The 144,179-nt window shown below is 36.7% G+C and overlaps 5 protein-coding genes and 1 pseudogene across 7 annotated transcripts in view; 2 read left to right on the top strand and 4 right to left on the bottom strand.

Annotated features, from left to right (window-relative positions):
* Positions 1-18,573: 18,573 nt before the first annotated feature.
* On the top strand, positions 18,574-21,137 carry LOC121432277 (bone morphogenetic protein 3-like). The gene is made up of 2 exons (XM_041630139.1): positions 18,574-19,541; positions 20,215-21,137. The coding sequence occupies exons 1-2, from the start codon at positions 18,609-18,611 to the stop codon at positions 20,404-20,406; spliced, it is 1,125 nt and encodes a 374-aa protein (XP_041486073.1). The 5' UTR covers positions 18,574-18,608; the 3' UTR covers positions 20,407-21,137.
* A 47,712-nt stretch (positions 21,138-68,849) lies between these two features.
* On the bottom strand, positions 68,850-70,616 carry LOC121432193 (annotated as a pseudogene).
* On the bottom strand, positions 70,530-78,700 carry LOC121432048 (flavin-containing monooxygenase 5-like). Its single transcript, XM_041629872.1, has 7 exons — positions 78,319-78,700; positions 77,374-77,590; positions 76,155-76,297; positions 75,820-75,956; positions 73,701-74,098; positions 73,173-73,276; positions 70,530-72,495 (listed from the first exon to the last, which is right to left on the bottom strand). The coding sequence occupies exons 1-7, from the start codon at positions 78,595-78,597 to the stop codon at positions 72,106-72,108; spliced, it is 1,668 nt and encodes a 555-aa protein (XP_041485806.1). The 5' UTR covers positions 78,598-78,700; the 3' UTR covers positions 70,530-72,105.
* A 5,281-nt stretch (positions 78,701-83,981) lies between these two features.
* LOC121432099 (annexin A5-like) lies at positions 83,982-123,326 on the bottom strand. 3 transcript variants are annotated; one of them, XM_041629954.1, is made up of 16 exons: positions 123,217-123,326; positions 115,389-115,507; positions 114,642-114,798; positions 111,682-111,705; positions 108,024-108,278; positions 107,142-107,306; positions 104,977-105,014; positions 101,309-101,462; positions 99,677-99,771; positions 92,862-92,975; positions 91,926-92,016; positions 90,598-90,677; positions 89,954-90,124; positions 88,664-88,739; positions 87,144-87,256; positions 83,982-85,292 (listed from the first exon to the last, which is right to left on the bottom strand). In XM_041629954.1, exons 2-16 carry the CDS (start codon positions 115,476-115,478, stop codon positions 85,164-85,166), a joined length of 1,752 nt encoding a protein of 583 aa, XP_041485888.1. In that variant the 5' UTR covers positions 115,479-115,507; positions 123,217-123,326; the 3' UTR covers positions 83,982-85,163. The 3 variants fall into 3 exon arrangements, with proteins under 3 accessions (XP_041485888.1, XP_041485889.1, XP_041485890.1); XM_041629955.1 differs by lacking the exon at positions 99,677-99,771 and adding an exon at positions 97,905-97,999; XM_041629956.1 differs by lacking the exon at positions 111,682-111,705.
* A 7,465-nt stretch (positions 123,327-130,791) lies between these two features.
* On the top strand, positions 130,792-136,441 carry LOC121405593. Its single transcript, XM_041596523.1, has 5 exons — positions 130,792-130,981; positions 133,523-133,570; positions 134,037-134,135; positions 135,009-135,035; positions 135,963-136,441. The coding sequence occupies exons 1-5, from the start codon at positions 130,922-130,924 to the stop codon at positions 136,197-136,199; spliced, it is 471 nt and encodes a 156-aa protein (XP_041452457.1). The 5' UTR covers positions 130,792-130,921; the 3' UTR covers positions 136,200-136,441.
* A 4,958-nt stretch (positions 136,442-141,399) lies between these two features.
* The window catches only part of LOC121431988 (nodal homolog), a 3,836-nt gene continuing 1,056 nt past the window's right edge, over positions 141,400-144,179 (bottom strand). Inside the window, exon 2 of the mRNA XM_041629790.1 lies at positions 141,400-143,031. Coding sequence (XP_041485724.1) covers positions 142,013-143,031 — 1,019 coding nt within the window. The 3' untranslated portion in view covers positions 141,400-142,012. The remainder of the gene's footprint in view (positions 143,032-144,179) is intronic.

Below are 144,179 nucleotides of genomic sequence, written 5' to 3'. Positions count from 1 at the left end.
TTTGTATTATATTGTCAAAAAACAGCCCCGCCGGTTGAAATTTCTCGCCCAACTGTTGCTTTTAAAACCATCAAATCGTTGCTTCGGGCCAGCCATTTGTCACAGCCGTGTCAAAGTAAGAATTAGAGGCGAATCCAAATAGAAGAAATATGCAAGATTTATGTTTTTGATAAGCAAAAGAATGACATAAATTTATACCTTTCTCACTCATTTTAACTATCCCAATGCGCGAGGTAGAAAATTTCGCAGGTGTGCTGAAAGCTTTCAAAAGACTTCTGCTTCTCTTGCTCGTGTTAGCCTTGTGGGCATGTTGAGGTGTTAAAAAAGAGAACTCCACTAAAATCTTACCCTTTCTGTCCTTCGTATTCCAACCCTCTATGAAGCCGTTGGCATCTTTGGTTTTGGAAGTTTTTTTAAGCATAGCCAGCTTTTTGATTTTTTGTTTTGAGATCCTTCGGAGAATGTTTTGATACCAGCTATTAAACCAGATTAAATCCCTTTGAACATCACATTGCATTGATGTGGTGGGATGACAAAGAATTCTCATCATTTCTCGTGACGTCCATCTGGATTAAGGAGGAGGTTGATGACTCCGTGTTTTGGTAACAGAAGGTCATTGCACTCTTGTCTGACGTTGGTCATTTCCAATAGTTCACTTGACCCTCTTTGCCTTGCTTGAAAATTCGACAGAAAGTTGTAAACTTTTGAAACTCCCTCTCATGATAAATAAACACCTTACACTGTAAAAACACCGGTGTTGATTTAACACCATATCGGTCCACACCAGAGAGGTATTGAAACAACACAGGTTTGGCGTTAGGCCAACACGAATTCGGCATTTAAGCAACACCAATTAGTGTTAAACCAATATCGGTTTGGTGTTGTTTCAACGCTTCTCTGCGGTGTGGACCGATATAGATACCGGGCTGGTGTTAAATTAACACCGGTATTTTTGCAGTGTATATTAATTTAATTACTGATAACTGAATTTAGATTTTTAGCAATCAACGCTAACTGATAAAAAAATACTACCTAGATTCACATTTCCCTACGGCGGCCGTACGGCGAATCGAAAACAGCCGTTTTATTCATTTTTATTCAAACTACCTAATGTAGCTGGTACAAAAAAATGTTAAAATGGCTGTTTTCGGCTCGCCGTACGGCCGCCATAGAGCAAATGTGATTGAGGTTTCAATGAACACTCAAATATATTTTAATCAAGGAAATCAACCTAAGTTAAACACCATGACCACTTATTCGTCAACGCAATGTCTATTGGCACAATTGGCTAGTTTTGATGTAAAAGCCAATTAGGTAACGAAATGAATAATAATTCGTTTTGTGCAATTTCACTTGTTTAAAGTAACAGTCGGTCTGGTCATATTTTCACCAAACTAATATTCTTATTCTCAGGGTCGGGGGCAGTGCCCGTGTATTTTTGTCAATTCTAAATTATGATATATACTAATTTTTACATTACTTTTTATTTATAGTTATAGGAATTTGATTTTGTGTGTGTGTGTTATGACTCTTTCTCATAGCCATTGAGAAATTATGAAGTAAATTTCAACTAATATCTTTTGTCCATTATGTTCACATTTTTAAACTTGCTGTTTATCATTTTGAAATTGTAAAAAGTTCGTAAAATATGAGGAAAAGGGAAGAAAATCTGATACTTCCCCACTCTGGTCCGGATTGCATGTTAGATCGATCCGAATGCAATCCAAACTGTCAGGATGCCACCTCCATTGTGATTTTGATTTATCTCATAAAATCCAAAACATGCTGTTTTTCCGCCGGCAAATTTTCGCATTCCATAAAACCCAATCTATCAATGCACAAGGGAACAAGGGACATAAAAGAAATCCATGACAACACAGAAATTAACTAACTCTTTGGATCATTTCTGGATATCAAATGAGTAATTGAAAGAGATTCTAAAGATCCGAATTTTCAAAAACAGCTTTTTAGTCTTTGTCCCTGGGATGTCAACAGTCCGACGTATTGTATTTTTTGCACCCAAGAGAATAATAAACATCCCCATGTCTTGTGTTCATAGTTTTCATTCGTATATCCTGCAGTATATTTCATATACAATTGATTACAACATAATCATACTTTCGAAGCTCAGCGGCTTACAAGTTTGACCATGTTGGCGAGACAATGGACCCTATATCACGAGATACAGAGAGAACTTCATCGACGCTTTTAATTCTAAAAGACGTATAGACCAGACAGATGTCGATTTACCCTATTTGGGGAGGGGTGTACATTCAGATTTTTTTTTCTGATTATTTTGGATTTCACCAATATTAAATTCATGCCGTTGTTGAAAAATCTGTGATGAAATTGAATGAGGTATCATTCAAGAAAAAAGAGGGTTCAAGTATAATATCAATTCAATCAATCAATTCTTGTTATTGTCATGTCATTTTGATTAAAAAACACAAAACTTTTCGTCAGACTCTGACTGAAGAAGTGCATGGGAAAAGGGTATATCACGCTTTAGGCATAATCACCATTCATTTTGAGGAAATTAAAAGTCAAAACAAGCTTAAGAAGTAAGATCTTTAATAAAAGACTTGGGAATGTAAAAATGGTAAAAGAATTTTACAAAGGTCTTCACTTTAGCTTTAAATCTTCCGGCATGGTTATTCTGTCATGATACCAACGAGGAATTGTCAAATCTAAACCTTTCTTTCACGATTTGGTATGTCAGCTCTTACACTGATGTGGTTATGCGGATAGTCTATTTCCATCAATTAATAATAGCCACCAAATGTTACGGACTCGGAGACGGTGTCCATTAAACTGTCTTGATTTTGTTCCGCGAAGAACATGTCTGAAATGATGGCCATCCGACAAAAGTCTTGGACCAAACAGGAAAATGCATTAGTCGAATTATGGCTAAAATTACACTTGCTCCTCGTTTGGTTTCGCTATTCTACATATTCAGACACCATTCTGTTATTGATAATGGTATTGGTCAAGTCTATGGTGGGGGTTATAACGCGGTTAGTTGAACAGCGATCTCGTAATCCGGCAAAGACTCTGGTTCAAAACCAATGTGGCGTTAAAATGCCCCCTTTTGGTAGAGAAAGTTGGTCCTCATTTACTAGCCCAAGAAATGGGCAAGGATACAAAATCATAATTTGTCCGTTGGATCTGTAAATCATAAATGACTTTACAAGATACGAAATAGAATAGAAGCATTTGTGCTTTTCCTATAAAGATCACGTAAATAAAATGGCTATATACAGAATCTTTTCAAATTTGATATATGCAGCATATGACACAATCACGTGTTGAGCATTATTGATATAGTATTTATCGAAATAGCTTTTTTAAGAGTGAATCCTAAGAATTTCGAAGAACATATGTAGAACAATTCAATAGCAGAAGAAACGAAATTTGAGAAAAAGAAATTCGAAAGATAAATATACAACAGACATCGATTCATTAAATTGTAGTATTAAAAAAATAAAAACAAATATTTTACCTGCTGAGATCACTCTGAGAAATAGAAGTCTTTGTTTTTCTGACGACCAGATACTCAATTTTGCTCTTATCGTTTCAATGTCTGCAAATGAAGAATAACCAATCAATGTTAATGACATAAAGACATCCGCCGTCGCCTTGGCAACCGAAGAAAGGCGCGAAGATTCAGATCGTCTGCTTGAAATGTCATTCAGATGTAGGCATCCGACGAAGTACGATTTAATTCACAAATATGATGATAGGTCGTCCCGGAGGATCGCTGTTATGACGTGTAAATTGTTATTTTTAGACGCAATTTGAGACAAAGACATTGAGAGGCGATAGGGTGAGAAGGGGAAAGGCGGGAAGGGGGTCAAAGATGTCAGTATTTATGACCATTCAAAATCTTATGGTTAACAAGTGAACACTTTTGTATTTACAGCAAATTGAAGCCCTATCAGTGGCAGATCTACGGGAGGTGGGGTAGGGGGTTTACCCCCCCCTTGGGCCACCAAGTGTAAAAAAGTAGACCTCCATTTTGGAGCGAATCCCTTTTTGTACTCTTGAAATATCTCGTACCAAAATGACCTACTTTTGGTATTGAAACTTTTTTTCATTTTGCCTGCTCGTCAAATTTTTCAGTCAAACCCCTCTTGGAAAAAATAGATCCGCGCCTGCATGTCAAACAAGACCCAAATTGCCCTTGCCTGTGACTCGAGGCAAACCAAGACTGATTTGGGTAACATAATCTTAAAGGGATGGTCCAGGCTGGAAATATTTATATCTCAATAAATTGAGTATATCGATTGTGATTTATGTTGGGTTTTTTTTTGTTAACAAACGATTCCGGACTGAATGGAGGGCTTTCGAACAATGTTGCTATTTGGAAATTGAGGAATATGGTGCCAACCTACGTTTTAACTCAAAATGTGAATTAAACAACAGTGACAACATAAAATAAATAAAAATGATATGGGCGTATCGTCTTAACATAAAGGATATTTCTTAGTCTGCATGTGCATAAGCATCATTATAGGCGGTAATACGTGGAATTAAAATTGTCCATCCTTAATTTTAAGAATAAATTCTGATAGGATAATTTCTTAATGCCATACAAGAATAGTCGTGTCACTCATCAAACGCGCACATCCTTATCATAGTAGAAGCAGTCGTTCTGTTCGAAAATATGTCCAGACTTATCCCAGCGGAAACACATTTTTCTCTGGGGTTATGTTCCCTAAACTCTTCCCTCCCTGTTCTCCGTCTTTCACCGATCTTGAGTCCATTGAGGGATTCATCTTCCGATCAAAGCCAATTAGCATCCCATCCATGTCAACATGTTTCAGAATTACCCAAGGATGGCAAGGACTCTGCCGATGTTTTCGACATTTTGAGGGGATAATAGCTTATTGAACGCTATAAAGCTCACCATTACTAACAGCCTGTCATAGTTACATTATATGATCCACAAGCACGACAATAGTTCTACTCTAATGGAAGAAGAAGAAGAAGAAGGAGAAGAAGAAGATGAAGAAGAAGAAGAAAAAGAAGGAGAAGAAGAAGGAGGAGGAGGAAAAGAAGAAGAAGAATGAAAAAAAGAAGAAAGGAGTTTAAAGGTCAAGTCCACCTCAGAAAAGTGTTGATTTGAATCAATAGAGAAAAATCAGGCAAGCACTTTGCTGAAAATTTCATCAAAATCGGATGTAAAATAAGAAAGTTATGACAATTCAAAGTTTCGCTTATTTTCAACAAAATAGTTATATAAACGAGCCAGTTACATCCAAATGAGAGAGTCGATGATGTCACTCACTCACTATTTCTTTTGTTTTTTTATTGTTTGAATTATACAATATTTCAATTTTTACGAATTTGACGATTAGAACCTCCTTGTCTGAAGCACAAAAAATGTTAAAATAATGGAATTCCACGTGTTCTGGGAGGAATGAAACTTCATTTCACATGACAATGACGAGAAAATAAAAATATTTCATATTTCATATAATAAAATACAAAAGAAATTGTGAGTGAGTGATGTCATCAACTCTCTCATCCAAATGAGAGAGTCGATGACGTCACCAAATCACTATTTCTTTTGTTTTTTTATTGTTTGAATTATACAATATTTCAATTTTTACGAATTTGACGATTAGAACCTCCTTGCCTGAAGCACAAAATGTTAAAATAATGGAATTCCACGTGTTCTGGGAGGAATGAAACTTCATTTCACATGACAATGACGAGAAAATAAAAATATTTCATATTTCATATAATAAAATACAAAAGAAATAGTGAGTGAGTGATGTCATCAACTCTCTCATTTGGATGTAACTGGCTCGTTCATATAACTATTTTGTTGAAAATAAGCGAAACTTTAAAATGCCATAACTTTCTTATTTTACATCCGATTTTGATGAAATTTTCAGTGTTATGCTTGTTGAATTTTTCTCTTTTTATTCAAATCAAGTTTTTGTTAGGGTGGACTTGTCCTTTATAGGTTTTCTTTAATGTTGCTGAGTCGAAATGAAACAACTTCAACTTTAACTAAAGTACATTGCTGACGATGTCTGTCGGGAAACGAATGCAGGACTTTCGGAAGCTTTTTATAAGACAATCTACCACAGCACCTCCACGATATGCAGCAAATTAAAAGTATTTGTAAGATCAGTTGATCACGAAGTGATTTCTGTACGATTTCAGGAGCGGATCCTCATTCGAACTTTAACGGGTGCGAATGTGCCCTAAAAATTTGATAAGCATAAAAAATGGGTCAGTTAAGTTGGTGGAAATTTCGCCCCCGAAAAAAAAGAAGTCGTCGCTCATTACACTGGGTGCGCAATCAATACATTCTAAAATGTTACACGTGCTGCACGTCATTAAAAAAAATACGGGGTACGCCGCGCCCGAACTTTCCGCCCCCCCCCCCCGGACACGTGCCTGGATTTAACATTACACTCATGGTTTTCTGTGAATTGCAATGTCTAGCGCTATGTAGAATCCAGAGGTTATATAGAATCAAACTTGACATTTTTTATTGGAAATTTGACCCGAATATCAACGATGAAATATAAATGCACCTCCATGGTAATGTTTGTGTTCAACTTAAAAAAAATAGTGTTCCTATGTACATACTTGATGACATGACTCCTCAAATTTACTAATACGCGTGGATAATGAATTTACATACTCATTTTAATTCATTCTGTATTCCGTATATTATATAGGCATACATAATAAGGTATTCAAGCGTTCTTTGTTCTTTTGTGTAATATATAGTTCATAAACGTTTGTTTTTGTCCTTTCTACAAATCATATCGGATTTAAGGAGGCTTATCTCGTATTCATTTCTGTATGACTTTGTGGAATAGTTTCGACGTCTGATCTGTATCAGTCTACCACGGTGAAAGTCGATATGAGATATCATATCTGGATTATTGTCTTAAATTCTAGTTAGAGATTTATGGTGGTATTGTTCGAAATGTAGGACAGGAGACAAGATGACAGATTAAGGTTAAGGATCCACTTGCTGCACTATTAGAGGGGTACATGTGCACCCCTTTGATGCGTGACCCCCCCCCCCCCCTCTTTCGATCTCTCTCTATCTGATATGGGAGTGCCTTGTTGCGCGTCTCTGTCTCACTGTCTTTCACTCTCTCCCTCTCTCTCTCTCTCTCTCTCTCTCTCTATATATATATATATATATCTCACACCACATACTCTCTCTTTCCTTCTCTTTATTCTTTTTCCTTTTCTCTTTCACATTATCGGTCTGCCCCCACCCCAGTCCCCCACGGCCGCCCCCTCCCCATTCCTTGCCGTCTTTCATCTCTTTATCGCCATCTTTATCTCCTTCTCTCTCGGAAATAGTTTCATCGCATCAATCACAAGGAGGATTTTCTGGCCAATAAAGGAGCTTTGGAATATCTTCTGGGTCAACTGAAGTTACCGACCCATTTTGAAATCTTCCCAAAACACTCCTCAAATCTTCGATCCTTTTCCTCTCGTCTCACAATGACGCGGCGAATAATTGAATGCTCAATCATTCTTCATTTTAAGGCCCATTTTCAATCATTACAGTTAGAAAAAAAATGACAAATCACTGTTTATTCGAGCTCTGTACGTTATCTGGCCCAGTGTGATGTTTGCGATATCAATGAAAACAATTGAAGTCTGCTTTTTACTTGATCTGGGTGAATATGTGATATCATTGTATTGCCGGAGCAGTACTTACCGGTGATTGACCCAAATAAAATATCCCGTCCCGATCCTTCCCCCCTCCTCACCCCGCCCCCCTTATACCCCTTCGCTTCCCCCTCTCTATTGACCAATTCCTCTTTCTCTCTTTTATACACAAACCTTCATATAATGATGATATTATGATATTTGAATTGGCCTTCCATACTTCAGCCATGTTCATGATGCATGAAATATTGAATGCGGTGCTTCGACGCACAGAAAGGGCAAAATTAGAGACTAATAATAGCATACTATAGAGTACATAAATATTTTTTTTAAATGCATACTCCAAATTACACAGATTCGAAATCAGCTGTGGCTTGTGACGAGTCGAACCATGGATGTACCCTTTCTCTTGGAGATCTATTTTAAATTTAAATACTTCTTATTGTTTCAGATTCAAATCTGCCTTATAATATATCCAGCGTTCGGCTTGTGACGTACCGCAGCCAATCGAGGTTTATTTCAAACCCATTGGCCCGTATTCTGAAGTCGGCTTTAACTTAAACTCAGGTTTAAAGTTGTGGTTGAAGTATGGACAGCCAATTATTACATAATCACTAACAGTAGAGATATCATACTTCAGCTCATTCGGCTCTCAAATCATTTATAATTGTGTAGGAAGTATAAATAAATGATTGTCTTCACCATCGATGAATCAGGAAAGAGCACAGTAAACACAAGAAACATACAACTTAATAAAATTTTTGATACTTTTGGCTTTCCATACTTAAACCACAACTTTAAACCTGAGTTTATGTTAAACCCGACTTCAGAATACGAGCCATTAAATATATATTGTATAGGCCTAACAACAAACTGTGTCATCCTATCTATCATGTTTATTTTGGAATATCAAACACATTTCCGCTATGGATATTGTGTCAAGTAAATTCTCATTGTTTGAATACAAATTAACAAAAAGTCTTTTAAATTATAAAATACCACACAAAAGACTACAAGCCATCTTTATACAAGGCCCGTATGAAAAAGCGTAGTCAGTGAAAACTGAAAAAAAATGACATCAAACTTCACAAAAATGATGCATCTAGACTATTATTTTTGTCAGCTTTTGTTGTCCCAAAAATGATCGTTTCCGCGTTGTGCAACACGAATTTCCATTTCCATCGTTTTTTTTTTCAATCAAATATTACAAATCAAAACAAATCTTTCTTTCGGCTTGTTCTGTCTCGACCGCATTTACACTTTGTGTATTTCCTGTCAACAAAGGGGGAAACGAACGTAAAATTGTCGGAAATAATGTATTGAATTGATTTCTTGACCCGTTAGTAAGTCTTCTCAAAAAGATGAAGAGAATTGCTCGGTGTAGCCCCTCAAATTTCTCGCTCGTTAGATGTGGCAATAAACAGGTGTTTTTGTATTGTATTTGATATTGATCAGAATGATTATATACGGACGTTGCTGGATTTGATTTCTGTTAATTTCTTTGATTGTTTCTTTCCTCTAAACAACTCCTTGCACGGCATTTGTATTATACATGTTATGTGTAGATATATAAGATTTCATGTCTAATGAAATTAATGTTTATGCAGAGCGATCCAAATTTTGCAAAGTTCATATTTCTTATGACATTTGAAAACATAGGTCGCATATGGATGTCACCCCTTCCATCTTTACACAAAGCAAAAATTCAAATCATGTCGGATGAACATTTTTTATTCAAATTTTCTCTCGCAATACTGTTTTGTGAAAACAAGAAAAGTTTTCACTTTATAATGTACAGTTATTTTATAAACTTGTTAGCATATAACTCGTGTTTGATATTATCTCGCTGTTTGGGGTGAACATGGTGAACTTGTTTTTTTTTAATTTGGCTATTACCCCGAGTGCCCAGGAGATTTCCAGGGGTAGAAATTAGTGGATTGCGATTTCCTTCTTCCAAATGTCTTTCATTGCTCATCATGGTCGATCTACTATGTCCATAAATGTCTCGTCAACTTGTCAAAATATTTGGCCAGGTTCAAAGCTGTTAAACTCAACGGGTGCCGCAGAATGGCAAGGTGTTCTTAAAATATCTCCTTTCTTCGAACACCGGCATATCATGTGGATATAGATGAGGTGCCCCCACCCTCAGTCATATCAGTGAGGAAGAAAACTTGAATTCCTATTTCTTTTACAGTGAATTAAACATGTTGCTAAATTACCTAAAATAACACAGATTCCCAACTCCCCCAAAAGATTTGTTTATAATTTTTAACGCTTTCAGAATTTTTAACCAAGTTGTTATACACCTAACAAAGCATGTTCCAGCCAACTATATAGGCTAAATTTCACTATAGGATAATCTACATCCGTAAGTCGTTACCAGAAAATGTTCGTTTTGTTTTACTTATTGTGAAGATGACAAAAAATTGCTTCAGTTTAGCTCTGGATGACACTAAAATTGAGAGTCGATTCCCTGCCTCGACAACACCGACACGATGACCCCGACCCCTCGCGTGCCGATTTCCAGTCATATGCGGTGGTCTCAAACTCGACATCATGGCGAAAAAATAATTCTGTCACAGTGTGCAAGGTGTTAGACGAGAATGACCTCTGACCCTTGCCCTCATAGTTGGGCTACCATTTCGCCTGCCCCCTGTTCTAAAGCGCAATATAGTGTCACAAAGAGCATGAAGAGCATGAAGAGTCAATCGAAAACAGCGGTGAACAAATTCGAAGTCCCAAAGGCCAACGGTAAATAACTTATCACTTTTCAATCCAGGATGACATTTTTATTTCTTGACAGGTAGAAGTATCGTTAAATAAAATCTTTACATTGAATTTTTGCAGTTGAGGATTTATCAGTTAAACTTAAATTTTATTTTAAAAATATAAATCTATTGGATAGACTTTTGGCTGTCTCCACTATAGCGTCCTCAACGTTCATGTCTTTATAAAAATGTTGATGATCCCCTCCCCCTCTTTATTATTTATCCAGTCATCGAATACATCTTGATTAAAAATATATATATGCGTCAATCTTATCAACGATTATGTAAATATGTGAATCCAAGCTATGTCTATGAAGGTAACCTTACACTGTAAAAACTGTGGTGTTAAAACTGACACCAATTGGTGTTGATAGAGGACCACACCATGAGGTGTTAAAATAACACCCTAGAGATTGAACGTAACACCAAAGAGAAGAGTGTAAATGTAACAACCATAGGTGTTGTAGTAACACCTCTAGCTGTAAAACTATAACACCACCATTTTAACACCGGTGTAAAATAAGTGGTGTGGTCCTCTATGTACATCGGTTAACACCACAGTTTTTGTTGCGTATGTTCAATCATTGACCCACTCGGCCCATTGTTCAATGAAGGATGGGGGTAAATGTAAATGATGTAAATTTGAAAAAAAAATCTGTCAATTATTTTTTTTTAGATATTGCTGTTTTGAAAATTGTGACCATTGATCTATGTCAGTCTTAAATTGTCATGACAATGTCCCCTTAAAACAAAAATGTTATCCTGCATAAAACCTTTTTTGTGTGTGTTTGACTAAATAGAGTTGTTCCACCGTATACGATAATTTTATGAATGTGTGACAAATTTTCAATCGCCTGTATGTATAGTGCTTTACCGCTTTTTTTTACACCTATAATGTACCGAAATAGAACGATTTTTTCGAATACATATTTTAAGTGATCTAACTGTGTCTCTGAATTTTCTTTCATACAATTCCCTTGATTTCAAGTGCCAAAGTATTCACAAAGAAACGCAGATACCCCCCTCTCTTCCCACAATTCTCCTCTCTCTATATACTTACTCAAGGTCGCCCCTTCATCATTTTAGCAAACGTCCAATAAAAGCGTAGCCTGCTCAGAATCAAACTTGACCACCAAACTTGACTTTTTGACATCTTGAGTAATGATGGAGTTTATATCATATATACTGGGAAATCATCCAGTCTTGGTTTCTTCCAAAGTCTATTGACATCCGAGAAAATGGTCTTAAACAGTGACTCGTGATTCATTCGAAAAAGTGGCGGCACCGGGAGATTCGCCTGGGGTTGGGGACGAGCAAATTCTAGAAAATTAAAAAGGAATTTCAAGATACGTTACATATTGATTGTAGTTAATAATTGGTTGATATCATTTCCTTCACCCAAAACTTCATCAAACTTTCACCCATCTTACGTGGTCGCAGGCTTCGACAAATGCGTGTTGTGATAGAAATTACCAGGGGCCCGTTGCATAAAACTTTTTACCTGAGAAAACTCTGGTAAAATCTGAAAACTAAGGTTAGTCTGGTTTCTGCCATTGACTTTAACACAGGGCAAAAACTCCGGTAAACAACCCGAGTTTTCTCAGGTAAAAAGTTTTATGCAACGGGCCCCAGGAGACCGTTTTTTCCTATAAGAATGCAATATTCATCCTTTATAGTTTCATCTACAGCAGTCATTTTAGTCATTGATATCTTGACATTTGTTTCTAAAATCATATTTCTAAACCGATTATTATTCAGAACACAATATGGAGCGTACAATGCTACGGATATCAAAACGTGACAGGGAGACAATACAATGGATAAGGGGCCAGACTAGAGTAATAGACATAATCAAAGCAATTAAATCAATGAAATGGAGATGGACTGGCCACCTCGCAAGATCACATGATAATATAGGTGGACCAAACGCATCACAGAATGGAGACCATGGCTATAGGATCATGAAATCGGGGTATAGACGGGTAGACAAAAATTGTATGGAGTGACGAGCTCACAAAATTCATTGGCATAAATTGGATTGCATCAGCACAAGACAAGCACCTTTGGCACCAACTTGAGGAGGCTTTCGCCTTGCAGTGGGCTGAACATGGCTGATAATGATTCAGAAAGCCTTTTTACCAAGGCAGAAGAATGATGGACTTACCGATAGGAATGGCCAGACAGGCCTGCAAAATTCAGAAAAAGACGCCACTTATCTGGTGTTTAGGTTCATGGCAATTTGGACCCTATAAAGTGTCTGGGTCCCCGAAGTCATTTGCCCCACACGATGACGGGCATCGTGATCTCCCCCGAGATCAACGACCACCGTAAAATGAAGAGCGTGTGGCGCTGACGCAGACTAAACTTAAAGGGGCGGTCGGCAAGTTACATGCAAAAATATTGAGAATGCATGTATGCAACTAGTTTTTATGAATGATAAAAGAGATGATTATTTTCTTCAACGAAGATTACACCAAATTTTTAGAATTCCCTCACAATTTTGACCTCATGTACTGTAAGATTTCGTTTTATTTATCCCATAAACATTTCAATGACCCCACCTCCGCCCAGATAATAGGCCATACTCACTCTTATTTACGTGATTTATCATGCATGGTTAATTTCCTTTCCTTTTCTCTTTTAGGCGCTCATCAGAATTTAGACCACTTGGAAAAAACAATTTGTTTGACTGAATAAATAAACCTAGATTACAATTTGAGGTTGAATAAAGTAGTAAAAAGAGAATATCCATATCGATAAACTAAAGTGAAATAATATCAGTTGAACTGATATTTTTTTTTCTGTCATGGTGATGGAGGTACATTTCACCTTTAAATCCAGATTCCTGGGAGCTTTAACAAATAGCGGGCAACCTTCCCCCTCCCGTCGCCTGGAAAACGAACTTACCCTTTGTCCAATTTACCCATCTTTCATGAAGCAACACAGATTGAGTGGAAAATGACATGTTCATTCTCAAATCAGAGCTGACACCCGGCTCGCTGCTGGCTCGCCTCCACGGCTGGACCGGGCAAGGCATGACGATGTATCCCTGGAGAGGCGGGGTGGTTGTATGTAGGGGAAAGGGGAGATCGCCCCCGATTGAACGAAGAAATGTTGTGAGCCCCTGAAACATAAAATAGATAAAATATGTGAGAAATGTATTACGTATCAAGGATTTATACATTCAGGCCCTTAATTGTGACATTGTTATGCCTTTGTTTGTTCTGTTTTGTTTATTTCACCAATATAGTCACTTTGACAAAAATAGTGTCACATTTGCAGGGAAAAAAATAAAGAATAGGAACAAAATGTCTATCTGAAGTGCAGAGCCCCTTGAATATAATCATGATAATAATAGACAAGTAAGATTCCTTGATATAAAACATGATTTGAAATAAAGCATTCGTAGTCATGGGCGTCAGCGCAAAGGATTGTCTTTTGATCCTACAGGGGTGAGACATCTATTGTTGCGCCCCCCCCCCCCAACATAAAAGATAATCCTGCACGCCGACGGTCATAGTACAAAAAGTGATAAGTTAATCTAATGATAAAAATATGCCTCTATAAAAACTTTAAATGCAATTTAGAAATTAAGGTATTGAAATATTATTCCACCCGACTCTTGCTTCTAGCTGTTGGCCGCCCTCCAACACCCACCCCCCCCCCCCCACAAAGGGGGAAATGAAGAGGATCTCGTTTCTCCATCAGTGACGTAATTGCATAGAGGCACGGCGGGATCTTAGGTGAGAGGGGATTGGTGATTGACAGTGTAAGATGAAAGAAAATGAATGAAAATTATTTTTATTCTTGACAATATTGAATTGATTGCAGGGTGGGTTATACGCTGAGCCGTTTTATAATAATCTGATTAACTTTAGTTATGACATCTAATAATTTATTGAGTAGGCAAATCACCTTCCGACGAAAAACAACTACTCTGACCACCCCGAATAATTTGGATTGATTAATGATATTTGTAGATTTTGTAAGCTATTGTCCAGACACCATACAACCAGACCTTTTGTATCCATGTTTCCTTAAAGAATATTTCGAAAATAAATATTTATGTAGGTCAGATTGTGTCGATGAGTAACACCGAGTGCTTGTCACCCCCTCCCCCTATTTTCATCCATCATAATTTATGAAGTATCCTGGGATTACCTAACTACCCCCGTTTTTAATGACCCGTAATATTAATCGCCTCTTGGAAAATATAATCATTCAGAAACTCGCGGTTGTTGTGGTTTTGCTAACAAGGGTTGCGCCCGAAATGAGCTGTAAAATATGGTCATCTTTTGTAGGTATACAATAATGAACTAAACAAACAAGACGAGTATTCAAACTATGAGGAGGTTTTCATGTTCTTGATAAAACCTTGGTATCTTTTGTGAGAAGGAATGTTTGGGTTTTCGTTTTCAATCTACGAAAGGGCGAGGTTGAATTTAGGAAATGAGCGGTTCGAATAGCCCACCCCCTTACGTTTGATAATTACATGATAGATTTACCGATACAAGGAAAGTGATAAATTGGAAGATAAGTTTGTCACAAGGGGCCATCGATGTGTAGTAAAAATTAAAAAAATTGAAATTAGTTTGGTGGAGCCAGTCAGTGTTTTCATTCTGATATATTGGCTTTTGATAGCTTGAAAAAAATAGTAATGCGTCAACGAGTGATTGACACATGCATGCACCAATCTCAAAGTTGAAATCTCGAATGAGGGAAGGAAGGGAGAAAAAAAGTGATGATGGTATTTTTTCTAGAACTTTTTTAATTAGTATTTTGTGTAACAAATCACATATAAACAATACAAGTAATTTGAAAAGAAAAAGAAAAAAGACAAAAGCAGCATACACATTATTAGTTTACATTAGAAAAAGTATGGCTTGTCAACTTGTTGAGATGGTTATAATGTTCGTGGTGATAATTTGTATTTTGTTCATGGTGCTGACGGATAGATGATAAAAATAAAATACAAACCACAAAAATGAAGAAGAAGAGGAGGAAAAAGAAGAAGACGAAGAAGAGGTTGGAGGAAGACGGATGGATAAATAAACAGGTAGAGAGATAGATAAATAGGGCAGAAAAAAAGAAAGAAAGAAAGAAAGAAAGGAGGAATACCAAAGAATGAAAGAAAGAAAGAAAGAAAAATGGAAGGAATCAAGGAAAATCGACATGAGATGCTGAAATAAATACTGACCTTGCTTTTATCTAGTGGTTGCACTATTTTCCTTTTTTTGTCAAAGAAATATTCATGAACGACACTTTTTTCTTAACAACATACACTTTATTCCATTCGACCTACCACCCACAACGGTAATAAGCTCTATCATGAACACGATTAGCTTTCTGATCTCAGTCATTTACCCCTTGAGCTCAAAACTCAACTAAACTTTTTTTCTGAAAATGTGAAAAATGGCGCAAAACAATTTTTTCCCGCCCTGATCTGGGATAAAAGTAGGTAGAAAAAAGATCTGTTTGGAGGAATTTCCCTCTTTCCAAAGGTATCTAAGTAAATATTGCATAGTTTATTTATCCTGGATTTTATTTGCATGCTCGTCGACAAGTCAGTTGAGTTCTCCCCCGTGTCATATTCTTGATTTGCGTCAGCAATAAAGAAGTGTATGCTGTTAGAAGTAGGGGTGTCAGCTCTTTTAGCAATCATCCAACAACATCAGTGGTGTACAATGGTTTTCTGCCAAGCAAAAATGAATATATGAAAAAAATAAATAGACAGAGGTCAGAGGTCATACCATAGAAGCAACTGGCAAAACAAATGGGTCAACCGAAACGGGGGATCAAGGCCCCTTCGCCCCCCCCCCCCCCGGGTCCGCGTCCGCCCCCAATATAAGGCTGATTGCGCGTGGTAACTAAAAATTTGCCTCAAAATTATATCAAATGATTTGAAATCATATTTTTTCAATCATACATTTCGATGTTTTGCTACAAGTTCAAATTCAAGATCAGGTTTTAGGAGAATATACAAAGCGAGAAATGAATATCACCTTTCCCCCTATTTTTTTACAAAGATCGTTCATAAACTTTCATTGAAATCTCTCTTTTCCAATATCAAAGCGAAGTAGATTTATCATTGACACAAAGTAAAAACAAAAAGAAATTTAATAGGAAAGATTACGCAGAGTCCTCAAGAAAGGAAAAAGAAAAAACGCTCCATTTGATATTTTTTTCATTTCATACATTTTGTTGCAATTTTGGTATTATTTATTCAGCTGAGATAAAGTGGGGGAAGACCGAATCAAAGAGTGGTGATAGTTTTTATTTACAACTTGTATATTTTTGAGCTCTTTTTACTACGTCCCTCATGATTGATCGGTGCGAATACAAAAAAAAAGAAACGCGTATGATGAAAGACCAAATGGCGTGTTGATTCCCTGTTCTTTTTTACAAGTGCGTGAATGAGGGGAAACAGGGTGGTGTGTGGGTTGGGGTGTGGGGGTGGGGGATTGGGAAGAACCCCTTTTCTGTTTTCTTCCTTTCAATGTATTTTTTTTCTTTCTCCAAAAGCATTTGATAGGTTCATAATCTCTGAAGGTGTGTCTGTCTTGCTCTACATATTCATAGAGGCTTATCTTATTATATATCATCTATGTATGGAAACTATCTACCTATCTATTTATCTATCTACCTATCTATTTATCAATCTATCTATCTATTTATCAACATATATATTTATCTATCTATCTATCCATCTATCTACCTGTCTGTCTGTCTATCTATCTATCTATCTATCCATCCATCCATCTATCTATCTATCCATCTATCTATCTGTCTGTCTATCTACCTTACTATAAATCTATCTATATATCTACCTGTCTGTCTATCTGTCTCTGCCTATCTAGCTGTATTCTATCTATCTATATATATATTAACCTGGCTTTCTTCTATCTATCTGTCTATCTATCTGTCTATCTATCTATCTATCTATCTGTCTGTCTGTCTGTCTATCTATCTATCTATCTATCTATCTACCTACCTATAACCTAGATCTTCCAATCGATTCACCCATCCGTCTATGTCCTACCCCCCCGCCCCCATTCCCAACACGAACTATGTCTTTTATGCAAAACACAAGTGATGATTTAGGGCCGTGAAAGCTGTTCCAATTCGAAGGTGTTTATTGAATTTGTCACGTGGCTACTTAGTCCAAGAAAGAAAATGACAGCGTAGGTGATATATATAGGAGGAATAGTATTTTTATTGAGTCATTCATCGGCGACGTGTATGGGACCGAGAACTCGTTGTTGATGGCCATGTTCAAAGCCATGCTAAACACGATGGAATCAATTCTGAACACTGGCAAGCAGGATGGTGATTACTGAAAAATATGCTTGTATCACATTGCTTTGTTTCATAAATTCTCCATTAAGTTACCCACGAATTGAAGATTGCTAAATACGAGCCATATTTTTTTTAAAAAACCTCTCTTAATTGTTGATACCCTCATCTCCCCCCCCAAAAAGGTGACTACCAATTTTTCCAGTTTCAACAAGCAATTTTCAGTACGTTAGTTCACCATGTTATGATCATGTGTGTCTGGAAAATGTTACGCTGTATATGTAGATGAGATGGAAACAAAAGTGCGATTTTACATAAAATTTATTTTTTGTCTGCTCTTCGAAAAAAGAAAATGACATTGTGGTTCAACGTAACTATTGTTTAATGTTCCTTCTTATTTTCGTACTCAATTTCTTGCTTTCAAATGTCATATATGTAAATCTATTCAAGTACATAGTAATTCCTTTGTGATGTGATACTTGTTCCATGTTTAGGTCAGAAATCAGAAATGAAAACCCAGCTGAACCCAAATTGGCGCAATGATGTCAATTGGTCAGTAAATCTTGGTAAACTATTCTATTGCAGCTATTTAAGAGCGTTGTAACCCACGACGTAAGATGTCGCTGTTCAATTTTCGGATTACTAGATATTGAGTCCATATGGCAATGCGAAGTGTGCGCGGGAGTGAGCGGTGAAAGCCGAGGGGTTGCCAAACGATGCTTGATATTGATCCAAACAGATAATCTATATAATGATATTTCTGTGTTGTTGTTGACTTAGTATTGGTTTCTGAATAAATATGCTAAACGTTCTCTTTCATTTTACTTTCACTGACCTTTCAAATCTGCAGGACAAAAATGCACAGGACTTGGTGAAGCGTACGTCTTCACGATGCGACCAATGCACTCTCTTGACGATCCGGAGGAACTTAAATATGCAGAACTTCACTTCTATGCCAAGAACTTCCTGGAGATTGACAGCCAAGAACATGAAGAGATCCCCATCTCATTCTACTACATCAAAGCTTCGGAGTGCCACCCAATCGGCGTCCAGAATTTGAAAATCCCGAAGAATGGTTGGCTGGTGACCAATGTGACGTCGTTGCTCAATCACGTCTTGATCGACGCGACAGAGAGGGTGACGATAGCTATGTACATCGGGGAAGGCGTGGTCAGTCACCAGGCCACGCCCTATCAAGACGGCTCTCATGAGAAGCTGGTAAAACCGTTTGTGTTCTTGTATACGGAGGACGTCTCTGCGGAAAAAGGAAACGCGCAATCGAATTGGCAAAGATTAGCCGAGAAGTTAGCGAGAAAAGAAATGGATTCGCTGCTCCCTGAACAAGAAGTGAGGCAACGCAGAAGCGTGGAGGCCAACAACACCAACGAAACATTCGACGACAACGATACGCTCTTCAGCAACGAAGTAGTAGACGTCGAGCCGGTCGACAACAACGAGTACCCCCTGCATCCTGTCGTGAAAACCTTCCCAGCTACGACGCACACGGCCTTCTCATTTTTCGCAGAGCAGAACATGAGGCGCATCAAGTCGAACAGGAGGCGAGCGCGGAATCAGCGAAAAAAGGAGAAGAGCAAAAACATGATGTTGGACGCGGAGGAGAAGTCACGTGCACGGAAGAAGAAGCTGAACAAGCCACGCCCAAAGCATCTCGACATCGGGCCGGTGACGGAAGCTACCGATGTATGTGACAGGCACTCGATGAACGTTGACTTCCAGGCCATTGGATGGGATGATTACGTCATCGCTCCAGCAAGGTTTCAGGCGTTCTACTGTGCTGGGCAGTGCTCCTTCCCAATCCAAAAGGTGAGAAAGAAAAATGAAAGTGGATGTCTTATTCTTAGATACAGAGCATATTTACTAGTAAAAAATCAATCGAATGTCCATTTGCCAGTTTACCTCATATAAATGGCGCCGATAAAACTCCAATCAGAGTCAATGGTGATTATAAGATTTATTTTCGACCTTGTATTTCAGACCCTTTTCAAGAACTAAAGATGATTCGGTTATTGAAGGTAATCTTTAAATAAATGAGTTTTATTCGTTACCATGGTTACCTGTTTATCTGATTTGAGGAATGATCGTCTGTCAAGCTGTATGTCGAGTTGCTTTCAATATTGATGAAATGCTTCTGGATATATAAACTGTCTTGGTGTTATTATGTTATCCATGCATTCCCCTCAATCTACCAAAATGCACTTGACGTTTATGATTTGAGTCCTCTGTTCTTCAAATGAGTAAATAACGTGATACATGATAGATTATATATTATATTATTCCTGCAAGCGATAGAGTTTTTTCGGTTGTTTGGGAGTTATTGGACATTTTGGATATCATTTCGACATGTTCTATTATTTTTACATTGTACACAATTTTGTAAAATATTTTCTCACAATGCACCATTACCAACCCAAACATTGCAGAAATATACTACTTATGTTTTTTATCTTCTTCTTTAAATTTTTTTTTATGTTTGCAGGAACTTCATCCGTCAAACCACGCCCTAATTCAAAGCATAATGCACTTGCTGGGGGTCCAAACGGGGGTGCCAACTCCATGTTGCGTCCCGGACAAGATGGAACCGTTAATCCTTCTCTACATCGAACGGGACTCGACAGTCACGCTAAAGAAATACAGCGATATGATTGTCGAATCCTGCGGTTGTCACTGAGCCTGAACAGATCTTTAAAATGGCAACGTAAAGACACTTGAACTATGAAAAAGGCAATGTTTTGTCAGTTAATTCTATCGGGAAGGAATATTTTCACACACAGTCATGTCAGAGAAAACTGCCATTGGATTATTACAGTTCGTAATCAAAGTCGACTGTGCTAAGGAAAACTTTGCTAAATAATTGGAGGGGAAAGCAGAGCAACTGTCTGTAGTCACCTCACCAACCATCAAGACAACTTAAAATTATTATCCAACTTATCTTCATCCGGCTTGTCGAGGGTTGACATGATTGACGATATCGAACATAAGAGCGACCTCTATCGTCAACGAATGTTGGTGGAATGATTTGGTTAGCGAGCTGGACTGTTGTACATGTATATCGGCGTATATCAAATCAAATCAACTCAAACATAGACGAACGAGAAAAGAATACATTTCATGCTTCGTCATAAATGTTCATTAATTTCAAAGTGATTTCTGTACTCCAGGCGTATCTTGCAATAATTCAAACAATGTTTTATCCTTTTCTCAGTGAATGTGTTATTCATGAAAGTGATGGAGCGGTGATTGCTTTTCGAGGCACCATTAATTATTTTCATTATAGGTTTCATCAGTGTCAAGCTGTCAGTCAAAGATTCAATAAATGTCTTTGTTTTTTTTTTAATTTGGAACTGCTGAACAAGCATTGTTACTATGGAAACTATAGTCAATACCTGTCAACACCGTATGGTGACGTCAACCAAAAGTGAAAAGTTTGGGCACGCAAAGCTAGCAGCTAATGCGTTGATTTATTCTTAATTTTCTGACAGGTATTGTTTAACTTTGTGACCAGCCGATTTAAAAAATTCTCAAACCAAGATGAAACATGTGTACAAGTGCATGTATTAGAACTAATAAACCCTGAAAACAACCATTATTGAGAATAAAAAGCTAAAACTACAAGGAAAACCCCGATTTTGTAAATAGGCGTCTTATAGACGCCTAAATAGTACACATAAGTGTATGGGATGAAATTAAGATGGTGTTTCCGGTCACTTTATATTTCAATTTTTGAAGCACTAAATAATCATTTTTGAACGCAATTTTTTCTGGGCTTCATTTTTGTAACATATCACAGACACAGGTGACAAGTGTGACCTTCTAGCTCAGAATTTTTAGAAGTCAAACCAATGTTAACCAATCACTTTATTAATTTTCTAGCAGGCGAGTGGAAGATATCTCTTTCCAAACAAGGCACAAAGCTGCCTGAGAAATTTGACAAACATCCCATCCCCGCGCCCCCCCCCCAAAAAAAAAATGATATTGATTTTAATAAAAAAAATATATATATATTTCAATGACAAACTGGCGCGTCTCTAAAAGAGGGCGCACGCTACACAATTTTGAACTTATGGGGCCGCACTTGTCCCCTGAGTTCACCACCCCTCCCCCCTCCCCCGCTCTGGATCCACGTCTGCTAGGATATTCTGCAATTGACTTCAACAGTTCAATCATTTACTTAATCAAAAGTACTTGGTTGGCTGGTGTTGCCATCCGGTGTTGCCGACATACACTGCAAAAACACCGATGTTGATATAACACCAGCCCGGAATCTATATACATGTACTGTATGTCCACCGTGACCAGAGAAGTCTTAAACAACACCAGTTTTGTTTTGGTCTAACACCAGATAGGTGTTTATACAACACCAATTAGTACATTTCAATGCCTCTCCGGTGTGGATATAATAGATTCCGGGCTCGTGTTAAATCAACACCGGAGGTTTTTTTTTTTTTTAAACAAGTGCACACCTAGTTACCAATAATGCATATAGCATTTCCATTTATTTGAAAGCAGGATAAAAGAGCATTGTAGATTAAATGCCTTGCTCACGGGCATAGGTGCCGCGGCCAGGGATCGAACTCCGGACTTTCCATGTATAGCCAGGCGCCTTAGACCACTCGGCCACGTAGTGTACAATCGATGGCAAGTCAAGATGAGGTATTAAAATCAATCACACATCTTTTAATTAATTGCAAATTTACAATTGATTACTGGGTCCTGTCTTACAAAGAATTACGTTCGATCCAATCAACATCAAATGTATGGAAATCCATTCCATACCATAATTTTTTTCTGCAGGAAATTTGCACAATCTCCTAAGTAAACAAAGAGAATCACACTGAATCTTCAAGAGAACGATGAATGTATGAATATACATCAATTATCTATACTATGTCTTGAACAAATTTGCATTTTAGATGTTGACGTTGCTGGCTTTCCATAGTTGTGATTGATCGGATCAATCGCAACTCTTTGTAAGACGGGACCAAGGTGTGCTTCTTGCATTAACAAGTATAAATTGATTTACTTTAGATAAAACTGATCTATCATTTGTGACTTTTCAACTATAATTCGCAATATCGATTGCAAATATTTTCCTGCAACAGCCCATAAAAGTAACCAAGAAGGAAGATTATAAAATCGCTGTTGGAACTTTTATGAAATTTAATATATATGATCAGATGATAAAAGAAAACAAAACTTACAATACACCTGTATAATTACTCATATGATATTATCTAAGATAGTATTCGCATCTTGTATTCATTACTATGCACTTTGTCCTAGGTGGTGATTGGTATTCACTCGGCGAGGCTGAAAAGAGGAAAGTATTATATTGAGAAAAATGGGAGAAGTTTTTATTTGTATTTAATCTGCATCTGCAAGCTATTTAACGGATTTATGTATATTTGTATTTCAATAAGAACATAGAGCATGTTTATAAATATGTATTGTTTTAACTCTTACAATTGATGTAATATATGTTTGACACCATGTAGATACGTGAAAAGGAACTTCATCATTTTAAATGGAGGCCTTTCTAATTTGGTATATATTAGACGTATTTCACCACTCGCAATTGTTAGCTCTTAATGTAAAATTTTCTCAGCTAAAGTTTGTTATTGAACCTTTTTTCCTTTCAATCAAATTGCCAATATTATGAAATCATTTTGTGCAGCATTTTTAGTTTTAAAATATTCAAATTGCTTTGTTCTAAAAATAGATTTTTAAAGCGAACCTAATTGTATTGATGATTGTATAAAGTACTGTATAAACTAATTTGGTGTATATTAATATCTTATTTACTCAACCTCACGTTTGTTGTGTATTTTTTTTTAAATTGAAATACCAGATAGATTAAGAATGCGCAATTAAAAACTATATGGCCAATGTATTTCACAATCAATTAAGAGCATATAGATGGGTATATACGGCGAAAGAAAGTGAAGGGCAAAGCGGAGGAGAGGGAGGGTGGGAGAGAGAGGGAGAGATGAGAAGGAAGGGGGGGGGCGACAGAAATAAAGATAGACGGGGAGGGGGGTAGTGATTTTTGTTGTTATTATTTTCTTCTTCCTTTTCTTCTTCTTCAGTCTTTTTCTTCCTTTTATTCTTCCTCTTCTTCTACTTTTTCTTCTTCTTCTTTTATTACTTCACCAAGGATTTTAAAATTGCTGTTGCAAAAATCATCTAATAGCAAAAACAATCCTATCGCCGCAAAATAACCACATTAAGCCTGATGGAAAGTGGATGAAAAACGAGAAAAGGGGCTTTAGTTTAAAAAGGAACTGACATTATTGTCATGTCATTATCCATTATGCATGAATGATGGAAGTGGTATGTATATTGACGGATTTTTAATCATGCATGATTGCAAGTACGTAAGCAGTTATTTCCTCTTAATATATCCATCTCCACATCCGATAAGCAGTTATTTCCTCTTAATATATCCATCTCCACATCCGATAAGCTATTTTCTCTTAATATAGATTTCTTTCAATCAAATATATTTGGTCTGCTTAGATTTTGCATTCTATTCTTGTTCATATTTGGTAACTTGGTCGAAGCTCACTTCACGTAATACAATCTCAGAATGTGATTATTAAATACAAATTAAGCTATAGTGGTCCCTTTGCAGTAAAAAAGAATCAAGTTTAATCCTCATAGCTTTTAATCTAACTTTCGATTTGTCTGTAACCGTAATCTTTGAGATCTTTTGTAAGCTTTTCAAGTTATCACCTTTAAATTCAAATTACATATCCAGTCTACGAATCAGTTGGTCCCAACGAATATCTATTGTGTTGATAATGTCATATCTGTACCGAAATCACTAAAACAATAAAAAAAATCAATTCATGTATACCGTTTTTTAATATCATGTATATATAGTAAGAACTTGCGTTTAGACTAGGTGTGTATATGATCAAGGGAAATAAATTAACTTGTTCTTGAGAGAAAAAAAATACAAGAAAATTCAACGAACGAAGCAATAATGGAGGAAGGGATTATGGAAAACACCCATTAATTTGTCACATGAATTGATCTTCCTAAGGATTGAGGGTGGAAAAACTGTTTGCCCGGGTTTTTATAAACAGCTAGCATACTATGGTGTATGTTCACAACAAAAACTATGGTGTTATTTTACACCGGTGTTAAATTGGTGGTGTTATTTTTACACTTATAGGTGTTATTACAACACCTTTTGTTGTTACATTTACACTCTTTTGTGTTATGTTTAATCTCTAGGGTGTAATTTTAAACACCTCAGGGTGTGGTCCTTTATTAACACCAATTGGTGTCAGTTTTAAAACCGCAGTTTTTACAGTGTTGCTTCATATTCAAAGAGGATGACCCAGATCACGTCTTATGAAAATATAAATCAAGGCAAATCTACAAGATGCAAGTCAATAAAGTCATGATAGCACTCTTACTAACCTCGAACTAACCCCATGTTGATATTTGAGCGTTGCAATCTTCAGAGAAGTTCATTATCCGACACTGATGGTCATCATCTTCCAAGAAAGGCATTCCCAAGCAACGCAACATCCGCATCGTCACCGTCTTATCTCCTATTCGAATGGTTAATGGAACAGATGTAAGTCACTGGCTTACACGACCAAAAAAAAAAGGAAAGAAAAGGAAAAGGAAGAGAGAAGGGTGTAATCATTTCCTGAATATAAGGTAAAAATCTATCAAATTTGATTTTTGGTAATAGAAAATGTCGGAAATTTTTGCTCGCTTTACTTGCATTTTTAAAAAATTTTGTCCGCTATGCCTATCTTTTTTTTGTAATTCATGTTTTATTGATCCTTTTCATCAAAATATAAATAACAAAACATTTATGGTATAATGGATCACATATTAAAGTTCAGATGACGTTGGCATATAAAATAACATGTCTAACATACAAAATAGTATAAAATAAGAAAACATATATGTTTGTTTACAACAACAAAAAAAAATCAGGCACTTGGCCTACAAAAAAATAAACATAACAAAAATAGCTATGCCTATCTGCAGCAGTCAAAATTTTGGTTTATTACACCACTGATATATAAATAAATATTTATATATTACGGGTGTATATCCTATCACAGGCCTCTTTCTATTGGGATTTACGCCTTCTTATCTGTTCACATAATGTGTAAGTATTGCATTCGTAATATCTTTGAACTACATAATTGATTTCTATAACTTTGCATGAAAAAGGTCAATTGGAAGAAAATGAATATTGATTGAATTTAATTAAAAATTCTATACAGTCACCGGATGTTGATTATGACAATAACTACGATCCCCACACTGTAAAAACTGTGGTGTTAAGACTGACACCAGTTGGTGTTAATAGATTACCACACCCCAAGGTGTTAAAATTACACCGTAGAGATTGAACATAGCACTAAAGAGTGTAAATGTAACAACCAAGGTGTTGTAATAACACCTATAGGTGTAAACTAACACCACCAATTTCACACCGGTGTAAAATAACTGGTGTGGTCCTCCGTGTACACCGGTTAACACCACAGTTTTTGCTGTGCAGATCAAACCACAGTCACATTTCTCTGGAAGTATTTCCCTGTGAAAGTCAAGGTTCTTGCAATAGTCAGACTCTGTCAATAGATATTTAATGGTAAACATGAGGGCTTTTAAACCATCCTCCCCTGTTCATTATTCTACTAATTCTGGAAGCCACAGTGCTGATTTGAACAATACAATCAACAGAGATTTTATTCAGCGTGAATGAAAGTTAAATTATTCCTTGAACTTTGACCGTTGCTATTTCTATCCAAAGACTTATGGTAAACAAGGAATGATTTTTGTTGATAGAGGGGGCTGAACTAAAAAAACTTCACTTATGTGATCGTAATATTAGCTAAACAAGAAGAGACTGAAGCACTACAAGGAAGCACTAAAATTTTGCTATAATTTTCGCAAAACATCGGGTAAACTAAACCAGACGATCCGGGAATTAAGGGTGCCCTTTCTCGAATGGTCTGGTAAACTGGACCCAACCTTTATATTGTCAATTTTTTTTCATTGAAAGTGAGGTCTTGTATGTAAGCCAGCCTTAGTATATTATTGACCATATTTCGGGAAATTAGTGGCCCTTTTTGTTTTCGAATGGTCAGGTTTCGCGATTGCCAGACCGGGCGCAACAGCCCGATGTGATAGCACATGCCACTAAATCACGGGGTCACAATTTTACTACTTCGTAAGTGGAAAAAAAATTGAGTGAAATATTAATCCCACCCTTCTCCTTCCCCATGAAAAAGCATCAGTCACATTTGACCACTTCAATCCTCAGACACTCCCCGAGAGATTCTTCTCAAAATCAACCATAATGATATGATAAAATAATAATATAGGTATATCTACCCAAGGTTCTCCCAGCGGGCCTTGTAATTATTAACCATGAAAATATCAGACAACGGTCAATCTATTGTCGGAAGTACAAATCAAAGCTTTCCATAATTATGGGAGGGGTTCTCTTGACCATTGGTGGATCGGGGGGGGGGGCAGCCGGCCCGTGCTCCCCCCCCCCCTTGAGAGCCATAATAAAAATTTGCTGTGTAAATATTCAATTTTTAACCAAGTGTGCGCCCTCCCCCTTTGAAAGTGAAGCCCTTTTTTGTCTGCCTTTTCTATTTTTTTTCCAAATTTACTGTGGACGAATTGACCTTAAATTTTCGATGAAAACCCTTGTTGGAAAATCCTGGATCCGCCCCTGCTCTTGACCACAGCTATCGCAATCACTTGATGCTGGCCTGCTGACCATTATCCTCATACGTTCATCAACACATTTGAAGTATCACCCGACTGACAAATTATTCCTGGAATTGTTATTTTCTTCACAGTTTGTCTCGTAAGAATATGAGTTGGACTGGATCCGGGGACTGGATATGAAAATAGACCTCCTGACGGCTTCCCCAGGTGTTCTTCAAGTACTAGTAAGTATCATCAATGACGGTTAAATTATTCCTGGAATTGTTCTTTTCTTCACGGCTTGTCTCGTAAGAATATGAGATGGAATGGATATGAAAATACTCCTCCTGACTGCTACCCCCAGGTGTTCTTCAACTACTACTAAGTATCATCAATGACGGTCACATTAATAATTATTCCTGGAATTGCTCTCTTCTTCACAGTCTGTTTTATTATCATGGGATTGCCTAGATGGAAGTATTCCTCCTGACTCCACATCTCATGTCAGTCTGACCATTACAATCCTTACATGTTTTTTAAAAACGTGTTTAAGGTAAAGTGTAGATTTGAATTAATAGAGAAAAATCAAACTAGCAAAGAGCTGAAAAGTTCATCAAAATCGGGTGTAAAATAAGAAAGTTATGACATTTTAGAATTTCGCTTATTTTTTAACAAAAGAGAGATATGCACAACTCAGTGACATGCAAATGAGACAGTCGATGATGTCCCTCACCACTATTTCTTCTGGTTTGTTATTGTTTGAATTATATATTCTTTTCATTTTTTAAGATTTTACAATAAGGACCAACTTGACTGAACCATATAGTGTTAAACAATGCTAATTCCACATGTTCAGGGAGGAAGTAATTGTTATTTCACTTGACAATGAGGAGAAAATTAGAATATTTCATATAATAAAGTAAAAGAAATAGTGAGTGGATGACGTCATCACTCTCCTTATTTGCATACCGACCAGGATGTGCCTATAACCAACTGTTTTGTAATTAAGCGAAATTTTAAAATGTCATAACTTTCTTATTTTAAATCCGATTCTGATTAATTTGACAGCGTTAGGCTTGTTGGATTCTTCTCTTTCTATTCAAATCAACTTTTTGTTGGGGGGAATTGTCCTTTAGGTATATCGTATGGGCGTAATTACGGGCAAATTATTCCTGGAATTGTTTTTGTCTCTGTCCTCACCTTCCCCTTTGATATCTCCCTAAGATAGGTGGCGGGTCGCACATCTCATTAATAAGAGGGCTCTCTTAAAATGAATGAAATTCTTCAGAATTTTCTGACAAAAAGGACCCCCCCCCCCATGTGGAGCCCTCGCTATTGAATTCCCTCCCACAAGAGATCCCTAATAGCAAGTGTGTCGAAACATTTCAAGATAAAGCTAAAAACTTTTGTCAATGATTGTTATGGTTATGTGTTATTGTGTGTACTTCCCCTTTACTCTTGTGCGCCTTGAGCATCTCTAACGAGATGGACATAGCGCCTAATAAATTGCATTTATTATTATTATTATTACTATTAGATATTTTTTTGCCGAAAAGGTAAACAAATGAATGAATAAAGAAATGAAACCGTCTCTTCGGGAAGGGGAAACATTTAAAAAAAAATACCGAGGCAGATTATTTTTTTTTACTACAGTCATCGATGGCGCCCACCCCTAGATTTGGGTCTGCATTTCGGGACGTACGTTGCAAGAAAGCTTAAGTAAATGCAACTCAAATACAAATTATGTTTAATCGAAGGACTTGTACTTTGTTTTTAGGGGCTTGCCCTTGGTTTGGTTTTGAACGCTTAAAAGGTTCTTGCACCCCCCCCCCCCGCCATTCTTTTCTATCCGTTTTGTTGATCAGTCCTGGCAATTATCATCCCTAGCATGTCAAGAAGTATCAGGTGGCGGTGAAATTATTCCTAGAAGCATTAGAGCTGCTATTTAGCTCTTTGTTTCATGTCCTGTCTGTTGGTCGTGATACAGATAATACATCTTTCATGAAGTACATGTCCGTATTACGGAGCCTTTAAAGTGCCATCGACTTGACGACTTGGCGAGATACTTGATCTTGCCATGTCGACGTAATAACCTTATTATGTCGACATGGCGAGATACATTATCTCGCCAAGTCGACTTATAAAAATGTATATGTAGACATGGCGAGATACGTTATCTTGCCTATTTGACTTTTAAAACGTTATATGTCAACATGGCGAGATATTTATCTTGCCAAGTCGACTTATAAGACATGGCGAGATAATAAATTGTCCGAGGCCCGGCGAGAGTCCAAATATCTCGCCAAGTTGACATATAACTTTTTATAAGTCGACTTGGCGAGATAATGTATCTCACTTTGTCGACATATAACTTTCTACAAGTCGATTTGGCGAGATAACGTATCTCGCCATGTCGACATAATAAGGTTATAACGTCGACATGGCAAGATAAAGTATCTCGCCAAGTCGTCAAGTCGATGGCACTTTAAAGGCTCCGTACCTTATAGGACATGAACACCCAAACGAAAAAGGTTTATATTTGAAGAGAAAAATCAAACAAGCATAACACTGACAATTTCATAAAAAATAGCATGTAAAATAAGATAGTTTGACATTTGATATTTTCGCTTAATTAAGAAAAAACAGTTATATGCACTTCCTGGTTAGTATGCAAGGGGACCGATGACATCACCCACTCACTATTTCTGTTGTACTATGAAATATAAAAAGATTTCAATTATCTCCTCGTTGTCATGTGAAAAAAGATTTTATTCCTCAATGAACATGTGCAATTGCCATTGCTTTTAAAGGACAAGTCCACCCCAACAAAAACTTGATTTGAGTAAAAAGAGACAAATTCAACAAGCACAACACTGAAAATTTCATCAAAATCGGATGTAAAATTGAGAAAGTTATAGCACTTTAAAGTTTTTGCTTATTTTCAACAAAATAGTTATATGAACGAGCCAGTTACATCCAAATGAGAGAGTTGATGACATCACTCACTCACTATTTCTTTTGTATTTTATTACATGTATATGAAATATGAAATATTTTGATTTTCTCGTCATTGTCATGTAAAATGAAGTTTCATTCCTCCCTGAACACGTGGAATTCCATTATTTTAACATTTTGTGCTTCAGGCAAGGAGGTCCTAATTGTCAAATTCGTAAAAATTGAAATATTGTATAATTCAAACAATAAAAAACAAAAGAAATAGTGAGTGAGTGACATCATCGAGTCTCTCATTTGGATGTAACTGGCTCGTTCATATTTTGTTGAAAATAAGCGAAACTTTGAAATGTCATAACTTTCTTATTTTACATCCGATTTTGATGAAATTTTCAGCATTGTGCTTGTCTGATTTTTCTCTATTGATTCAAATCAACATTTTTCTGAGGTGGACTTGACCTTTAAATGTTGTGTATTAGTGAAGATGGAACCTTAACATGAAATCTGAAAAATTGAAATACTGTATAAATCAATCCGTAATAAACTATAGAAACAAAAGAATTAGTGAATGACATCATCGACTCTTTAACTTGTATATCACTGAGTTGTGCATATAATGTTTTGTGTAAAATAAACGAAACTGCAAAAATTCAAATAAATTTCTTACTTTGCATTCGATTTTGATAAAATTTTCAGCATTTTGCTTGTGATTTTCTGTATTGATTTAAATCACTTTCTTTCTGGGGAGGAATCGACCTTTGATTGTAGAGAGGAACCGTCTTTGTAACTAAATAATGACAATGAAAAATTGGCGGGGTTTTTTACTGACGAAGGGCAAATAAATATACTAGTAAATGACCAAAAACGGGTCGGCTATTCCATTATATTGAGAACAATCTTCTGTATTCTGTAATTTCGTCAAAATAAAGCTTTAGTAGCAAGAAAAAAAAATGGCACGACGGAATAATATATTTTTAACAAAGGCACGATATGAACAACGCCCACACCCAACACATAACTTGCTCACGGTCAAGCCTTTTGTTTTAAGGACAGTGATCTTCAGCCTATTCAATTATGTCTTTTTCCACTCGTTTTCTTGAATTTCCAGCGTCAAAACGGCGCCATGCACGTGACTTCATGAGGTCACATTCGAATTCCCGCGAACGTGACTGCGATAAATTTCTTGCGTTACAAAACCAGAGAATCTGAAAGAACAAGTATAAAAAAAACGTACATCGGGTTTTCGAAGGAAAAGGGTAAAGTATTGCATTTTGTTTGTTCCTTTCGTATATCGAGGCCGGGGCATTTGAAATATAATTCAAAGATATACAATTGGACCAGTTTTATAGACAGAATCACGCCGCCTGAGTATTAGGATGGAAGATAGTTAAAGTGTGCACTAACCGATATGGAGAAGATGTTCTTTTCCACAATAAAAGCACGTTTTAATTAAGCCTGCAGTACCAGGTCGATTTATATCACGACTTATGATGGAAAGCTTTCACCATAAATCTAGAGTAGAAAACCGAAACACCTTCAAATTAAACTGACGTCAAAATTTTGAATATAAATGCTAAATACTTATCAAAACAAAATTATTATGTGAAACTCATTATATCGTACATTGGAATTCTACGTAAAAAAAAAAACAGGATGCAAAACAAATAGAAATGGAAGAGACAATATTATAAACAAATATTAGGCTGATATCATTTTATGATAATCATATTGATGTTGATAATTATGATAATATTAATAAAAAAATAATAGCGGTGAGAAGAATACGCGAAGCGCAAGAAGACGAAAATTAGACAAAACGAGGGGTGAAAAGGAAGTGGGATGTTAGAACAAAAAAATTATTAAAAACGTCACAAATTATATCTCTCTCTCTCCTACTCTTTTCTTTGAATATTTTCTCATTATGCTAAATGTAACTCTCCCCCGTCCCCCCCCCCCTCTGTCTATCTCTCTTTCTTACTTTCACCCGAATACGCAGATAACCTTCTCATGATTATCTCTCTCTCTCTCTCCCTCTCTCTCAGTTTAAGAGAAAATAATTATAACATCCAACACAAGTAAAATCCGATTGTTTCATCATTTTTTTTAATAATTTGATTAATTTCCAATTTATGAAATATGAATGTATTACAACAATACTTCCTTAATAATTTACCATGTCATTTACTTATTTTTGGTCACATGGAATGCCATGTAAGACACTAGTAACCACCGCTGTTGCCAGAGTTTTGTCGTTTAACATGAATTACATACTTTGTATTTCATTTCACCATTAGTCTCCTCATGTGTGTTTTTATCCAGTCCTTTCCCTGAAAAACCCTAATTTATTATTGAAATGGTTCAGTTATTGAATGTCATATTTTGATGGATTACGATTTGATTAAAACACAGTTAGCTGACATGTAACTATATAATCGTCGCAAAAAAATCGGTACAATTTTTTTGTAGAATAACTGTGCCTGTACAAGGTACTGAAAATTACAAAAATACTTGTTTTTGTTAAGGTGAGTGTGAAACAGAGTTCTGGGAATGGTTTCTAAAATTGACATGCTGGGGGTTTTGTCCGGGGGGGGGGGAGGGTGTCGACCGAAAAAGAAATTGACAAGCATAAAAGATAACCATTATTGCTCCCAAACTTCAAATTTCCAGGGGGTGGTGCCTTTGGTAAATAATATATACACAGCACCCCAACACCCAGCTTCCCATGACAGCTGTGGACAATGCTATGAAAGGCAAAGGTGCGGCACTAAAAAACGGCTAAGCATGTTAAAGGCATGGTCACACCGCCCGAGCGTTGTTGGAGCGGTCGTGGAGCGGTAGCGAGAGGGGGTCGAATTTCACTCACAAAATTGGGGAAAAATAAAAAACAAAAATCGAAAACAAAATAAAAACAATCGAAATCGAAAACGGTAAACGGGAGCGAGCGGTGATGATTTTTTTCTCTCCGCTCCACGACCGCTCCAACAACGCTCGGGCGGTGTGACCATGCCTTTAGGAGTGGCGTATAATTACTTTAAAGGCATGGTCACGCCGCCCGAGCGTTGTTGGAGCGGTCGTGGAGCGGAGAGAAAAAAATCATCACCGCTCGCTAACGTTTACCATTTTCGATTTCGATTGTTGTTTTTTTGTTTTCGATTTTTTCCCCAATTTTGAGAGCGAAATTCGACCCTCTTTCCCTACCGCTCCAACAACGCTCGGGCGGTGTGACCAGGCCTTAACTCAAATTTAAAAAAATTGGGCAATGCGTGAAACGTGCGACATGATGGATAACAACTGAAAACATTGGAAAAAAAAAATTTACCCTCGGGCAATCCTAGTCAATGATGTGTATAATCGACCTTCGTCTTAAGCACGCCGCACACTACACGCCGCACAGTACACACCTCATAATACACGCCGCAGACTTACGCGCGATTTTATTTTTTGATTTTTTATATTTTTTTACAAATCGTATCTTGCATTGAATATGAAAGTTTCAAAAAATAAATGATATCAAATGAAATTCGGAATTCGGCACAATGCTAAGAATTATAAAATCAGACTTCTTTTTACTGCAATCCTTGTGGTCGGAGTATAGTCCAAAATGGCTTCAAATCGCAGCCGATAATGACGTCATTACGAATCGAAATCGAATTAGCTTTTACTCTTCCAGGGAGGCTCACAATTAAGTGGAATTTCGATTTCAGTAATCTTATCAATGTTAGGAACTTTCTTCGTAAGATTTTATCGGTTGGAATGTTCATATATCAATTGTTCTTATAATAATTGCTTTGAAATATCGGATCATATTGGATAGTGTAGTGTGCGCCGGGGTCACATTGAAAACTATCCTCTGCCACCAATGCCGTATCACCCAACCCTTAAAGGTCTGGTCACACCGCCCGAGCGTTGTTGGAGCGGTCGTGGAGCGGAGAGAAAAAAATCATCACCGCTCGCTACCGTTCACCATTTTCGATTTCGATTGTTTTCGATTTTTGTTTTCGATTTTTTCCCCAATTTTGTGAGCGAAATTCGACCCTCTTTCCCTACCGCTCCACGACCGCTCCAACAACGCATGAGCGGTGTGACCAGGCCTTTAGACTTAGAATGTTATGTTATCTTGGTACGTCAACATAATCATTAATCAATATTTCGGAAAAAAATGAAGCGTCAAATACATGTATATTGTATCAAAATCGAAATAAATATGGAATAAAAATCAATAGTGATATAAAAATTCACAAGAATGTATAAGTGTATGTTATAAAAACGAATTTTACTCAATACACATGCAAATTTATGTACAAAACCACAAATTTGTCGGTATGCATATCATTATCAATTGAGCTTGTATAATATTACACAGCTCTATCCATCCACATTGTAAAAATAGGTTGAGTATAACATTTCATCGATTTTTTGTTGCTTTCTTTTTATAAAGAAACATGCAAATGTGCTCGGTAGAGTACAGTATTGAACATTTCACGGTAAATTGTCACACAATACTCTGTAGATTTGACAAAATCAAACTTATTCTACTTTAAGAAAATGCGTAAATAGCCTCTTTCATCCCAAAATTGATTATACATACCGTTTTAAAGTGCAGCAGATTAAAATACACATAAGACAACAGCATCTATTCGGCTACTTACTGACGTATATATTTCAATACTCAATCAATAAACTGCAAATTACAGTTAAACAATTGCATTTCAAATAATAATTTTTTCGACGCTCAACGTAAAAAAATACTTTTAAGAATTATGTTCAATCTTGCAAAACTACATATATATGTTTTGTTTTAAAATAGCTCTCATTGAGATTATAAAATGCATGTTGCGCCTGATGAATTATACAGATCAGAAACATATTTACTGAAAAGGTCGATTTTTAAAACGTTTTAGTGGTCTTTATAGATTCCCCAAATCGATTAAAATCGGGTAGTCGATTTGGGCGAGTACTTCGCATCGAATATTAATGTTAAGCATATAAAGGCCTGGTCACACCGCCCGAGCATTGTTGGAGCGGTCGTGGAGCGGAGAGAAAAAATCATCACCGCTCGCTACCGTTCACCATTTTCGATTTCTATTGTTGTTTTTTTCTTTTCGATTTTTTGTTTTCGATTTTTCTCCCCAATTTTGTGAGCGAAATTCAACCCTCTCTCCCTACCGCTCCACGACCGCTCCAACAACGCTCGGGCGGTGTGACCAGGCCTTAACGAGGTGAGGACTGAACTTAACCGGACGGAAACAGTCAGGATTTTCGATCATGATGCATGACGGATACATGAACATGGAAAACGCATCGTCAAATGTTCTTTATGACAAAGGACAACCTAGAAAGTTGGTTACTCAAAACAACAGTTTCGTCTTGGACTCTGAACAGACAGACGCCATACTTCCAATTTTTGGTCAGCTCGGAAACTTAACGGGGAATGAAACATTTGGAACAAATAGGCTTGTGTAGAAACAGAAAAGTCAAAGAATAAGAATAAAGAAAGTTCGAGAAAAATCGGACAAATAATGAGAAAGTTATGAGCATTTGAATATTGCAATCACTAATGCTATCGAGATCCTGCTATTGGCAATGCGACAAGGATGTGTGATGTCACTGATGAACAACTTTCCCTTTGGTGGACTATAAATACCCTCAAAATGTCTCTTTTTGCTTTTTCTTATGATGATACAAACTCTTTATCCATGATGTATTCTTAAAAATATATATTACATGCCCTCATGTAGAAAGAACACATGATCTATGGATAGATGTGATAAAAGAGGCAATTCAAGTGAAATATATACTAAAGTTATGGGGAGAGTTGTTCACAAGTGACATCACACATCTTTGTCGCATTGCCATTTTGCTATCTCCATAGCATTAGTGATTGCAATATTCAGATGCTCATAACTTTCTCATTATTAGTCCGATTTTTCTCAAACTTTCGTTGATCTGTTTCTTAGATTTTTCTGTTTTCACACAAGCTATTTTGTTCCAATGGTTTCATTTTCCTTTAAGACGAACTGCTGTTCCGGCTCACGAATTTTCGACAAAGTCCTTTCAGCTGTTCATTATCATTTGACGGGCATTTTCAATAGCTTTACTGGCCCTTAATCTGAAGTCAGGTTTAAATTAAACCCTGGTTTAAAGTTGTGGTTTAAGTATGGAAAGCCAATTGGAGCATAAATCCCTAACAGCAAGCATTCAGTTTATTAACTCATATCACACCCAAATTGTTCATAATTGCCTGGGAATGATGACTGAAGTATTTTCTTCATTATGAAAGCAAAAGGAAACAAAATATTACACATAAGAAATGTAAAATATAAACTTAATTTTTAATTTCTTGGCTTTCCATAATTTCAGTACAGAGTTAGACCGTGGTCTGAGTTAAACCTGACTTCAGAATACGGGCCAGTGTGTTCTTGAATCTGTCGTGCGCCGAGGTGCAAAAACTCCATAATACTGATCACAAATCTTGGTTAATATTTCAAGCACCCCCTCCCTCCGCCTAACCAACGTCACCCCTCCCCCCCCACACACACACACATTAAATCATCATTGTACGTGTTTTCGTTGGATTATTACAAATCAAAATCCACAATTTCAGTGACGTATCTTTTCAAAAACATGAAAACCTCAGACGAAAATAATGTTGAAGCATGGTAGGCGGTAGAGAAGGTCTACTGCTACGTTATTTGAATATTTGTTGGATTATCACAAATTGAAAATCCACGATATCAGTGAGGTAGCACGCCAAAACCATGTAAAACCTCAAAGAAAAATGTTGGAGTCTGGTAGGCGGTTAACATGGTTAAGAAGCTTTATTGTTACGTATTGTGCTCCATTGTCTTGACAACCAGAACTGCTGAAAGCTCATTATGTCGCAGTCAAATCTCCCAAACCAACTCCACATCGACCACATATAACCAAACTGAAGTTAACGATTAAAAATAGATTTTCCTTGTCTATCAGAGCTGTTCAATAAACGTGTATTTGTCATGGAATTTCAGTTGAAAATAAAACTTAAAATAAATATAAAATTTTACTATATCCTGGTAAAAATGGGATATAGCGAGGTTGACGAGGTGCGTTGGTTGGCTGCTGCCTGGTCGAGGATTAAAGGAGTAGGTCCGGCACTCTCCAACAGGCTTGTGCATGATGATCATTGTCATAACAGCCACCATTATTCTTCTGAGCTGATCCAAGCATAATCTTAGCAACTGGAGCAAATTTACGATTCTAGACTATATAGCGACTTGTACTTCAGTTTGCCATGATTATCTAGAAGATTATCAAAAGATCAAAGTGTTGGCCAAGATGGCTGATAATTTTCTGGTTTAATCTGACATCGCTATACCAATTGAGCATCATTAAGGTGTTGTCTCTGATCCGGTACATGCTGTTCGACATCGGTGGAATGCACACCCGAGTCCGTATGCCCCTCCTCGGAGGATTTCGGCAATATTTCGGCGGGACTCGTGTTCCCTTCGGAGTTCGACTGTGAATCGTCTTTCACTTTCGTATTCTGTGTTGTTCTCCGCTTCCGATGTCGTGTTCGTCGAACGTTCTTCACCATGAGGCTTGAGTCCGCTAGAGGGAGCCCCTGACCGTATGCATCGATGTCGCTCATTCGTTGCAACACCGAGTTCGGGTCGATCTTTCGTTTTCGGCCGTCGTTCACGTTCGGACTCGTCTTGCAAGATGAATACCCGGGGGAGCTACTCCTATCACTCAATATCCTCCTATCGATTGACGGCGACGGAGTAAGGTTCATATTATTGTCTGACAACATGTCGTTTTTGTAGGCATTATCTGCAGTTAGATCAGATCCCTTATTAACTGGGAACGAGAAAGATCGCTTAATGTCGACCACCGAAGACTCCCGAATTTTAATCAACTCGTTCCGTAAATCTTCATTTTGTTTCTTCAGCCTGTCATTTTCCTTGATCAACTCGTCTGGATTCAGCTTTTCCAGATCGGATAGTCGGTTCTTTAACCGTGTGTTTTCTGTCTTAAGTTCGTTAATGGTGACCTTTGACTCCGAGCCGTTGACTCCTTCCGGTTGAATTTCCACGCTACGTACTCGAGTGGGTCGACTTCCCATGTTGGCCGACTGGTTTGTCTTAGTTGGGACAAGTCAAATCTGCATGAGACAAAATGTGAAAAAAATGGTCTTGAATTATTATAAATAGAACACCTCGACGGATGAACTTAGAAAAATGAATATAAAAGATGCTAATAATGAAAGCACAGCCCAGAAGGTGAAAACAAGAAGATTGATGACTGGTACTGTAAATTGATCGTGTTTGATTAATTCACTCAATTTTACACAAACTCTCATGGGAATCACAATTTCTTACTCCTTATTTCATAACAGACACACATACGCTGCAGTCTTAGAAAAACGTGTCTCCAGACAAAAACACCTCGTCATGAACATTCTAGTTTCCATGGCAACCTGGCCAAACGATCCAAACAAACTGAACAGACCTTGTACTTCAGTCCAACACGCGAGCAATTAAGAGGAGTTATTGTGCTAGATGAATGGTTCTGATAGGAAAGGCTTATCCCTTCTTGTTCCGAGAACTCTGAAATGAATTTTCATCTCACCGCAGGGATTATTGATAGTGATTCGAAATTGAATTTATTTCACGATGAATCGGATTGCTCTTAAAGTGATTGGTTAACATTGGTTTGACTTTTAATAAATCTGAGCTAGAAGGTCACACTTGTCACCTGTGTCTGTGATATGTTACAAAAATGAAGCCCAGAAAAAAATTGGGTTCGAAAATAATTATTTAGTGCTTCAAAAATTGAAATATAAAGTGACCGGAAACACCATCTTAATTTCATCCCATACACTTATTTGTACTATTTAGGTGTCTATAAGACGCCTATTTACAAAATCGGGGTTTGCCTTGTAGTTTTAGCTTTTCATTCTCAATAATGGTTGTTTTCAGGGTTTATTAGTTCTAATACATGCACTTGTACACATGTTTCATCTTGGTTTGAGAATTTTTTAAATCGGCTGCTCACAAAGTTAAACAATACCTCTAAGCAACTGGCATTGGGCAAGAACATAGGAAATATGAGCGATGAAAGCTAAAGACGTAGACTCTTCTTTCCTTGCTTTTCTCATTAAACAACGAGGGTTGAGAGTGTTTGGTATCGCTCATTACATTGATTAAAATGAAAATCATAGAGGTCTTTCGAGAATAGCCATGAACGATTGATAAATCTTGATAAACTATAATCCCGAGTATATCTTTCACTGGTAACCACGTAACATACAAAGAAAAACGCTGTTTAAAAATTGTAGAGCCCGGTTGTATACAACGCTATTTACTATATTTACTAGGTTTGAAGACAGAAATTTTTCCTCATTTGTAATATACCCTTTCTTGGTCTTACCTTAATAGTTCTCTTTACTTATATGTTTGCTCTCTTCTAAGCGCCTTGAGCATTTAATCAAAATGGAAAAGACGCTATATAAATCATTATGTATTATCATTATTATTATTATTAGGCTTATATGAAACTTACCATGGTTATTTACCATTTTAAACAACTGTGTTGAAAATTGAATTTCAAACAGTGTTTTAACCATGTTTACTGTGTGTAATTTATGTGGGCCATGCTGAAAATGAGTCAATATGACTCGAAAGGAGTTGACTCCTAGACGAAGCTAATTCTGAGTTTGACGTCAAGATTGACTCCAAAGAACAAAGACTGACATTATAGGCCAAATGGGGCTTCGAATCCCAATTGTGAATTAAGAGTCAGCATAAAGATCCTCTGGACCTAACCACGTGAGCTTTTTTAACTTAGACAGTTTATCTCCTGAAAAAAAATGTTTCTTTGCTTATTTTTCGAATGAACCTCTGCTATAATCAATGTGAAAATCTAGGTTTGTTCATTTGAATATAGATTAAGAGATTAAAAGTTAAAATTTTACACAAAGCAAATTACGTATAGATCATGAAAAGTGCGGTACGTGATAGAAAAATATGGAATTGCTGTTAAAAGTCATTGTTGTCACGGTAATTCAAGACCACATCCTGGAACTAACGATCCATTATAAAAAAGATATCTTGATACCTCATTATCCGTTTTCGGTCTTGTAAGTCTCAATCATTTCATATTTAGCATGGATTGAATGGCAAGCGGTTGACACGATAATTGCAAAGTACACCAAGCAATAATTACTGCCTTGGTACATCACTCACGTTTTACCGCACGCTTCGTAATAATAGATGTTGTATAATATTGATGTTATTATCAGTTGCCATGGACACTGATGTGATGAGAGAGTCGAGGGAAATAAGGCGAAGAATGGGGGTTTTGATTGAAAGATATGATTTTCTCTTTTGTTATGTGTTTTCTTTTGATCTGAGAAGTTAATGTAAATCGTTCAAATTTGCAAGTAACATTACTTTTCATTGTTTGAATGGAAATGAAATAAAGAATATTGAATTGAATCGAGCGCATCGTGATTGATTGTTCCTTCCCAATATAGAATGTGATGTGTGCTTTGAAGCCTTTAAAAGGTGCAAAATAAAACGATAAAGCAGAAATATAGCCAATGTGATAATAGAGTGATGTAAATAAGCCTATACATGGTACAGAGAGGAATGGAGGTAGTGAAAGTAACCGATGGTATCGAATGGTGAGATGAATAATAATAATATAGGGTATTTATATTGCGCACATATCCATCTTGTTAGGTGCTCAAGGCGCTCCACCGGTGGGTGTTTCATAAAGCTGTTCGTAAGATAAGAGCGACTTTAAGAACGACTGGTGATCCTTTCTTTTGGTAGATGGTAGGCCCTATACACCATTGACGATGGTTTAGCGCGTAAGAAAGGTTCACCAGTCGTTCTTAGAGTCACTCTTAACTTACGAACAGCTTTATGAAACGGCCCCCAGGCTGAGCTAGGCGTTCATAGCGCACACAGCTTTTTAAGGAATTACTTCCTACCGGTACCCATTTACCTCACCTGGGTTGAGTGCAGCACATTGTGGATCAGTTTCTTGCTGAAGGAAATAGGGAATGGGAGAAGAGAGATAGTGGGTTGAAAGAAATTATTTAAAGGAGAATGAAACACTTGGAACAAAATAGCTTGTGTGAAAATACAAACTCTTTGTCCATGATACATTCTTTAAAAATCTGTATTATATGCCCTCTTATAGAAACAACACATGCATGATCTACTGATAGATGTGATAAAGAGGATATTTAAGTGAAATATATACTAAAGTAATGGGGAGAGTTGTTCACAAGTGATATCACACATCTTTGTCGCAGATCAACGAAAGTTTGAGAAAAATTGGACAAACAATGAGAAAGTTATGAGCATTTGAATATTGCGATCACTAATGCTGTGGAGATCCTCAAATTGGCAATGCAACAAAGATGTGTAATGACACTTGTGAAGAACTCTCCCCTTTACTTTAGTATATATTTCACTTAAATTGCCTCTTTTATCACATCTATCAGTAGATCATGTGTTGTTTCTAATAGAGGGCATGTGATACAGATTTTTGAAAGAATTACGCGGTTTGCCACTGGGGATGACAGGGAATGGGGAAGAAACGGAGAGAGGGTGCGAGTGTGAAAAAGAGAATGGGAGAGGGGGAGAGAGAGAATGGGGGGGGGGGGCAGAAACTTAACATGATCACTGATTGTGTATTCACTACGTGAGTTGTAGAGAGGAGGGATAACAAAATGGATACAAAGGATACAAATACAACTTCCAGAGAAGTGCATGGCAAATTCAAAGAGAGAGGGGGAGGGGGGAGAAGAGACGAAGACAAGAAGAGAGAGTTTCCTTGGGAAAATAATAACCAACATGTTTGAGAGCATCTAAAAGAGACGTACTCCTTCCGCCTCCACCGAGCCGGAAATTTGGCCGGAGTCCACAAACTGGAAGTCACCCCTTTTCACCTTTTACTCGGAATGATCGATGCTCTTTTTACCTTTGTAAACCTGGACAGGGTGATTTTGTGCATCGGGTACTTTGGATTTAAAATTGATAGGTTGCCTCCAAAGTCGTTATTGATCTTCCCAGTGACATTTTCGACTATACATGCACGGTTCATAAAAACCTCATTAGCATTTGCGAAAGGGCAAATGGTGAGTTTAAAAAAGGATACAACTGTTGACATAGTTCATATATATGTAGCAAATAAGCAAAATATGCGTTCTCCTGATTTATTTTCTGATATTTGAACGTGAATGAAGAGAAAAACTGACTCAGAGTAGAGAAGAAAAAGAAGAAGGAAATGAAGAAGATAAGAAGTGGAAAAGAAGGAGTAGGAAACAAAGAAGAGGATTAAGAAGAAGAAGAGGAGGAGAAGAAGAAGAAAAAATAAAGAAGAAGTAAGGCAATATAATGCACAAAATGCATTTTTTACCTATTTACTTAATAACTGTATAAAAGAGACTCTTGATTCAGATTTATTTGATTTGCTAATGAATAAAAATGCTTAACGCATGGCTTGTCAATCAGACCATCAGTGCATGTTTAAATGTGTACTCGTTATGTTGACATTCCCTAATCGATTATGATTCACTTACACAAGTCCATGCTATGGTGTATATCTAAGTCTTCATATTTCCAAGCGAATCTGGGTTATTTACTATGTTAATGAGTAAAGTGAAGAGGTAGGTCGCTCAAAACGACCGTTATAGTCAATGATGTACGAATAGGCTATATGTATACAAGTGCCGCTGTGAGAAGGAAGGGGTTTATATCAATTTTTGGTATAGTTCACAACATTAGGTATACGATGGTATATAATTATTGAGGCAGTGTACAGAACTAGAAGTGTTGGTGGTGGTGGTGGTAATATAGTAGTAGCTGCAGTATAGTAATAGTAGTAGCAGTAGTAGTATAGTAACAGTAGTAGTAGCATTACTACTACTACTACTAGTAGTAGTAGTATAGTAGTAGTAATAGTGGTAGTAGTAAGATTAGTAGTAGTATTAGTAGTAGTAGTAGTATAGTAGTAGTAGTAGTAGTAGCAGCAGTATTACTATCATTATTATTAGTAGTATTAGAAGTAGTAGTAGTAGTAGTAGTAGTAGTAGTAGAAGTAGTAGTAAAAGCAGTAGTAGATAGATAACTGGTTTATTGATAAAAAAAACATCATTGCGACAAAGTCGAATTGCGATGAGTTTACAAAGGTAAGTTACAAAGTTTACAAAAGAGGCATTACATAATCATAATAATACAAAAAAAGTAAATGAAAATATTAGTTAAGAAAAATATATCACATAATCGTACATTCGTAATTTCATGAAAGTAATACATTTTAAACACAATTTAGAAGTATAATACGAGATCAGTTTGAAAACAAATATATGAATTCAGAGAAGGGTAACACAAAATATGCACGTAGATGGAGGAGAAAAATAGGTGAAGAAGGAAAGGAGGGGAGAAGATACTGAAGTTAAGGAGAGGAGAAATAAGAGAAAAGGTGAAAGGGAAAAGGCATACTAAAGAAAGAGGAAGGATGGAAGCTGAATCACACAGATTGAAATATTGATAATTTATGAGAAACAAAAAATTGACCCATATATGACAATGATACTCTATGTGATGAAATTATATTGGGTTACAGAGTGTGAACTATATTGGAAGATAACCCCCCCCCCCCTTCCTGATCCGAACAAGGTACATGTAGCATTATCCCAGCACTAAGAAGCAAATATACATCACATTCTCTCACACACACAGCACACACATACACCCTCACACACACCATCATCAGCATATTCCTACAAACCTCAGGGGAGAGTGTTAGAGTAGTAGTAGTAGTAGTAGCAGTAGAAGTAGTAGAAGTGGTAGTATATAGTAGTAGTAGCAGAAGCAGCAGTATTCGTAGTAGTAGTAGAAGTAGTCGAAGTAGTCGAAGTAGTCGAAGTGGTAGTAGTAGTAGTAGTAGTATAGCAGCAGTATTCGTAGTATTCTTAGTAGTAGTAGTAGAAGTAACCGAAGTAGTAGAAGTGGTAGTAGTAGTATATAGTAGTAGTAGTAGCAGCAGTATTCTTCGTAGTAGTAGTAGTAGTAGTATAAAAAGTAGACGAATTATAGTAGTAATTCTAGTTCCTGTTGTTGTACAATACAGGGGGTATATACGGAATGATTTTGAAAGGGGGCTGATCATGCAAATAAATACAATCAGATTTTTTTTACGTTTGTGTATGCGTTATGGGGATAAATTCACCTCCCCCTTCCGCGCCCCCTGCGATATAGGCCCCTTGCCAGTAGTAGGGCATGGCAAATTTGCCTTTAGCCAATCAGATTCAAGGATTTCCGTACCTTACAACAGCTGCCAGCGCAGTGAAAGTCACTGATAAACAAGTCGCTTCTCAGTCCCCGGATTCAGGCGCGCCGGAACACTTTCAGTTTTTTGGGGGCAAAATCCCGAAGGGGCACAATATTTTTGACAGTGTGAGATACCGAAGCGATCGAGCGGGAGAGGCTGTGGACCCCCCCCCCCCCCGTAAGGACTTTGTTTAAAAATGGAGTATAAAAGTTGGGTTTCTAAGAGCATTCAAAAATAAATTTCTTAAGAATTAAACAGTCTTGGAGTTCTTTTTGCTCCTTCTGTTTCGTCCCTTCTGACCCAGACTGGTGTTTCTTCATGATCAGGGTCGCAGTTCCAGCAAATTACGAGCCTTATTGCAAACGAAATTGTTTCAAACCAATGTAATATAGGCCTTTTAAAGACTTTAAGATGACAAACATGACCGTACGCAGCCGGGGGCCGCCGATCGAGAGGGCAAAATTCACCAAAAGTGTGCACGAAATCCTTCAATTTTATTCTAGAAAATTTTCAAGCTCCCCCATCACAAACCCCCTCGCTCTTAAGTTTCTTCGAAAATTTAGGTCTTGCAGCCCCACCCACTCCCGGATTGTTTTTTTTTATTTTTGCAAACGTCCATGAATAAGAAAAGCTGGGATGAACCAGAGAACATAGCTGCCATCTCGATGTGATTAGTAACAGGTATTGGGAAGAAGTTTTGGAATCTAAAATACATAAGTGCTATATCATATGAGCTGAAATAGTATCAGACAAAACGCCTTCCAGTCATGCCAATGAAAAGGAATAGAGGAAAATACGGGGCTGTGAAAATATCTTAAGATTTTTTTTATAGTAGAGCAGTAAGCTTATCTTTTTCTTTTATATTCTTTATTTAAATTTTTATTCATATCTCGGATGATATGAGTCCGGTCAAGAAAACACTTCCACAAATGATTTTATTTTTTTCATGTCTAAACATTATCTCAAGTTGCTTTCTAGTGGGATTGACCATTTTCACAAATTATAAACTATAATCCTCTACACATGATTATTATGCGTGTAATTTTCTGATAGCATGTCTATATTGAGTTGAAATGACCTTGGTATTTTCTTTAGGGCACTGACTTGTTAGCACTGTATTAACTCAATTTATATTTAGCTGAAAATGAAATAATTGAAACAAGTTTCTCGAGATGTTATGGTTTCTGAGCTTGACAGCTATGACATAGATTCCATATGTTGCTCGAGTAGTGTTCACGCGCGTTTGTGATATATCGGGTCCGGTCTGAGCGTTTCTGGGCGACCGCGCGTTTGTCAGACGACATAGCCAGCATCATAGATTTATAAACCTAATCATTGGTGGACCACTATCAATTTGCAATTCGCTTTTAGTCTGAAATGTATTCATTGAAAGGTTGAACGTTATCACACTGTAAGATGGAAAAGGGGTTTATCAAAGGTATGTTTCACAGAGGTACTGTTCGTCAAAAGACGAGAGGCTGATACTATGATAATGAATTTGCCCCGTCAGGGGCAAAATTTTTTCATTTTTGACAATGTAAATGACAATTTTCAGTCAGAAATGTGCCTCCGTTCGCTTTTGTCCTTAAATAATTTATCATTTTTCTACTTTCAGGGGGCACATTGGGGGGGGGGGGACAAAAGGAGATTTTGCCCCCCCCCCCAATGTGCCCCCCTGAAAGTAGAAAAATGATAAAATTTTATTGGGGGGGGGGGCAAGTGCCCCCCTGCCCCCCCCCCCCCCCCGCTTCCGGCGCCCTTGACCAGATCTACAGTAGATATGAAACAAGTCACGTATCACCGACATGGACGGTCATCGAGGTCAAGTAACCGAATAATACCAGGGACCGGTATTCTATTACAATGATCATCAGTGCCAGTGAGAGTGAGACTACGAGACATGTATTACGAGGTCAAGTAACCGAATAATACCAGGGACCGGTATTCTATTACAATGATCATCAGTGACAGTGAGAGTGAGACTACGAGACATGCATTACAAGGTCAAGTAACCGAATAATACCAGGGACCGGTATTCTATCAAAATGATCATCAGTGCCAGTGAGAGTGAGACTACGAGACAGGCATTACAAGGTCAAGTAACCGAATAATACCAGGGACCGGTATTCTATTACAATGATCATCAGTGCCAGTGAGAGTGAGACTACGAGACAGGCATTACGAGGTCAAGTAACCGAATAATACCAGGGACCGGTATTATATTACAATGATCATTACGAGGTCAAGTAACCGAATAATACCAGGGACCGGTATTCTATTACAATGATCATCAGTGCCAGTGAGAGTGAGACTACGAGACATGCATTACGAGGTCAAGTAACCGAATAATACCAGGGACCGGTATTCTATTACAATGATCATCAGTGCCAGTGAGAGTGAGACTACGAGACATTGCATTACGAGGTCAAGTAACCGAATAATACCAGGGACCGGTATTCTATTACAATGATCATCAGTGCCAGTGGGAGTGAGACTACGAGACATTGCATTACGAGGTCAAGTAACCGAATAATACCAGGGACCGGTATTCTATTACAATGATCATCAGTGCCAGTGAGAGTGAGACTACGAGACATGCATTACGAGGTCAAGTAACCGAATAATACCAGGGACCGGTATTCTATTACAATGATCATCAGTGCCAGTGAGAGTGAGACTACGAGACAGGCATTACAAGGTCAAGTAACCGAATAATACCAGGGACCGGTATTCTATTACAATGATCATCAGTGCCAGTGAGAGTGAGACCGGTATTATATTACAACGAGCATCAGTGCCAGTGAGAGTGAGACTACGAGAGAGTGAGACTACGAGACATGCATTACAAGGTCAAGTAACCGAATAATACCAGGGACCGGTATTCTATTACAATGATCATCAGTGCCAGTGAGAGTGAGACTACGAGACATGCATTACGAGGTCAAGTAACCGAATAATACCAGGGACCGGTATTTTATTACAATGATCATCAGTGCCAGTGAGAGTGAGACTACGAGACATGCATTACAAGGTCAAGTAACCGAATAATACCAGGGACCGGTATTCTATTACAATGATCATCAGTGCCAGTGAGAGTGAGACTACGAGACATGCATTACGAGGTCAAGTAACCGAATAATACCAGGGACCGGTATTATATTACAACGAGCCAGAGGCGTCGATTATGGGGGGGCAGGGGGGCGATCGCCCCACCAATGAAAATATTGGGGGGGCAAACATATCATTTTGCCCCCCCAATAATTCTGCATGTGCTAAAAATAAAATAAGATTGTACTGTTACACAGAAATCAGCAAGCGAGATTGAGATACACAACTCGTTCTTCGTCTAAAATCGTGCTCAAAATGTCCACTTTTCAGATTGGAATATCAAAAAATTTCAGCTCGCGCTTCGCGCTCGCATGATTTTTGTAACAAAAACCCATACTTTCCATGATTAAATAGGTGAATATGGTCCCGTTTTCAGTTCTAAACCTCAAAAGAACTCCCACTTCGATTTGCAATAATCTTTTGTTGGATATATATATCTTGTTCTTTATTAAAAACGTCCATTAAACTCATTTTTTTCAGATCGAAATATCAAAATTTTCAGCTCACGCTTCGCGCTCGCATTAATCTGCTGGTGAGATATGTATATATATATATATATATATATATGTCTGTGTGTATGTGTGCATGGTGTGTGTGTGTATATATATACATATATATATGTACACATATATATAGGCATATGTGTGTGGGTGTGATCGAGCGCCTTTGGAAAATTGATTCATGATTTTGCCCCCCCAATCTGAAAAATGGATCGACGCCCCTGCAACGAGCATCAGTGCCAGTGAGAGTGAGACTACGAGACATGCATTACGAGGTCAAGTAACCGAATAATACCAGGGACCGGTATTCTATTACAATGATCATCAGTGCCAGTGAGAGTGAGACTACGAGACATGCATTACGAGGTCAAGTAACCGAATAATACCAGGGACCGGTATTCTATTAAAATGATCATCAGTGCCAGTGAGAGTGAGACTACGAGACAGGCATTACAAGGTCAAGTAACCGAATAATACCAGGGACCGGTATATATTCTGTGATATTGATCGTCAATGCCACTGAGAGTGAGGTTACAAGGCATGCATTATAAATGGATAATTTCCATTAGTTGATTGTTTAACCTTGTATGATCACGGGGTCTTTAAATAATATTAAACAGGACGGTATGACATACATGACTGTCCATCATACAACGGCATAGATACTGTGTTAGTGGGCCACAGTGCACTTATCAGGATTGGCCAATCAATTTCTTACTGTTGACAAAATTTCAAACTTCATTATCTAAACAGCTTTTTACAATGGAGAAGGATATTTTCTTTATACGAAACTGGGTGAACTGTGTCCTATGTTTTTTTTCAATCGAATACAAAGGGTTAATAGAATTACTCTTTCGAAACCTCCCTTTTTATACCCTTCTTTCATTATTTTCTTTCATATTTAAAGGAAAATAGTATAACGGTTGCCTCCTGCCCCGCCCCATATTGCGTTGCTTCTGATAAAAAGATAGGTAAGATGCATGTATATTGTGTGCAAATATTCGAGGAAAATACAGAAAAAAACCAAAATATCATTATGCATCTAAGCGGCTGTTCACGGTTGTTTAAACTGTTTAAACCAGTACTGTAAGGTTCATTTAGTAAACAATGTTGTATAAAAATTCTAAACAACGTTTATGATGTCTCCTCTGAAGCGACTTGCCCTTTTCTGACATTATATCACAGCGAATAGTCATATAGTATGGAAAGGCCGGCCAGAATGTGTAATTTGCTGTTTTCTAGGTCAATAAAATATGTCTTGGGGCAATTACCGTTTTTATATAAATGAAAACTGTTTGTAGGTCAGACGTTCGAGGTGATTTTTTTCCCAACGTGTATAGGAAGTCGTGCGGCAATGGAAAATCAAATTGTAAATTCAACTATCTTGCTTTGTCAGTTCGACGCCGTTTTTTCTACTAATGAAAAATTATGTTTATTAGGTAATAAAGGCGCCATGAACTCGACAGCTATTTATACATGAGTACTGTGTACTAAGATATTGGATAATGGCAAAAAGTTGCTATGGCAATGAAAGCAATTATGTTGCTATGGCAACGAAAATAATTAGAGAACATTCATGTTGGTTCACGGTCCAACGGGATAACAAACAACTTTAGTCATTTTGCCTCAGATATTACGGAATGTAAAGATCCCGTTATTTTGTTATCGACTCTCTCACACAACGCGGTGTGGAATGGAAAACAAACATGGATTTGGCGCTGACGATTGTCTTCCCTTTAGTTATGGTCGGAACCGACAAGCTTTCCCCAGACCATATGTTGAACGTGGATACGGAGAATGATGTCTTCGGCAGAAGGTCTGTTCACACGGGTCACTAACGCTTGTTAGTCGCGAAAGAAAACGTGCTTACATGAAGACGGAACGCGAGTTGTGTGAATGATCGAGGGGGGTGTGGCAACACGATTGAAACAATTGAAATGGTTTTAATTAGGAATTATGTTGACGTATAGGCATACCTTGCAAAGCGAAGATAAATATATAATCATAAAGCTGGAACAAAAGTAAAGAGAAAAGTGGATGGGGGCATAAAGCAATTATTAAAAAGTAAGCAAAGGAGGAGAAGAGTGTGGATAAGAAGAAGAGGGGGATTATGATATAAAGAACAAGAAAAAGAAAAGAGAAAAAGACGGGGGAAAGGCGATTAACGACTGATCTATATTATGCGTGGGATTATGAATTCGTTGGCACGATTCAGAAAGGGAAAACAGCAAATAGAAATAAGAAGAGAATAGGGTACAAATTAAAATTTAATGATAATGAAAGACAGAGAGAGAGAGAGATAGTGGTAAATGAAAGGGATGAGGTTTAAAGGTGGAGTCTAATGAAACCACAAGTCTTTTAATATATTATGCTCTTCAAGCATCCTTTTTCTAAATGTTAAGCTGGGTTTAGTGACAAGTGACGTCGTACGATTGATGAGTAAATGGATATAAATCTGAATGCTGTTTACCTACTACTCAGGGTATATTTGAAACCTAAATTAACGTTTGGAGCTAGTTTAGAACATCTTCTCTAACAGAACATGGTCGGTCATAATTAACCCTATTGTGACGATGAGTTCTTGTTCTGTGGTTATTCAGCTCAAAAGGCCCATATACATGATAGACTCATATGCATGATAGTTTTAAAGGCATTACATCAAATTTTGATAGATTTAAGTCAATATATCGGTACACTTTTACCCTGTTAACTGTTTTAAAAACTTTTCCTTTTCAAGTCGAAACCACCTTCCACGTACTCGTACGTTATTTGCTCAAAGAACAATTGTATTCGAAGGACCAAGGCTTTGGAATAATCTTCCAAGCGAAATAACTAGCTGTTTATCTCTAAGTATGTTTAAATGTAAACTGAAATCATTTCTTTTGTCCAGTTATGGACACCGTTAAGACGCACTGGCTGAATATATGTAATGTATTTGATTTGTACCTTTTTAAAGGTATAATGTGGTATAGTTTTTTTTTTTTTCATTCTTCACTCATCCCCCTCCTATATTTCACATTGTCCAATTTTTCCTCTAATTCTTTACCCCTTGATTTTGCGCTAATGTTTAGCTTTTCCTTTGTAGTCTATAATTATTCTTTAGTGTCCGATCTCCTTACGAACTTCATAATTATTTTAAGGAACCTGCAGACACTACAAGCTCTGCTTTTCATGCAGGTTCCTTCATATTTCACTTTATTTACTGCCATTATCTTTGTATTTTCTATGTAACCAAATGTATTTCTTGTATTATGTTATTATTTTGTTATCTTGTGAAGTATGAAAATAAATTCAATTCAATTCAATTCAATTCAATTTTAGAATACAGGTCCGTTATCATAAAACAGCGCTCCTTCTATTCTCCTTCCTTTTAGACGCCTGTCCCAAATTTATTTTTTAAAGGCGCTTTATTGATAAAAAGAAAAGTAGATAAGGTGTTTTATCCTTTTCCCTCTTCTACCTCTGTCTTCATTTTTGCCTACCTTTCCAATACACAGTTAAATTCATAAAGCGCCTTTTTGTTGTTAATATCAACATGTGAATAAATAGCACTGTCTTAGATGTTAATCGAGCCCTGGGTTATTGAAAAAAGATTATTATACATTTTAATTCATCATGATGTCAACGCACACAAACACAACAATAGCAAATAATATTGATAAAGTACTATTTTTCAGACCTGTGCTGCCGAGGGAAATAATAACTATATTGCCCTTGTCACGCTTGTGGTAACATGGCAACAACCGGTGTATAATTAACACTATTTCATCGATCGGCCAGAAAGAAAGAGTGCATAAGTGAATGATATTGCACGGGCCAATTGGTTAACAAACCCTTCTTTCTTTGGCGATCGTTATATTGGAATGCAAAACGATATACCTGCGTGCCTCGATCGAACGAGGACCTTCAGCTTCATATATGGGTTCGTGCGTATTGTATAGCAGCAAAATGGAAGAACAAACTCTAATGGCGATAAAAAGAAAGCATATGCACGGAAAGTCGTGTGCTGAAAATGCAACCAGTGTCCTTTAACACAAAGATTAAGGACTGATTGCATGATCTGTATTTGTGATTGATTGTACATTGTGGACAGTGTAATCAATCTTATGCCCTGCACTTATGGAACGATGTCCAGGGGCCCATAGCAGAAAGAGTTGCGTTTAAACGCAAGTCAAAAAATCAATCGCAAGTCCGAAATGCGGGCTGTTGATTGGTTGAAAATCAAGTTGCGAGTGATTTTTAGAGTTGCGTTTGATTGCAACTCTTTCTGCAACGGGCCCCTGGTAACATTATGAGTAGTCATGATAACGACTGGCCCGTGCCGCGATATGCACGTGGTAGCAAAACAAGTTGAGTTCAGCTTTTACGAGAACTAAGTATAATCAAAATGTCACTGCTTTATTTCTTTTATAATTATTTTGAAAACAGATTAATACTTGGTGATTGTGTGACACGTTATGGGAATAAAAGTTGATATTTTTCCCCAACTGTTTTCCGCGTGTTTCATGAAAATGAAATGATATCTCTATCATATTTTGTTAAAAATTTTTTTTTTTCTTCGAACGCTTATACAATTTCTTCAGCAAGAAATTTATCCACATTGTGCTGCACTCGACCCAGGTGAGGTGAATGGGTACCCGGTAGGAAGAAATTCCTCGAATGCTCGAGCGCCCGATCAAGGTAGCCGTGCTAAAGCCGGGGTAATAATAGCAGGGCCCGCTGGGAGAACAGTTTTCGGAACTGAAGTGGCTACCCTGGGTAAATATGCCGCTATTATTATTATTATCATTATTATTATACACATTATTCAACACATATACTTTCCATCATCATTATTACAGCAACAACAAATCGTTTCTAAAATTTTGCAATCTTGTTCCAAAATGATACAAAAAAAGAGAATCAATGAGTACACTCAAACAGAGGGAGAATGGTTTACATGTTTAGGATTTGAGACTGCCATGGGCCCTCAAATTTGTTTGTGTTTTTTTTCAATCCATGGTATTGCATTTTTAAACCTCGTAATTTAATCCATTAACCTGTAACACTGTTACACAAAACTAATTCCAAGGGTTGAATTTCACTGGCGTAGTATGTTCAGGGATGTAGCCACCAAACCACCTACACTGAAAAAACTCCGGTGTTGATTCAACACCAGCCAGGAATCTATACATATATGTCCACACCAGACAAGTGTTAAACAACACCAGATTTGTTTTGGTCTAACACCAGAAAGGAGTTTATACAACACCAATTAGTATTAAAACAGCATCGGTTTGATTCCAAACTGGTGTTGTTTCAATACTTCTCTGATGTGGACATATTATAGATTCCGGGTTGGTGTTAAATCAACACCGGAGTTTTTGCAGTGTACCTCCTTGGAGGGTGTGGCGTAACCTGTCTACACCAGTGCTAGATTTAAAATCGGTAATGCCATTTGGAGGCTTGCTTGCTTCGTTCTCTTGCAAATTTCTGCAAATACATGCGTATTTCGTATCTAAATCTCACCCCTTCTTCATAATTGCCCCCATTGAGGGGGATGGGAGGGATGGAGAAAAGGGGGAGAAGGAGAAGTATACGGTACATGGGCGAGTTTGTAAACTGTGTCATAGAAATACAGCAGAAAGAATAACAGAATGCTTTAATGATTGTCATGCCTATACCTCTAAACATTAGCAGACTATTCATGAAAACATTATCATCATGATCATGGTGATCGTTATGGTGGTGAAGAGGAAATAATAGACAAAACGCACAAATGAGGAGAAATTCGACCTCAAGACAAGAAATGTACGAGAGCGTTGCTCATTAATAAGCCAATTACTAAACTGAGGGGAAAAAATGAGAATACAATATTACGTCAGTTCGATCGTAATAGTAGTAAGGCTGCATGCAAGCAACGACGGCCAAGGCAACAGGAAGGTACATGGGGACGAATATCCCCATATTTTTTTAAGTATGGTATAGAAAAAAAGGATCAGGGAAGAAAGCAAAAGAAAGAGAGGAGAAAGACAAGAAGGAAGAGTATGACTAAGATAAATATTGGTATTGTTACCACATATTACCCCTATAAATTCAATTAAAAAAAATGGTCAACCCCCTCCCCCCCTCAAGTGCATTTGCCGCCCCTGCAGATAAAATACCTAATACACTGTATCGATATAAAGTAGGCACGTGAGCGTTTCGTAATGCTGTTCATAAAGTTACGCAACCCAACGCATGACATATACCGTGCATTTTTTACATGAGATCGGCTTTTGGTTCAGAGCCGCGAGCCGATGCAAAAGCCGATCACCTGTAAACACGGTATTAAACGTGTTCTCAGGTGCTAAGTCAGCCCCATAAGGGGTACATACTTAAGGTTATTTTAGCAATCACTTTGCAAACGCTTTCTATAACGCAGAAGGCCTTCATAACAAAACAGCTTTTGTCGAAAATCTGTGAATCGAACCAGCAGTGACGTTCTGGGCCCCATCTTACAAAGAGTTGCGATTAATCCGATCAATCACAACTATAGAAAGCCAGCAACATCAACATCTAAGATGTATGGTGATTTAACATTTTTTTCTAGATATGAATGTATATTCATAAATTAATTGTGTCATTGACAATTTGGTGTGTCCCCTTTGTTTGCAATGGACATTTTGCAAATTTCCTGTAGAAAAAAATTATGACACTGATGGATTTCCATAGAGTTACAGGTGATTGAATCAATCGTAACTCTTTGTAAGACTGGGCCCTGGTCTCTGGACAAACGACAGATTTGCATTTGTTTGTCCGTTCCGAATCTTAGACGATGTGCTGTTCTGGTCCTCCAACTTTCGAAAGTTCAATAGAATTCTTAAAATTCTTAACGTTTGAGAAAGCATCTGCGAAGTAGATGCTAAAATACGCTATTATTTTAAAACAAGAACGGATCGCCAGTCCTGCTTATTTTGATTCATTCGTAATGCGAACAGCTCATAAAACACCCCACATATAAAATTGCTGCATCTTTCAAAATAAAAAAATCAGAAGATGAGGAGTGAACCTTGTGGGTGGTGGCACGTGTTCAAGAAGTCACACTCCTTGATGTTGGCTCTGATTGACGATTGTGATCGGTCGTACTTCACCACGATCGGTCCCGCGTGTCACATTTAAGTTCGCAATGTCTTAATTTGAAACCATCTTTCACGTAAATGTGACAACCCACCGGTCGAATCTGCATAAATTCCCACAGCAGATATGGCAGAGACATTAATTATTCAACATCTTGAAGAAATAGAAACAGTCCGAGAAGCTTCATGCGATAAAGTCTCACCATGATATTCGATAAGCCGATCAAAGCGTTATTTCGAATTATTTATCATTCACGAGCATCCCTGATGAGTGGATCGGGGCAGAGTGTCCCCCTAAAATTTTGGTGATCCTTTTCCCATTATTTTATTTTTTCAGATTTTTTTTTGTTCCGAAAATAGCATAGACCTTTGATTAATGTTCATTTGTAGGAAAATTCTGCCCCCCCCCCCAATGACCTTTTTTTGTGTGTGTGATCAATATATACCGGGCACTGATACATGGGGTTGGTTTGGAATAAGTTTCGCTGGTGTGACTGTTATATTTTTCTTCAGAAATAGCAATGAAATTCTAACACCATACCTAAAAATGAACCTATAAACATGCTTCGAGAATGTAGGGCTGTGTTTCACTAAACTATACTGACTGTGTTTCTTTATAATCCTTTTATTCGGTTTATCTTGTCACTTTATCTGTCTGGCAAGAGTACAAGTCTGAATGTCAGCGGTCTATCATTATGGAAACTGTTTAAAATGGCGTAAAGAGAGAGAGAGAGAGAGAGGGGGAGGCCTTGGAATACAGTACATTTCTACACGGTACACATTTTCCTCAATTTTATAGCGATCGATATTAATGCCTTGTTTTTTGAAGGACCAAGGAACAGCATTTCGCTCATCTGAGTCGACTCACCTTCGTCATGTTTATCGACAACTAATGCATTGGCAAACAGAGATCTCAAAAAGATGGAAAGATGAATCGAGCCCCCCCCCCCCCTCTCCCCCACACCCGTCCCCCTCCTCTTCCTATCTGTAAAGAGACGCCATTATGATCAAGTCGGTGTCAATTCAAATCACGGACTTCTATGTACAATGCAGATCATGTTTGTCAGAGTCAATACGGCCTTTGAGCTGAATGTGCATCAGCTTCGTTTGTAAATATTCAGAGAGCGTTTCATCTTATTCCATGAGATAGAATATAGGGTATTTATATTGCGAACATATCCACCTTGTTAGGTGCTCAAGGCGCTCCGATATTACCCGGCTAAGCTAGGCGTTCATAGCGCACACAGCTTTTTAAGGAATTACTTCCTACCGGTACCCATTTACCTCACCTGGGTTGAGTGCAGCACATTGTGGATCAGTTTCTTGCTGAAGGAAACCACGCCATGGCTGGGATTGGAACCCCAGTCGACAAAAGACTATCACCAAACATGGTCGTATAGGATAAGATTTAAATTGGTTTTACAATAATAATTGCACAATTTGTAAGTCTAACTTACCAAACTGCGTGTAAAAAGGTAAAATCAATTTGCAATAGTGAATATAGGGTGATGTAACAGGTCCCAAATTAAAAATAAATAGAGCAATTCAAAGTAATACGGCTGTTTTACGAGGTAAGGACATGAAAAATGATTCCATCATCATGATCATGAGCTTTATTAAAAGTCTCTATCTAAAGGTGAAATTTGTGGTTATAATGCGCCATTTTGGACTATTTTTATTACATAGTGTTTGATTGAAGTATACCATAGGGCGATTTCATAGTGTAAAGCGCTCGACGGGCCCCCACTGGCTGCAAAAACAATGGCGTTCTATCAACCATTGTTTACATGAAACGGCGGCCAAGCAAGCCGTTCACACATTATTAAATTCATGGTGTTCGTTGAACACCTTTAAGTGCTATATTGACACATTATGTTAGTTATGTTAACACTTCTTGTGTTCAAACGCGACGATATATTCTTATTTCTTCACCATGTTTACATCTCAGTGCGTGATGTGACTTTTTAATATTTTTTTATGATTCATACCAAAATCAATTACCAATTTGTTACGTAATGAAACTTGAATTGTATACAAGTATTATGAATGCAAAATTAAATGACAAATCAAATCTAATCAAATATTCCAAAGCCTCTATTACCATTTTCGTGTTATCCCTTCTTTTGTTGATAACACCCCCCCCCCCCCCCAAAAAAAAAAAAGATCATAAAGATGACAACCATTAAAAAGCAGCAATGAAGTACTTACGGTACGACGTGCATTCACTGGAGAATGACGCACGAAATATGATGAAGAGGTGAAATAAACGAAACAAAAGGATAACATTGCCCATCACAAACCTTGTCCTAAATGCTTGTCAAAGAATTAGAAGGGGTATTTACGTTCTAAATTGTGCCTTACTACCCGTATTGGTTTTACAAGAAACATTGGTTTTTCTTATTCCTGAAATACAAAGAACTTTGTAATCGGACTATTTTCCTAGATGGAGGTTCAAAATAGACGGGAAAATCGTTATGAATCGCACCGATTTCATGAAAATATAATTCCACTGACTACTCCCCCTCCCCCCACCCTCTCTCTCTCTCTATCTCTCTATACCACCCCCCCCCTGCCTGCACTTTAGTAATGATTATAAATATGTCAATAACGTTCCCATTCATGCTCAATAAACTGATTGTATTGGTTGGAAATAGAAAAAAATGAAAATAAAATAAAAATAAAATACTTAGGGATGAGATCTAAAGTAGATGTGAAAAGAGGGGCACGTAACACAAAACTTAGCAATCACCGTAGAACGTTTTTTTTCTTTTTAATTCTACGATTGATTGTATTGGCTACAATGTATAATCGATTTAAACGTGAGATTATGCGAGGTGACGTGGCCGAGTGGTCTAAGACGCCCGAATACACTATGAAAGCCCGGGGTTCGATTCCCGGCACGGCTTTTGACCAAGTCCTTTCTTTATCAACATTAATCTTTTATCTTAAGTCAAATAAATGAAATGCTTTATGCATTATTTATACAACATGTGCAAGTTAAAAAAACCCGGAAGACTTAATCGCTAGCCTTTGTGTTACTGAACCAGGTTTATATCTCCTTATGAATTATAGCTTTTCGGTTAGATGAAATGCATTTGTATTCATTTGAATTACATTGGATACACTGACTTAGAATAAAGGGGGGGGGGGGACAGTGCACATTTATTGTCATAACGTAGTGAGTTTTCTGGGATTCTTGTATTTTTTCGGGGGCTGATTTTTGATAAAAAAAGATAATTTTGAGAATGTTTTAAGGGTGTTTAAATGAATCCCGGATGATTCATCGTCATTTTCATCGAGTATTTGAATTTTAAACGTAGGCCTATATCGTTTCCATTAAGACATAATGAAACACAAATGAAATGATCAAACGTGAACAGAATAGAGGGCAATATACGTACCATCAAAACACTGGATTTTATCACTGATATTTTCTCCATTCCAATCTGTTTCGATTGAAGCCAAGTATAACCTCACATTTTCACCATTCTAATATGTTCTTAACACCACATTCCGCGTAAAGATATTGTATTCCGTTTGTCAACTTGAGATGTCGAGAAGTACAAAATGTTAAAACTCAAGTCACCGATGAGTAGTGGTAATTTCATCGCTGCAACATGCTTAATAGTGATAAACGAAACTGATGCGTTTATTAGGAGTGCTGAGCTGAAGTGTATTGGGTTAACCGTATCGCGTACAATAACTGGCGATCTACATTCGCGGAATATGAGCGACTTCTGTTCGCAGAAAGCCGCCTCGCGTTCGTTTAATGGCTGATAAATGAGCTCTCTGGAAGGACACACGACTGGCACCCGTTTCCTCCGGGGAATCTATTGCTTCGTGGAGTTTGACGTCACCAAGTAAGAGAAAGTGGTGACGAATCTTCCAAGAGAGTTTAATGAAATGTATGGGGGCGAGGGATTACGGTCAAGTATTATGACGATTGTGATAGGAGAAGAATAGCGGGAAAGGCAGGCAGGTAGAAGAGAAGAGAAAAGTGAATATTCTAGAAAGGGAGAGAAAGGGAAAGAGTATGAGATATGAGGGGAATTATAAGATAAAGATTGAGATGAGTTAATGCAAATTGATAAAGATAAATTGAGGAATGATACATAGATAATGGGAGACTGATAGATATAGATAGATAGATTGATAGATAGATTGATAGATAGATGGATAGATAGATGATAGATAAATAGATGATAGATAGATAGATGATAGATAGATAGATAGATAATGATGATTTTACTGGTGATGATTCTTGATGATGGTGATGATGATGACGATTATGAAGATGATGATGTTGGCGATTATAATCATGATGGTAATTATGATGATGATGATGATAAAGATGATGATGAAGATGATGATGACGATGAAAATGATGATGATGGTGATGACGATGGAAATGATGATGATGGTGACTACGATGATGATGATGATGGTGACGAAGATGATGATGAAGAAAATATAGAAGATGGTGGTGGTGGTGATGATGATGATGATTATGATGATGGTTGTGTCATGGAAGCATTATGAGGTTAAAGTGATTATATTTTTTTAATTCAAAATGATTATATATAAGTGATTATATTATATCAAACGTCTTACCAATAATTCTGTTTTGCCAACCCGACAAAAATGTATGTAAATTACAAAATTACCCAGAGTAATAATTTTTAGTTCGATGACATCAAAATGATGGCAGAGAAAGTACACTCACTCACCATGCTCGCGTTCATCGTTACCTTGGCTACGCTTTTTATTCATTGTTATATTATGATACGTTGACAAAATTTTAGCATCGATACGTCTCATTTGCTTCGTAAAAGCTCCTATTCCTAGCGGATCCCCTCATTTCCATATCAGATTTTCTTAAACTATTTTACAAATGTTTTGGAACCCGTAATTGATATATAATCTTTGTTATCATATTTCATTTATATATGTTTATATTTATGCATGTTTGATTTGTATTTGCTTACAATTTTGTTAATGGAAATGGAAAATAGACTTGAACTATATTGTGTCATCCTAACAGATGTGTGTTTTTAAATCCGCCTCAAATGAGTATGTACAATATCAGCTTGCAAGTACTTTACGGTTATTCCCAAGGGCGGTTTACGGTGAATTATTGTGAAAGGGGAAACATGAATTTTGTTCTCAATTAAAAAAATTAAAATAGTATTACATGTAGTTTCACAACCAAATTGATTCTTTTCAGTTTTCTTCTTTCTTTTTATCCCATCCTTTTCCCTTTTTTCAATAACACGTACCGTAAATATTCATATCTGATATTCATTTCGACTAGTGCTATCTGATTAAGATATAAACATGTTTCAGTCAATGTGAGGAAAAAATATATTATCTTCGTTTGTGATGATGAATTTCTAGCCAATAACAATATCCATTTAATAGTCTATCATTGCGAGTTAATTATCATCCTCATCATCATCCCCATCATCATCATCATCATAATCATCACCCTCATCATCATCTCCATCATCATAATAATCATCATCATCATCATTAAAAAAAAAAAACTTTCCCCACTCCGCTCTCTCTCTCCCCCGCCACCTCTCTCCATCTCTCTCTCTCTTGGAGGACAGGTAAGTGAAGATGTTCCTATCTCCCTATCAGATCTTCGTCTCGCATCCCTGATCTCATTTGACCAATTCCGTTGCCATGGAGACCGTGATATAGTGAGAATACGTGTTCAGTGAACTATATGGTTGTTCCATTATCCATGAATGCAATGAGGGAATAAGGTTATGGTGTGTAATTGTTCGTTTATACAAATCCTTTAAAAAAATACATTATTCAATTTAAATGTTTCGAGGAACCGAACGCCTCAATGCCGCTAAACATGATAAAGCGTTTTACTTTAATTCCATGAAACGATGAACCATCTTCCTCTTTAAATATCGAATGGTTAAGAATGTTTTGATATACAGTACATGTTTTTTTATAGATTAATTTCATCATCATTTCAATTATTAATCACTTTGCTATCATGTCATACCCCCTGAAAAAAAATAATGCACTATTATCATTATTCCAGAAGTATTTGAGGTACCTTGCATTCAGTGCTTTAAAGGACAAGTCCACCTCGACAAAAAGTAGATGTGAATAAAAAGAGAAAAAATCGAACAAGCATAAAAGTGAAAATTTCATCAACATCGAATGTAAAATAAGAAAGTTATATGCACATCGTGGTCGGTATCGAAATGAGGGGACTGATAACTCACTGGTTCTTTTGTATTTTATTATATGAAATATTTTAATTTTCACATCATTGTCATATAAAATAAAGTCTTATCCTTCCCTGAAACTGTCGAATTAACATTGGTGATCATTTTGTAATTCAGTAAAGTTGGTCAATATTGTCATCTCTGTAAAAATTGAAATATTGTATAATTCAAACAATAAAAAAGTAATAGTGAGTGGAGGACATCATCCACTATTTCATTCGCATATGACTGAGTTATGCATAAACTGTTAAGAGAAATATAAAATGTCATAACTTTCTTATTCTATATCCGACTTTGATGAAAATTTCAGCTACCTACATATTCATATTATCTGATTTTTCTATACTGAATCAAATATACATTTTTCAATTAGCGGATCCCGCTCGCTAAAGGCACGAATCCTGTCAAAATGACCAGAATTCTAGTTAAAATGACGATATTTTGACTAATGAGAATTCGGGGTCTTTATTCCCGTCTTCTCTATATATTCAGTTCTGTATTTATTGCCATTGTCTATTTTATCTAGTACTTAAGCTTTTTTGTCATTTCATTTATTTACCTATTTAATTAAAAATTTCTTGTCATTCTCTTTTTTTAATTGAGGTATATTGGCTTTTTCTCTTGTATCTATTTCGCTTAGTATTTCTTGTCATTGTCCCTTTTCATTTATTAAGTTTAGTATTGCTTGCAATGTACCCAATATCTATTTAGTTTATCACTCAATGATAGTGTCTTTTTATGCCTTTTTAGTTTTGCTTTTACTGTCAGTTCTTATTTAAATCTATTTAGTGTATCATTTATTGTCATTTTCCATTTCAGTTTTAGTGTTCCATAAAAAGTTAAAATTATCTATTTTTTCCTATTCAGTTTATATTCGTTCTTGTCGATATCACTCGTTATCTATTCAGTCTAGTATTTCTTGTCGTTTTTTTTGTCTATTTGCCTTAGCATTTATTCTCATTCTTTTCTATTTAGCTTTAATGTTTCTTGCCTTTTTTCCATCAGTCTTTCAGCTAAGAGTTTTTTTTCTTGTGTATCTACTTATAGTTGGGTATTTATTAACGTTCTTTTCAAACAGAAAGTTTTCTTCAAAATAATGCAGTGACGTACTGATTTGTTGTTGTAAATTTAAACATGTGAGAAATGATGCACGTGACACTTTGAAAATATAATGGCATTAATATGTATATCATTAAGTCATAATTATTATCTTGAGAATCACCAAAAGATTTGAACGTCATACAACCTTGGAAAAATGCTTGGTCAAGTGATCTTTGGGCATCAACTCCCCTATTGACTCTTTTATGTTTTCTCAGTATGATTATATGATGCGAATTCCCACCTTCCCAACAAAACATCTTTGCCCTGATGACGTAAGCTGTACAGATAGTCGTTGTCATTTTGTGTAGTTTACGTAGACTTCTGTTGTTATCGTATTGACTTGCCAGGGATCATGATGATACACTTTTCATTATTGATCAATGAAAGAAATTTATGTACCATTTTACGAGGCCGCCATCATTTTCAAGCTTAACCGCTCACGATGGCGGTCTCCTGCATTCGTTTAAACTGTTATTTTATTTTCATTGAATATTGCTACTTTTTTATATTAATTTTTCATTGCTTTGACTATGACTATTTCTTAACTTGTTTTGTAAAACTTAAAAACTTAATTGTATCACTTAGATGATATGTTGAATATTTATGCTGAGTGCAGAAATAAATTCAAATCAATCAATCAATTATTGCTTTTCTTTTAACCGATATTAAGTTTTAAGATTTTCAAGTTTTTTCAAGTTCAAGTTTTTATCTCCACTTCCATTATCAACATTAGAAGCAAATACAAATCAAACATACATTGTAAATATAAACAAACACACATGAAATATGATAAAAATGATTACAAATCAATTACAAGTTCCAAAACATTTGTAAAATAGTTTTAACAGAATCTGATATGGAAATGACGGGATCCACTAAAAAGAATTGCTTGTAGAGCGTGGATCCCATAAGAAAGTATATTAAACATTTGAAAAATGGGACTCATTCGCAAGTGTAAATAAAATAAGTTAAAATAGAATATTGGAAATAATAATAAGATTGTGAGTAATAGCGATCTAGAAATGATAAAAAGATGACAGAGAGATAGGTTTTCGCGTCTGATTTTCATGAATCTGTTTTTTGTTCTGCACGTGTTATTCATTTGTGAATCATGACCATAGAGCTATAAAGCACGTATTTAGTTTATAACTCCCTCTCCCAATTTTTCTGTCATGATTTTTTATGGTAGTTGAGATCAAATATTCTGCAATCATTTGTGTATTTTTCTAATGATAATACACGAGATGAAATAAAATAAAAACTGTAATGTGTACGGTATAAGTTTAGTTATGGCAATTAAACTAGTTTGGTATGCAAACCCAACCAAAGTGCATTTACTACATGTATATTGCTTTTCATTTGACTAATTTTCCGTAAATGAGATTTAGCGCTTTTTTTAAATTAATGTTTTATTTCGAAAGGGTCCATCGATGACTAAGGCCTATTTAACAAATGTACACAATGATTGCATAATATCATGAGTAACGTTCAAAAATTCTTGAAATTTCCGCCCTGATTTTTTTATCTATAATAAAGAGATATAGACTCGTTTTCAATGAGTCTGTTCACGGTTGTAAACTGCGCGCGAGCAGTAAAATGTCATTTGAGATAAGCCATGTATGTGGTTTTCAAATTCACTGACATAGTCATCTGTTATTTGATGATTATTCCGTATCCATTCGTAATTCCGAAGCTTCGTTATTCCGAAGGTTCGGATATTCCGAAGGTTCGTTAATCCGAAAGCAAAATAAGGTTCGTTGTTCCGAAGGTTCGTTAATCCGAAAACGAAATGAGGTTCGTTGTTCCGAAGGTTCGTTTATCCGAAAACGAAATGAGGTTCGTTGTTCATTTCGTTTTTCGGACTAACGAACCTTCGGAATTACGAACCTCATTTTGTTTTCGGATTAACGAACCTTCGGAATTACGACTCTCATTTCCTTTTCGGATTATCGAACCTTCGGAATTACGCCACAAATGTTCGGATCAATGGACCCTTTTTCGTTTTCGGATTAACGAACATCGAGGTATAGGCAATTTAAGTGTTTCGGAATTATGAACCTTCCTAATTACGAAGTGTAACCAATTATTCAAGTATTACTTTTAAAATATTCTTTTTCATTACATCCAAGCTGAAGAGAAAAAAACAAATCTTCATAATCACAGATCTTGGACAAAAATCAAATGTGCTAAACGCAGACAATAAAAAAAACATATTTCCAAACTTTACCCCTGATGTACTATTCATAAAAGACCAGTTGCAACTGTTGTAACTTTGCAATTATGGCAACTACCATGTTAACCTTGATTTTGATTGGCCGCTGAGCCCTGTTACCATGGTAGTTGCCATAATGGCAAAGTTACAACAGTTGTAGGTTCTTTATGAAACGGGTCCCAGGTCTATTATACAATGCCTTTCCTTCTTATAATTTGAATGGTTTGCCGGGAAAGCATACTCAACATCTTCATTTTAAAATATTAGTGCTCATCCCAATGAAAAATCGCAAAGGTCATTTGAGAAGAGTTGTTCATGAGCTAACAGTGAACTGGCTTATTTTTAGGAAGTTTTCGCCTGAACGACGCACGACGGATTCGAGAACACAGTAATGTATTATGAATACCCGTGAAATGACAATTAATAGCTGGGAGGTCTTTGTCGAGAATTGGTGGAGAGACGGAACAGAAGATTCGGAGCTGACGAATAATGGCAAATATCGTTTGTCCTCATGCCAGGACGGAACTGCATTTATGACTCACCAATATTTTCGACGAAGAGTTCATGGTTGTTCTTTGTCATGAAGGTCATTTCACAATACATTGTTTATGTTCTGGAATGCGTCGTGCATCGCAGAAGCAAAAAATCCATATATCTTTATCAGTGGCCTGTCGCATAAAACTTTTTACCTAAGAAAACTCAGGTATTTTTTACTTGAGTTTTTGCCCTGTGTTAAAGTCAATGGCAGAAATCAGACAAACCCTAGTTTTCAGTTTTTACCGGAGTTTTCTCAGGTATAAAGTTTTATGCAACAGGCTGCAGGTATATAAACGCCCTTTTTAATCTGGTCCTTTTTAGTGTTAATTTTATCCATGAATATCAGATAATGACCGCAGATCATATCTTTGATGTTCGATGTTTACTTTCCATATTTGCTGACAATGGTTTTGACCTTTGAAATTCGACAATCTTAAGTTAAAAACTTAATACCGTCGTTTAGCAGTTGTTGTTATCATGGAGTCAGGTTGAAGTTAATGCATAAATGTCATGAAAAAGAATGTTGGACTCCATTCATTTGAATCAGACGAAAAATAGGCCCATTGATTCTTTTGAAAGTTTGAAATAAAACTGCTTCTTCCGGATTTATAGTATGCTGCATTTCTTCCATGTGTAAAATCACATTTCTGTTTTTCATTTCTCTATAATTTGTTGTTTCGCCTTACATTCTTTTGTTGAATATGAAATGAAACACAATAATTCAATCAATCAATCAAACAATTTCTTTTTTTTGAAAAGCAATGGAAGTCGTTTACTTTCTATATTTATCGAAGTTTGCCATACGCCGTGTTTAAGGGCAACCAACGGGGCAGACCCTAACCAAAATTTGCCCAACGATGTCGTAGTATATTGGAAAAATATACCTCGTGGAAACTGTCGTATACGCCGTGTTACCAGAGAATGCGAGTCATCAAGGCGACCAATCGACACTGTGCACTTAACGCGGTATAATGCTAAGTTAACTTGGTATTTTATATTTAATTACATGAATTATTAAAGGAAGTGCAATTTATTGGAAATTAATTGAAATATCCACCTGAATGGATTTTCAAGAGGGAACGAGCACAATTTGCCCTGTTCAATTACGTGCGTAATATAGAGAAGTGAATTGGACTGAAACGCGTCACAGAAACCGCGCGCTTATCATTCTCTTTAATCGTCTCCATGACAACAGGAACAACGCATCGTCGGCCACGATCTTAATTAAACGCAATCAAATTACCAACATGTATCTAATGATTGTGACTAAGTAAATACTTTACTCTGTAGATGATATAGGTGCTTATGTAATTGCTTTGAGGAACAATACGGAACCGCAGATTCAATAGGTGTAGTGTGGTCAGGACAATGAAATCATACTAAAATTTTCAAAAGGAATTGGTTGAACTTGATATAGGTCAATATACATGTATATTGCACAGCATTTAACTGCATTCAAGTGTGGGAACGAGAAAGCCTCCACTACAGTGGATGTTTTTATTCTATTGATCATTATTACACAAATATTAACTGCGTTGGGACTTGATGCATGGATGACCTAAGATGATTTCTATTTACATTTTTACAAGAATTTTATTTTAGCTATTTACTCGTATTGATAAAGGGGAAGTTCGTCCTCTGATAATAGCAGAGAAGAGAATGAAACATGCCAATGAAAGTTTGACCAAATTCCCTTAATAATAACAAAGTTAGTGCTGATTTTGTGATGTCACGTGTGAGCAGTTACCCCATAATTATTGTCGTGTAATATAATTTTAACAAAATGTTGGGTATTTTATGAAATTTAAAATGGTTTTACCAGTGTATTCAATGTTATCAGACATATTATTTCATATACCTAAACGTTTCTATAAAATAATCAAGTAATGAAAAGGAATTTTATGAAACCTGACTGACATATATTTGGCAGCTGCTCGCGTATTATTACGAAACAAAATCAAAACTTTAATCGTTCTCAATCTTAATATTGGTTTATGAAAAAATAGAGACAAAAAGGCTCGTCCACTGGCAATTAATAATAATAATAATGATAATGTTTATAATAATGATAACGGCATATTTACCCAGGGTAGCCACTTCAGTTCCAAAAACTGTTCTCTCAGCCGCGGGCCCTGCTATTTCCCTGCTAAGCTAGGCTACCGATTTCAGGTGCACACAGCGTTCCACAATAAATAGCTCGTATGGAGACCCTTGTTATAGCACATCTTTCGGTCACATAATTTAATCAAATTCCACTTGGTAACTGGACATAATGGACAACACAAATTCAAAATGATTTTCCACAATTGGTCGTTAACATATCTTTTTGAGAGAATAAATTATTGTTCGAAAGACATCTGTTTAAAATTTTCGAGATATTGCTAGTGAACTAGTTTCTTTACCACCGGAGCGATTCACAATATTGATTGTGTCCACATTAAGTCCACGGTCCAAAGTCAATGGTCAATATGGGCGGAGTCAAAGAGGGGGGGGGGTCGGGGACCTTCCTCCATGATCCAAAATGTGCTGGGGTGGAGGGGGGGACACAAAGAAGGAAGTAAGGGGGAAGGGAAGGAGAAGAAAGGAGTGCCGAGTCGTCACATCCCTGGAGCGTTGTGGCCCAGTGGATTAGTCTCCGGACTCTGAAACAGAGGGTCGTGGGTTCGAATCCCAACCATGGCGTAATTTCCTTCAGCAAGAAATTGATCCACAATGTGCTGCACTCAACTCAGGTGAGGCAATGGGTACCTGGCAGGAATTTATTCCTTGAAACGCAGCGCGCGTAACAGCTGCACTGCTAAAGCCAGGGTAATTATGCTGCATATACTGTAGAGCGCTTAGAGACTTCTGACAAAGTAAGTATTAAGCGCTATATAAGCAAGTATAATTATTATTATCCCTAAATTAAAATCACTGTTAGCTCGCCTCTTCCCGCCCCTCCAAATGCTATGTGGCTGTACTGCCCCTTGTTAAGTTCAAACTCCTTTAATGAAAGGCCATAATTAGTTGTTGCAGCTAGTCATGATACAATTGTTTATTCTACTAGATCATATTTGACCCCATCTTTCACGTTTCCACGCAAAGATCTAACGACACATATTCACAAACTTGTGGTTAATCTACCTCTGTCATTCCCATCCCTGCATATCCGGGCCCCGTCTTACAAATGAGTTACGATTGATCCAATCAATCGTAACTCTATGGAAATCCATCAGTGTCATTATTGTTCTACAGGAAATTTCCAAAATGTCCTCTGTAAATAAGGGAGAACACACCAAATTGTCAATAAATCAATGAATTTATGAATATACATTCATATCTAAAACAAAATGTTAAACAAACATGCATGACCGGAAGCGCGAAACCTGAACCCGGCGCTCGTTATCTTTGAGTAGCAGTTTGTGATCCTTGATGCAGACGACCCTACTGTTGTGGTAGGTCAGGCAACGCAGGCTGGTAAGAAAGTAAAGAATCTGATGTACCTCAGTGAAGACCTTTGTCGTTCTCAAGTCGAAGTTGGATATGGTGACCGGTCGGTGAGGACGAATGTAGATCAACCACACCCAGCCATCCTGGATGTCGCACCCGTAGGTAGCCGCGTCTAATGGGCTGCATTCTTTGCTGAACTGGTAGATGAGGAACTCTTTTCCCTGTCCTTGACGAAAGAACCGATACCGCATGTAGGAATCGAAGTATACAGGCGATGTCGTGGCCGCGTGGTCTAACGCGCCTGGCTATACATGGAAAGTCTGGGGTTCGATTCCCGGCCGTGGCACCTATTACCGTGAGCAAGGCATTTAATCTGCAATGCTCTTTTATCCTGCTTTCAAATAAATTGAAATGCTATATGCATTATTGGTAACTATAGGTGCATGTGCACTTGTTTAAAAAAGATACCTTCTCGAAATCGAGAGGAATCAAAGAAAGTATCGGATAACCCATTCCAACATCGAAAAGATGCCGGGAACCTTGATTGGTAATGGTAAGGTTTTCAACAATCACCACGACGTGAATATTGTTGTAGTGAAGATAGTCACCGGGAATGAGAGATACATCGAAATCAAGAGTGCGAAGTATCATTCAGCATGTCCAGCAGAAAGGATTGAGTTGGTGACAGAGACCGCCCTCTTGGGACGATATGTCTTTCTTAATCGGTTGCTGTGGGTAAGCTCCGACCATCATGGTGTGTCGAGAGATCTGTGACTGTCTGGTAGGGAATGTGGTGTCCCACTAATGGCTCTTTAAGAACGACTGGTGAACCTTTCTCACGCGCTTAACCGTCGCCCATGAATATACCATTTACCACAATAAAGGATCACCAGTCGTTCTTAAAGTCGCTGTTAACTTACGAACAGCTTTATGAAACACCCACCAGGTAAAGAATCACCAATCACAAATAAGTAGGCCCTACGATTTCAAACAAAGTCATGATTTGAACTGTGATGACCTGAAATGCTTGTTTGTGGAGCCCTGTCTGTGTCATCCACACAAAACTCCGATTTCGAACCTACACAGCAAAAACTGTGGTGTTAACCGGTGTACATAGAGGACCACACCAGTTATTTTACACCGGTGTTAAATTGGTGGTGTTAGTTTTACACCTATAGGTGTTATTACAACACCTATGGTTGTTACAATTACACTCCTTGGTGTTATATTCAATCTCTAGGGTGTTATTTTAACACTTCAGAGTGTGGTCCTCTATTAACACCAATTGGTGTCAATTTTAACACCAGTTTGTACAGTGTACTATATAATATATAGTAGGTTCGAAATTTAGACCACCGATTTCGACAATATATTAATTTGAGAAACTAGATAGACCTACATGTCTTACATGTTGCACTATTTTTTCAGATTTTAATTGCAACTTCATGTGTGACATAAAATATACAAATTCAGACAAATTACAATTCCTATATTTGAGTTATATGATCTAAATTGGTTGACGTACCTACCCGTATCACTCAAATTTCACGCTCAGTTATTGACTTGGTTTTTGTCACAAATCCAGAATTATTTTCTGAGACAGGTGTTAAAAAAGGCAAGTATGAATGACCTGTGACCATTATCTAACCATTATCTAACCCCATATGCATACTGTTGATAAACATAATTATGCCGATCTGTGAAAAAAAGAATACGAAAAAATGGGTGCCCTTAATGATGCCATTAATATTGAAATGATGCAAGAAAGAGATCATGCTTAATGATTGGGCGCTGAAGAAAGTTGATGCCTCATCATGGAAAAGTTACAAAGAATTAAAGAACAAAGTAAATCATCTTCTTAAGAAGGAAAAAGGGATATTGATTGACCCCGTTCCCAGATAACTAGGAGTAAAGGGAATAGCCCAAAAAGTGGCTGTGCTAGTGTCGAGCGTATCATTCCTGAATCTCATTAGTACAATGTCAGTGCACCTACTTTGCAATGTTTTCAACACAATCTAAAATATGTTTTATTTTCATACAAGGTGTAAATTAACTCCTGGGATAATTATGTATGCATATTCAAATTTCAAAGGAAGCCACTACGATATTTTATTTTTTGGAAAGTTTTTAAAGACAATTTTCAGCGGTCTTGTGAGCAATCAAAGTGTAGTGAAAAATTGGGTGAAATGTAAAATTATTCTAACACGTCAGTTCCAAATTTCATTATTATTTCATTTTATGAAATCCGAATTAGACAACTTTAACATGTTTAAATGTAAATGAGAAATATACACTCTAAAAACACTGAGTAAAATTTTACCCAATATTGGATGGGAAGTGAACATTAATTTTTCCTACGTATAATTTTACCCCGTCAGGGCTATTCCAACGCAATATTGCGTAAATTTTACAAAATATCTTTTTACCCAACCAAAATGCATGTTCCCATTTTACCCTATATTGGCTAAATATTTTTTATAGTGTACCAAAAGTGCCAAATTAATATGATGATCTCATACATTTTGACGTAGATCATGCTTTTGTATTTCAGGAGCAGATTATTTGAATCAATGTAATCATGAAGACGTCACGTAATACAATAAAAAAAAGTGGGAATATAACATCATCTGTTCACTTACTACATTTTGTTCATGACATGCGAAGAACAGTTACATCGAAATGATGATTTCTGTAAGTCCGTAACTTTGTAAGTTTGGACTTCGGCGTCAGACGTTTTCTGAAAACCCACGCAACATACAACAAAATTATGAAAGTCCGGAGTTCGACTCCCGATAAGGCAACTCATGCCCTTGAGCATAAACATGGCTTTATATCGTACAGAAGATAAATGATAAATCATAATGTATCAGTGCTATCATCAACATCTTTCAGCACATTAATAAAAGAAAAGCGAGCAAAACCAGCAAACAAAAGCAAAAATTGATGAGCTATCAAATAATGTCTGTTAAATGTCAAAAGATATTGATTCGACAAGGTGGCGCCACACGTTTGGGTCAATCCATCCCCAATCATTTTCAAGCAATCCAAAATGAAGGGGAAAGTTAGACAAACACGACAAAGGGAAGGGAGGACCGCCACCCCATCCCTTCCCCAGTCAAAATACCCTCGTGCCATCGGAATGTGTAATCTTCCTGCAAATTAGCGTCTGAAGAAAGCCAGGGCGACATTGATCGGTTCCCCGAGCCATGTCGGTCGACGGTACAATGCCAAACCGCAGGTGCTGATGGCTCCAAGCAACAAGAAGAACTTGAGGAAGCTGAACCCTGACCTTTGGCTCTTCAAGACCTTCATAGACTCGTTCCCGCCGTGCCTGGTCTTGTAAGGCCTCATAATCCTGGGCCAGACGGTCATCATGTGCTTCCTGGCCCTGGACCAAGGATGGGGGCCAGTCACGCGGTACTGGGCTGGGATGAAGGGTGAGAACAGGTAGTGGTAGGCCAGGACCGGGTCGGTCAGAAGGAGCCAGAAGAAGTTAGGCTTGGCTTTGATCTCTTTAGCGACTTCGTCCATGTATGGCATTACGTCAATCTGTAAAATGCCAAAATCAAAATATCATTCCCCTAAAAAAACATTCTCACAAGCACTCTGAAAATAATCCCGGGTCAGATTACCTAGAACCGAGACCGTTGATGCCACTTCTGGTTCCGAGTAAAAAAAAATGAACAGGAATAAGATCAGGTATGACAAGGGAAGGTCAATCTGTCGCAGAAATGGTTACATCGGACGTAATCCCGGTATATTTTTTTTATCCGGAATCGGATGTGGCGCCAACCTATCTGGTTTCAGGTCAATCTAACCCGGTACTATTCTGTGCAGAGTGTAATTAAAAGTTAGTAAAGATATCATGGATAACATTACTTAAAACTTTCGACAAACTGAATCTTTATAGGCAATGCCTTTGCAGTTCTGTTGGATAAGTATGAAATCGCCTTTTTATTTTATTTTTTCGGTTGTACCGGATATATCAATTCAAACGGATTAAGTTTTGTTCCCGTTGTTACTGAAGTTGTCCAAGGGTGTTTTTGGTATTCTATTCTGGTGTTGCTTTCTAATTTTGATTGAACTGTTGAACTTGTTTACGATAAGCCAACGGGTTTGGTCTCAAAGCTGTTTCTTTCAAACGTCCAATACCTTTAAAACACGAGAAGAATTCAGAATTTAGGCAATCGAAATTATATTTTTAAAAATGAATATGATTTATGCACCTGAATTGTGTGTCTTGGAGATTTCTTGTATCTTTTTGCCATGTCGTCGTTTCTCTTCTTAATTTGTTTCGTCATGACTTCTCTAGAAGGCAGTTGGTTGATACCTGTAACAAAAAGGACAAAATACCTGATACAACCATATTGTGATAATGTATGAAGATTATAACTGATAACATTACTAATTATCATAAGGTTAATTATGAGGCCTATTATTGTCATTATTATCGTCATCACCATCTTCATCATCATCATCGTCGATTTCATCGTCATCAACAACATCATCATCGTCGTCGTCGTCGCCATCATCATCATCGTCATTATCAACAACCACATCATCATCAGTTATCATCGTCGTCGCCACCATTATCATCGTCACTGTCGTCGTCGTCGTCGTCGCAATCATCACCACCACTGTCATCATCATCATAATTGCCATCATCATAATCATTAACATCATATTTATCTCCATCAGCGGACAAGACGTAACTTGCAATCACTTGTTTCCTCTAAATTTTCGGTCCTACCTACCTTTAAAGACTCTAGAGGCCCAGCGGGCTTGAAGCTCAGACACGGGCATTATGGGCCCAATGGGTTGAACCATGCCCAGTACGGCCATGGTCGGATGCCTATGCTCGGGATTAAACACAAACTTATACATCTCCACGTGGTTATCATTGATAGGGAGGACGCTCTGTGGAATGTAAGGAAAGGCGATCTTGTATCCCGTCGCGAGGACGACCACGTCGAGAGCTTCTTCAGAGCCGTCATCGAAGACCACGCCCCTTTCCGTGAATCGACGGACGTTTGGCTTGATGTTGACGAAGCCGCTGGCGATGCAGCCGGGGAGGTCATCGTTGACGGTAGGATGGGCGGCGGTGATGCTGAAGTTGGGCTTAATACCGAGGAACTCGTGGTCAACGCGATTCCTAATTTATGATTAGAACAAACAACATTTTGATAACTCTTCCATTTTTGTCAAACCCTTTTTGGAATGTCAATGATCCCATTTACGTTTCTGATTTCATCTAGCTAAAAAAAATAGTTTAAATTGTCTCAAAAGATGCCTCCTCCTATAATGTGACTGATATAAACTATCAAACACAATTCAAGAGTGAAATATCCCGAATGAAATAGCCTACTAATCATCATCTTGCCATTTTGTCATTGTGTGTATCGTTGAGATACCATAGCTGTTAACACGATTCAGCATTGCAACTTTCAGACCACACTTTAACAAGAAAAAAATAAATAAGTGTGCTTCTACTATGTAGTTTTCAACAGAGATCACATGAACATCATTTTTTTTTACAAAATACACAATGTTTTTCAGATTATTTAATGTAAATGTAAATTTTTCATCCACATCAAGACTATTAAAATGCACATCATGCGTATATATATATCAGAAGATTCAATGCGCAGTGAGTTCAGTGCCCCAAAGGCCGTCAATGGTTACGGATTTAGATACTGTGTATATCATTTATTTCATATCATGCCGTGTGATATAGCTGTCATACTTTGGACTTCCAAACAACAGAGTCTGTGATATTTTGAGCTTAATATTCGACCCATGAATGTAAATAGGGATAATAACCGATTGAGCACGTTGAGCGTTTCGAATGTACATGTATGCTCGTTGACCCCTCCCCAGAAAATGACTATGCATTTTTCAGCGCTACATACTGGAAATGAAAATGACATGCACGTCCCTGGAAAAAAAAAGAATGGTCAGCCTACAGGGGTTGGGAGCGACCATCCTCTATGAATTATCAAGTAGTGACAAAATAAAAAGAAAGAGAAAGAAATGGAGAAAAGTGGAAATAATGGATGAGAGAAGAATGAAAATCATTAAAAAGAGCGCTATAAAAGGTCTTTTAACTTAAAATTTCATTCAATTGAGAAAAGAGGTAATTTCGCCCTTCCTTCCATCTCCCTGGTAAAGTGACTTTTGAATTACATTCATGAAGACGCTTTAACCTCTTACTTGCCAAACATGTGCTTTCCACATATTCAAAATCGACTCAATTCTTAGAGGATTATGTATAATGCACACTGCATCATTGGTGTAAACGTTTGTTCTTTTATGTGCACAGGGACCGTGTTCATTGTTAGCTGCCATAGCACCTGAAGCTTCATAGCCCAGGGCAACACATAGGCAAAATGGCAATATATTCTAGTAGAGAAAATGACTAGCTATCTGGATAAAATAGGTTATTTTAGATTCGTGTCATATTTGTGTAGAATATCATGGCCATGGGTCACCCGTTCCAAGCAAGGGAGGTTTAAAGGTGTCTTGTTCAAGCTGCAATGGGGCTATGTCTCAGAGTCTTGAGATTCGAATTCCACCAAGGCACTAATGTCCTTTTACAATTAGACCTTCTTTACCTTCACTTGCCACACTCGCCACAACAATGATCTGAGATGATCAGAAATATGGAATGGCACTTTTTCTTCAAAACATTCTGACAAGCAACAAAAACAACGACACAAAGGTCATCATTAAAATCGCACCCATTTTTTTTTACACAAGGGGCAAACAACTTTGGGGGTATTTTTACAACAAAAAATACATTTTCATTTGAGTGGGGGTCTGCTACGGCAGGAGTTGCCTTTATACAAATGGAGGATGAACTGTGTCTGGACTTACATGCTAATGGTCCTAGCGTAGTAGTCTTGAAACCAGAGAGGGTATGATCTATTGAATCTATTCACTAGATCACCAGGTAAACATCTATCGACCATTCTAAGAGTGATCCAGGCTCCACTCCTCGTGCTCAAGAACAACTGAAGGTAAAAAGGAGGAGAAGAAAAAAAAACCCGAGGGAAGCATATCGGCGTCGTTATTAAGTCGAGATAGTAGTTACTGTAATTTCAAGCTCACAACTTTTTGATGTAGATTCATTCTATTAAAGGAAGAACATGCGACAAGACCACCATCACTGACAAAATATAAAGACTTCTAATTACGATTATCGTTTTTACCTTTGAAGCCACTCTACCGAGTTCAACCGCCGCATCGACCCCAGAGTTTCCCATGCCGACGACCACGATCCGTTTTCCTCGGTATTTATCAGGGATGAGATAATCATGGGTGTGGAGTACCTCTCCCTTGAAGTCATTTAGTCCTACAGACAGATGAAAGCAGTGGTAAAAACACAGTAATGATGTCGTTGATGATGATATAAGGAGGAGGAGGGGGTAGAAGGTGGTGGTGTTGGTGGTGGTGATGATGATGATGATGTCGAAGACGGTGACGATGATGATTATTATGATGATGATGGTGATGATGATAATGATAATGATGATGATGATGACGGTGGTGATGGTGGTGGCAGTAGAAGGTGATGATAATTAGGATATGATGGTGATGATAATGTTGTTGTTGATGATGATGGTGATGATGATTATGATGATGATGATGATGATAATGATATGATGGTGATGATAATGTTGTTGATGATGATGATGATGATGATGATGATGATGGTGATGATGATTATGATGATGATGATGATGATGATATGGTGATGATGATGAAGAAAATGATGATGATGATGACGAGGATGGTGATGGTGATTATGATGATGAATATGATAATGATTATAATGATGATGATGGTGGTAGTGGTAGTAGTGGACGGTGATGATGATTAGGATGATGATAATGTTGATGATGAAGATGATGATGATGATGATAATGATGATGATGATGATGATAATGATGAAGATAATTATTATAATGATGATGGTGGTGGCGGTGGTAGTGGTAGTAGTGGACGGTGATGATTAGGATGATGATAATGTTGATGATGATGAAGATTATGATCATGATGATGAAGATTATGATCATGATGATGATGATGGTGATGATGATTGTGAAGATACTCATGCACGATCATCACCGTAACCCAAATGATACAAAAATGATACTGATGATAGTTATAACAAATGATAAAATTAAAATGGTTATACTAAAGATTAAAATGAACACAAACAATCATGAAAAATCATTATAGCCGGATCAACAAAGGTTATTTTGGTTACAATAAGAAAACACACAAAAAAGCGTATAAGTATCTTCAACCATTTTATGGTGTAGTTTTTTTAATAGGATGAAGGAAACATTGTGACAAACGTCTCCTTTATCTAATTGAAGCTCGAATCATCTCTTCAAATGAGCATCAAGTGCATTAATCACTAACCCTCGAACTTTGGAATGTTCGGAGTGCAATGGTGACCAGTACATATGAACACGGCATCGAATATCTCGTCCCTCGTCGCCCCGTCATCCGTGGTCGTCAGCGACAGCTTCCATCGCCCAGTCAAGTCGAAATCATCGGCGGGGAGAATGGTGTTCACTTTGGTCTTGTAAGTGATGTATCGCAACAGTCCGAAGTGAACGGCATAGTTCTTGAAATACTGGGTTAAAAATGATATCAATAATTATAACTTCATATTTATTGGCGTACTGCATCATTCTTCCCATAAAGTCAGTAATCGAACTGAATGAATTGAAATAAAAATGAAAGCAAATCAATTCGAACTAAACCCAGGTATGGTAGTACAGAGGGGGCTGTACCCCCCCCCCTCCTTCCCGCCCCCCCCCCATAAAAAATATGCATAATATCAAAGCAGTCTAACACTAATATCAAGAAGTAAAATGTTTTAATTAATTTAATCTAAATACTGGCTCCAGGCTGAAGATAACGTTTAAATTATTTTCTGCTGTTTTATTTTTGTTTGTTTGCTGCTGCTGCTGCTGGTGGTATCAGTGGTGGTATCAGTGGTGGTGTTGTTGATGTAGATTTAGAACCACGCCTGGCATGGTGGCTCAGTGGCAGAGCGTCCGCCTCATGAACGGGAGGTCGTGGGTTCGATCCCCTGCCGAGTCATACCAAAGACTTATAAAAATGGGACCTTCTGCCTTCTTGCTTGGCGCTCAGCATTTAGACTGGAGAAGGGTAATAATAACATATTATATTGTGCAGGGCCCGCTGGAAGAGCAGTCTTATGATTGAAGTGCATGGCTACCCTGGGTAAATAAAACGTTATTGTCATTATTATTCAACATAAACTGTATAACTGAAAACAAACCCACTCAAATCGAGTCATATCATTGATATAAATAAATTAAATGATTATTATACCTCTAGCACTTTAATGTTGTGTAGAAAATTTGGCCAGTCGTCGGGGATGGGGTAGTCACTGAAACACATCGTCTCTTTACTGGTGTTGATGATGGTGGAACGGAACACACACGAAAGCTCGGTCCGGTCCTCCCGGTAGTACCAAAGACCCCCGAGGGTGTTGGTCTTCTCGAAGCACACCGGTTCGAGACCCTCTTCCAGACATGCCTTGATCGCGGTCAAACCGGACGGACCAGCCCCGATCACTGCTACTCTCTTTGCCGGTGCTCGTTTCGCCATGATGGATAGACGACGACGACGATGATGATGGTGGTCCAAATGGTTAAAAGGGAATTGTCGATATGCTGATTGGTTTAAGTAGAACCAATTCACGTTTCTCTAATCTTTCGGAAAACATCAAGTGGCGGGTGTAATTTGCTCTTGAAATAGCATGCAACTGAAATGTGCGGTCCAGAGTCTAACAACTTCGAATCGGTGGATAAATATCGTTTGTAATATCAATAATACTATTATTTGTTTTTGCGAACATTGATATAGATTGCGGTGGTTGATCTTGAGGGTTAGGGGTTCACCCCCCCCCCCCCTTCCCTGTTGACGAGGGTCACAACAGTGGCGGATCTATGGGATGAAGGGGGGGGGGTTAGGACGCAGTACGTCGCAGCTCACTTTCATTAAGTCAAACCAACCTGGCACCCCCCCCCATCATGTTAGCGAAAGCGAACAAAACGTCCAACAATTCATGTTTTATCCGACAGTTACCATAGCAACATTGCTTCTCAGCCAATCAAAATCCAAGAAAGATGTCAGATCTGACAACTTGTCGGACAAAAATATTGACGAAACACTCCCCAGAAGGGGGCCATATCATTCCACATTCCGTCCTGAATACATCTCAAATAGCCCACTCATTTTAGAGTTAACTTCGAAACAATTATCATTGAAAAGTGTAAGACTTTGAAACCCGCCAAAGTTAGATCACATGATACAATATTGTATCACGCGATGAATTCTGCAATAGACACCGAGGGAGGCGGGGCTTCTTTAGGTTAGTTAAATATACATTCCTAACTTTGGACACTCTCCGAAGTTACATATCTATTCATTATGTAAACTATATATCTATTCATAACGGAATCTATTTATCTATTCATTGTTTTCATAACGGGAATGTTATAAAACATTATCAATATACATGCACATGTTCATATACTCGGATGATAATCCGAGGTGGACTATACCCTCATGTGCAGGGGGAGGGGCACTCCTAGCAGGATCCCTTCTGACCCCTCCCCCATTTTAGCTTGGAATCGTAATGAATTTAAAAGAAGTAGACAAACATCGGTTAAATAGTATACATGTTTTCACCTGAGTACTTAAATATTTTCATTTGCCTTTAAAGCGAAGTTCATCCTGACAAAATTTTTATTTCTAATAGTAGCAGAAAAAAAAATAAAACTATTGGTGAAGATTGGGAAAAATCTATCAAATATTTAATTAAACAGCTATTATATTTCATTTCTTTTATTTGTAACGTCATTTGCGAGCCGGTAGCCCAATTTACCGTGTGGTAAAAAAAAATCAATGAAATGCCATTTCCTCATTCATTTCACACCAGCTCCGACCAGAAAGAGTGAAAATGGTTCTATGACATTTGCTCCGGCGACAATTGCTCTGCAGTAAATTCCACACACTAATAGAATGACCCACTTCAACCATAAATTTAACACTATACCCTATCCTAAAACCCAACATAAAATCCTATTGCAACACGAATCCTAAATCTTAGACGATATAAAGACCAGCGCAATTGTCGCCGGAGCAAATGTTGTGTCACCGGGGGAGTGTTTCATCAACATTTTCGTCCGACATGTTGTCAGATCTTACATCTTTCCTTGATTTTGATTGGCTGATAAGCAATGTTACTATGGCAACTGTCGGATAAAATGGAACTTGTCGGATAAAACTTCTGACAAGTCCTTTCATGAAACGCTCCCCGGAAAGGTTGTCATTATGAACAATTCAAAGAAAAAAAAACATGCATATTACATCACATATTGGACAGTTGCTCGTGTATGACGTCACAAATAAAAAACTGAAAATTATAATAACTTTCTCAATCTTTAATGGATTTTCCTCAAACCTTCACCACTGTTCCTTTTATTTTTTCTGCTATTTTAACAATAAAACTTTTGTCAGGGTGAACTTCACCTTTCAGTAAAATGGAAAAGGAACACTTGCCCCTCCCATGTAAGCCTTTAAAGTGATTTGTATGTACTTGGTCCATTTTCACACCTCATCATCTGAACATTTGGTTCATAAACAGTTCAACTTATCATGCATAGACTATTAAATTGTTGTTTGACCAAGTGAATATTGGACAAAATGGGTATAGCCAAACTGGAAATTAGACAAAGTGGTAAATGTGCTAAAAGGTAACTAGACCAAATGGTTAGTAGATGAACTTGTAGACGAACTAAGATTTGTCCATCTGCAATGAGATCAAGTGGAAAGTAGACACTGCGTAGGTGTACACAATTCACCTTTGAAAAAATCCGATATCAAACATGAAATAAAACAAAAATCAAGTTGTGAGATATCCAGTTATGCCGGGTGTGTTTTATTATACCATCTATGGGACAGCTGCTACTCTTCTTCAACATCATTTTTCTATCATTATCATGATCACCATTATCAATACTATTATCAATAAACACTCTTTATTATCAACAATCATGTAGATTTTTACATTACATCCGCACAATACATACATACATACACTCCCTAGGCACAAAAGGACAACTTTCATATAGATCTTTTGACCTGAAATAGAAGTGGGTACCAAAATTAGTGGTTTTCTAGTACTACCATCAAGGAATATGCACTATTTATCTACTACTTACACCTTCAAGCTATACATACATTATGCTGTTTTCCGATAAATTGAGAAAGGATATAATAAATGACAAATATAGCACATGAGTAACATATCTATTTTGGGGGCTAACACCGTAAACAGAAACAAAACGGAAGCATAAATAATATTCCAGAGCTAGAAAAAGTGCATAATCATAACTGTATTATAGATTTTGAATGAAGTAATAGCTATATATGTAATATAAAGCTATATAATGATATGAAATTAAACAAACAATACTTTGATAAAAAAATGTGAACTACTTCATCTTTTTAAAAACGTTTGAAAGCATTCTAATCTTTGGCACCATGTTGAATGTATCATGTAATTTTTTCTTTTTTGCTTTCTATTGTGGTTGGGATAATACAAATCCCTTTTCGTAACTATCTTGACTTCAGCCCCGTTTCATAAAACCTTGCTATAATAACAATTGCACATTTTTTTTGTAACAAGTTTACAATCAGCCAATCAAATTGAATGATTTTAGTAGCTTCAATTCAAACTGTAAATGCAAATTTGTTAATATAACAAGTTTTATGAAACTGGGTCCCAGTTCGATGAACTTTCGTCCCTGGGTATTTCTGATCAATAGAGGGTGCTATTTCTTCTTACTATGTTAGTAGTCCGGTGTAGCATGGGTTGCTGCTGCTTCCTGCCTCGTGAGGAGCAGTTACAAAAAATCACAACATATACCGCCTTTGCGGCTCAAACTTGTGAAAACATTGTATTTGAAAATTACGAAATATATGTATACCAAATCTAATTAATCAATTATAAAATTTTTGCATATTCTTCTGCTTGCCACACAAATAATAATCTAAAGTTTTATATCATATGATCATCAAGGAATGCACCAAATATCTACTTCCACCAACAATGTCTAGAACAATGCAAAATCACACAGAATATATGACATATACTGTACATAATTGTTAAATTATAAGGCAATTTCAAGTACATTTAATTTGATGGTTGATAACTACATAGGAATAGATTTGAATATATTGTATTTGCTTTCAATAAAACTTTTCTATGAAATTGAGATAAATTTTTTGATGAATTTCATTCATATTGATACAGAATACAAAATACATCACACTTTGATTTTTTTTTTCCTTCAAAATTATGAACAAGAACAGGCAAGAGTTTTTCTTCTGTATTTATAATCATTATTATGAGGCATTAACAGTCCGACATTTATGCCGTAATTTTCCCCCTTAGACAGCTGAGTTGCCTCAAAACACTCTTAAGACTACATAATGTTCACCAGTGGAAATAATGATTCCTGAAACAAATCAGATTTTTTATTTCTCAACTTTCAATTATGAAAGACAATGGAAAAAATAAAAATAAATCAATTAAAATAATGAAAAATAACAAGTGTTGTCTTATGTGTATACATGTAAAATTTTTCTTCCTGCAAATAATAACTTTTCATGATTAAAGAAATGATATCAAGACTTCAGCCATGTATTTCTAACTGAAGTGATTTCAGACACTGAAGTGATATGACCGAGAATGGATGCAATGAAGAAAAAGGTAAGCACTTGAAGTATGACAGATTCCTTCGTGACCACGCAATTCACTCTTGGATTGTTAGATATTTTCAACCAAGTATTTCAAATGTTCAGTCAGTGAAGCTTGCAAAATGCTTGCCATCAAACCAAAAAAGATCAGGGCTCCATAGCACAAAGAATAGCGATCAATCACTAAATCAACTTACCAATCAAGATCGATGTTACAGGCGCATTCGGTTTCAAAATGCTGACCAGGGACCAATCAGTGCGGTTCTTTCATATTTGCAATCCATCTCAAATCTTTGTGTTATGGAGCCCTGGGTCCGTAACACTAAGGTTAGCAATTGATCGAACACTTGATTTCACGATTGATTGTACATTGTAGTCAATGCAATCAATCGTAGAAAAATGTTCTACGATCATTGCTAAGCTTTGTGTTACAAGCTCAAGGTCATTGTAAAGAGGGTTGCTGAGACCCTGAATAAGCTTTCCAATTGTTTCCTAAGAAAATGTCTGTTCAATAAATTTCCTTAAGTTTTAGAGTTTGTTCACTTTGTCACAAGAATTTCTTTTTCATCCAGGACTCATCACAAATAAAGGTTACTTTACAAGTCTGTGGACTGAAAATCCACATTATTGCTTTACAACAAAATTTTGTAATAATGAGATGTTTTCAACTTTCATACTGATGCCTAATGCATGCATTGATCCAGCCGGATTAGATATGAGGATCCAACTATAATGACCTTTGACTCCGGCTGTTATGTTTACTATAGTAATTTTGTTCTTAACAAATTTCTTCGTAATGTGCATCGCAAGAATAATACTTGGCCAATATAATCACCTTGCAATATAATGCGATTGCATATCCTTTTCTGACTTTGTCCCAGGATTTTATAGGTCATCGCGAGTTCATTACTTATCATGATTTCTGAACTCATGTTGAAAGATATTAATATACTACCTACAAGTTGAACATCATGATCACTACATTGTACCCTTTATTAAATAAATGTAATGAACATCTACTCCTACACTGAAATAAATTAATGAGTATTCATTGGGTAAATATTCTCAGGTTTATCCTAGGTTTACAAAACATAATTATGAATATAATACGATAAAATAAGGTGGACTGATGCACATTGGTTAATAAGATAATAGTTCTAGAACAGTCTTTAAAAAAAAAAAATTTAACACTTGACTTGGATTTTGACTTTTTGTTGCAGATAAGATCTAAGAGCTTTCTAAATAAAAGTCTACTTTTTTATGTATATGACTACTTGGGGCAGGTTTATTAGTTGAATAACGGACAGCCTTCGCTTTATCAAAGACTGATTTGTTATAAAGTGGTGTTGCAAGTAATTGGCTATCAATTGCATGTCAATTTTAGGATCACAGATTAATCATAATTTTGTAATCAATTGTAATTTTGCCATTGACCACTAGTCTGGCTTCTAGCAACAGAAGTTATACATATATAGGTAAAATTTATATCACTTGCAAATTTGTACATGCAATTGATTTCAAAAAAGTTTCTTGCAACATCTGCTATACATGTACCTGCTGTAGAGCAAGTCCACAATGGACCTTATACCCGGGCCTGCCTGACCTGATATATAGGGATAGTTTTGGTTCTGGGTCTTGTACATGTTCTTAACAAAGGCCGGATCTTGGTCTAGTTCCTATTCCAACATAAACATGAGTTAACTTGTCTCAGGATAACTAAGATAAAACTAAAAACTTGGATTTGGACTTTTTGTTGCAAGATCTAAGAGCTTTCTAAATAAAGTCTACTTTTTATGTATAAAATAAGAAAGTGATTTGGGTCTGTGACTTAATTGTTGACCAAAGGATGTGTCACTGACAGGAAAAGAAATGGATTTTAAATATGTGTGGACCAATCAAATTCCACAGACTATTTAATTCCACTTAAAATTGATTTAGCTGAAAGTGACTCATATCCCAGTGAGGTACACAAACAAACTCTTCTGATGATGAAGACAAAGAAACGACCATGTTGTATAGAGATTTAAATTGATTACATCAAATCTCTCGCAATGCATATTTGCAATCAATTACTGCATGATTCAATCAATCACAACACAATAAGTCATATGCCGACTTAGGAACCAATCCAAAACTCTGTAAAGATAATCAAGAATACAATCTATAACATGGATAATTATAAATCTCTGACTTACAACAGATATCAATCATAATATTTAGTATCATCCATGAGAGTGATTTTAACCTTTACGCTACAAGGTACAAGTATAAATAGAATATCATTTTATAAGAACAATGTATAAGAACCAATGGCAGTCAGGATCTGGACTAGTCTTGATCCCGATAGAGTCTTGTCCAATCAGGCCCGGAAGGTCCAAGTCAGGCTCAGGTGGTCCAAGTCCTGTCTAGCAGTCAGGTCCAACCAGGGCCAGCAGTAGTTTCTTGTAGTCTCCGCTGGTGTCTCCAGAAATCATCTTGCTAAGAGTCTTGTGATATTTCTCCAGGAATGCCTTCTTGATCTCAACCAAATCAATCTATAAAACATGACAACATAGATATCAATTATTTACATTTCAAGCATCATAAAATTCAGAAAAAGACGGGATGAATTTTGTTCTAAAAACTTAGTCGCAGCAAACAATTACTTAAAATAAAAAGTCATCAAAATCAAGGTCAATTGATCTTTTATCTAGATCTAGTTAGTTTAAAGGTAAATGCTAGTTTTGGTAACGATATCAAAATGCGTTTGTACAGAATCCAATGAAATGACCACAAAAGTGTCTGTTTGTATAAATAAAATGCATGTGCCAAAGGATTCTGGAAGAAATTGTGTAATTGCTGAGAAATCAGCAAATAAGCACGGGATTCGGGTAGAGCGTCGGGCCCGACTAAGCAATAATTATACATTGTCCCACGTGCGCTTATCTGTGTTGGGGATCTTCTGTGTGAACATTTTTCAGCGTAGATTTCAAGATTTCACAAAGTTCAGTTAATGTAACTGTACCAGATCTAGATAATTAAGCCTTGTTTTACAGACTTTCTCATGAAATCAGTGTTTACTGCAACTACTGGAATTTCTCTTTCAGCAGGCCTAATTTTGTGAAAGCATGGAATCAAGGCTGAAATGCAAGCATACAAAAGATTGCCAACACAGATAAGCACATGTGGGACTGTTTATTTTTACTGCTTGGAAAAAGACACTTTATCTGGCAGTAATGTCATTATTTTGTACATTTCTCAGGATTTATTTGCTATCCACATATTCCTTATTTATTCTAATTCCTTATTTATACTAACAAATACTTTGTTAGTTATTTTTATTAGTATCTGTTCGAACTCGTTTTGTGATTGTTACCACAACCGGCATTTACGTTCAAATTCACAAGTAGAATTTAGTAAAACATTCAATAATGTTGACTACATTGACGTATTTTAAAAAAAAATTCTTAGGGTAGGAAAAGGAAAATAGAGAAATGCTGATCTTGCATACACTATTTGCAATATTAAAAAAAATGCTGAAAAAATTCATTTCAGATGGAAGAATATTTTTTTCAATCATTTCTGCAAGCAAGACTTGTAAAGTTAAGAAATCATTGAGGAAATTCCTGCACAAAACCAGCAATTACATCCTCGAGGAAGGGGGGGGTGAAATATATTTTGAAATGTAATTTAGTTGGAATGTCTGAAGCCCATCACACAAACTTAGTGATTGATCATAAGATTGACTTGTACACTTGATTGTACATAATCATCAACGTAAATCAATCATAAAATCAGTCCTACGATCAAACACAAAGCTTTGTATCACAGGGCCAGGAGATGTGGGACAGGTCGTCACCTTCCCGCAGAAAGGCCGTTAACATATTTTGGCGCCAAAATATCGAATTTTGTTTTAATGCTGAAATGGAAAACCATGTCATAAACTTTCTTCTGGTACCATTCTCGAACCTAAACGTGCTTTAGCACATAGACGTGTCCTTAGTCTGGGAACAAGACGCTTCTCGTTCAACGTGCGGGCGCGCATAGACCGATTCGCACTAGCAACCTTTCTGCAGTCACTGGATCAGCGGACTGCACATTTTTCTTCCTGGAAAAAGGGCGGAAGGCGCTTCTTCTTAAGATTAGAAAGCGTTTAGAGTGTTTTAAATAAAACAAACAAAATATCAATGAAGGAAACATCTTGCTTTATCAGAAAATATGAGAATTAGGATGGAAAATAGTACACTAGCGGCTTGAAGCACAAAAATAAGGTCAAAACATAATTTGCATTTTCTTGAAAATGTACTTTTCACGCACATGCACATTAACAGCCTTTCTGCAGGAAGGCGATGATATATACCTATCTCTGATCCTTGGAAAAAGTCAATAAACAGAATATTCCTTACCTCGGAGCGACTGACCACCACTCGGATCAAGGTATCGTCATCGGTACCGGCTCCCTTCATGGACCTGTAGAGGCGATCAGCAAAGTAGGATGGACGGCTCTTTGTACATTGCACTGAAACAAGACAAAGAAATAGAAGAAAATGAAAGTATTGGTGATGATGATAGTAACAACAACAATAATAATAATAACAACAATAATAATAACAAGCTACTACTACTACTACTACTACTCTTACTTCTACTACTACTACTACTTCTACTACTACTACTACTACTACTACTACTACTACTACTACTTCTACTACTACTTCTACTACTACTACTACTTCTACTACTTCTACTACGACTACTACTACTACTACTACTACTACTACTACTACTACTCTTACTTCTACTACTACTACTACTACTACTACTACTACTACTACTACTACTACTTCTACTACTACTTCTACTACTACTACTACTTCTACTACTACTACTACTACTACTACTACTACTACTACTACTACTACTACTACTACTACTACTACTACTACTACTACTACAACAACTAATACTACCACTACCGCTACCGCTACCGCTACCACTACCACTACCACTACTACTACAACTACTACTACTACTACTTCTACTACTACTACTACCACTACCACCACCACCACCACCACTACTACTACAAGACTACTACTCATTACATCAATAAATCGGGTCACATCACTGAGAAAGCTGCACTCAGTAGCCAAAAATTTCAGGGTAACTCTCTGACATAGTTTCTTGTGTTGAGAACAAGAGTTTAATCATTCGTTATTCTCAACCAACACAGATGAACTTTTATGATCAATGATACTACTCAGTTTTTATATAGTGCATATTATAATAGTCTCGTAGTGCTCTTGAATAAGAAATAAGATAATAAATTCAACAAATACCCAATTCAAAAACTTAACCTCAGGTTAAGATTTGATGTTGACGCCTCCGCCACCGTCGGAAAAGCGACGCCTATAATCTCACTCTGCTATGCAGGTGAGACAAAAAGCATAATGGCGTAATTTGACATGAAAATCAAGGTAATTATTACTTTTCCTTAAAGGGGAATGAAACCTTTGGAATAAGTAGGCTTGTGTCGAAACAGAAAAATCAAAGAATAAGAACAAAGAAAGATGTGATAGATGTGATATAAGAGGCAATATAAGTGAAATATATACTAAAGTAATGGGGAGAGTTGTTCACAAGTGACATCACACATCTCTGTCACATTGCCAATTTGATGATCTCCATAGTATTAGTGATCGCAATATTCAAATGCTCATAACTTTCTCATTATTTGTCCGATTTTTCTATAACTTTCGTTGATCTGTTTCTTTGATTTTTCTGTTTTCACACAAGCTATCTTGTTCCAAAGGTTTCATTCTCATTTAATAGCTGGCAGTTTTGCAATAGACCCAACTAAAAGACAAAGTTGGGTGTATGTAAATGCAGGTGTACTTTATGGCTTTGTAGCCCTTGATTGACTTACCAATTGTTTTCAGTCCATTCTTGATGTTACCAGAGAACTCTCTTTCAATGCTATTCAACAGATCACGTTGGGCAATCTGAAATAGAAGTGGAAATGTCAAAACAATCATTCAAACTTTCCTACAATCTCATCATTCTTAAATCAAACTGGGAAGTTTATCCAAATTAGCAAAATTTATGTATTTGTGCTACTGATGTTGGGTTTTTTTACAGGGGTTAGATGTTTATGAGCATGCGTGGGGCCCGTTGCATAAAACTTTTTACCTGAGAAAACTCAGATTATTTTTACCAGAGTTTTTGACAGAAATCAGACTAACCATAGTTTTCAGTTTTTACCAGAGTTTTCTCAGGTAAAAAGTTTTATGCAACAGGCCCCTGGTATTGTCATTATACATATACAAAACATGAAAGTGAAAAAAAAACATAAAATACTTTGGAAGATTTTCTATTTTACAGATTGAAGAGGAAATGTGATGCATCTCAGGATAAATGCCTTACTGTTTGGTAAAACAGATGATTTCTTAAATAAGGGTAAACTCTGTCAGAGGAAGGGTAATAATGGAAATTTGTCTTTCTACACTTAACTAGAAATATCAATGAAGGTGATTAAGACCATTGTCCTACAGCACAATAGTCTTAGATGTGGAACATAATGAATCAAAATAAAAACATAACTTTTCCATAATTTAATGCAATAATGTATAATAACCATGGCAACAAAGTACCTGACATGTGAAAATTCTCTTGCACATCTTTAATCCCAGACCTATGTGGGTATTAAATCTCATGAGTATGAAGCAAAGCTGAGGCAGTAGTTAACTCTGCAAGATTTTCCACATTGCTAATATGCTATGGTATATTCATTCATTCATATGCATTTATTTCATTCATAGATTAAAAATTACATTTACAAACATGTTGATATAAAGACAAGCAAGAAATAGAGATAATTTATGAAAGAGGAGATGGCTTAAAGGACAGAAAAGCCTTATCGGTGCTGCCACCAAAAAGAACAAATACAAATTATTATAATTATTATTATAAAAAACATTTACCATGTACATAACCTAAAAATATAACACACATGGTTTCTATGGCAACAATGCATTCATGACATTGAAAAAATTTGACTTGCAGGTTTCCACCTCACTCCTCCTCAGTCCAAAACCAATGTCTGTTTTGAGTATGCAAACGTGTGTCCCAAGCATTGGGTGATAACTGAGGAAGTAGTTTGGTCTGATAGAATTGCAATGAAATGCCTTGCAGAACAAGATATGTTTCTCTCAATTACCTTTGTGTACTCATTAAACGTGGCCCTGAGCTGAGCAAAGTTCCTTGTTGCTAGGATACGGTTAAACTCGGACTCGTCGGTGCCCCACTTCTTCTCTCCAGCTTGATACAAGGCACTTGCTTCTGCTTGAGCCTTGGCCATGTCTACGGTGTTTGACTCGTCGCGGTTGCCCTGTACAATGAATAATATTCAATAAAAAACGTATCGCCTACATGCAAGGTTGAACTCAAATTGCAGTGAGTAATCAGTTTAAGAAAAATCCTTTAAAATAAAATTTGTTATCAGATCATCATAAACAATGATCATGTCTGAAATACTTATGCAAATAAATCATTACTTTGTTTTGAAATCTAGGTTTAAAACTGAGTATGATGCAGATTCCAACAGAAATAAAGCAAATCAAATACTTGATGTCAACATTAAACTACATTGCACAGGGGCCCCTTTCTTAAAGAGTTACAACTATGCTAACTTTGCCATTAATGAAAATACTGTGGGAACAGGGCTCAGCAGCCAATATAAGTCACAATAATGGCAAAGTTACCACAGTTGTAAGTCTTCGCGAATCTTGCCCATGACTGACTATTACCGGTACTTACATTACTAACCAGTTACTATGGAATGAAATAAAAGAATTTATTCACCTGACACATAGAGACGAGAAGCCTCTTGAAATGTCCACTGGTGTCACCGACGCAATCTTTCTCCATGGTTGTACGGAACTCTGCGGATTGCATAATTGAACATGGATAAGAGAGTGCTTCATGAAGTAAAGTCATACTATCCAATCAGATGCAAGAAATTCAGTAGCTTAAAGGGGAAGTTCACCCTGACAAAAAGTTTTTTGTAAAAATAGCAGAAAACATAATAAAAAATATTGCCAAAGAATTGAGAAAAATTCATCAAACAATTAAAAAGTTATTAGAATTTCAATTATTTGATTTGTGACGTCATATGCGAGCAGCATTCCTACATAGCGAATGGTAAAAAATCAATGAAATGTCATTTTCTCAGAAAATTGAAAATGGTTTTCACTGTAACTTTTGTATATCAATAGACAAATCATTTCACACCAAATCATGAAAAGAAAACAAAATTAAGTCATCAGGAACCATACAAAATTTGAAATTCATACATTTTATATTACATAACACATGGGGCAGCTGCTCGTTTATGACGTCACAAATCCAAAATTTTGAACTCTAATAACTTTCTTACTCTTTAACGGATTTTCCTCAAACCTTCACCAATATTTTTTATTATTTTTTCTGCTAATTTTACAACAAAGTTTTCTTCAGGGTGAACTTTCCCTTTAAAACTGACCTTTTTTCATGGACAAATTATAAAAGAAATTTTGTACACAGCATCGAATTTTGTACACAGCATCGAGTTTTTTTTCTTTAAATATTCATGAAAAGCAGCGGGATAGCAGTAAAGAGATATTACATGGGAAGGACAGATCGGAATGATTCGCGAATAGGTGAGAGACTACAGGACAACTATGAAAGCGTCAAAACTTTGTCTCCAGGACCAATGACTAGAACTAATTCAATGCAATAATTTAATCTAGAGGCTTGCTTCATACTTTCATATTTTCTTTTCTGGCTTTATTTGTTGATTATTTGTCTAGTACTAGAATTGTGATATATTGTAATCTTTTAATGATATACATGTACATTTTATCTATGTAAATATGATAATATGAGTCTTCAGACTTTTGTCATGTACCATTTTCACAATAAATCCAGAATTGAATTGATACTGCAACACCTATGCATGTTATCAATAATAAGAAACAATGTATACTACTGGGGTCCATTTTATAAAGCTTAGTGATTGATTATTATGCAGATACATGTATGTTTTGACATATGAAATGCAATAATTAATGCAATGTAGAAATCCGTCTTGCAATCAACTGTTCAGCTTTATGTTACTGGGCCCAAGCATCATTTTTTTAATACAAACTCACGTTTCTGGTATTCCTCATTGATTTCTCGTATCTCCTTGTTGGTTCTGGTGCACAGGACCTCAATTAATATTTCTTCATCCGTACCAAGACCCTAAAATACAGACGACAGTATATCAAAGATCATGTATATGAAAATAACAAAGTAAAGCAAACAATTACTCAAATTATCATTAGAATAATTAAAGGGGAAGTTCACCCTGAAGAAAACTTTCTTGTAAAAATAACAGAAAAAATAGTAAAAAATATTGGTGAAGGTTTGAGGAAAATCCGTTAAAGAGTAAGAAAGTTATTAGAGTTCAAAGTTTTGGATTTGTGACGTCATAAACGAGCAGCTGTCCCATGTGTTATGTAATATAAAATGCATAAATTTCAAATTTTGTATGGTTCCTGATGACTTAATTTTGTTTTCTTTTCATGATCGGGTGTGAAACGATTTGTCTATTGATATACAAAAGTTACAGTGAAAAACATTTTCAATTTTTTGAGAAAATGACATTTCATTGATATTTTACCATTCGCTATGTAGGAATGCTGCTCGCATATGACGTCACAAATCAAATAATTGAAATTCTAATAACTTTTTAATTATTTGATGAATTTTTCTCAAACCTTCGGCAATATTTTTCATTAATTTTTCTGCTATTTTTACAATAAACTTTTTGTCAGGGTGAACTTCCCCTTTAAGTAAATTAATTACTATGGATGTAGTCTAGGAACGTGCTCTGAGACACAAGGCCGCTGGAAAATTGGCAAAATGGGGCCTCAGGGCCTACCTAGCAATCATCATATTCTAGTAAGACTGGTTATCACATCTCATACCTTAATAGCCTTGTTGATAGCATAGGCGTCATAGGGACCACAAACAAACATGGCCAAGATGAGGTCAGAGTACCCAACCATAGTATTCTAGTAAAGACTGGTTATCACATCTCATACCTTAATAGCCTTGTTGATAGCATAGGCATCATACTGAGGACCTGGAACAAACATGGCCAAGATGAGATCTTCCAGTCTACCACTCAACTCGGATTTCAGATCATGAATCAAGTCCTTGAGAAAAAAAGAATTAGGACAATATTATTAGAAAAAGTATCGCTTAAGCTGTTTGTTTAGTAAAATTTAAAAAAAAAACTATTCAATATTCCCCTGACTGAAGACAATACGATTTTAAAAGAACAAAATTACTTTAAATGTAAACCAAACTGATTAAAGAAAAAGCAATTCATGGTTGTAAGCAAGAATTTACTAAAATCATTACAAACATCATAATAATAATACATTTGGCCATCAATATAACTTCCAGGGATAATTAGCATTTAGCATTAGCAGTTCATTCTGATAGAAAAAATGTGTGAATTCTGCAACAGTAGGCCATGTGATATCAAAATATGTTGAAAATAAAAGCTGTCTCACTTCTGAACCATTTTTTTTTTTGGGGGGGGGGAGTCAGACCAAAGTCTTATACATTCTTTAAAATTCAATCCTTAGTCAATTGTGTATTGTATGATTTTTCAGAAACTCATAAAATGCCATTTTCTTTCATTCAAAACTGTTTCACATTGGAATCAAATATTTGCACCGACCTTCTGCATGTTATAGTGTTCTACACTCTACACTAAAGGTTAAACTTTGGACCCCAGTATGAATACAAGACCCTGAATTATGGCACAATTATGATGCCATCAGCATCTCTTAATAGATATGGATGTACAGTACTAATGACCGATTATGACTTTAAAAGAAAGTAAATAGAAATAGTTTACATGCCAGGACCCTGTTCCATAAAGCTCAGTGATTGATCACAGGGCTGAATTTTACAATTGATCACACACAATAATCAATGCAATCGATCACATAAATCAGCCCCACAATTAATCGCTAAGCATTATATTACTGGGCCGAGATCCCGGGGGGGCACTTACATTGACGAGTGGATACCATGCGCGACCAAAAAAACATGTAAAAAGGATGTCCTTTTCACAATAGGGCACGTTACATACGTAACGTGATAAGGGTGTCAAAACACTAAAATAATGAAAAAAGGGTAGCTATTTTGCTAGGAAAATTACGTGTTTAGGGTCATATTTGCGGGGATGATAAAACAAAATTAAAATGTTTTATAAAGGATGTCCTTTTTGCCCCAACACTTTGTGTTTAGAGTCCGATTTGCGCGAGGTGTAGAAGGTTGGATCGTACTAAACCAAAAAAGTAAAGTCGATGACCAAAGGACCCGTAACAATAAAACATTCCTGTACTTGTTTAGGGGTTCATTTCAGGGAATATTTGCCAAGAGTATCGTTTTGTTTCCAATACTTGTTAAGGGTAGGGTTTCACACGCCAGTACTTGTTAAGGGATGCATTTTCAGAATATGGAAATTAAGTGTTTAGGGTGCTTTTCAAGACCCCATGGTCGCGCATGGTATCCACTCGTGAATGGAAGTGGGCCCCCCCCCACCCGGGGCCCAGATGGTCAGTGGCGGACATGGAGGGGCACTGTATTGTTGGTAAACAATGCGGTGCCCCTCCAATGCTTTGTCTCCTCCGGGTCACGGTCCACCACTGCAGGTGGTTGATTCATTATTTTATATTCCGCATAATAATGAACAGGCAAATGCATGTAATACAAAAGGAATAGTGGTCTGTTGAAACCTTGTATGGTATCTCAAAATTGAACAGTTTTAAAGAACAGGTAAAAAAAAAATATTGTATTTTAAGAATTCTGGCAATAGTGACAACCTCAATTGTCTGAAAACAGTCTCCAAATTCTTCTACAGAATTCTTTCTAGTTATAACAAAATTACCACTATTTATAACTCTTAAGTACTAGAGCTTTTTCTGTGCTGTCCACAAAATGTTTACAATTTTGAGATGCAATGTTTTATCAGTTTTGATATACATGCAGAGCAAGGAGTGAATATGGAGTGGGGGACAAGGTATTATGAATGTTGTTAGCTTTGTAACAGAATGGCATGAAATACTTTAAGGACAAGTCCACCCAAACAAAGCTTGATTTGAATAAAAAGAGAAAAATCCAACAAGCTTAATGCTGAAAATTTGATCAAAATTTGATTCAAAATAAGAAAGTTATAACATATTAAAATTTCGCTTCATTTCACAAAACAGTTATATGCACATCTCAGTTGGTATGCAAATGAAGGAACTGATGACATCACTCACATTTCTTTTATATGAAATATTCTAATTTTCTCCCCCCATTGTCCTGTGAAACAAAGTTTTAATTCTCCCTTAACATGTGGAATTACCATTGTTTAACATTTTATGGTTCAGTCAAGTTTTTCCTTATTGTCAAAATTTAAATATTGTATAATTCAAACAATAAAAAACAAAAGAAATAGTGAGTGAGCGAAATCATCAACTCTTTCATTTGCATGTAAGACTCTTTCATATAACTATTTTGTGAAAAATAAGCGAAAATTTAAGATGTCATAACTTTCTTATTTTACATCCGAATTTGATGAAATTTTCAGCATTATGCTTGTCTGACTTTTCTCTATTGATTCAAATCAACATTTTTCTGTGGACTTGACCTTTAAAGCTAAATGATAGGGGAGGTGTGCTCAGATTGTTATAAGGATTATAACATAAATACTACACAAAATGACAAGACAGGCTAAAAACAAGATAAATAAATAAATCAATAATGCAACATAAAAACATGTAGTATGAATATAAAGCAACATCATAAGAAGCAGGACTATCAATGTTAGTCTATATTTTACAGTACATTGTGCAAAATGGAAATGCATGCGTTATAAGACAAGTGATACCCAATAAAAAGACACAACATGAAAACATATTAGAGAGAAGTGGAATGAATAAGGTTACAAGCAATATCAATATACCATCTACCTTGAATACAAAAAAAGAAATACAGAAAAGGTGGAAATATTAATCAAACACAGTTCAATACAGGGTAGGTATCACAGAGAACAATCAACCCCATCCCACCCCCCCCCTTCATGATTTTTCAAGAGATTTAAAAAAAATGAAGATAAAAGAGAAGGAAAAAGAGAAGAAGAAATAATAGTACTCAACAGAGGATGCAGGGACAGTGTGCACACTTAATAGCCAATTTACACTTACATGTATTTGCTCTCATTCAATGGGCTTCAAAAACAAGAGGAAGGGGTGGGGTTGGGGGCTTTGCAAGTTCAGTTCACACCCCCTCCAATTCTTACACTTTTTAAGGTACTGTTTTACTACCAGGATTGTCAGATCAAATGGTATAAAACTCACTTCTTCAGCTCATCCCCCCCCTCCAAACAACCCATTTTGTGTGATGGCAGCTGTGTCTACAACCTGTGTTTGCCTAATCATAAACTAATGTACAAAATCAGCATGATCTCAATGAAAATTGGACGAAATAATACTAAACAACCTTTGCAACAATTAGACCATTGTTATTACACCAAGCACAAAAAAGTGTTATTTTTAGACCAAGTGGCTGCCGACAGTATAGACCAGGAGGAATGAAACCTAAAGGATAATAGACCAAGTGAGGTTAGAACATTTGGTAGAATACTGTACCACCTAATGCATGCAGTGAATGAAAGTTCCGCTAAAACTATGTATTAATTAAAGGAGAATGAAACCTTTGGAACAAGATAGCTTGTATGAAAACAGAAAAATCAAAGAAACAGATCAAGTTTGAGAAAAATCGGACAAATAATGAGAAAGTTAAGAGCATTTGAATGTTGCGATCACTAATGCTATGTAGATCCTCACATTGGCAATGCGACAAAGACGTGTGATGCCACTTGTGAACAACTCTCCCTATTACTTTAGTGTATATTTCACCTAAACTGCCTCTTTTATCACATCTATCAGTAGATAATGTCTTCTTTCTATAGGAGAGCATGTATACAGATTTTTAAAGAATACGTTATGAATAAAGAGTTTGTATCACCATAAGAAAGAGCAAAAAGAGACATTTCGGGGTATTTTTTAGTCAATCAAAGGGAATGTTCTTCGCATGTGACATCACACATCCTTGTCTCATTGCCAATGGGAGGATCTCCATAGCATTAGTGATTGCAATATTCAAATGCTTTCTCATTATTTGTCTGATTTACCTCAAACTTTCTTTGTTCTTATTCTTTGATTTTTTTTGTTTTGACACAAGCCAACTTGTTCCAAAGGTTTCATTTACCTTTAACAATGTATAGTACATGCTATATAATTCTACATGCTGTCATTTCAAGCTCATAGTTTAAGCAATGCAATTATTAGTAGAAATTTAGCCTTGATGTTTTGCACTTCAAGAAGTATTATGCTGTAAAAAGGAAAGACTGGCTGTGACATCCAACAAACTATGCCAGAATCAGCAAATCAGTGTTCAGGGATACTAGCATTTTTTTTTCTTTATGAAACAATAAGTGAAATCTTTCATAAAGGTATAGAAACCTGCTATTCATTTACTAGCAAAGGCATGTTTGAATTTTATTTTATACATGATAACAATATCTACAATAAGAGGCAATCTCAATTGTGATAAAAAAATACTTTTTTCTTATGTTATCACATTAATTAGATGAACCTTTGTAATTTATTTTTGAAAACTCAGGGTTTGTGCTCATTCCATTTATTGAGAATAAATTGGTATTTTCAGTAATAATGAAAACTACTGTATATTCAACTTTAAATCATGCAGACTTCCAAAATTCACCATGTACAAGTTAGTGAAACATGAAGATTCAATTTCATCAGAAAATTCATTTCTTGCTAGTCTGCGAGATAATTTTATTTTGAGTGAGTATGATTACGGAGTTCATCCCATTAAACTATGATTTTTTTTCTCAAAGTCATTGCACAGAATAAAAAGAGAGGAGGAAGGCAGGTGTTAATAATAAACCTATCAAATATCTATCAGATTCAAAGCAAGTTGTGAGTTTCTTTACAAGATAATATCAGAATTAGGCAGCTAGGCGCACTTTCTTTCAAACTTTCAACTACTTGTACCTTGCCATACATGGTCTTGAACTGAAGTTTGATTTTCTGACGCTGTTCATTGCTCCGATTAGCTATGACATTTATGATAGCCTTCTCATCCGTACCTGATAACGAAACACGAAAGCAGACTCTCAAGACAATGTGTTAAGGAAACACCTGTTAACCTGTCACCAGTCTTACGAAGAATTGCGATAGATTGAAATCAATCTTGGTTGCAATTGATTCTAAAATTCCTATTCCCTAACTACATAAATTTATAACCATTGCAATTTGAGTTTGAATTGAATCAATCGCAAATCTTTTCAAGACCGGGCCCTGATATTATTATTATTATTTATTTGGCGTCACCTGTGCCAAACATGCAAACCATGATATGCAAACATGAAAATATATATGTGGGACTACACAGATTAGCAGGTAAAATTCCATAAACCAATCAATATATACAGGAAAACACAAATTAGTTAGGTATCATTCTTCTGGTTAGCAACTGGAGGAGGGATTTGGGTAGATCCAACCATCAGACAATAACCTGAAAATTAAGCAAGACTACAAGTTAATATGATTTAAAAAGGAAGCTGAAATACAAAAGGGATTTGGGTAGAAAATTGAAAATAACAGTGAATACGAACATAATTATCATGAAAATTAAGCAAGACTAGAAATTAAAATGATTCAAAAAGGAAGATGAAATACCAAAGGAATCGGGTACAAATTGAAAATAGCACTGAATACAGACATGTAAGGCTTCAAATATATCCATATTCAGTTCTATTGACAAAATATGAAGACACCTGTGGATATGCAATTATATTGTGGGAAGTGTAGTAAATGGTAGATGTTTGTCTGTGTTTGAAAGGTTGTGAATGTGAGGGTTCTGGGCACCTGTGCAATGTGAGAGAAAATTGGTTCAAGAAACAGACATCTAGGTACATTGAGACAAAGTGCAAAAAAGACAAACAGATACAATAGAAATACACAGAGAAAGCTGCAGAAAATCACATAACAAATTACTTCAAAAATGAAGGTAAAAAGACTCAGTTGACAATAAAAAGAGAAGAAAGCCATTGACGGATCTACCTCCATCCTGACATGAACTCATTGGCATGATTTAGTTTCCAAGTTTTAGTCACTCTTAAGAGATATATTTTTGCATAAAAGAAAATCAAAGGTATGGACAACAGTTCTTTTCACAATTTCGTTTTGTAATAATTATGAAATGTGTCATGACACTGAAACCCCTAGCCTTGCAAAATGAGCAAGACTTTACAGAAAGAACTTGACAAATATTGTTATGTGAGCCAGTTTTCCAGCAATTGTTAGTTTTGTAAAAGGGTGGAATTGCAAATTTTGTGTAGGGGTGGTCTAAACCCACCCCTTCCCCTCCCATCGTTATTTATCATCATCAACACAGTGTTTTATGAAACTGGAACAATCTGCCAAATAAAATTAAGTACAGGTTGGAAATATCCTTGTTAGAACTTAAGGAAAAGAAAAGGAAAAGATCAAACAGAGAACAAATGCAGCATGCGTATTCCAAACTGAACAAAAAATCATCAAGGAATCACAGCTTCTGCCGACAGACAAAACGGTGCTGGTGCATTTTTCCAATCGCAAGGGCAATAAATAAGCAAAAGGTGAATCTGCTGGTACGGTGTAAACAAACATGGAAATGTTGTAAAATGGTCACAGAACTGTAAGCAATGGCACGACCTTGGCTAGGGACACCACAATGCATGCCTGGAGAATGAATGTGGTTGATAGCTGATTAAGCTCGTTACCTTGCCGTACATTGTCTTGAACTGGAGCTTGATTTTCTGGCGTTGGTCGTTGTTACGAGTGGTGATGAGATTGATGATTTGTTGCTCGTCCGTTCCTGATCAATGCAACAGGGGGCCATTTCATACAGAATTTACGACTATGCTATTATGACTACTACCACGGTAACATGGCTTTAGCAGCCAATCAAAATCAAGGTTATCATGGAAATTATCAAAAAGGCATAGATACCATAAATGTATTAATCATAAAGAAACAGGGCCTCAGATCTTCTTACAAAGAAACTACATACATGTACCTTCATATCTCTTTTAAAAAAACATTTATCAAATAATATTCATGGACTAACTAGAAATGGCTCGGGAAAAGAAATGAAGAGTTAATTTAAGGTAATAAGATAAATTAACTGCTTTCAGAGGCCCACAGTACATTTCTTACTGAATGTGATCTCCATGGACTGTATAAATTGCACAATAACCCATAACAAATTATCAAAAAGGCAAAGTTACCATAAATGTATTAATCATAACGAAACAGGGCCTCAGATCTTGTTACAAAGAAACTACATATACATGTACCTTCATATCTCTTTTCAAAAAAACATTTATCAAATATTTTTCATGGACTAACTAGAAATGGCTCAGGAAGACAAATGAAGACTTAATTTAAGGTAATAACTTAACTGCTTTTAATAAGAGGCTTACAGTTACATTTTTTACTGAATATGATCCCAATGTATTGTATAAATTGCACAATAACCTATAACAAATCTAGGAGACAATATAGATATTGAATGATTCACATTTTTACCAGAAAAGTAGATGTCAATAGGATTGTTCAAAACATATTTACAAATTTAAAAAATATTGAAATTTGAGCGTATGTCCACCACAAAAATAAAACATTCATGTACATAATCAGAATAAGTGGATATTTTTGCACTTTTTTCATCCAACTGGTTCCATTACCCATTTTAAAACAGGGTGAAACGTGTAAAATTGTAAACTCACATCCATTAAAAATCTATTAATAGAAAGCATGGTTGTATGCAATCATCTACTTTACCATAATATCTGAAATTTCATACAATTTCCAGAAATCATTCTATTATATACATTTGCATTACCAATCATCTAATTACGATGATGCTTCATTTCACAATTAATTATTTATCAATGAATCAAATACAAGCTTTGTTGTATTTTTCATTCATTTCCTTTATCATGGGGGTTGTTGCTTTAACCATGAAAAGATTCAGGTAATGTTTTTAATCAGTCTGATTAAAAAAAAACAGTTTCTTAAAACAAACTAAAGTTATCATGTCCCCCCCCCCCCATCCTCTTGAGTAATTTTGGCTTGGATAATTCATAAAGCTGATTGTTAAGTTTTTAATAACTTTAAAAATTTCTGAAATATAAAAATACCTAAAACTAAAAAGGAAGTGTGTGAATTTTGAACAATTTTGATTCTTGAATTTTACTTGGTGGTTGTAGATAATGAGATGCTCACTTGCATTGTTTCATCGATTCAAACAAACAGTGATGCATAACAAGCAGATTTATGAAACATACTAATACGCAAGAATCCCAACAATTTTCCTCCAAGCATGAGGGGGAAAAGAGGATTGAACCTACCCATTCCTTTCATGGCTTTTCGGAGGACAGCAGCATCAGCCTCGGCATCGAAGGGATGGTATGGCCTGACGGTGCCGTGGGTCTCAAACGGTTGGTCTGTCAGGGCCATCCTCTGGAGCTGAGAGGACACCGGTTCCTGGACTGCTGGAGGAGCCTGGGGTTAGTATCAAGGACAAGATAGGAATGATTACAGAGATGATAGGTAAAGGATGAAATATCAGGGGCATCATGACAATGATTACAGACATAGCTGCTACTCTCTCATTCATTTTTTTCTATCTAGCCTGTTCTTATCTTAACAACCCCTGTGCATTAAAGGGATGGTAAGACCTGACGATGCGTGGGTCTCAAACAGTTGGTCTGTCAGGGCCATCCTCTTGAGCTGAGAGGACACTGGTTCCTGGACAGAAGGAGGGGCCTGGGATTAGTATCAAGGACAAAATAAGAAAGATCATAGAGATGAGAGGCCTAAGATGAAATAGGAGATGTGATCAAGAGCTCAGTTGGTGGAGCAGGGGTTTACAATTCCTCAAACAAGGGTTTGATTCCCTGCACTCATGCCCCTATCTTCATTACCAGGTCCCTAGGAGAGGACCTTAAGCTGTCAGTCCTCTGGTTGCTTGCTTATTAGCATTCATGCTTTCTTAGCAATCCGGTAAAAAATCACCACCATCATCATCAAATCAGGGGAATGATGAAGATTACAAACATGATGCTACTCTTCTCTATCATTTTCTTTATATCTTCCTTATCCACTTCTCTTTCAGAAGGTAACAGGGACAGTGGAACCAGGGGGGCTGGGGGGCTTCAGCCCTCCCCCCCCCCCACTTTTTGGCAAAACTTTGAACAAAAACATATGATTGTGATTTTTGCACGATCAGCCCCCCCCCCTCCACTTTCAAAACCATTCCGTGGCCCCTGTGAAAGGTGGGGCCCTTGGTGTCTCAATCATTTGGTCTAAACAAAGCTATTCTCTAAAGATAAAAAGACCTGATCCTAGAAAGACTACCAGTCGTTCCAATAAAGTGCTTTTTCATATGTACATAGCACTCATGTCTATCAGGCATAACATGGCCCCATTGCATTTAAGAGAAATTCCAGTAGTTGCAGTAAACACTGATTTCATAAGACTGTAAAACCAGGCTTAATTGTCAGTACATCATTGAGGATCTAGATCTGGTACAGTTACATAAACTGAACTTTGTGGAATCTTGAAATCTACGCTGAAAAATGATCACACTGAAGATCACCAACACAGATAAGCACATGTGGGACAGTGTATTATTATTGCTGGAATAAAGACCTGACGGAAGTGACCGAATCCGCGCTTATTTTGCTTATTTCTCAGCAATGACACAATTTCTTCCAGAATCCTTTGGCAAAATTTTTTTATTCATACAAACAGACACTTGGGTGGTCATTATATTAGATTCTGTAAAGTCATTTTGAGATCATTACCACAACTGGAATTTATCTTTTAAGTTTAATACTATTATGGTAACTTTGTCATCCAGTGGTAACTACCATGGTAACACTGATCAACAGACACAACAGACAATCAGAATCAAGGATTCCATGCAAGTTTACGATTGCATGGCAAACTCTTATGCAATGGTGCCCAGGTAGGTGTTTCAAAAAGCTGTTTGCAACTTAGGAATGACTTTACAAACTACTGCTGACCGTTTCCTGTGCTAGATGGTACATCCCATATGCAGCTGACATATTAGTAGTACCAACATGTAAGAACATGTTCCAGTTGTGCGTACGGTAACTTTATTAGCAGCTTTACTAAACACAAGCCTTGAAATAAGCGGGCGCTGAGCGCAAATTCGCGCTCATAACGCCATCAATTGCGCCCATGAAGCCCCAAAATCATCAAAATTTTGACGACCGGGCGCAAATATTTTCCAGGTAATTGCGCCTGCCGTGAGTGAGCAGTGAAGCCATATCATACATGTAATTTAAATATCTGTAAAGCCAAAATCAAATAACTTTCAATTTACGATAAACACAGTTTAAAATTGCCAAGTGCGTTTTTTTTTCTGTACCATAAAAAGTGAGCTACGTCCGTCTTTTTTTTCCCCTGTAATACATGTGCGCGCGTTCTTCCGGTAGCGTTTTTTCCATACTTCACCATGTGCAATTTCTAATGCACACATTTCCAGTTGAGATATCACAATTCTGTGATATTGTAATTCGAATTGCACAGGAGATAAATCCCTGTTCACAGCACATAGGATGTGCAAGTCTTTTATCCTCACAGTCGCCGACCTTGCTTGTCAAAACGGAGCCTTAATAATCCAAAATAAATTAGCTTATAGTTGTGAATTGTAGCTTTTTAATTTCTTTTTTCCTGGAGAGGGGTAAATATCAGACAATAAATAATCAAACAAGGCTCCATCTAAAAAAAAATAGGAGGACGCCGCGTGCACTTGAGTGTGGTGTTAGCAAGCCAGTTTTGAGCTCATGTCTGCCAGAGCTCTGGGTGAGAATTTTATCAGTAATGGCCTAAGTGATGGTGATTTTCCGTTTGAGATAGAGTTTAGATTTCATGTTAATTTTTGAAAACTGTCAAAAAACTTTATTATTTCTTCATTGTGATGAATATTTAAGTTATTAATGAATACATTTTCACCGAATTCAGACTCTCCCAGAATGAAAGGCATTTTCTGTGGAGATCTGCGTTTTCAAATAACTTGTGAAAAACTTAAGGTACGTGAACCTACAATACATGTACATAGCCTGTGGCTATGTGCTGGAATTTGAATAGACTGAGTTATTTATTGATTTTGTTTCTTAATTTCTTTAACATAATTTATATGCAATCCAAGTGCACCTCACAGCCACAATCACACACAAACACCCACTCCCGTGATTCAAACCATAAAAAAAATCTTAAAAATTATTTTTTTTTTCTAAATTTGTTATTTGATCTGAATTCTCTCTTTCTCCATCTCTCTCTCTCTTTTTTTATTTTTATTTTATTCATTTATTTAGATTTTTTTGGGGGGGTTCATTGATCATGGTTTATTAAAGACGAAAAATAAATAAGCCCATGTGTGTATGGTAATTGTAAGGGGATGTGGAGTGAGGGTGTCAAAACACTTAAACATTTAAATCTGATTTCTTAAATGTTTGAATAAGCCCAATACTTAGCATATGCTATTCATTTACTAATTAAAAAATTGCAGGAGCTGCGCTTACTATAAACAAATTTGTGTTGTGGTTCACCGAACTTTTTTAAATTGCCCCTGGTTCCAGAAAATTGCCCCCGGTTCCTGTAAAAAGCCCGTGAGCCGGGGGCAATTTAAAAAAAAAAATTGCCCCCGGCTCACAGGTGCTTATTTCAAGGCTTGACTAAACACCCACCCAGCTTAAGCAATACATAGGCCTATAGCTGCCAAGAATGCCAAGACACTCCTGTACAGTTCCCATTAACCTGACCTCTTTACAGAGTTTTGCCAAAGGACACTCACAGCAATATTTGAACCCTGTTATGAACCGTAGTCTGGACATTGCTCCACTTGACCAAAAACCATTATATTCTATGTGCATGTGTAGTGAGTGGAATATGTTCACTTTAACATTTGATGTTGGGATGACCAATGCAAGATATCAGGAGTTAGGGGCTATAATGAAGGAGGAAGGAGAAATGGTGGAGTTCTTACCTTGGGCTTAGGTTTGTCCTGCGCTTGAGCTGCGAAACCTGTGATGAGAAATAATAATAAGTTTATTTGTAATCACATTCCCTAAGAGAAATGGAGAAGCAAAGCTTAAAAAGAATCATGGAAAAACCACTCTAATCAATTTTATTCAATTCAAGGTCCCAAAATCAATCATCATCTAGTCTTGTCAAAGTGATATCTGCTTCAGAAGAACAAGGTGATTTTGAAAAATGTAATAATCAATTTTTACCAAGGGCCATTATTCACAACTGGCATTAAATATTGAGTTTTCCAATGTTTTTTATTATAAATGTAGGGCCTTTGGTAATGATTTATTAGAAAGTGTGCATTAGAAATTCTTATTAATTATTAGCATTTTTGGCAATGAGGTAATGGTGAATTTCATGATTATATTCTTACACAGTTGCACCTCTGTATAAAATATAAGTAAGTCCCCATCCCAAACCCCCCCCCCCCTTATAGGACTCTCTCCGACTGCACAACACACTCGCACACATTTCCAAATGAAATACTTGTGAATTCATTGAGTATACAATCTTCTAATTTGCAAATATGCGAAGCAATCCTCAGATATATCTCTTCTAGTGTAACGAGGGTCATATAAAACTTATGCTGGTACCAGATGTACATGTATAGTGTTTCCCCAGTATGACAATGTTTGTAATACTAAACATGATTGAAGGACCTTATCAACTGAAGTAGGTGACATGACATTACCTCCAACGACATTAGCTCTGGCGATAATTGCTCCGGGCTTTGTTTCATCTAAGATATTGGGTTGGGGTATTAGGGTTGCAATAGGGTCTCATTTTTGGCTTTGGTTTAGGCTTAGAGTAGGGTGGGTATAGTCAGTGGCGGACCGTGACCCAGAGGAGACAAAGCATTGGAGGGGCACAGCATTGTTCACAAACAATACAGTGCCCTTCCAATGCTTTGTCTCCTCCGGGTCACTGTCCGCCACTGGGTATAGTGTTAAATCCAGGGTTGCAGTTGGTCATTAAACTAGTGTGTGTGAAATCTACAGCAGAGCAATTGTCGCCAGAGAAAATGTCATGGAACCTTAAAGTTTACTGGCATGACAGACGAAGTGAATTGTGTATCATGATTCCATTTACAATTTTCAGCCATAACACGTAACCCTCTATTAGGACGACAATTAGACCATGCAGAGTAACCCAAAATAAGCATCAGAAAATAGGACCAACTGGGAATTTGTTACTTCTTAAAACTAATTCAGAACTATATATATTATTTTTACACAAATAATGCCCATTTATGTGAGTTGTGGTGTTGCAGTGCACTCAAAGGTATTTACAATACAACAAACACATTTGTTGAGAATGCTTTGGCTTTAATACTGTGAATATACCAGAGATGCCTGAATCAACTCAGTCACAAATTTGAAAAACATGCATGATAACGGGTTGGCAGTAAACATTTGTAGTGGAAAGGTTGTTCAAATTCCCCCAAAAATTTTTATGGATCGCAGAGATGAACAGCGCGCATCTGCTGTCTATTATGACATCACAGGCATATCTAGTACACACGCCTCGCCATGGCCTTTTCTCTGTACGAATGCATATTTCAGAGGGTGTCTCAGTTTTTAAGCACTATGGATAGAATGATTCACCCAAAATGCAGAGTGCTGCACCCAAAAATGCACCCCTGGGAGGTAGCATACAATCAAAGCATGGAAACGCGACTTGGATACGCAATAAAAACTGGCTACATCCTTGAACCCGTTTTACAATAGCCAACAATTGTAAAGCCAGTTTTAATCTTCAAATTTTAGCAACATTATCATGACTGCATTGCATAATAACTATAGTAATAATAATAGGCATTTATATAGCGCCATCTAACTAGAAATATTCTATTCCGAGGCGCGTTGTTATTATTATTACCCCGGCTTTAGCTCGAGCTGCCTTTCAGCGCTCATGCATTTTCAAGAAATTAATCCTGCCGGGTACCCATTCACCTCACCTGGGTCTAGTGCAGCACAATGTGGATAAATTTCTTGCTGAAGGAAATTATGCCATACACATGTATTAGATAGAAAGATAATGATAAAAAATGCCTTGGGAAATTAAAATAGCCATTTTTGGGAATGGAATGAATAAATCTCAAATCGTGAATCAACGACCAACCTGCAGCGGCGACGGTTGCACCAGCAGCACCATAGAGCTGTTGAGATGATGGTGGTGGAGGCTGAGCACCGGCTGGTTGGGCAGGGTACCCTGGCGCACTGCCGGTGGCGTATGCTGCTGGTGCTGCACCGGGATAGCCACCTGCTGGAGGCTGCTGAGGGTAGCCTATGGATGGGAGGGAGAAAAAAAGAATATTTTTGTAAAATTGAGGCTTACTTGGTGACGGCTGTTATTATAAGATGTAGATAATACTGAAGCAGTGTGGATGGTAAAGCTTGGTTGGTTAGAAAAATATTTATCTCTCTCTCTCTCTCTCTCTCTTCACTTTTTACTGATAACCAAGCACAAATTAACATCATCAACAACAACATACATCTTTCTCAAAAGTATATGACATAATAAATAAAGTCAGTATATATGAAATATTTCCATCTCAAACTCAAGGGAGACTCAATCTTAAAGGAGAATGCTACTCAAATGGAAATCAGATAGAAAGTGGAATTGTCAAACTTTATAAAATGTTGTGATCAACTACTAAGTAATCTTGCTGTTAAGGACTCCTCAACTATACCACATGGGTAATGTCACTCGTGCGGAGTTTATCCATTTTTATCTGCATGAATACACAGGTTTGAATTTTTAGTGTAAACACGGGTGCAAGGGCAGAATTTGGATGTTCATTGTGAAATAATGTTGGGAGTTGACTTCAATTTTCCTATGATTTGAAATCAGTTTTGCTATCACGAGCTTAATATCAAACTAGAAATTCAAAGAGTTTGAAGGCCGACTTGATGGTAACTTCTGGAAGACATAATTTGGTGGCTTCTCAAGAAGAACAGCACATTCAATGGATCATGCAATGATAAAAATGGTATTACTTACCTTGTGCAGGAGGTTGGCCATACCCTGGCTGAGGTGGTTGCTGACCAGGGTAGCCTCCAGCTGCTGGTGGAGGTTGCTGTCCTGGGGCGGGGTAACCTCCGGCTGCCGGTGGGGGTTGCTGACCCGGGTAGCCCCCAGGTGCTGGAGGCTGTTGACCTGGGTAACCCCCTGCTGGGGGATAGCCTCCCGCTGGAGGGTAACCTGGGGCTCCGCCTGCAGGTGGGGCACCGAAGCCTGGTGCTGCTGGCTGGCCAGCTGTAAAGAAATGGACAAAGATAATTTCTTTTATTCGCAGAAGTAATACAGGTTTATAATATGATGTAGTTCCTAATCACGGCGGTATGCAATTTTACCTCACGCAAAGAAATTGCTCTTAACCCCATGCTTTACCCCATTCCATGCTCCTGCTTTGATCCTAACCTCCTATTCTCCTTCACTACTTGCTTCTTCCTTTACCTCATAGGAAGCATACCATGACAGGCTTTATCAGTGATGTTCACAACAAATAACTATACGCCACTGAAATCCTTGCATCTGAGAAAATTTGTTGGTGAAAAGTGCTCCATATCCAAAAATTAGTTGAATTTTATGAAGCATCTTATCAGAGATTGTCACTGACACTGAAGCTACTGAAATCCTTGCCTGGCCGAGAGAACAAATTTTTATGGACACAAATCTCAACTGTTCTGCAGCCTTGAGCGCCTTCAGCACAGTTCTTGAGCATGTAGCGAGATGCTGTTGCCACGTGGATATTCAAGGTCTCCAGACACAAGGGCCGAGGTTAATTTCTGTCCTTTGGCAAGGCATTTATCTACATGTACATTTGTCACTCCCTATCCAGGTGAAGTATATTGGTACCGGTAGGAAATAATTTCTTAAATACTTTAGCGCCTGATCAGGGAAGCCATGAGCCGTGCTAAAGCCGCATAGTATGCAAGGTTTAGAACCATTAAACAGTGCATACCACAAAAAAGGAAACCTGTTTTCAGAGATAGATTTCACAATTATTAAGCATGTTTTCACTATGAATTTGATGTATGGTAAGAGTGGAATCTCACCTTTAATTTTAGACCAACAGCTACATGTATAAAGCAAGTCATTCACGCATGGCAGATTACAAACCATAGATATTGAGGCATATCAGGAACGATTTGCGCAGAAACTCACACATGGGCTAATGTAATATGAATCCACTCTCATGGCAGGGATCAGTGAGAGAAACTTAACAAAGAATACTAAAGAAATGCTGAGCCAATCATTGAATAAGTATGGTTGTCGTAAATTAAACCAATCTTGTCTAATTTTTCTGTGAAATTTGCCTTTGAAGCAAGAAGATGTGGGAATTCCGGTTTCCTTTTTCTGGGACGCACTGTACAACATATATAGAATGATATATATTATCATATTATGAAGAAGAAATAGTGCTTTCAATTGAACAAAAATGAAGTAACAAATTTCGTACAAAATTAAATTTCACATTGCTCACGATAGTAGTCTCTTGCATTTTTTTTTGAAAGGTGATGTTTATGCTCACACCGTTATTTTAGATTCATATTGATTATGACTATATTGTTTTTTATATTCTGGATTATTTTTGTATATTGCATATACACATTTGATATGTATTGTATCATTTTGAACGCAGTAATTAAAACAAAAAGACATCCTCGGCACCATTGATGAAGCTTATTATACAAGTACGCTGACACTTTCTGTGAAATCTTTGACGAGGAGAGGAAATGTTACTGCAAATAAATGATATCTTTCAAGTCAGTGATGACAATCAATGTCCTTAAATGCATACATGTACAGATAAGATCATACATGTTGTCACTTGTCCACATGAATCAGAACGTTTGGTTATAAGATGTACACATGTACATGTATGCAAGTAAAATGATACACAATGATTCAATATTACAGTGATATAATGAATGAGATGAATCAAAAATACAAAATGAAATTTGATATCAGCCGAGTTATACCACATCATCAATTACATACAAAGAAATGTACTTCTAATGAGATACATGTACTTTCCTTTAGTAGTCATATAACAGTTATAAAAGTGTCATGTTAATTGTTATTAAATACTGTATATTCAATGTATGTTCATGAAGTATGCACCCTGATATTTATAAGTATAGTAAAGAAGTATTAAAGTTAATGCACAATACAAATGCAAACTAAAATGTAGACTGTAATGCATAGACAGTAATCCCTCGCAAGAATACTGGTCAAATATCTTACAGGCTCAACAACAGGAATACAAAATGAAGTACACATGTGCAATGTACAATTGCTTGCCTGTTAACATCATGTACATGTAGGTGAGTGGAATTAGAATACTGCCAGTTGAATAAAAGCTGATTTAAAAAAAGTTAAAATAATCCAACCCAATCAAATGATCTGAATTATACATGTAGGGGGAAAGATGTTGTAGAAGACAAAGGAAGTTATTAAGTAATGATACTTGTAGGACAGGAAGAACAAAAACAGAGAGTAGTTTACAAAAACATACAGTACTTTTTATGGCCCATTAAAATTATCTATTTTTCAAACACAGAGTTGATTAAAAGTACTCTAGACCTGTTATTGGTAATTTAAGTGTCAAGTAGTCTATCTTTGTGAGGAAAATAGTCTGTGCTTGCAGACTTGTATAGAGATGGAGTTTCTTTTATACCACTTCATGAATATGGATATGAACTGGGAGCAGGCTGGATGCTGCGTATAGGTCAAAGATAAAAAAATTGCAGTTCATTTGAGTGCTGCTATTCTCTAGGGCTCCATCCACTTGACAGATTAATTTCACATACTTTCAGTAGCAGAAGACCAAGTATCCCATTCACACTGCATTTGCATTAAAGATAAATACCAGTTGTGGTAACGATTTCAAAATGAGTTCGTACAGAATCCAATGAAACGACCACCAAAGTGTCTGTTTGTATAAATAAAAAATATGTGCCAAAGGATTCTGGAAGAAATTGTGTAATTGCTGAGAAATTGGCAATTAAGCACAGGATTAAGGTCAAGCATCGGGCCGACATTCAAGCCATAATAATACTGTCCCATGTGCGCTAATCCGTGTTGGTGATCTTCAGTGTGAACATTTTCAGCGTAGATTTCAAGATTTCACAAAGTTCAGTTTATGTAACTTTACCAGATCTAGATCCAAGATGATATAGTAATACTTTAATTGGTTTTACCGACTTTCTCGTGAAATCAGTGTTTACTGCAACAGTTGTACTATCATTTATCTTTAAAACTAAAAAGGCAGTCATCCCCAAAATAGTAACACCCCCACCACAAAAAAAGACATCACATACAGGTATACATTTTCAAAATAACCATCATGTTACGTTAATAATGAATATCAGTCATGTTCAGAAAAGAAATCTCCAGCAATCTGACTAGATTAGTATGAATGTGTCACAGCATACAAGTATTAGTGTATTGACTCACATGATGTATGGTTAAGAGTTAATTAATGAGATGGCAAAGGGAATGCAGGGCCCAGTCAAACAAAACTTTGTGATTGATCATACAACTGATTTGTACGACTGATTGCACATAATGATTTAATGCAATCAATCGTATAAATCGGGCCTATGAACAATCACCAGGCTTTGTGATTGAGGGGCAGACGAGGGCAACTTACTAGGATAACCTGGATAACCTTGGGCTGTAGGAAAGGTAGAAGTTCAAGTTTCAAGAAATTGTTAAAAGCAGTGATTTTTTGCGTGTTTTTTTTTTGCAAAATGAAAAAGCTCAAGTATGTGGATTGCAGCAAAGGCAATTTCACATGAAATGTGGAAGCACCTAATCAAAATAAAAACTGAAAAACAATGGAGGATGTAGTTTCATAAACATGTTTGTAAAATGTATCATTAGGAAGGCTTTACATACAACTTTATGCATGACTTTATGCTCAACTGGTGACCTGTTCTTATACATGTAGGTACATGTAGGTGCCAAACCATGAATGATTCCCATTATCATACTAAGTAGAATTCTTGTTTCTAACAAACGACCAAAATTCACACTTTATTTAAACTATCATTAAGGAAAAGGGTTATAGGAAAGTAAACTTACTCCTACTTCATTAAAAAAGAAAGAATTGGGGTACATCTCATTCAGCATAAGATAGTGATCAACAATTGTTCATAAAGTCGTGAATGTACAACTTAAACAGTGTTGTGAAATACTGCCCAAGTCAGGTTTTATCAATGGTAGAAAGTAAGCTACTGCACAACCAAAATGATATTGATTCATAAAATGGTGATATGGGTGGCAGGCCCCATCTTAAAAGAATTCCGATTGATCAAATCAACTGAAACTCTATGGAAATCCATCAGTGTCATAATATTTTCAACAGGAAATTTGCACAATGTCCTTTGTAAACAAAGAGAAGCACATTGAATTTTCAAGAAAACAATGAATGCAATAATTCATGAATATAATCATAGAACTTAGAAAATATTTTGAATAAACGTGCATAATAGATGTTGACGTTGCTGGCCGTCCATAGTTGTGATTGATCGATCAATCAAATCTCTTTGTAAGACGGGGCCATGGAATCCTAATTAAATGATTGGCTGAAATCTAGCACATGACTAGTACTCGTACATCATATCATACTCATAGCACACACACACATTACTAGTTACATTTACATGCTGGAATTTAAGAACTAGGTTAATTTCAATGCATTATGCATCAATAAGGAGAACAAATCACTGAGACAGGGTCAATATCAGAACAGCAAGGGGAATGGGTTTATATTGATATAATTGTTTCCACAATTGAGAAAAAAATTAACGTATTAACTCGTGGGTGTATTATAAGTACTTCATAAAATGCACTGACATCCTGTTGATGTTATAAATCAGTATGTTACATGTATTTGGTTACTGTGTTACTTCCTCATTGAAAAGCATCAAACAACTTGGTTAATTTGTACGCTGAGTTTTCCCATATTTGCATCCTACATGGATGTATTTTTAAGAATGATATTACCTGTTTTTCTCTTCCTCTTTCGTCAATATCCTGTTTAATCATTTCCCGGTTAAATCTGATGCAATTATATGCTTTTCACACTGCATTTCCTTAACCCCATACTATCCTTTACCTAGGACTATTCTTAACCCAATACTATCTTTTTTTTAGGTTCACAGTTGTCTTTCTTAAGCCCATACTAATTGCTTAGCCGGGGTTTACGCCTAAACCCCGGACTATCACACAGCTCATGAATATTGATGATTTTACCATACAGAGCGTGATTAAGGTGCAATTTTGAATTCTGTGATAGGCTAATGCTTAGCCCCACTTTTCCTTGCCCAGTTTAATTTCACACTGCATCTCTTAGCACCGCAATTGTGGTGCTAAGATGGTGCTAAGATAAGCCGACTAACTCTGCTTTTTGCAGGGCTACATGTACATGTAAGACCCCCCCCCCCCCCCATTTCCCAGGGTTAAGGAAAAAAAAGTGCAGTGTGAAAAAAATAAATATAAAAAACACTTTGTTGTAAGAGTGCCCCAATATTTTATTCTTTAAATTTTGTCATCTTGAATTTATTTTCTTGATGTTCTGGTGCTCTACTTTGAAATTATATGGAACCAGGATGTTGACCAGTCCAGATTGACATTTATGTTACATGAAAATAAAATAAATAAGAAATAAATGAATCAATCAAAAGTTTGCTTTCAGTGATTCAAGCAGCATGATGATCTCTCTTCTTCATTTAGAATTTTAGAGAATTACATATACAATCCAATATCTTAAAATTGAGATAGGATCATGAATTTATAGCTCACACTGACTATAATCTACAATTAATTCAAGATGAAATTGAAAATAATTAAATACATGGCCCAGGGAGGTGGGGGAGCTGGGGGTGAAGCACCTTCCAAGATTTTCCTTGGGGTGCTGTGTGTAATATTCTCAATAGGCAGCACCCCCAGGAATTCTGGTAGGTGATAAAAAATGGAGAACTGTAGATAACCAAAATGACCTAATTTTGTAGTGAACCCCCCCCCCCTTTTTTTTGCATGTAAAATTTTGAAGGACCAAAATAACTTTAATTTTGTCGTCAAATTTATATCAGCACCCCCTGTCAAAAAATTGTTCCCAGGGCCCTGCACTGTAACAAGCAAAAAAAAAATAAAGGACCCCTCTCACCCTGTAATGGAATCTAATGTACAACCAGCCAATAAAAAAATATTGCTGTGCATGTAAGTTAACAACTAATGCTATTAACACAAACAGATCTTTCCATCAATCTACTCATATCATTCTCTAAATATCTATTATAAACCATATAAAATGTAATTCTAAATGAAGATTATTCATTCTGTTCTGAACATTGAGATACTAGTAATTTGCACTAATTAAAGTTAGACACCTCTCATATTAAAGCAAACTGTTGTCATATTAAAACTTTAAGTTAAAGCATGTTTTCACAAATTTGCCACAAGTATAGAATGTACTAGTACTATATGTTCTGTATACAGAACATATAGTACTAGTACATTCTATACTTGTGGCAAATTTGTTCATGTATGAGTAAGAGTTTCAAGAAGCCAGGCTGCAGCTTGAATAAAAAGAAACAGTCAACTCACCAGGAGGGTATCCGGCTCCGCCTGCAGGGGGGTAACCTGGAGCCGCCCCGTAGGGGGCTCCTCCAGCAGGTGGTGGAGCTGCACCTGTTGGGTAGCCAGTTGTTGGGGGATAGCCTGGACCTCCGGCTGGTGGGTAGCCTGGAGCCCCTCCCGCTGGCTGCAATGTAATAAGAAAGCCAATGTGTTAATAAATTTCTACAAAACATACAATTCAAATATTGTTACCAATGGTGTTGTTTGGGGAATAAAATTAATATTACCACTTTGACTTGCAGACATTCAAATGCTATAATTTGTCTCCACTTTTATTGCTTGTGGGAATAATATAGAACATCAGAAGGTGTATTAGAGGGAGGAAGTAGGAGTAAGTGAAGTACGAGGGAGCATGGAGAGGAAGATGGAGAAGGGAAGGAAGGAAATCAGGGAAGATGCAGCCTAAGAGAAACAAGGGAGAAGAAGATGACGTGGTGATTGAGGAGAAAGAGAGGAAAGGGAAGAAGCTAGACGACTCACGAGGAAGGCGGACAGCAAAAAGAGGAGAAAGGGGATGGGAAGAAGAGATAGAGGAAGAAGTTTAGAGGGTGAGAAAGAGGTGGAGGGGAAGGAGGGAAAGGATAAGGGAGGAAGAAGAAGAGGAGGAGGAAGAGAGGAAACAGGATAACAAAAGAAAAGGTTCAGGAGAAAGAGAATGTGGATGAGGGCATCAAAGAAAAAGTCAAGGAGAGAGTGGAGGAGGAGAGCACTTACCGGGTATGTACCAGGAGCAGGGGGGTAACCAGGTTGGCCTGCTGGGGGGTAGCCTGGCCCTCCTGCTGGGGGATAACCTGGATAACTCATGGTGATGTCAGATCAGTACTGAGTGCAATCTTATGGATGAAACAGAATTATACAAACATGGATTTTAGGCATTTGTCAACAACATGTACACGTGTGTAAAAAATTAGCATTTAACCAACACTTTGGGCCAAATTTAAGAGTGTTTAAAAAAAACTTCTGGTTTAAAATCCTCCTACATGGAGGTTATATCTACCAAATGCACAAAACAAACATGATCCAATAATCCACATACAAGTAATACTATAGGTGCAAAAATATATCTGGATGCACTTTATAATATTCAGTGCACTTGAAGTAAAAGGCATATGTGCAGCTAGGTAGGATTCAAATCCACTCTGAAATCTCAAACTCTACTTTTGCAAGTTTGAGCTACTCAGACTCTCTCTCCCAAAGTCTCAGCTCATGTCCAAAGGAAATACATCAACAATTCTTAGCAGTCTTTACAAGCTGGATGCTTAGCTATGAAGTTATACTTGTAGCATAGGCCCGGGGGGGAGGGGAGGGCAGTCAGGGCACTCACATATATTGGTGGTAGTGTGGTACGGGACTTGCCGGTTTGATGACCCCCCTTTTCAGAACTAATTTTCAATCTCTAGATACTCCGAATGACAGAAGTTCCACTCAAAAGCCACCCCTTCCCACTCGCAAGACCCCCGTTACTAAACATCTCAGTTCCCAAGCCCTGCCAAATTGTCCAGTGCAAGCGATATGCGAGAGCTGCACACACGGCTTAACAACTCCCTCCGCGATCAGCTCCAAGCACCACATGCAAAGCGCCTAGCATGCACAGTACAGATCCCGTTCCGTAGAACCTGTTTTTCACACCGCCTGGTATTATTTAGTTCCCAAGACCCTGTATTTCACCTTAATTGTGGTCAGTTCCTTAGACCCCTATTTCAGGGTTTCGTGGGGCACACCCCCATCAAAATATAATTTGAGTGCCCCCCCCCCCCTCGAGCAAGTCATGAGGTATTATTCATGTGCATGTAATGGCAAATCGGAATACATGTACCTCTCTACATGCACAACCACGTGTGTATCAAAACAGAATCTGGAACTACAGACAGTACTAACTAAACAATTTGGTTCTGTCATGTGTATTTATAGCAAAGTACAAGTAGGCCTACATGTCCACACCTCTTTCCTTATCTCTTGATCTATGTATCCGTATACTTTATTAATAACTACAACCTCAATGCAGACAGTGAGACCTTACTGGAGGTAAACAATCACTGACCCCCATGACGTTCAGTGATTCATTATGTACGTCAGCAAATACTGCATGTACGCACAGACCTAGTGTGTGCGTACTGCACTTGCGTACATCCTTTATTCTTTTCCTTGAACTTGGAACAATAAAACTCAGATAAGATTGTCATTGCCCAAAGTATATATTTGATTTACTTAAACTTTAAGGGTATTTCAAAAAGGAGACCAGGGGCCCGTTTCATATTTGCAAAGTTTTGTTGTAACTTTGCCATAATGGCAACTACCACGGTAACAGAGCTCAGCAGCCAATCAGAATCAAGGTTACCATGGTAGTTGCCATAATGGCAAAGTTACAAAAGTTGGCCTTGAGATACATGTTTATAATTATTTGTATCATGTCTGGATGTACATAGAATTTGGCTAAAAATCTAAATTTTATTTCCATATTCCACAAAAAGCTTCACTTTGCATCATATGTACTTACTAAATTTTTATAAGTTGCCAAAATTCCCATGAATATTTGAACAATTTAAAGATTTAATCTGTAACAAAAACAAAGGCCAGGACCCTGGCTTAAAAAGAGTTACGATTGATCCAATCAACAACAACTATATGGAAATCTATCAACGTCATAATTCCTCTTAAAGAAAATGTGCACAATGTCCTTTGTAAAAAATAGAAGCATACTGAATTGTCAAGAAAACAGTAAAGGTATGAATATATTTAACGTACATCACATCTACACTGTAGAAAATATTTTGAACAAACATGTATTTTAGATATTGACATTGCTGGCTTTCCATAGAACTTGTAGTTGATTAGATCAATCGCAATTCTTTGTAAGACGGGGCCCAGATCAGTTCAAAGGTACTACATGTCTGCACGCCCATTCATTTTCCGTCCTCAAAGGATTTTTTATGCACAGCAGAAAACTGCAATTTGAAGCCATTGAAACATACACAGTCACTCCCAATCATTGAGAGGCAGTATTTAAACGATCATACTCAAGGGAAAAAAAAGTTTCAATATCTGAAATGCCCTTTTTACACAGAATTTTCTTAACCCCGGACTATCGCTAACCCCGTACTATCCTTAACCCCGTACTATTTTTTTTGGTCTTTTCACACATGCCAAATTGTTATTGCTAACCTCGGATAAGGAATGCTTGCTTTTCACACACGAAACTCGCTATCCCCCGACTAGTGGTTTTTGTCGATCATTCGTATTACAAGTACTTCACTCGTACACTTTTTACACACGCTACAATTTCCTTAACCCCGTACTATAGGTGGGGCCAAATTGCCATTTAGCCCCCACCTACAATGTATAGTACGGGGTTAAGCTTAGCCCACTTTCGTTTTACACATGCGATCTTATCCCCGTACTATTGCTCTTAGCACCGCAATTGGATAACCCTGCTTCTTTGCAGGGCCAAATAATCCCATACTATAGGTGGGGTTAGCCCACTTTGCAAAAATGCTGTGTAAAAAGAAAGGGGGCTAAGCTTAACCCCGTACTATAGGTGGGGCTAAATTGCCATTTAGCCCCACCTATAGTACAGGGTTAAGGAAATTTTAGCCTGTGTAAAAAGGGTATGAAAGATAATGGATCAGAACTTTTGCACTCCCCTTAAAAATGAACAGACGGACGGATGGATGGTTGGATGGATGGACGGATGGATGGATGGACAGATAATAGATAGATAGATCAGACAGACAGACAGATAGATAAAAAGATAGATAGATAGATACGTGTGGATGGATGGATGGATGGATAGATAGATATGATAAATACATAAGACAGACAGATTGATTAAACAAAGATGGGAGCAAGAAACTACATGTTCATTCATATCCAAGTTTCTAGAGTACAGAATATCTGATCTTTGAAGAAATGAATCAGGATGAATTCAATGACATATTTAATTTCATATTTCATTTTTAATCTTATTCATTCTTTTTTTAAATACACAATTTCTATAACGAGTTTACTATCAGCCAATCAAACTGAATGATTTAAGCAGCGTATCTTGTTAAAATTATAGACCTATATTTCAATGTGCAATTTGTTTATAACAAGTTTGATGAAATGGGCCCCAGAACAATTACCGTAGTTAATGATCAATCCGAATTGATTTTACAAGTGTACAAACAGAGAGAGCTATTAAACACTGACTGGAACTGTGCATTATTTACATGTATAGGGCAATTAACAATCACTTTCTATAAAACTCTCCGTGAATGCTATTATTTATACCACACTCCTCATACATGTACTGTACATCAACACTCTTTAATATTCAGATCAAATAAAATACACTAATTATACACAAAAATCCTCATTCAGTGCTCACATCACCTTTTGGGCTTTCATAACAACACATAACACTCTTTAGAAGTTTAGACTTGAGGATGGGGATAATTTAGCATCCCAAGACTCCACTCTGTCAAAACCTAAAATACATTTCACTTGAAATGTCAAAGATACTATAATTTCTGGATTAAAAAAAAAAAATCCACCACCACATCCAGAAATTTGATAAAAATGAGTGGAAACATTGGTATACAAATCCTAACAACATGTAATCTTGTGTAGAGCTGTTGTGTGAACAGGGTTTTAAGTTCGAATAGTTATGTTACTTTAATAGATGTGTTCTTCATTATTCTTGATCATCCTCTCTTCTCTGTTAGTCATCAAAATTCCATCCTTTCTTCCATCACCTTCTTTACATTCCTTTCAACATACCAGATTCACTCTTCCATCCATTTCTTTTGTTCATGCTCATGTTCACTCATACTTCACTCTTGCTATTAGTTCTTATTCTCTGATTGGTTCTCTCCCTCTGACTTAAGTTCATTAATATTCATTAGCAGCTATTCATTTCATGTATATTCATGTATTTCTTTTATGTGCGATCTTTGATATTTTAATATTCATTTTTGTCCTTTGTTATATATAAATCATGCATGTTAATATGTTATGCCTAATAAACCCCTGAGGTTTAAAGTAACTCAGCCCAGGGCAGTTCATCACAGGCAATCACTGAGTGAGGTTGTCTCAGTAAGTTCTTAGAACCACGCCCTTTACCGCTCTGGCCACACTACACTTGGTTGTTGCAATGTGAGGTACATCGTATCAAATATGAAAGTCACCTACTTCTACTTGTATCTACATTTTGTAGACCTTATGTACATGTAATGATTTAGTAAACGATTTGTTTGAGCGACTCTAATATCCTAATTACATCAACATTGAAAAAAATCACCTGAAAACCTAAATTCTAACCTTAGTTCTGATATAAAAATTCAAAAGGCTTTAGAAAATTAGTGAGGTGTTGACAAATCCTTTGAATTTGAAATCAACTAGAATTAAATAGTAAGATCTACCATTACTATTAAGGACGTTCCACAGTTAAAATGAAATCCATGTCATTTTCACCAAATTTTGCACAGAGGTACTCTAGCAGTGCCTAAATATTTCAAATATGCAAAAAAAATAACTTGGGTTCATGTGCTTGAGTTTTTGCTATTGAGCTTTAAAGTTCACCCAATTGGAAGTTCTCTGGAATTGTTTAAAAGAATTGGGCATTTCTAGACCCCACGAGATCACTACATTGAGGTCAACCTCTATCATACTATGTCAAAATCCATGTAAATTTCATCAAATTTTGCAGTATAATTCAGAATTGCATACTTAAGATAAAGAATTCATTCATAATGCTATTTGTTTGCCCTATTAAGACTAGCAATACCTTTATTTCTTTCAAATTGTGTGAAAGATAACAAAAATATTATCTCAAAAATTTTTATTTAATCTGAGAAGTACAAAAAGTGCTGTACTTTGTTCAAAATCCATGTCATTTTCATCAAATTTTGCAAGCTTGCAGAAGAGAGTACTTAAGCCGTGTAAACATTTAAAACTATCAGCACTATCTGCTATTTAAAACATAAAAAATGTGCCATGAAGACTTTGTATCTGTGTGAGGAAAAATTCTAAACCATTCAATCCTTTATTCGAACTCAAGCCTCAAGGTCATATTTGTCACACTTTGCAGCACTTCATAGTAAAGTATTCAGAAATTGTAGTGCCATTTAACAAACAATAGGCAATGGATTATTTTCAGCTAATTTAATACGCCTTATAAAATAGCACATCAGATCAGCAGTTAGAATGCATATCACATGAAAAATCAGCTGATGCCTAGATCTTTAGCTGAATAATCACCTGTTCATCCATTGTGACATCATTGCGCAGCAAAGTAAACAAATATATCAGGCTTTGAGAAAGTAAAGTGGAATTATTTATCCGGTATCCGAGGTCGGTTTGGCAGTTACATGTATGATGTACTATTTTTCCCGAGGGACAAAGCTCCTAAAGGAAAATATAGATCTAGCAGTTTTGCCAGTCCATCCGAGGATTAATGATTCCCACCATGCTTTTGAAGGAAATGCCCGGTGGGTGTTTCATAAAGCTGTTCGTAAAGTTACAAACAACTTTACGCACGACTGGAACATGTTTTTAGGTCGTCATAGGCCCTATATCAATTATACAGGGATATCATTAAGCACAAGAAGGGATCACCAGTTGTGTGTAAAGTCATTCGTATCTTACCAACAGCTTTATGAAACACCCACCTGATATCCTAGTATATCCTTCTTTTATCAAAATTATATAGAACCAAAATCTATACACTGAGCTTGCAGAGTCCAGTTACTTGCGTTTAATCATAATGACCTGGCTACTTTTCCCAAAGCGAAATGCGGACTAATATCTGCACCATTGCATCATGGGACTTGCCCAGGAGAGACAGCTCGCCGACCGGTGTGCCGGAAAGGAGAGGGTTTAGCTAAATATCCAATTTTCTGAAATAATTGCATCATTAGAATACAATGTAGTGAAAAGTATATCAAGGAATGATGTCATGCAACAAGATCATAAATTCATACTAGTATGACTATACAGGACTTGCCTTGGTACCTATACTAGATGTAGTGTTGATGACCTCGACTTGTTAAATGATTTGTCGCCCTCATGCGGCAGATAATTAACGATACGTTGAAACCGGCAAAATTGAATTGTTGATTGCCTTAAATTTGATGAAATCGCTGATATAAAAGGATTTGAGCCAACGAAAGGGCACAGAGGTCAGTATAATATATGATTTAACAATTGCTTTCAATAAAATAAGTGTTGTGTAAAGGATTATAAAGATTAAGAAGGATATATAAACCAAATGATTGCACTATTTGTAGATGACACGTACGCAAATACACAGTGTAATGTACGAGTAGAAATGTCATGCATCTAGTTGTGTTATGAAATGTACAAGATAAATTGCACTTGTATTCCAAGCAATGATGTGAGACGTACAATTATGTGAGAATGATAGGTTTATTACTGACCACAGATATGAAAGGATTTTGAAGGATGAGTAGATTCAAGACAATTTAGACAAATCCAAAGATGACCTCACAGTGATTGGAACTCAGACTTACATGAAAGGGCATAGGTGGGACAATGTGTTATCATTTTCTTATTGTATCACCCTTAAGGTATTGCTCTAATATGATTCTTCTTTAACGCATGAGGTTTATGACTTGCATGACAAATGAGTATATGGTTATTTCCAAGCATGCAGTGTGTTGGGTTTAATTAGCCAAGATTATAGGGTTGTGATCGATTCATCATATAATAGATATCGCTTATTTGGGTAACTGTTTTGAAGCATGATAGCACAGTTTGAGACTAGATTTATTTGCATATGCTTATTATTCTTGCAATTTATATCTTTGTCATGCAGTTTTCACGGAGTTGAACGACATGGAAGCAAATAATAATAAACGCTAGACAACTTCAGTTGAGACCTGTGCCTCGTATTCATTTATAGCTCTTGTGGCTCTGCCACAGCTACATGTAGGATGTATAATATAAATGAATCATGAATCATAATGCGACCAAAGTTCAAACATAACTAAGTCAGATCTAGATACTAACGTTAGATGGAACGTCCTTTAAATTAAGTTTCAAACCTTCTCTTTCCATGCTTTCTTTCTTTTTTACTAGATTCAATTTCATGCAAGTAGCAAGCAGCATTGCACTTGATTTTTTTTTCTTCTTCTTCATTATTCAAATTTTTGCCTGCTCACTGCATGCTAAATCCGTGGTTTTCAGCAAAATTTAATTGGGGTGTGGCGGCTTGTAAATTCTCCCGTTAATGGCAATGCCAATGGCCAATGCAAAATGCCTGGCATTATACGATCATCGGCTAGCAGCGCGATCGACCGGACTCCATTGATGGCTGCGCCAGCCCCAGAGTATCGGCAGGTTTTCCGGAACACGAAAGCTGCCGCCGCGCAGGGTCGCTGCTAGCTGCTGCGATATTTATAAAAATTTATGCCACTGCTGCTTTTTCGCAAATTACAAAGCACAAGAACTAAATTAATTTGCAACCAATGAACGAATTATATATTTTAGATCAATCGTTACTGTAGATTATATTATGATTTATTGAAAAAAATGCCAACGTTACCAATGAATGAAACAGCTCCAAAATTGTTGAATTAATGTTGGAATGGGATGTCGACTTCAGTTGGGTACGGTATGTTCCACGCCCACGTCACGTACATAAATAGAATTGCCGGCCCCTGGGCGGCCGGCCGGCCGGTATTGGCCGAGAGCGAGTCGGTCGGCCAGGGGCGCGGCGATCAGTGAGACTGGGTCTGCATCTAGATCTGGGGGCAGGGCGGGGGTGCAGAGAAATAAAATTTGTGTAGACCTGTTTGGATCTGGGAATTAAGAAGAGGCATCTTTTCAACCTAATACCGTATGTGAAGAATTTACATGCAAAAGGGACTAAATCCGCGGCTAAATCCAATTTTTCCATTCTTCATATCATTTTTTTCCCCAAAAAAAATAGAGATCTATACCGGTATGGCCAATATAACTATAAGGCCTAAGTATTTATGCCTTTCAATTTGATATGATTCATTTATACATATTATTTTCATGAATTTAGTCTTTTTGCATGAAAACTAATTTTAAGTCGTTGCTATGTCAGCTATAGGCAACACTACATGATGTATTCAGACCGGTAAATCCGGGGTAAACCATTTCAACATCTGTCTGACAGAAATTTGGGCCGTGGGGAAGAGAGAAGTACACAAAATTATAGAACTCTGTTTACTATATAAACCTTACAGTAATTGTTTAAACAGTTTGAACAACTGTTTAAATCTTAAGCAACAAAGTTTAATTTTCAATAAATTAAACATTATTGTTTAAACGGAACAAATGCTGTAAGGTTCATATAGTAAACAGCGTTGTATAAATCTTAAACAGCGTTTTTACTGTGTGTATGGGTATGTTGATGTTCAACCTTCTGTATATCTATTACCCCTCTACGAAAGAGACTAAATGCATGAACATTTATATACAAATTCATATACATTAAAAGAACTCTGCCGAGTTTTTTAACTGTTCTTTTTATAACCTATATTTTTAAACATATATAGGCATGGAAACTTCATTAAGTAAACATGGTAAATGGAGGCATAGATTTATGTGAAATAAATGTATGAAAAGCGTTTTCGATTTAGTGTCTTTTGCGTGAAAACGTACATTCCACGTCCATTTTAATAATTTCTAGAAAATTTTGGAAACTGGAGAGTCAGTTTGATCATGGATCTATCATGCACATGGTGAATGTCTATTTGTTTAAACATGCAAATCAGAAATTTAACGCAAAATAATAAAAAGAAATGGATTTATTCCCTTTGGCATGTCAGCTTTTATATATGGGAAGCCAGAGAGTGGGGGTCCGGGGGCTACTATAGCCGTAATTAAAGGGAAAGTTCTAGTTGACAAAAATATATATTGCAAAAATACCAATATAATTAAAAATGATAATTATATGATAAAGGTTTGAGGATCTACCAAGGATTTAAAAAGTTTAGAATTTCGATTTATTGTCACGTCATAATTATGTGAGCAGCTTCCTTTCTCAAACTTTCGTTGATCTGTTTCTTTGATTTTTCAGTTTTCGCACGGGCTGTCTTGTTCCAATGGTTTCATTCTCCTTTAAGTATGCCTTCTATTTTATCATGCACATCATTATGCGTACGTTTGAGTGCATGTGTTTATACGTTGTAAGTGCATCATGTGACACGACTGTATCTCATTCTTTTGATGAAATTTTAGGGCAATTCTTTAATTTAGATGTGAAAGCTAACCCTGGACGGTATGGGCTTCACTCTGTTCTGGTTGGGCGTTGCCTGTGCTATATGGGTTATTATACATAATTGCATGCCCTTACCCTGTTCATATCTGAATTTCCTCATATTCTCTTTCTTAACCCTGCATGTATAGAAATAGTAAAGTGAATGTCTTTTTCTTGTGAAATAGCGTTATACTCTCTCTGGTTGGGCGATGCACTTAATCATGGTTAATGCTTTGTTACACGTTATTCGGAAATGTTCAATGTTTTATAGTGTTTTTAAGCCAACTTTTAAGTAAACAAACACCAAGTACAATTGCAAGATAATGTATTTTCTTTACTGCATGCCTTTACCTTGTTCATTTTCTCAAGTATAATGACATCATTCTCAGTGCACGTTTTAAAAACGTGACTCTATTTGGTATGGTTGGACGATGCTCATTAATCATGATGCTTTATAATGCTTTAATTGCATGTTTTCTTATTCTTTTTATTGTTAAGCAATTTCCCGCGTGTTTATAAATATTTGAACATTAAAGCGCCATCGACAAACTCTATAAGAATATATAATTATCTATTTGAAAGACTTTACATTGTCTTTTATTCTGCTTAAGCTTTTTCTAAACATGTTTTGAAGGATTTTAAAATGTGAACACCTGGTCTTGACTGGTATGAAAATTTTTCGGTTTTGGTTGAGCGATAATATGTTTTAATTGCATATTTTTGGTTGGCATGAGCATTGTTCGGCTTTGGTCCGATAATATATTATCATGATTATATAATGGTCAGGCTTTGATGTCTGTTTCAAACTGTTTGAGTATCTTGTTTGAATGCCATTTACCCCATTCGTAATCAAAATAATGATTCTAAATTTTTAGGAGAGTTGTTATATGAACACTGTACTCTGGTTGGTATTTAGATCGTTCTGTTGGCATATCGTACTCATACATGTAATGACCCAGGCAGGCTTTTTTGGGGAAATACTTTAATGCAAATTTCCCACGTGTTTTAAATTCTTTTTATTGTTAGGCAATTTCCCGCGCGTTTAACAGTATTATAACATTAAAGCGCCATCGAGAAACTCATATAAGAATATATTATCTATTTGAAAGAATTTACATTGTCTTTTATTCCGCTTCTTCTAAACATGTTTTGAAGGATTTTAGAATGTGAACACCTGGTCTTGACTGGTATGGTACTTTCTCGGTTTTGGTTGACCGATAATGCTTTAATTGCATATTTTTGGTTGGCACGGGCATTGCTCGGCTTTTATCCGACAAATACCTAGTGCTCGGACTTTGATGTCTTTTTCAAACTGTTAATTGAATATCTTTTTTGAATACCATCTACCCCGTTCGTAATAAAAAAAAGAACAATGCTTAATTTTTAGGAGAGTTGTAATATGAAAACTTTACTCTGGTTGGCATTGAGATCGTTTTGTTGGAATATAGTACGCATACTTTAATGAAAAATTTTCATCCTGTTTTAAAAAATTTCAACTCTATATGTAGTCTCATTGTCCACCAAACTATATTCTCTTGTCTACATGACTAACCTTATTAATATTGTTAATAACAATGACTGATTCTTCTAAGCATATTGAGCATGTTGAGGGTATCTGTTTATGCGTAATACCTGACCCCCGGGGGACCACTTACATTGACGAGTGGAAATATTGGCATTATCAATAAACTGAAATATCATTTTTCGTCGTCATCACTTTTAATGCTATATTCTTCCCTGATCTTGCCTTACTTGAATTATGGGATACTTGCCTGGGGCAGCACCCATCAAACCATTTTAGATAGACTATTACTGCAAAAGAAGTCCCTTCGTGTTATTCATAATTCAGCTTTTCGTTCACACACTGACCCACTATTTTTTTATTGCAAATTGCTGAAGATAAGCGACCTATATTTATTACATTTAGGCCAATTTATGTTTAACTTTGACAAAAACACACTTCCACGTGTATTTGATTATATGTTTCCTCTTAATCGGTCTTTTCATAATTACCCTATACTCGGCAATCTGACGAATTTCATTTACCCCGTTTTAGAACTTTATTGGCAAAGAGTACATTTATGTTCGATGGCCCTAGATTTTGGAACTCCCTCGACAATAACATAAAAAAACAGCCCTTCCATATATTCTTTCAAAAGAAAACTTAAAAACGTCTTACTTAAATCCTACCGAGGTCTTCATTACTAATTCCCGCTCGTTATCATCTCCTCTCAGACTTCAAGTTATTTTTGTTAGTCTTTATCATTTTGTTTTATCCTCTCTTTTCGGTCGAAATTTGTCCTGATTCTATTTTACGTTTATTTCTCCTTTTGTCGTCCTGTTTTTTTTTATTTTTTCATTTTATTCTATTATTTTTCGTTTTGTCTTGTTCTGTGAGTTATCCTGTTTTTTTTAAATCTATTCAGTAAATCTCCGTAGGCAAATAGCAACCATTGCGTCTCTCTCTCTCTCTCTCCTCTATTCTCTTCCTTTAGGGGGGTTCACATTATACAAGCTATGCTTTTTAGTGAATCCCCCATTTCCACAGATACTTTTCTTCTATCCAAACTATATATCATTTGTCTATAAAATATTTTGTATTATATTTTTATATGTTAGTTATCATGATTATTATTAATGGATGGTAAATATTTGTTATAATCTATGAAAATGATTTGTATAAATATTTGTTATTTCTGTTGGAAATAAAATTGAATCTGAATCTGAATCTTTATCGTGAATTTTAAAAAAGAAATCAATGACATGTCATTTTACTGGAAAAAATCATAACGGTTTTTACTGTACATTTAGTATATCAAAAGAAAAATCATTTCACACCCGCTCCTGACATACATTTTTTTAGACATCATGAACCATTGAATATTTGAAATTCATGCACAGAGGCGTCGATCCTGGGGGGGCAGGGGGGGCGATCGCCCCATCAATGAAAATATTGGGGGGCAAACATATCATTTTGCCCCCCCCAATAATTCCGGATATGCATTTAAAAAAAACAAGATTGTAATGTTCAGCAAGCGAGATGGAGTTACACAACTCGTTCTTTATTAAAATCGTGCTCAAAATATCCGCTTTTTAGATTGGAATATCAAAATTTTCAGCTCGCGCTTCGCATCGTTTCTTTTCATGATTGAATAGATGAATGTAAATGTCCCGTTTTCAGTTCTAGCCTCAAAAGAACTCCTGCTTCGATTTGCAGTCATCTTTTCTTGGATATATATCGTGTTCTTTATCAAAAATGTCCATAAACTGTCATTTTTTCAGATCGAAATATCAAAGTTTTCTGCTCGCGCTTCGCGCTCGCATCTAGTCTTTTAGATACATATCTTAATCATTGGTACTAAAAATGCTTAGAATATCAAGTTTTCAGGTCAGAATATAAAGAAATTTCAGCTCACTCTCGGCACTCGTACTATCTGTGTATAGTGAGATATGTATCCTCCTCATGAGTTACTACAAACAGTCCTAAACAGGCACGCTTTTCCTGTCAGTATACTAAAAAAATCAGCTCGCGCTCACATTAATTTGTTGGTGAGATACGTGTCTGTGTTTCATGAGTCAAATATATATATATACATGTATATATATATATATATATATATATATATATATATATATATATACATACACACATATATATATATATATATGTGTGTGTGGGTGGGTGTTTTGTACGATCGAGCGCCTTTGGAACGTTAATGATTTTGCCCCCCCAATCTGAAAAATGGATCGACGCCCCTGTTCATGCATTTTATATTATATTATTCATGAGGCATGCTCGTATGACGTCACAAAATTGAAAAAAAAAATCTTGGATGGAATTTCCTCAAAATATTTTTTATCACATTTCTCTGGTATTTTTTACAATGCAATGGCAGGCCCGTAGTTCCCCATGGATTGGGAAATTATTGTAATCCCTGGAAATCATTGTAGTTACAGTTGATCCAGGATTTATAGCGGGAATATCAAAGGCAACAAAATAGTTTGCGGGGGGGAAGTCCCGTGCACCACCCACCACCTCCCTCCCTCGCCCACCCACCTTTCTGTTTTTACGCCAGGGATATGAGGCGATAATTAAGCAGCCAAGCAGAGTTGGGGGCCGGCAACATAGTTGTTACCCTGCCGACTGGAAAATAAAATGTAAGAACATTTCAGATTTTAGAAAAAGTTAGACTGCCCGGCAAAAAATCAAATGTGAACAAGCCGCCATATATACATGTACGCCGATAGGATTACTTCTGACCGGGCCTATATCCCAACCTCCATGCAAAATAAAATATGATCCTTCAAAAAGCACCACAATTTTCAGAAGGCATTACGCCTCTTTATATAAGTTCGGATTTTTTTTAATGTAAGCCTTTATAAATCTAATTTTATAATCTAAAGATTATAGATAAACTTTCCCGTCAATCTTTCCAATGGCCTGTAATAAGGGGTAATAAGGCAATAAATGGGCACATAAAATAGTGACACAGAAAGTTTTTAATGGGGATTAAAGTCAGCGTAATATTTTCTTTCAATAATTTATAGTTACTCGGCCCAGTCGCCCAGATCTCTCCTGTCATTCTTTCTTTCATTTCTTTCGAGATTCTTCTTTTTTTCTTTCTCTCGACCCCCCCCCCCCCCCGTTTACTACTTGAAAATCATATTAGGGAGTCGTCGATTGCACCCTGACCCCTCCCGACGCACCACCTCCCACCTCCTTATAACTTGCATTAACTGGGCGTTGTGGCGTGCGCCTGTAATCCAAGCTGTGGGGAAGTTACAAATTGATGCAGAGGTTCGAGGTTCGAGCCCTGGTCACGTCTTTCGGATGGTGACGTTAAAGGTCGGTCCCAGACGTAAATAATCATATCTGATTGATACACGTCTGACAAAACTCAAATACACACACACAGATGCCTTATATAATCATCGATCAATCTCGTATTGGTGGGCAATTCAGTTAGATCAAGAGAAAAAATACTATATATTGACAAATTTTAATCGAATTTTGGATGGGTCCTTGATTGCAATCTAAAGAAATTTAAACTCCATCATTACTCTCGAATTACATAGTCTTATCATCAGGCCAGCAGTGTAAAAAATGGACAATACACTGTGAATAATCATTTTCGTTTTTTTTTCTTGAATTCAATTAAACATTTAGTTTTCTTGTCAACATTTGTTCAGTAATTTCGTAAAAAATATTGACATAAACGCAGGGGCAGATCCAGCCTTGGCCAATAGGGGGTGGAATTTTTTCAGCCACATTTTCCCCGATCGACTGCCCGAAGTTGATTTTTATTTGTTTCTTTGAAGGGGTAGTAGTCCTAATATAGTCACTCTTAAAGGGGTGGTCTGGGTTGAAAATATTTGTATTTATGGTTATTTTAAGCTTTATTCTTAACATAAATATTTAATAATCTCAAAAACCTTATTTAAATAGGACCGCCGCCCATTATTTTATTTTAATTAGATATTTTTACATCGATCCCGTCCGAACCAATTCTTTGAACCCCCCCGCCCCCCCCCCCCCCCCATAGTCGGTCTGCCAGCGCGCACTAGGGTGCCACAGAGCCCACCCCCCCCCCCCTCCCTCACGTTTTTTCCATGTACAAAAACGTAAAAATGACCACACGATTGTGATATTTTTTTGCATGGTGGAGCCCCCCCGGGCCCCCCCCCCCCTTGAAAACCGTTCCGCGGCCCCTGCGACTCAGGCTGATCTCTTAACTAGGGGAGAGATCAGTGCTGCGACTCGAGTTAAGGGCCTGAATGTGCAGCTTACTCATGCCTTGCGTACTGAAGGTCCTCTCGCTGAAACAGCAAGTTTTGTATGTGCTAGTCTTTGCGTGCAGACACACTTGCTGATCAAAATTTAAATCAGGGTCTGTGCCTGCAGCTGCAGAGACTAATCCGATCGTGCGCTGTCATGTGATATGACAACAACAACGTAATTTTTTTATAAGTTTGTGAATTAAATATATTCTCATTGAAGCCGATAATCGATATAAACAAGATGGACGGTGCAGCGTCAGGGTCACCGCCTCCAGTTTATCATGAAATTTCACCAGTAATGGTAAGGCTTTAGGCTCTCTTTTTTCCCCCTAAATAGTTGAAGCACCGCTCAAGGAAATACATAACATCGAATTGCACATACGGGACTGAACTTGAATATGTTCGGTCCCACATGTACATTTTGATGTGCCAGTATGATGCTAGATTTCCTCCCAGTATGATCAACTTACCAATGCTATTGACCGCGATTTATCGCTAATCTCTGAAGAGAGAAGGGTCAAAACAAAGAGAGCGGGTGCAGTTGGATTGAAAAGTAATAATAATTATGCCTTAAAATTATGAAATTTGTCACCTCACAGAGTCAGAGGCTGGGGCCGATTGCACAAAAAAGGGTCTTTCCAAGGCATGCAAGGACCGTCTTTCGTGTCACCCATCTCTTATGAAACACTAAGCGGGGTGTTTCTGAAATTCATGATAAAGAATAAGATTCGTTAGTTTGATTTTAAATCAAATTTTATACAATTTCATGATATCACATTATTTTGTAAACAAATATTTGTTTTAACGGACGAATGAAATATGTTTGCAGATGATTTATTTAAAATGCGTTTCACATGGCGCATCATAAAAGATGGGCGACACGAAAGACGGTCCTTGCAAAGACCCTTTCGAGCAATCGGCCCCTGGCTCTGCTCTAGCGCTCTCTTCTTCAAGTTCTTGTGTGTGTGTCACTGTGTGTTGTGTCAATGTTTGCACTCATAACTGAAGAAGTCACCAGCACTGACAAAATAAACAGCAGTGAATGGACTGATGACTATGATATAATGCCGAGTAATCATGGATTTCTTTTAAATTCCGTAAAATGTTTTGATTTCTATTCTGATATTCTTTCTTTTTCTTATTTTTTGAAGAGGAAACCTGCCAAAAGTAAATTCACATAACATGAAATTAAAAATCAAACATTTTACTTCATTGTAAACAGAAAAAAAAATAGGTAACAGCTACTCAGACTCAGTAGCACAGGTCCTGCTTCTGAACCATAATTTATAATGAGTTTTATTCATGAAATCCTGGACAAAAAGGACCAACTTGACTGAACCATAAAATATTAATGGTAATTCTGCATGTTCAGGGAAAACTAAACCTTTGTTTCACAGCCACAAGACAATCACAATGAGGAGAAATTTAGAATATTTCATATTTCTTATGATAAAATACAAAATAAATAGTGAGTGCTGTCATCAGTTCCCCCATTTGCATACCAACTGGGATGTGCATTTAACTGTTTTGTGAAATTAAGCAAAACTTTAAAATGTCATAACTTTCTAATCCAATTTTGATGAAATTTTCAGTGTTATGCTTTGGGAATTTTTCTCTTTTATTGAAATCAACTTTTTGTTGGGGCGGACTTGTCCTTTAACATGACAAAATAAACAGCAGCGAATAGATTGACTCGTGATTATTTCATAATGAGGCCAAAAAGAAAAAAATGCGGATGGATGCTACCATCTTGGCTTTTGTCATGGAAAGAAAGAGAGTAAACAATGGTCGGATTGCTCTATGAGACAAATTCAATGTCACTTGGTTTTAATTGTCTTGCAGAGCGATTCGCTGCATCTGCCCATTGACAATGGCATTGTGCAACTGCTTGCCAAGAAAAAAATAATAGACTTTTTTGACAATCATAGAAATTGAAATTGACAAAAGCAAAAAAGATATCAAATTTGCAGATAATGATAATTATAAAAGTATCATGATAGATTAGATGGCTATTTTTAAACTAGGGCTGATTTAAAATGTTTAGAATTTTGTTAAAATGGCCGCTATATAAACGTCCTATTTTTACTGGATGGAAAAAAAAAACCTTCCCAAAATCTTCCTGAAATATCACATCTTACATCTAAACATCAATGAAATGGCCATCTATTTTCCATATTTCCTTGGATTTTTGTTTTTATCTAATCAGAAATTATCAAGAAGATGAAGAATATTGACTTGTTTCTTGACTCAGAAAGATTGTTTTAGTTGATGTCACACTCTGTCAACGCCATGAAAATCTACATGCTTGACTACAATAGTTCCATTATTGATGGCCATTTCATGGATGCAAAAATGTGAAATTTCAGTTACGGCCATTAATTAATTACATGTAAACTTTTTCTTTTACCAAAGGTAATGAATCAAGGGTGTTTCATACCAAATTGCCTTAGACTGAAAAAAAAAAGTTTAGAGGACAATTCCATAGACTAACAAGACCTTATACATAGGCTACAGCCAAAACATTGACCAAATGATGTTATTAGATTCGATGGCATTGGTCCAGTGCCTAGTTGCATAAAAGTTACCATTATGGTATTAAACTTTGCCATCCACTGGTAACTTGCATGGAATCCTTGATTCTGATTGGCTGTTAATCAGCATACTCATGGTAGATACCATTGGATGGCAAAGTTTACCATAATACTAATAGTGAATGAGTTCCTGATGTCAATAATTTATAAAGCAAACCATGTGACTAGATTTCAGATATTGATTTGAAGAAATATGAAGTGTAAAAAATTTTCATTCATCTCTGTCTCTCTTTCCCTTTCTCTCATATCAGTTATGGATGCGGAGGATATTTTCAGCTGTCACGATTATCATGGTGGCGGTAAGTATTTTGATAAATCCCCCCCAAGAGTGTTAGTCTCTATTCCATTATATTATCAAATTACATAATGCCTGAAGAAATATCTGGATTACAGATGATATGATTTCAAAATAGTGGATGTATGTTTGTCATTTTGAAAATTTATTTAGCCTAGTCTTAATATTAGCCATATGATTTCATTTATGGGCATTTCCCGGTAACTGACGTTACACGGCACAATTTTACTCGCCTTTCATTGTGTGTATGATTATCTCAAACAACAAATGATGGGAGTTTGCTTCTAGATTTTTCCTAATGCTTCATATCAAACAAATGATAACTTTTTAGCTCCAGTGGATGATAAGACAATCTGCCTCTCTGCAATATGATTGTAGGTGCTTTAGTTTTGCTTTTCAAAGATAGCTTTATCCAAATTCGTCTCATGTTATAACTAACATGTATATCCCCCTTTTCTCTACCCCTGTAGCTTGCCATGTTATTCTGTCTGATACAAGGGAAAACAGACAGCACCTTTTATCTTCTCTTTGTGAATCTTGTCATCAGCTGTGTAATCATATCCTTTCTGGTGAGTAGGCTCCCGAGAAGTTGCCATAGGGTTTGAAATGCATAGAGTAGTCCCCGTTCCCATTCCTAGTACAGCGATAGCACCTCTTTGCTGCCATTTTGCTTTTGCATCTGACATTGTACCACAAGTATCTTCTTTTAGTGTAGTGCTAAGCAACCTATGTATGAAAATAGAAGAGGTTTGTTTGCATCCTTCTATCACTCCAAATGATAAATTACATTGACCACTTAATTTCTGAAAACTCCTTACTGGGGTTCCTTTGCAGTTTATGAGAGCTATTTATGACTTTAAATTGAGAGAGTGAAGCATTCTAGTTGATTGATTTTATTCGTCAAGAATATCACAAGAGATTACAATGAAATTGAAGAATGCCTTGACAGGAAAGCCCATGAAAGCCGAAAGGCCTCTTTCCAATGGGGTCCTATAGTTAGTATAAAACATTAACATATTGTAACAAAACTGGAATATGGTATAAAAAAAATAATAATAAAATACATACATACAGGGCCCTTTTGCATGTGTGTGTGTGTGTGCGAGGGTTCCGCTTTTTCATATTAAAATTATAGTATCTTTTATACACAGCCTTTGGATGAATTTTTGTTACAATTTTTGCTAAAATTACAAGGTTCTTATGCCATTCTTTATAACTAATATAAGCACAATTGTGAGTATAAATTATGAGTATTGATTATGATTATAAGTAGTTAAGCACCAAATTATTTGGTATGGGGTTTTAACCACAGCTTATAGGGATTAACCTTGGAAGGTGTTGAATTCTCATTACTTCAATTTTTCTCGAATATTGTTATCTTTCATATATCTTTTTTTCTGTAATGTATTGTGACCTGTGCTTTTATCACTTTGTTTAAACAGCTTTGGTGGTACAGAACTGGAGATTTGGTAAGATTGTTCATACAAATTCTTTTGTTTGTGTTTGTTTTGAACTTTTAATGTGTTTTTTGATTGATTAATTTTTATTAGTGTTTAAGAATTGGCATATTCAATTGTCTTGGTTAATTGGAGGGAGGGTAGAACTTTTTGGTTTTGGGGTTTGATTGAGACTACAGAAATAGTATTATTAGGAGTAGGAGTAGTAGTAGTAGTAGTAGTAGTAGTAGAAGTAGTAGTAGAAGTAGTAGTAGTAGTAGTAGTAGTAGTAGTAGTAGTAGTAGTAGTAGTAGTAGTAGTAGAAGTAGTAGTAGAAGTAGTAGTAGTAGTAGTAGTAGTAGTAGTAGTAGTAGTAGTAGTAGTAGTAGTAGTAGTAGTAGTAGTAGTAGTAGTAGTAGTAGTAGTAGTAGTAGTAGTAGTAGTAGTAGTAGTAGTAGTAGTAGTAGTAGTAGTAGTAGTAGTAGTATCAGCATCTGCACTAAATATTGTAGTAGTAGATTTAGTAATGCACGATGTTCCTAAATAAAAGTACATAAAAAGGGTTGTTTTTCACTGTACGGCAATGTAAATATACGAAGAAAAGGGTAAAAATGGCTACAAATCGGCAAAAAAGGTATACTCTTACTATTCACCCTATCATGAAAAAGAATTAAACAAGACATTATCAATAAGGTGCGGAAATACAGGTCAATATATTTGAGGGGACTCTGAGATCGGAGGATGATTACGGTAGTTGTTTAGGGTCTATTTTGAAAGTCCATACACTGTATTAGAATGTGCATAGTGGTCACATGGTAATAACAGTACTCCCTCCGCCTCTGTGTCTGATAACCAATTTAACCCTGAGAGTAGGTTAATTTTCTTCCATTATACGAACTCTCACATGTCGTCTTGTGTGACTTGTCATGAGGTTTTGTTTTCTGATTTGCTCTCATCCAGAGTGCGAATAGATTCTGGTTCATCATCCTCGTCGCGAGTGTCATCATCTTCCAGTGCATCACGACCGACATCTTCGTCTTCAACCACGAGAAGACCATCGTCCCCGTCACCACCACCGCCCAGCCGACGACCTACACGATAGGCCCGACCAACATGACCACACACCATACCACTCCCAAAGCCCCCTACCAGAATAAAATGGATGGTATGTTTATACAAGGAGCAGCTCCTCCCTAGGGGTAATGAATGCCCCCCTCCTCTTCCCTACCCGGTCCCCTACTTCCACCACCATGAAGCCTTGTTCATGCTGGTGCACTTTTTAATTGATATGATTTTGATTTAATTGATATTTTCTATCATGCATTGATAGAATAAGCAATCCTTTGTTGGTTTTGAAACTTTCACTTTTTTCATTGGTGAAATTCGAGATAATTGAATTTCATTTTTGCTATCCATAATGCAGTTTGGCAGTCGGTTTTGCATTGAAAAATAAATGAGGCAATTCAAATATTTTTCATTAAAATGCATGATGGTAACTTCTGTACAGCTGATAACCCTCAAATATGGTATAAAAATAAATTGGAAATTTTTTTTTTCCTAACTCAACTGTTGTTCAAGAATTGATATTTATAATTGTACTGTCTTGAAATGTGTAGCATTTATTTTTTTCTTCTCAAGTGCCATGTACAGTGTACAGGTTACTTCAAACCAAGATTTTTTTTTTAATTTTTTTTTAGAGGGCTACTAGTACTTTTCATATTTTACTACCTAGCTCTGCAATATCGGATAAGCTTTAACATTGCAGTGAATGAAGATTTTCCTTTTTTAATTTCCAGGGCTCTTCAGAGCATTTCAGGGTAATATTACCTTGAGCCTGTGTATTATGTCCTTGCTTCAAATTAAGAAATGATTGTTGCTTTATGAAGAATATAGTATACCTTGTCAATTATGTTGCAAGTCTCCCCTACTAATATTAGGAGGTTGGCATAAACTGATGCAAGATGTCAAAATTTTCTGAGTACACGTGTATTGCTATGCGAGTAATGCACAGGTCAGAGTATACATGTTAGTGGCGAAGCAGTGCTTCTGAAGGATTTTCAATAGTATGGAATTACTCCTATTATTATTTTTTCTTTCATTTTATTATCAAAATAGCTCATGCTTCCTTGAGGTTGCATGTTTTAAACTCAGCAATCATGAATCTCCCCCCCCCCCCCCGGTTATTTGAGACTAGCGGGGTGGAGCAGTCTGGAATGCTAGTCTCCTGTCTTTTTTCTTAAAATGACTTTTTTTTACAAATAATATAATTGAAGAGTTATGATGCATAAGACGGTCTCTTATGTGTCCATTGCACCCACTAGAGTGTCCATGCGGAAAGAGTCATAAAGATGTAATTATGTTGATGTGCAATATATGTCAGAACAATTTGTGTGCATTTAATTGGCTTCAGCAATTTCTTTTTCATTCAGTGAATGACTGGTTATGAAGTCAGGAAGATGTTTCACTAAGAGATCAGTGTGACTTCTGGGCCCCGTCTTACAAAGACTTACGATTGATCTGATCTTTCGCAACTATGGAAAGCCAGCCATGTCACCATCTAAAATACATGTTTGTTCAAAATAATTACTAGACGTCATGTATTTTCATACATTATCTATTTTTATGACAATTCAGTATGCTTCTTTTTGTTTTCAAAGGACATTAAACAAATCTCGAAAAGAAAAAAATATGACATAGTTGGATTTCCATAGAGTTATGGTTGATCCAATCAATCGTAACTCTATGGATATCCATCAGTGTCTTAAATTTTTCTACAGGAAATTTGCAAAATGTCCTTTGTAAACAAAGGAGAACACATCAAATTGTCAAGAATTCAATGAATTTATGGATATACATTCATTTCTAATTTTTTGTTAACAAACATGCATTTAAGATGCCGGCTTTGCTGGTTTTCCATAGTTGTGATTGATTGGATCAATCGCAACTCTTTGTAAGATGGCGCCCAGAGAGACAGTGGCGATTGATCCTATCAATCACAATTATGGAAAGCCAGCAAAATCAACATATCATAGGCATGTTTGTTCAAAAAATTTCTAGATATGAATGTATATCCATAAATTAATGGATTTCTTGACAATATGGTATGTTCTCTTTTGTTTACATAGGACATTTTGCAAGTTTCCTGTAGAAAAAAAATTATGGATGGATTTCCATAGAGTTAAATTGATTGGATCAATTGTAACTCTTTGTAAGACAGGGCCCAGATTAACTATAGCATGTCAATTTATACTCATTGTTAGAAGAAGGGTAGAAAAAAGTTAAAATTTGTGGATATACATTCAATTGCAATTAATTTGCAAGACATATAATTGATTTTTGGACCAAAATAGCCTTTCAATTGATTGCAAGTTGGTTACATTGCCCCATTAGAGTCCTGCATAAACACCAAACACTGTATATAACACCTAACATCATATATGACTATGCAGTTGAGTGCTCCTCTGTATAGCATGTATGTTGCATGCAGTTGGAAATTAAGTTTAATTTTTAGCTCTACCTAAGTTGGTGTGAAACATCCCCAGGTGCAAAAACAAGTCTGCATGGTTCAAAGACAGAAGTCAGTTTCACACCCACTCAATGAAAAGTTCTAGTTTTCCAACCATTGTAGAATTCCTGATTATAGGATACCAGGTTATTTGGCAAGAAAGAAAGAATAATTAATTCTAATATCAACAAAAGATAATGCCTGTAAATTAACAGGTATTTTTTTCATGAGAATTTGAAGAAAACACTAGGGATTTCTGACAGTCTTAGATTTTTGTTTTCATTATGGCCCCATTCATGCATTCATCCTGCATATCAGTTTTATTTTCAAACAATTTATTGGAAGAACACTCTGATTGAAACACTTTAGTTTAAAAGTTATGCCATCTTGATTTAGGGAGAACTGTTTGTGGTATGTTTGGTTTAGATAGGTATGAATGTAAAAATGATTACGTGTTTGTAGTTTTGTGTTTATTTTTGTCACCATATGGGTATGGGAACGCCAGAAGTAATCTTGCCAAATTTGAAATTACTTCTTTGACTACAATACATGAATTAAACTTACATAGTAAACCAACTATTGCATTTTTCTTCTAACACGATTTTCAAGTTGACTATTGAGTTGACTATGTGGCAAAGATATTTATATTAAGGTCATCAGCTATATTTAGTATTGTAACATTCCAGTATTAGATTAATCTTGTAGGTGTATATATTAGAGACTATGTTGTACTATTTTCCTGATATTTGTATATGATAATTACGTTGAGAGATATATGGATTTCAATATGCATAACATATTTTGATTAGTCTGAAAAACATATAGAGGAAACTAACATTTTGATATGATTGTAAATGTAACTAATCTGTTTCAATATTGTATTCTAATTTATGTTGATTCCTTCTTTAGCTAAATTCACGCACAATACATGAGTAGATACTGTTGTCTGATTTTTTTCTCAGAAAATTATCAAGTTTTGTTTCCTTCTTTTTTCATTTTTTTCTTGAAAAACTATAGCTTGTATGATTTTAATGTCTATTGTCAGGTGTTTATGTATCATTTTCAGATGTTTATTTTTTTTTCTTTTTGACTGCCCAGAGGAATGAAGAAGATGGGGTCAGTAGTCAAAATTGTTCAAGCTAAGACCTAGTCTAGACTAAACGAGAGTTGAAGATTCCAAAGTTTAGGCTTCTATGAAATGCTAGTTTTTATTTTCTGCATCCATGGCAAAGATGACTTACCATAGACCACATTAAAAACTTGATTCAATACTTCTACTCATCCTCCTATTTTGCTGTTGATTTTTTTTAAAACACAGATCATCCGATTGCAAGAATGAATAATTAAGGTATTTAGCTGGTGCTTTTCATAGTAGATGTGGCATAAAATCAGAAGTTAAAAAGGCATGTGTTATATTTTTGCAACCCATAGTACTATAATTGTAGATTGTATAAATTGCAGAAATCATTTATGTTGTGTCTCTTTGATAAGGTCTAGATTTTATTTTTTTTTAATTAAAAAACAATAAAATAGCGAGTTTTTATTGATATGACTGTAAGTTTGAACATACTATAATTGTAGATTGTTTATTGTCTTTGATAAGTTCTAGATCTTATTTTTTTTATTAAAAAAAGTAAAATGAGTTCTTATTAATATGACTGTTAGTTTAAGCATACTTCCAAATCGCAGTGATGATTATGACGGAATAGATTTTAAAAAATGAATTAAACAAATTTATGAATAAACAATTAAATGTATGATTATTCAAACAGTGAATCAATAAGTGATTCGATAAAAATAAAAAGACTTGTGCACTCAAGTTTTCAAGTGATTCTCAAATGAGCAAGAATTCTTTTTTTTTTTAGTAATACAAGACCGATTCATTGAACTTTATATCATATATTGCCAATAGCATTTTTGTTTTGCCCTGAAATAGTATAAAAGTTTTATGCACATGAATAATGCACATTTCTCTATTATGTTTTTGCATTGATCTTTTATCACGATTTTGTTGCTACCATGTTTTTTTATGGAATAAAAAATAAATAAACACACCAAAGTTTTTGTATTTTCTAGCCCATTATTTTCTTAAGATCTTTTTTTATAGCTTTGAAAGTTTTTTCTTAGTTTTAAATTGATTTTGAAACAGGCGTTTCAGAAATTGACCGTGTCATCTTTAGATCAGTACCTTGCCACACAGGTGTTTGTGATCAATCGCAAAATGGCAAAACCAATGATGATCAGCGTTGCATGCATATTTTGTGTAAAAGACTGAGCCGAGTGGTTTCAATTTTGCAACTGATCGCAAACCATTGTGTTGCTGGTGAAAAAAGACGAAGATTAGATGTATCACACTTTTTATACCCTCTTCCAAAATCATCACCTCTTACTTTTCCCCCCTCTTCTCACTTCTCTCTCTCTTTCTCTATGTTGTATAATACATCATCTCTTTCTACCGCTCACTATCTCCCCACCCCTCTCTCTTCCTTTCTCCTATCCCCCTCTCTCTCTTTTCTTCTCCTCCCCCCCTGCCTCTACCTTCTCTCATTCACCCTCTCATTCTTACATGTCTTCTCTCCTCAAAATGCATTAGGATTCTATCATATAATATTCAAGCAATGACTATCCTAATATAAGAATGCACTCGGCAGTTTGGGGTCCATAATATCGGGAGTTTACAATGGTCTAAACCTGGGTTTTATGCTTGAGTCACACCAATGAAACTGACCCAAATAACATTGGAAGTAACGTAATAGCTCGGTATGGTGTCGGTTTCACCGAAGTGATTGTTGCATTAAGAAAGTATAGGTACCACAATGTTTCAAACGGGAGCAGCAAATATAGCCCTAGTATAACGGAAACTGGTTACAAATTAATCGAGGACGAAATTGATTAAAAATTTATAATCGATTTATTTTCAATAATATGCATATTCTCTGAATTCATAATTTACACGGAAATATACAATATATATTATTACATTTTAAAATGCATAGCTAGGGCTATGTTCTCATATCTACAACGATATAATAATTTTAGTACTGAGTACATTATTTCCATTTTCATTACCGTTGAAAATGATTGGTAGTGATAAAAACGGTTTCATTAAAAAAAAGACCGTCGCTAAACTTCAAGAGAAAAACAAATCTCTCTGCGTCATATTTTCGGTATCAATAGACGTGACTTTTGGACGATAGTTCATGTGCGTTATTGTATGTGGTACCTCGCCCCCATGTGCTTTGTACCCGTCCTAACAAATCGCTTCACGTTGAAAAATAACAGTTATGAAAAGACATTCTTTCATAAAATAAAGATAACACAAAGCTAAAAATCGCAATGAAAATCAATCGAAGGGTTCACAAAACATACGATAATTAAAAATCACTAAGATTGCAAGGTCTCTATGATTGCTGTGTGAGTCTCTTTTGACTTCCCAAACCATGTGGGGATTCAAAATAATGTTTTTGGCAAATTGTTCAAAGTTCAGATCAAAGACGATGTCAGGTTACCGGCAACCGCACTCCTGTACGATCATGTCCTCGTGGTGACGCACCAAGACGGATCCCTCTTCGAAGTAGAGCATGCTGAGTGGTTTGAGTTTGGTAGGTATGCAGCAGGGCTCTGGTGTCCTCCTCTCGGGTTGTTTGAGTCGGATAAGATCCTGCATGATGGCGTGGTTGCTTGGGTTGTCGCCGCTATCCAGAGGTCCAGCACAGGTCCCGACGCAACGGTAGGCGTTGAACTGCTTTGGGTAGATGATCCACTCGTCCCAGCCGATGCGACCGAAGTCGACGTCCATATCAACACGACGGCAAGGTCCACTGCGTTCACGTTCCTGTCGGAGCTTGTCGGCCAACCTCTGCTTGTGTTCGTCACGTTGGTGTTTGCGTTGTTCCTTCTCCTTCTTGCGTCGGCGAGCTTCGTCTGTTGATCGACGAGTACGGGCACGCACTGAGTTGTAAGCGTCGGAGAGGATGATCGGCGAACTTGGTGCACGGGAGAAGACAACGAGCGTGACGTCGTTGACGGTGAGCGGACTGGTAGATGAGTCGACGTCGCCGAAGATGGGAACATCATTTGAGTCCACTTCAATGTCGACGTATTCGTGAATATCGGCTGCGATGAGGGCTTTGAGTACTTCCATGTCGTGGTCAGCGGCTTGTTCGACGATTGGTTTGGCTCGAAGTTCGATGCTGTACTCGACTGGTGATGTTGCGTCATTGGTCATTGCGATCCACTGGTGGACGACCTTGGTGATGTCGAACACCTCTCGGCCATCGAAGTCGTCGTGGCGAGCGTCGATGTTCCTTGAGTGGATCAGCTTGCGTTGTTGACACAAGTCCTCGTCGCAGGAGACGTTGACCCACTGGTGGAGTTGGATGACGAATCGGCGAGACGGGTGGTCGAAGGTAGTATTGAGTCGGACTCGGAGCTCAGCGAGATGGACGGCCTCGTCGATGGGGTGGTCGAATGTCGGGAAGGAGGTCTGCCATGTCATCGCAAGATCCGAAGATGATCTTACATCTGAAAGAGAAAATAAAGAAAAGAAAACAATCGATTAGTTTAAATATCAATTAGAAATAAATGTATGATCAAAATAAAGCTGGTTACCATTTAAAAACATAATAGTATTAATTACTCTCAACGGTTTGAGTAATGGCTGTTATAAACCTAAAATAGTCTTTAAGAAGAATCAAGGACAAATCAATCCTGTTAATAGTTCTGTCTGTTCCAGGTCGATTCCAGACGAGTATATTATTAACTCCATCTTTCACAGTGTACCAGTGCGACGTATCAATTTATAGCTTTGTCCCAGGACCCTTCCTCTTTTCAAGAAACCCCAAATTAACCCACTTACTCCCAACCAAGTAAGGTTTCCCACACAAAGGTATCTGAAGCCAGGCTATTGAAGCTACCCCCTCAAATGAAAAGCGCTTCCCCGCCATGCTCGTCACACAGAGAACTCGAACTTCAGCGTTCGGGTGAAGTATCAAACAAAGGTGTCTCGAATCGCCCCTTTTGTCCGCATCTTTTGTGAGATGGCGGGTGTTAGGGGGTTAATCGTTTTCTAGGTGAATACCCCTTTTCAATCCAATGGATTACACGGTAACGGAAAGGCTCAGACGAGTTAATTAGAAAACAATTTGGGGCACAATTTCTTGGAGTAGCCATTCGGTACAGGTGTTTAGAGGTGGAGCAATATTAAGACTCCTAAATGAAGTCAATGAATGAGACTCGACCCGCCGAGCACATGGTTTGGTTTGAGGTAGTTTGACAATAATGAATAACTGTTTGTATACACCTGTCCACCTGAACAGCATATTCCCATTAAATATGAAAAAGGTTTCAATATTTGATTTCGTTAATCCGACAACATATTAACCTTGGAAACAAAAACAGTATCAAATTCGCCTTGCATACTTTATTAATTCAAAGTTTGTTTATGTCGGAAGTTTGGATAAGGGCTATGGTAATATTGACACCTTCCACAGAAGCCATAATTTTCACAATACGCTCCTTAAAACAAAATACCAAATTCGTTGCACTTCATTTGGCCATAAACAAACAAATTCTAGATAATGTGTTAATTTTAAAGCTTAGAATTTTCTATTGCATCTCGAAAATTAAATATCGCCATCTATTGAAACCTCTATCATCTTGCAAAAGGAAAA

Source organism: Lytechinus variegatus, chromosome 18, assembly GCF_018143015.1.
Source record: "Lytechinus variegatus isolate NC3 chromosome 18, Lvar_3.0, whole genome shotgun sequence".
Classification (NCBI taxonomy): Eukaryota; Metazoa; Echinodermata; class Echinoidea; order Temnopleuroida; family Toxopneustidae; genus Lytechinus; species Lytechinus variegatus.
This window is presented reverse-complemented; position numbering and strand designations above follow the sequence as displayed.

What these genes read in the sequence shown, in the direction of transcription:
- LOC121432277 (XM_041630139.1), top strand. Translation starts at nt 18,609, where the DNA reads ATGCGACCAATGCACTCTCTTGACGATCCGGAGGAACTTAAATATGCA. An exon ending in GCTCCTTCCCAATCCAAAAG is followed by an intron (nt 19,542 to 20,214) that starts GTGAGAAAGAAA and finishes TTATGTTTGCAG; the next exon opens with GAACTTCATCCGTCAAACCA.
- LOC121432048 (XM_041629872.1), bottom strand. Translation starts at nt 78,597, where the DNA reads ATGGCGAAACGAGCACCGGCAAAGAGAGTAGCAGTGATCGGGGCTGGT. An exon ending in TCGGTAGAGTGGCTTCAAAG is followed by an intron (nt 75,957 to 76,154) that starts GTAAAAACGATA and finishes TTTTACCTTCAG; the next exon opens with TTGTTCTTGAGCACGAGGAG. An exon ending in GGCCTCTAGAGTCTTTAAAG is followed by an intron (nt 73,277 to 73,700) that starts GTAGGTAGGACC and finishes TTTTTGTTACAG; the next exon opens with GTATCAACCAACTGCCTTCT.
- LOC121432099 (XM_041629954.1), bottom strand. Translation starts at nt 115,478, where the DNA reads ATGAGTTATCCAGGTTATCCCCCAGCAGGAGGGCCAGGCTACCCCCCA. An exon ending in TTCTCGTCTCTATGTGTCAG is followed by an intron (nt 90,125 to 90,597) that starts GTGAATAAATTC and finishes TTCATTGTACAG; the next exon opens with GGCAACCGCGACGAGTCAAA. An exon ending in GAATGGACTGAAAACAATTG is followed by an intron (nt 87,257 to 88,663) that starts GTAAGTCAATCA and finishes GTCTTGTTTCAG; the next exon opens with TGCAATGTACAAAGAGCCGT.
- LOC121405593 (XM_041596523.1), top strand. Translation starts at nt 130,922, where the DNA reads ATGGACGGTGCAGCGTCAGGGTCACCGCCTCCAGTTTATCATGAAATT. An exon ending in ATGAAATTTCACCAGTAATG is followed by an intron (nt 130,982 to 133,522) that starts GTAAGGCTTTAG and finishes CTCTCATATCAG; the next exon opens with TTATGGATGCGGAGGATATT. An exon ending in TCACGATTATCATGGTGGCG is followed by an intron (nt 133,571 to 134,036) that starts GTAAGTATTTTG and finishes CTACCCCTGTAG; the next exon opens with CTTGCCATGTTATTCTGTCT.